The sequence below is a fragment of the Melanotaenia boesemani genome, chromosome 10 (assembly GCF_017639745.1).
Source record: "Melanotaenia boesemani isolate fMelBoe1 chromosome 10, fMelBoe1.pri, whole genome shotgun sequence".
NCBI lineage: Eukaryota > Metazoa > Chordata > Actinopteri > Atheriniformes > Melanotaeniidae > Melanotaenia > Melanotaenia boesemani.
Window position 1 is genome coordinate 1,632,007 of NC_055691.1, and position 144,179 is coordinate 1,776,185.

The 144,179-nt window shown below is 43.3% G+C and overlaps 4 protein-coding genes across 6 annotated transcripts; 3 read left to right on the forward strand and 1 right to left on the reverse strand.

Moving 5' to 3' along the window:
- The first annotated feature begins 848 nt into the window (after positions 1–848).
- slc7a10b (solute carrier family 7 member 10b) lies at positions 849–58,946 on the forward strand. 2 transcript variants are annotated; one of them, XM_041996303.1, is made up of 11 exons: positions 849–1,199; positions 23,949–24,153; positions 24,510–24,661; positions 54,045–54,170; positions 54,261–54,414; positions 54,839–54,962; positions 55,924–56,027; positions 56,107–56,203; positions 57,842–57,991; positions 58,079–58,256; positions 58,345–58,946. In XM_041996303.1, the coding sequence occupies exons 1-11, from the start codon at positions 1,067–1,069 to the stop codon at positions 58,473–58,475; spliced, it is 1,554 nt and encodes a 517-aa protein (XP_041852237.1). In that variant the 5' UTR covers positions 849–1,066; the 3' UTR covers positions 58,476–58,946. The 2 variants fall into 2 exon arrangements, with proteins under 2 accessions (XP_041852237.1, XP_041852238.1); XM_041996304.1 differs by having other exon boundaries at positions 58,395–58,414.
- Positions 58,947–75,440: 16,494 nt separating this feature from the next.
- Positions 75,441–92,895, forward strand: dus2 (dihydrouridine synthase 2). 2 transcript variants are annotated; one of them, XM_041997360.1, is made up of 16 exons: positions 75,441–75,549; positions 76,122–76,259; positions 76,342–76,387; positions 78,711–78,802; positions 78,880–78,923; positions 79,493–79,553; positions 79,623–79,670; positions 79,764–79,829; positions 81,535–81,605; positions 82,566–82,652; positions 82,973–83,141; positions 83,398–83,519; positions 83,617–83,757; positions 85,917–86,004; positions 89,848–89,921; positions 92,109–92,895. In XM_041997360.1, exons 2-16 carry the CDS (start codon positions 76,140–76,142, stop codon positions 92,401–92,403), a joined length of 1,524 nt encoding a protein of 507 aa, XP_041853294.1. In that variant the 5' UTR covers positions 75,441–75,549; positions 76,122–76,139; the 3' UTR covers positions 92,404–92,895. The 2 variants fall into 2 exon arrangements, with proteins under 2 accessions (XP_041853294.1, XP_041853295.1); XM_041997361.1 differs by lacking the exon at positions 92,109–92,895 and adding an exon at positions 90,437–91,482.
- Positions 92,896–93,863: 968 nt separating this feature from the next.
- On the forward strand, positions 93,864–121,551 carry nfatc3b (nuclear factor of activated T cells 3b). Its single transcript, XM_041997064.1, has 10 exons — positions 93,864–94,248; positions 97,879–98,554; positions 100,129–100,515; positions 100,812–100,974; positions 102,053–102,252; positions 105,774–105,946; positions 106,051–106,191; positions 106,296–106,351; positions 110,347–111,091; positions 120,929–121,551. Exons 1-10 carry the CDS (start codon positions 94,176–94,178, stop codon positions 121,096–121,098), a joined length of 2,784 nt encoding a protein of 927 aa, XP_041852998.1. The 5' UTR covers positions 93,864–94,175; the 3' UTR covers positions 121,099–121,551.
- Positions 121,253–123,676, reverse strand: pdcd2l (programmed cell death 2-like). Its single transcript, XM_041997065.1, has 2 exons — positions 123,078–123,676; positions 121,253–122,458 (listed from the first exon to the last, which is right to left on the reverse strand). Exons 1-2 carry the CDS (start codon positions 123,547–123,549, stop codon positions 121,845–121,847), a joined length of 1,086 nt encoding a protein of 361 aa, XP_041852999.1. The 5' UTR covers positions 123,550–123,676; the 3' UTR covers positions 121,253–121,844.
- Between the last annotated feature and the right edge of the window lie 20,503 nt (positions 123,677–144,179).

Consider the following 144,179-nt stretch of genomic DNA (forward strand, 5'->3'; position numbering starts at 1 on the left):
ACTGACAGCCAGTGTTGTGAAAGGGTTCTAGGACGGTTGTGTCACCAGGTTGTAAAAAGATGTGTGTAAGTTGTTCACACAGAGGAAAAGGAGCGATGTTTGCAGAGATATTAATTGTGGGAACCATTTCAGAAGAGCAGCAGTTTCAGACTCCAGAAATGCTGGTTTTGTGTGGATAAAAACGTTCACACGATGAACACTTGTAGCAGAATCACCTGAACTTGGCTCCAAAATCTAAAAATTAATGTGCGACATAGGTGAGACACTCTCTCTACCAACCTCAAAATGGGAATAGGACTTATCCATCAACCCTAGTCAAAACCAAAATGTTTAAGTTGTTGCTAGTATGTTCACATTGATTAAGTATCCAAATATATATTTTCTACAATATATGCGTACAGTAGGGTATATTGGAGGGCTGGGCTGGGGCGGTGGGCAATCCCTCATCTGCATGTCATTCAGCTCTGCAGATGCCTGGTGACGATTCAGGTGTGCTGGAGAAGGGAAGAAAAAGGGCACCCCTGTTCTAATTTGCAGCACATCTTTTTTATTTTCAAGAAAAACTGGTTTTATTATTGGGTATTTTTTCCTCATGACTACAACTTTATAACAGTCGGTAAAGATAATATAAAAATAACAATAATGAGCAGCTTAGCAGAAGTTTAATTTTTACCATTTTGATACTTCAGTGTTTACATTTTAATGTGGATTTTTAAAATACATCTTATGAATCTTTTTATTATTATTATTATTTAAAAGCTTCTGTCTATGTAACATTTCTTAATATGAATATATGATTTTAAGCTGTGATGCAGTGTTTCTTTTGTCTTCAGCTAAAGGACGAACAGATGGACGGAAGAAGCTTTGAAGGGTCCGGACGGTTCCTCCGGTGTCCCTGAACGCCTCATGGTGAGTCCTGGGTATTTAACATTCTACCCTGGACAGCGGTAGGTTGTTGCGCAAGCGCAGCCCATTCAATCTGCATGAATGCGGAGTGAGGAGAGGACAGGAGCTGTGGGAGGCCTGGGACGAACTTAGCGGACTGGACCGGACCGGGAAGGCGGACATGGATGGACAGAACGGCAGCAGCAGCATCTGCTCCTGGACGCAGCGCAAGAAAGAAGAGAAGAAGAAAATCCCCGACAGGGTTGCTCTGAAGAAGGAGATCGGGCTGCTGAGCGCGTGCACCATCATAATAGGTGAGGCTGGAAAACAAGAGAGCTGCTTTGGATCAGCTCTGGTCTTACTGCATCACTCTAGAAGTTTTACTCGGAGGCTGAAAACTGGTTCAGAGTTCAGAAAGGTAGAATAACATAACCGCTTCCAACATTAGTCATGAAAACAGGGCTGACCTCATGTTTATTCTGAGATCTGATCAAAGTTTCACCCTGAGACAGAAAAACAGTTTAGTTTTTTTTTTTTTTTAGTTTTTATACTTTATTGAGAAATCATGTTGACTGAAATAGAGTTTATGATGGAAGCAAATCATCGCATTTCATATCGTGGCATTACAGGTTGGCATCTATAGATTCCATAACTTTCATTATATCTTCATTTTTATACACACACACACACACACACACATTTATATAGATACAATTTTTAAGCAGATTAATCACAGCTTTCAAATTAATCATGATTAATCACCATTTGAAACTATGCCTGAAATTTGCCCATTTTTACTGCATCATATCAACAGAACGAGTCAATACTTACACATGTTTACTGTTAACTGACCTTCTCTTGGGTAAACGTCAGGTGTCCAATGGTCAGTAAATTCAGCATGTAAAGTAAATCATCTCTACCATGTTCTAGATCACAATGCAGAATTCATGCAGCATCATCTCACCAACCGTCTCCATGGTGATAAAACCAGCAGATGTGACGACTGAAGTTAAACAGCCGACACTGATGAAGAAACTGATAAACTGATGATCTGGATAAAAACAGCCTTTTCTTTTTATCATTGAAGAGTGTTTGTGCAGCAGTGATAAAAGTCCTACAGCAGCATCACCCAAAGTAAACACCTGCTGATAAAACACATCATTGGCTGCTTGTTTTACTAGTTTTTCGTCAGGTGATCACTTTAGTTAATAATAATCAGTTTAATATTTCATAAAATCAAAAACAAATATATCTCATTTTTGTCCCCCTTTCCCTGGTCAGTACCCCTGCCTGACCCCCTTCTAAACTTTTATAGACCCACCCCTGCATAGCTGAAGTATAAATCCTTTTTACCACCAGTCAACTACTTTATTACAGAGGAGAGCTCCCTGGTTTGTATCTCAGAACCTGTTAATAATTTCTCTCACTACATTCGTGACCCTAATTGATCAGACCTGCCTCTCCAACATCTGCACAGCAGCAATGATTTAGTAAAGACATTCCCTTGTTTCTGTGACAGTGACAAGGATCTGATAGACATGAGACTGATAAATGTTGCCTATTCGAGCAAGTGCATCCAAGAACAATACTTTTGGACAATACAATACAATACTTTTGTCTCCTTCTAAGCTGAACGATAAACAAATGCAGCAAGAGAGACATGCTAGCTAAAGAAAAGCCAACCAGCCGATCACCTTATATATATATATATATATATATATATATACAGAGATAGATAGATAGATAGATAGATAGATAGATAGATAGATAGATAGATAGATAGACAGACAGATGGGTGTTTTTGGGGTGGCGGATGGGACAACAGCTGGAATTATTGACAACTGTGTCTGATGTCTGGTGCGTGTTGCAATTTTGCGACTTTGGCTGTTAGGTTCATGGATGGATGGACGGATGTTTCGTTTCAGTGTTTTGCAACCTGTTTTTATTGTGTATTGGGTAGAAACAAGCTTTAGTTGCTCCAGGTTTATTTCCTGCTGTCTGCTGGACATAAAAAGTGACTCCAAACAGCAAGTGATGATGGACGGCTGGAATGTTTAACAGACATCTTTAAGTCTGGTATCGACACTATTATCATGGTTTCACTGAATGAATGAATGAATGAATGAATGAATCGAATATATGAATGTATTTATTGACTTTGTACATGTACAATGAAATTTGATGGCTTCCTTTTCAGTGCCACGAAGAAAAGAAAGAAAAAAGATAAACTATATACACATACAACATGCATACACACACATATACTGTATATATACATGAACACCATGTTGTTTTCCATGCACCACAGTTTCAACACCTCATCCCTGTAAGCACTCTCATCTCCTCCAGAGATGAGCCGCACCATGTTGTATCATCTGCAGAGTTTATGATGGAATTGTTTGGATGGGTGGGGGTACAGTCATGAGTGTAGAGTATGAAGAGAAATGGGCTGAATACACGATCCTGTGATGATCCAGTGCTGAGAGACTGAGAGGTGAGGAGAGGTGTTGACCCACCCTCACTCTGAAGATGATTTGTGAGGAAGTGCCTGATGCAGTTACAGATGGGTTGAGAGAAGCTCAAGTTCAGCAGTTTGGCGACCGGCTAGCTCGGATGAAAGTATTAAATGCTGCGCTAAAGTCAACGGAGAGCAGACTGACATAACTCCCCTGAGGCTCAAGGTGGGTCAGAGCTGAGTAGAGAGCTGTGTTAATGGCATCCTCTTTTTTTTTTTAACTTGTCCTGTCCAGCATCATAGCAGCAAAATGATAATCTGGTTGCTGTATCGTGCTGAATAAATTTGCTCTGCCAAAGGGAGGCCTATGGGTAAGGCTCCTCTTGATAATCTGATTCATTTATTTATTTATTTATTTATTTACTTTGAATCACAGAATCTATGTAATCTTGCTGGACCTGACCGGAGGGGACAGAAAAAGATGGAAAACAGCATAAGAGCAAAAGGGAAAGAAGAAAGGAGACAAAAAGCTCACAGACAGAAGGAAACGACCCTTCAATCCACACCATCACCAGACAACAAGCTGTTACACCTGTACATGAACACACCAGAAAATTTCCTACAACTTTTACAAAAGCAGAAACACACACACACACACAGAAAAAACAGGGCTGCCAGTCATTAAGAGTTTTTAAATAATAACCAAATCAAAAAGACATAACAGCAACCAGATACTAACTCACAGGAAAAAAAAAAAAAAAATAAAATAAAATAAAATAAAATAAATAATTATCACTTAGTATTAAAACCCACTAGACAACTCAGTGACTGTGTCAGCATGCAGAGCATGAGGAACAAGGAGTGATCAGGGATGAAGAGTGATGAGTGAGATCATGCTGTCACGAATGGCGGTGGAGGTGAGGACCCAAATGCAGGCAGGAGGCAGAACTGGTGCAGGTAAAAAGGTTTATTTCCCAGGAACACAAGACAGGCAACCATAGACGACGGGGATAAACTCCAGAGAACAAAAACCAAACATGACAAAATGAGGATCTGACAATGAATGACTGAAAACCGGGAGTACTTATACACAGAGGGAGTAACAAGACACAGGTGAAGTGGATGACTAATCAGACCAGGTGAACTAACGAGGCAGGAACAGAAAACCACAGGAACACAAGAGGGAAAACCAAGCATGACAAAACTGAAAACTAAAGCATGAACATAAGAACTACAAACCAAGAACATGACCAAACTAATCATGACAAAAACCAAAATCCTAAACAATCAAAACACCCACCAAAACCCAGAAACCGTGACAGAACCCCCCCCTCAAGGGCCGGATACCAGACGGCCCAACAAAGTCCACAAAAGAGAAAAACCCCAAGCAGGCCACCCAGGGTGGGCGGAGGGGGCCCGGAGGAGGGACCGACCAAAACAAGACAGGCCCCAGGACAAAGTTCAGGGGGAGCCACCTGGAGGCAGAACAGACGGCAGGATTAGGCCAGGAGGCCGGCCGGGGGGCCGGACGGACCGGGGCAGAACCTCCGGTGGATGGCCCGGAGGCCGTGCAGACAGCCGGATCAGTTCAGGCGGCCGGCCAGGGGGCCGGACGGACCGGGGCAGAACCTCCGGAGGACGACCCGGAGGCCGTGCAGACAGCAGGATCAGTTCAGGCGGCCGGCCAGGGGGCCGGACGGACCGGGGCAGAACCTCCGGAGGACGACCCGGAGGCCGTGCAGACAGCAGGATCAGTTCAGGCGGCCGGCCAGGGGGCCGGACGGACCGGGGCAGAACCTCCGGAGGACGACCCGGAGGCCGTGCAGACAGCAGGATCAGTTTCAGGCGGCCGGCCAGGGGGCCGGACGGACCGGGGCAGAACCTCCGGAGGACGACCCGGAGGCCGTGCAGACAGCAGGATCAGTTCAGGCGGCCGGCCAGGGGGCCGGACGGACCGGGGCAGAACCTCCGGAGGACGACCCGGAGGCTGTGCAGACAGCAGGCTCCGGTCAGGAGGCCGGCCAGGGGGCCGGACGGACCGGGGCAGAACCTCCGGAGGACGATCCGGAGGACGCACAGACAGGTTTCCAGGCAGACGGGCAGGCTTGGACTGGCGCTCTGGAGGACGGGCAGGCTTGGACTGGATCTCTGGAGGACGGGCAGGCTTGGACTGGATCTCTGGAGGACGGGCAGGCTTGGACTGGATCTCTGGAGGACGGGCAGGCTTGGACTGGATCTCTGGAGGACGGGCAGGCTTGGACTGGATCTCTGGAGGCAGACGGGCAGGCTTGGACTGGATCTCTGGAGGCAGACGGGCAGGCTTGGACTGGATCTCTGGAGGCAGACGGGCAGACTGGAGCTCTGGGTCGGGCACCAGTAGTGGGTAAGGGGCGTCTCGACCCGAGACCCCCTCGGAAACAGGAATCAGAAGAGAAGCATCACCACTGAAGACCCCCTCAGGAACAGGGACCAGAAGAGAGGCGTCACCACTGGAGACCCCCTCAGGGACAGGGACCAGAAGAGAGGCGTCACCACTGGAGACCCCCTCAGGGACAGGGACCAGAAGAGAGGCGTCACCACTGGAGACCCCCTCAGGGACAGGGACCAGGAGAGAGGCGTCACCACTGGAGACCCCCTCAGGGACAGGGACCAGAAGAGAGACGTCACCACTGGAGACCCCCTCAGGGACAGGGACCAGAAGAGGAGCGTCACAATCGTTGACCCCCTCAGGAACTGGGACCAGAAGAGAGGCGTCACAACCAGAGACCCCCTCAGGGACAGGAACCAGAAGAGGAGCGTCACAACCAGAGACCCCCTCAGGGACAGGAACCAGAAGAGACGGGCAGGACCTGGGCACCGGCATGGGACGCTGCAGAGCAGGGCAGGACCTCGGAGCTGGCGTCGGACGCTGCAGAGCAGGGCAGGACCTCGGAGCTGGCGTCGGACGCTGCAGAGCAGGGCAGGACCTCGGACCAGGTGTGGAGAGCTGGGGCGCTGGAGCAGACCTAGGAGCAGGCGTGGAGACCTGGGGCACTGGAACTGGAGGCGAAACTGGAGGCGTGGGCCTGGGAGCCCGTGACGACACCCGTGACCGTGGAGCTGATGGCGTCACTCGAGACGTGAAGCGATGAGCCGGCGTCGACCTCCGAGACCTGGCCTGCCCCAGTGGTTTTGGGCTAATCGCCAATCTGGTTCCCCAGAACGGCGACCACTCTGGATATTCCAGCGGCTCAGGCTCCGTGTCCAGTCCAAGGAGCATTCCCACCAGTTCATTTGACGTCATGTACTCGATGGGCTGCCGCCCCTGGTGCCTGGACGTCCTCCTCCTCCTGGACCTTGTGGGAGGAGGATCAGGAAACCACAGGTCTGGCTCCTCCACCGTTGGGAACCAGTCAGCAACCTCAGAACCGTAAACCGTAAACCAGAACCGAGATCCTGCTGGGGTCTCCTGCTGCTGCCTTCCTGGGCGGGCGAGTGGTCGTCTCTGTGGACCGGTCGGGATCTGTAGCCTACGGGGGGGCTGGTGGCCTGGGTCTCGGGTCCGCTGGCCTGACTCTGGCCTCTGTTCAAGTGAGGTGGCATCTGCATGATCACTCTGCATGGTCACTCCTTCCTGAACGTCTCCACACAGTCTTTGCGTCGCCATGTGGCCGAGTTCTCCAGCATATCCACACAGGTTTCTCTGCGCGTGTTCTTGAATACAGCAGTTTCACTTATATCTATTATCATATTTTTTTTTCTTTTTTTTTATTATTTCTGTTCTTATTATTATTATTACTCTTACTCTTATTATTATTACTACTACTATTATTATTATTACTATTATTGTGATTATTATTATTGTTACTATTATCAACTAGTTGTGTAATGACCTACTGGCCAGGATGATCTTAGCTATATATGTTGCAAGTAGTATGGATTACATGGTTTTCTGTATAATGTTTTAAGTCCCCACCCGCACTCCCCACACCCTTTCTGTCCCTCTCTCTCCCCTCCCTCTTCTCTCTACTTTCTTTTCTATCTCTCTCTCTCTCTGTCCCCTCCGGTCGAGTCCAGCATTAAGAGTCTGATTTAATAAAGTTTTTCATGTCATCAAGAGGGACTTTATACATGTAGTATAAATCCCTGCTTGATAGAGTAAAATTGCCCAGCACCAGACAGCAGCCAGACAATCATTCTGTTTGCAACGATGCTGGACAAGACAAGTTAAAAAAAAAAAGAAAATTTCCTACAACTTTTACAAAAGCAGAAACACACACACAGAAAAAACAGGGCTGCCAGTCATTAAGAGTTTTTAAATAATAACCAAATCAAAAAGACATAACAGCAACCAGATACTAACTCACAGGAAAAAATAAAATAAAATAAAATAAAATAAAATAAAATAAATAATTATCACTTAGTATTAAAACCCACTAGACAACTCAGTGACTGTGTCAGCATGCAGAGCATGAGGAACAAGGAGTGATCAGTGATGAAGAGTGGTGAGTGAGATCATGCACATGCGACCACGCCTCCACGGAGGCCAGAGGCAGACCAGGGCCAGAGACCTGGGCCCCCAGCAGCAGACCCGGAGCACCAACCCAAGCTACCCCACCACGAAGATGACTCCAGCCCCACCCGAAGGGCGGCAGAGGAGAGCCCCAGCAAGAGCCCCCCATGGTCCCGGGGCACAGGCCCCAGTGGGCCAAGATCAGCAGCCGCCCAAGGCAGCCCAAGCGAAGGGCCCAGAGCCCCAGGAGTCTTGAGGCGGCCGCCCCACCCCCCAAAGGCAGAGGGCCCGCAACATGCCTAGGAGGACCAGGCCCCCCCAGACAGCCACCCGGCGCAGGCCAGCACACACCCCAATGTTCCAGCCGCACACACTGGGAACCAGGGTGCTATCGGCTCCCTCCCCCCACTCCCCACCTACTCCAATCTGCACCCCATATCCACAATTTTCCTGCGGCTTCTTCCGGGTTGTGGGCGTGGCCAAAATTTGTGGGCGAAACTTCCGGTTTGAAGCCGCTGTCGCTTGGCAACCGGCGTATTTACTTTACAGTATTATATTTTTAATGGTTCATGATCTTCACTTAAGACATGATGACAACTGTACCGCGACCCGGACGTCACTCCGTGGCTCTTCTGATCCCAGGTGCTGTATGTCAATCTCTCCAAATGATCACTCTTAACTCGCCATTATAGATCACTGACAGTAGAACACACTGCTCGTCTCACCACAGCCTCTACACCTAGATCAATGTATTTTTTTTTTCTGTTTTGTTTTTATATTTCACACAAATACTTTTCTCACTTTTCACTATCTTTCACGCTTTCACTGTTAATTGTAATCCAGCTCGTAATATCAGCAGCGCACGCGGCCGGTCGAAAAACCGTCAGGACGCACAGCCGCACCATACATGATAAATATAAACACTCGCGTTTTATGTATGAGAGAACACGCATTAAGGTACATATACGGACATTTAACATACGGACAAACGCGCGCAATCAGGCTGCATGCAAACACGCGCGAACACGCAAGAGGGGCGCACAAAGACACACGCGTCAGTAACACGCATGAAGCATTAAACCGTTCACAATAACCATGTTAAAAATCGTCTGTTGGAATGTACATGGAGCCGGTTCCAGGGAGAAGAGGTTGAAGATCTTTAATAAATTACAGGAGCTGCAGGCTGACATTGTCTTACTACAAGAGACTCATTTAACAAACTCAACCATAGACCTTCTTCAAACAGCTCAGTTTCCTCATGTTTACTCAGCCTGTTATAATTCTAGGCAAAGAGGAGTAGCTACTCTTATTAATAAGAGACTAAATTTTGACATAGATAGCACAGTAGCGGATCCGGAAGGCAGATTTCTGATAACTTTATTATCTATTTGTAATATCAAATTATGTATTACCAATGTGTACGGCCCCAATGCAGATGATCCCTCCTTTTTCCACTCCCTGTTTGCTACACTCCAGAATTATTCAGATAACAGAATAGTGCTAGCTGGTGATTTTAATGTAGTCTTGACTGAACAAGATCGCTGCAGCACATCAGGTAGTCATCGAGTCTGGCAGTCGTCAGAAACTATCAAACAGTACATGAAGGATTTTGGTCTTTGCGATGCTTGGCGCTCTCACCATCCTAAACTAAGAGAATACACCTTCTTCTCTTCAGTTCACCACTCCTTCTCTAGAATAGATTATATATTAAATAGTAACTCACTAATGGGCGACATTTCAGAGACTCAGATACATCCAATCAGCATTAGCGATCACGCACCAGTTTCATTCACTCTGAGAAACAAAAATAATAAACCGATTGGTAAAAGCTGGAGATTCAACACCTCTTTATTGAAAGATCCTGAGTTCATTGATTATTTTAAAAAAGAATGGTCAATTTATATAGAAAAAAATGACATGCCTGAAACTTCAGCGTGTCTCCTATGGGAAGCAGGAAAAGCAGTAATGCGAGGGAAAATAATTTCCTTCTCCTCACATAAGAAGAAGAAGGAAACAGCAAGAGTTTTAGAATTAGAACTCAGGATTAAATCATTGGAGGAGGCTTACCGCATTTCCCCCGAAGAGCACACAATGAATAATATAAGGAAAACTAAATTGCAGCTTAAAGAAATTATAGATAAAAAAACACAGTTTTTAGTGCAAAGACTTCGCTTGGAGAACTTTGAACACAGTAACAAATCTGGAAAGTTTTTAGCAAATCAACTAAAAACAAACAAGGAGAAAACAACAATCTCCTCTGTTAAAGATCAAGGCGGAAACATCAGCCATGACCCAGACAAGATAAATGACACGTTTAGAAGCTTCTATAAAACATTATATGAATCACAGATTAATCCAACAGATGAACATATTGAACAATTTTTAAACAACATTAATCTACCAAAACTAAAAAATGAAAATAAAATAAATTTAGATGCACCTATTACTGTAGATGAACTCCACGAAGCTCTCCAACATATGCCCAACAATAAAGCCCCGGGTCCAGATGGTTACTCAGCAGAATTTTACAAGGAATTCTGGACAACGCTAGCTCCTACATTTTATAATATGTTGTTAGAAATACAGGAAAAACAAAAAATACCGCAAAATATGAACTTAGCTAATATAACACTATTGCTAAAACCAGGCAAAGACCCCACACTTCCATCCAGTTACCGTCCCATATCTTTAATAAATGTAGACCTGAAAATAATTAGTAAAGCTCTTGCCAGAAGGATAGAAAAAATAACCCCTCTTATAATACATCCGGACCAGACAGGTTTTATAAAAGGTCGACATTCATCTACTAACACACGTAGACTAATTAACCTCATTGATTACTCTACTTTACATAATCTAGAATCCACAATCATTTCTCTAGATGCAGAAAAAGCCTTCGACAGGGTAAACTGGAAGTTTCTATTTGCAACACTAGACAAATTTGGGTTTGGACCTTCTTTCATAGAGTGGATTAAAATATTATATAATAACCCAAATGCATGTGTGAAAACCAACGATCAAACTTCTCCAAGCTTCCGCTTACAGAGAGGCACCAGACAGGGCTGTCCACTCTCCCCCTCACTTTTTGCCATTTTCATAGAGCCGTTAGCAGCTGCTATTAGACAAAATATAGAAATTAAAGGAATCCAGGGCAAAAATATAGAACATAAAATAAGTCTTTATGCAGATGATGTATTACTCTTCCTTCAGAACTCACAAACATCACTCTCTCAGACAATCACGGTTATTAATAAGTTCTCATCAATATCTGATTATTCTATTAACTGGTCTAAGACTACAGCCATGTCCATCAACTGTGACCTACAAAACATCCCTAATATCAAAATACAGACAGGAAACATTAGATATTTAGGTATAAATATTTCCCCCAGATTATCAGATTTAACAAAATTAAACTATGTTCAGCTACTAAAAACAATAGAAGATGATCTCTTACGGTGGAGGCGCTTACCCATCTCAATAATGGGGAGAGTTGCCACCATTAAGATGATGATCCTACCTAAAGTTAATTATTTATTTTCAATGATACCCACTAAACCCTCCACCAGTTGGTTTAAAATCTCTGGACTCTTTCATATCCAAGTTTCTTTGGAAAAACAAGCCGTCACGTATCAGTCTTAAAACCTTACAGCAGACTAAAGATAGAGGAGGACTGGACCTACCAAACTTTAATAACTACTTTATAGCTAACAGGCTGCAGTACATCTCCAAGTGGCTCAAACCCAGTTATCTGGATGAGCCGTGGCTAGATGTGGAGCAGGCTTTGTGTGAGGACTTAGTCATCTCTGACCTGCCGTTCATCAGCTCAACCATTAAACCATATAAGTGCTTTAAAAGCCTTAACATCCGTTTTTCCTTAATGGCTTGGTGGGAATTCTGTAAGATAACCAGATCTTCCCTCTTTCCATGTAGACTTACACCCATCTGGAACAACCCTGACATCCTGCAGAACAAAAAGATGATAAACTTCACTCAATGGAAGACTAAAGGAATACAACAGTTAGGACAGATAATAGAAAATGGAAACTTTGTATCTTTCAACACAATTGTCTCACAGTATGGAATCAACAGCAATAAATTCTTAGAGTACCACCAACTAAAATCAATTATATGTAAGAAGTATACCCCTGTACAGTTAGACTTGCAGCTTCCTGTCAGAATAGCAGAATTCCTGAATCATAATACTCCAAAATTATTATCAAAAATATATAGATTACTTGCAAAGCTAGAAGACAGGATATCTCTCCCGACTTCAAAATGGGAAGATGATTTATCTAATAACTTTGATCAGAAAAGATGGTCGCAAATATGTTTAAACACGTTTAAAATGACTCAGAATTCAAATATACAACTAATACAATTCAAAATTCTCCATAGAACTCATTATACAGGACACAGGATGTTCAGGATGGGCCTTTCACCATCAGATATCTGCCCACACTGCTCTGAGAACACCTCTGATAGCTACATCCATGCGCTGTGGTCCTGCACACCTGTCCAAAGGTTCTGGATTAAGGTGTGTGAAGATCTCTCAAAATGGTTTAAAACTAGTTTTCCTGCAAACCCCACACTTTGCCTACTGGGCGACCTGGGTGACACCAACATAGGAATACACTCCATAAACTTGGTCCTCGCAGTCTTATGCATCGCAAAGAAAACTATTCTTGTGAACTGGAAAGATAAGAATAATTTGTCTATCCAGCAGTTTAGAAATCTCCTGTTAGATCACATCAGCATTGAGACAATGTCTGCCTCCTCCAGGAACCAGTCAGATGACTTTCATTCCCTCTGGTCCCCTGTGACTGGCTACATCACTTAATGTAGGTGGAGGATTGCGGCTTCGCTGGGATGGGGGCGGATGTGGGTGGGGGGTCCCTGGTGGCTTCAGGTCTCCGGTTGTCTCCTGGGTGGGGATCTAGGCTGCTCCGCTGCTGGGTCGGCTGGGGGTTCCGGTCTGGGCGGGCGGCATTGGGTGGGCCCCGGGGTGGGGCTGCCTCGTGGCGGTGGGGGGTGGCTGCCGGGGTGCCTGGGTCGGTGTCCGTCGGCCCCTGGCCGGGTGGCCGGTCGGGCCCGGGGTGGGCCGGGTGGGGGCCCCGGGCTCTGGGGCGTCGGGTCTCCCCCCGCTCCTGGGGGTGGGGGGTCTGCCGCTGCTGGGGGGGGCTGGGCCCTGGTGCTTGGTCGCAGCCCCGGAACCTGGGTGGGGGTGTGTTTGTGTGTGGGTGTGTGTGTGTGTGTGTCTGTGGGTATGCTGGTGTGTGGGTGGGTGTAGAGGGACGTGTGTGCCGTATGTGTGTGTGGGTGTGTATGAAGGTCTGGGTGTGTGCGTGTATGTGTGTGTGTGTGAGTAGTGTGCGGGTGTGTGTGTGGAGGTCTATGTGGGATGTGGGTGTGTGTGAAGGTATGTATATATGAGTGTGTGCACGTGGAGGTCGAGGTGTGTGTGGAGGAGTGAAGGAGTGGGTGGAGGCGTGAGTATGTATGGAGGTGCTTGTGTGTATATGCAGGTATGTATGTGAGTGTGTGTGTAGTGGTGTATGTGTATGGAGGGGTATGAGAGTGTGTGTGTATGTGGGCACCGGTGTGTGTGTTTATAGGTATGTGCGTGACGTGTGTGTGTGGAGGTATGTGCACGTATTGAGGTGTTGGTATATAGAGGTGTGTGAGAGTGTGTGTGAGTGGCTGGGGAGAAAAAAAAAAAAAAAAAAAAAAAAAGGGAGTGTGTGCGTTTGCAGGGGGTTAGGACGTGTCCTCTGGGGGGCGCCCTGGCTGGGTGTTGGGGGCGGGGGCCTGGGGTTCCCTTCCTTCGCCTCGCCCCCCTCCCACTCAGAAAGAGGAAAGTGGCCCCTTGGGCTGGTGGCTGGCCCCTGGGGGGGTTCGTGGCGTGCCTGGCTTGGGGTGCCTGCTCTGGGCCTGTGACGCCCTTCGGGGCCGGCGGGGGACGGGGGCGCCCTAAGCCACTGGCGGGTCGTCTTCCAGGGGGGAGGCTTACCCCCCTCTGGACCTACATCTCCTGACCCCTCCCCTCCCCACTCTTCACTACATACACAGGTAGGGCCGTGGGGGGTGTGCTTGTTGCGCTGGGCGGGGCAGGGGGGGTCATCATAGTGGCCCCGTTGCTTCGCCGAGCGGCAGCATGCCTCCCAGCTTTTAATTCCACTTAGTCACTGAGCACAAATAACATTTGCAACATACAAACACGTTTTGGGGGGTGGAACATGCGAGGTCAGGTGGGTGGGACTGCTCAGGTGGCCCCACCCCCTCCTCAATGCAGTTACTGCCCCCCAATTTTAACCCTCTTTTTTTAATTGCAAACAGCACATAATATATTCCCTCACTAGTGGGGGAGGGAGGGGCGATGGGGTCTTCAAGCGCCCCTGTCTCCATGGATGGCCCGGGGGCGGGGTGGGCCGGGTGGCCTGTCGCGTTGGCCCGGGGCGTGGGCGGGCTGTCCCGGGGGGTTTGGCTGCTGGCCCTGGGGGGAAGGTGCTGTTTTGGGGGTGGGGAGTGGGGGACTGGGGCGGGGTGGGGGGGGTGGGGGCCTGGCTCGTGTCTCCTCGCCTCCTGGCTGGGGCTGTCCCCCCGCGGCGTGGGGTGGCGGGAGGATGGTGGTGGGGGGATGGTGTTTGTTTGTGTGTGTGTGTGTATGTGGGGGGGGGGGGGGGGGGGGGGGAGTGGTGTGTGGGTGGGGGGATGGGTGGTGGAGGGATGGTGTGTGTGTGTGGGAGGGTGGGGTGTGTGGAGGTGGATGTGTGGTGTGTGGGAGGGGGGGTGGTGTGGGTGTGGGAGGATGAATGGTGGAGGGATGATGTATGTGGGGGAGGATGGGGTATGTGTGGGAGAATGTATGGTGCAGGGAGGGGGAGTGTGTGGGAGGATGGATGGTGGAAGAATGGTGTGTGTGCAGGAGGATGGATGGTGTATGGGAGGGAGGATGGTGTGTGTGTGGGGGAGTGGTGTATGTTTGGGAGAGTGGGTGATGGAGGGGTGGTGTGTGTGTGTGTGGGAGGATGGGGTACGTGAAGGTGGATGTTTGGTGTAGGAGAGGGAGGACGGTGTATGTGTAGGAGAATGATGTATGTGTGGGAGGATGGGTAGTGGAAGGATGGTGTGGGTGTGTGTGTGTGGGAGGTGTGAAGGTGGAGGATGGTGTATGTGTGGGAGGATGAGTGGTGGAGGGATGATGTGTGTGTGGGAGGATGGGGTAGGTGTGGGAGAGTGTATGGTGGAAGGATGGTGAGTGTGTGGGAGGATGGATGGTGGAAGGATGGTGTGTGTGTGGAAGGATGGATGGTGGAAGGATGGTGTGTGTGTGTGGGAGGACAGAGTATGTAAGGGTTGGATGGTGTATGTGTGGGAGGATGAATGGAGGAGTGGAAGGAGAGTGTGTGTGTTTGTGTGTGTTGGTCTGGGGGGGGGGGCAGGACTGGTTCTCGGGGTGTGCGGCTGGGCGCTGGGGTGTGGGGCTGGCCTCTGGCGGTGGCCGTCTGGGCGGGCCGGGTCCCCCCGGGTGGCGTGCTGGCCCTTGGCCTGTGGGGGTGGGGGGTGTCCCTGCGCTCCTGGGCCCGGGCCCTCTGCCCCGTCTGTCCCGGGCGGCCGGTGCCCGGGGGGGTCGGGGACTGCTGGCCTCGGCCTGCCGGGGCCGGTGCCCTGTGTCCGCGGGGCGGCTCCTGCTGGGGTCTCCTGCTGCTGCCTTCCTGGGCGGGCGAGTGGTCGTCTCTGTGGACCGGTCGGGATCTGTAGCCTACGGGGGGGCTGGTGGCCTGGGTCTCGGGACCGCTGGCCTGACTCTGGCCTCTGTTCAAGTGAGGTGGCATCTGCATGATCACTCTGCATGGTCACTCCTTCCTGAACGTCTCCACACAGTCTTTGCGTCGCCATGTGGCCGAGTTCTCCAGCATATCCACACAGGTTTCTCTGCGCGTGTTCTTGAATACAGCAGTTTCACTTATATCTATTATCATATTTTTTTTTCTTTTTTTTTATTATTTCTGTTCTTATTATTATTATTACTCTTACTCTTATTATTATTACTACTACTATTATTATTATTACTATTATTGTGATTATTATTATTGTTACTATTATCAACTAGTTGTGTAATGACCTACTGGCCAGGATGATCTTAGCTATATATGTTGCAAGTAGTATGGATTACATGGTTTTCTGTATAATGTTTTAAGTCCCCACCCGCACTCCCCACACCCTTTCTGTCCCTCTCTCTCCCCTCCCTCTTCTCTCTACTTTCTTTTCTATCTCTCTCTCTCTCTGTCCCCTCCGGTCGAGTCCAGCATTAAGAGTCTGATTTAATAAAGTTTTTCATGTCATCAAGAGGGACTTTATACATGTAGTATAAATCCCTGCTTGATAGAGTAAAATTGCCCAGCACCAGACAGCAGCCAGACAATCATTCTGTTTGCAACGATGCTGGACAAGACAAGTTAAAAAAAAAAAAAAAAAAAAAAAAAAAAAGAAAATTTCCTACAACTTTTACAAAAGCAGAAACACACACACAGAAAAAACAGGGCTGCCAGTCATTAAGAGTTTTTAAATAATAACCAAATCAAAAAGACATAACAGCAACCAGATACTAACTCACAGGAAAAAATAAAATAAAATAAAATAAAATAAATAATTATCACTTAGTATTAAAACCCACTAGACAACTCAGTGACTGTGTCAGCATGCAGAGCATGAGGAACAAGGAGTGATCAGTGATGAAGAGTGGTGAGTGAGATCATGCACATGCGACCACGCCTCCACGGAGGCCAGAGGCAGACCAGGGCCAGAGACCTGGGCCCCCAGCAGCAGACCCGGAGCACCAACCCAAGCTACCCCACCACGAAGATGACTCCAGCCCCACCCGAAGGGCGGCAGAGGAGAGCCCCAGCAAGAGCCCCCCATGGTCCCGGGGCACAGGCCCCAGTGGGCCAAGATCAGCAGCCGCCCAAGGCAGCCCAAGCGAAGGGCCCAGAGCCCCAGGAGTCTTGAGGCGGCCGCCCCACCCCCCAAAGGCAGAGGGCCCGCAACATGCCTAGGAGGACCAGGCCCCCCCAGACAGCCACCCGGCGCAGGCCAGCACACACCCCAATGTTCCAGCCGCACACACTGGGAACCAGGGTGCTATCGGCTCCCTCCCCCCACTCCCCACCTACTCCAATCTGCACCCCATATCCACAATTTTCCTGCGGCTTCTTCCGGGTTGTGGGCGTGGCCAAAATTTGTGGGCGAAACTTCCGGTTTGAAGCCGCTGTCGCTTGGCAACCGGCGTATTTACTTTACAGTATTATATTTTTAATGGTTCATGATCTTCACTTAAGACATGATGGCGAGATGGGAGCACAGTAAAACAGTGATCAGAAGAGGCGATATATCGTTGCCCATTCCCTCCTCAATTACGGATTGGGAGGATGAGGTAAAGAAGTGGCCGAGAATAACTTATGCTAACATCTTTAGCTACGTAATCAACGCAACGGATTGCGATGGTGAAGCTATGCAAAATATGAAGAGTGCCGAAGCATACCAGTACCTCCACAGCAATAAAGTAGGGCCCGTGTTGATTAGTTGTGTTGGAGAAGACCTGGTGTACCTTAAAGCCAGCGTTGAGCCCAGTCAAGCCCTGACTGTGTCGCACCACCAGGCTTGGGTTTTGGCGGAGCTGTCAGGTGAAATTCAGACAGCGGGTTGTACCTGCATTGCAGGTGCTGGGCGCTCCTGCAGCCACGCTGCTGCCATCATGTTGAAGGTTAGTCCAGTGTACAGTACAGGTCATCACAGGGTTCCTACGCATGTTGTAAACTTTGCAAAAAATAAAAATAGAATATCCTCAACAGCGATCCCGTCCCATTGTGATTTGCTGATGAGAACCAATGCCAACTACGTCACATGCGCACAATAGAAAAAAATCGATCACAGACTTCATCATCAAAGCTTTGTTGTTGTTTTTGATATTGATTTTCTACATTTTTAGGTGTGGAAAATGGAAACATTTGTATGGAAATATTTATCTTAATACTTATCTAGGTTTTTCCTCATCTGAAGTTACTTGGTTGATTATTTTGTATATAGTTACAATCTCCTAGAATTATTTCGGGACCCAACAGCAGTATATTCATATTATTGAAACCAAATGATTACATAAGTTATTTACCTGGTACACATCTATTAACCCATGGCATAAAGTATTTTAATTGTTTTACCAACAAGTATGGAAATTATGATCTGCAACCACGCACAGCACACGATGTTCCTGAACTCCGGGACATTTCGTTATTTCTCACTTTCTAACAATCGACCGCTAACTTTAGCCCGTAGCTCCCGCCGACCAACTCGAATCTCCCCAGCTAAACAACCGCTACTTCCGGTTGCGACGGAAGTTTCGCCCATAACTGTTGATAATGGCGCCCCCTATGAACCGCTTCAGGAAAATTGTGGATAACCCCACACTCACACCCTCCCCCGCGCCGCACCCACAATCACTCACCACCACACAGTCATGCCACACACAACCCACCCACCATGCGCCATGATGGACACCCCAGGCGGACCAGCGAACAGCGAGCCCCATGCCCCAAACCCCCACTCCCCCCGGCCCACCACCCCCAGGCCTCCTCCATGTGTATTTGCTATTTAAAGTTATGTATGCTACTATTTCCCTACTATCCTCACAAAACCAGCACCAACTCAGCTGCTCCTTTGCCCCACCGAACATCAAAACGTCTTCTTGCCTTTATTCCTGCCGCAGACACGATTATTTTTGCTCTGTTCAGACAGACGTAACACTTTCTGCTCACCTGCTCACTTTCACCACTCCTCATTGGATCCATTTAGGCTTTTTTGATTGGTGGAAAGTGATAAATAATGGTGTTATTATGGATCACTCTTGGGTTTACCGTATAGATTTTCTTAATAAACACTAGATTCTGCAGCTGGATTCTACACCTCCTGGACGGGATATATATGCCTGAAAAACTTATGTAGATCAGCTAAGATAAACTATCCATCCCAGTTTACCCCACAGAGTTTTAAGGGTTAAATAATTCTTTAAGGACATTAACAAAACAACAACAGACTCATTTGTGTGATTCCTGTTAAATGGTTTGTTTGGTTCAAATCAGAGGATTAATGGCTGTGTTGAACTCATCTTCGATCATTCAGAGCAGGGTGGACTTTTAGGAAGGGAGTTTCAGAGATGGACAAACTTGACCAGGCGTCAGCTTCTGTCCGAGATCTTTGTTGTGTCATATGTGAAAGTTCATCTAGAGAACAGAGTTTGAACCAGCTGCTGATGTACCCATAGTCACCAAGGAAGGCAGTAACACGGGCTAAATGAGTCCATCTACTTTTTTTACATAGAACTCTCCACAGTACCCAGCATTGCTCTGAGTGTCAGGACGAGCTGATGCAGGGCTGGACTACTTCTGTTTGGCATGATGGAGGAGGAACAGAGTCTTTTTGTTCGCCAATATGTGAAAAAAGCTGTGGACTGATCTGACTGTGTTGGCAGAGATCTGGCACTGTCTGGATTCAGCAACCATACTGATGACCACTACAGGAGATGGTTCTGATCCACCATCTTTGGAGGAGGAGGGATTGATTAGGGTTAGTTCAGTGAACTGGTGATGATCAGCCTGATCAGGGATAAATGGAATAAAATGATGGAGTTGGTGAATCTACATCACAAGGGTTGAGTTCAGTCCAATAACCCAATGAGCAGGTTTGTGAGACACCACTCTTAAAGGTTTGTGTCCGGCAACATATCTTTGGAGATTGACCTGGATCTCCATCTTGGTGGTGGTCTAATCTTTATCCAAACATGAAAACACATCACACAGTGATCTTTGACAGAGGGTGAAGATGGTTCCTGCTCTTGTTTCAGTGTGTCAGTGAGTGTGTTGTTACTGGTTCTGTTTCCACTGTCGATTCGGGGGACACTACAGTTACACACTTATGGGCGGGAGGTGAGCCTGACGCTGTCGTCTATCCTGGGCCCCGTTTCAGAAAGCGGGTTTAGTGAAAACTCTGAGCTGGTCAACCCAGAGTTGTGCTTTAAACTCAGTTTGTTTAACCCGCTTTATGAAACGGGGCCCCGGTGAGTGGAATTCACACGTTAAACAGCAGGTGATTGGCACATTAAATGATATAAAACTAGCTAACTAAAGTGGTGGTTTCGTACTGCTGTTCTCTCTCTCTCTCTCTGTGTGTGTGTGTGTGTGTGTGTGTGTGTGTGTGTGTGTGTGTGTGTGTGTGTGCACGTAGAAGAGATTTTGACCTGGCCGGTCTTGTGGACTGAGAGTCGGGTAGGGGAATATAAAAACAGGCATCTTTGGTCCGAGTGGAGAACGGAAATTTAGGTAAATGTTGAACATTTAAAGCTGGTAGAAACTTTTTAAATGTACGAAGTTAACACTGTATTAGCATGTTATTATGGTTAAATAAAAATGAAGACAATTCAGTCATCTTAAATGCCCATTAATAAGGACACGTTGTACACCATCAAATAAATAACTTATGTGTGTTACGTGTAGTTGTCTCATTATTCAAGCTATTCCAGGAGTGGAATGTTTGCCTCTATATTTTTTCATGAATTTTTATTTATTGAAAATGGATTTGTCTTGTTCTGACAGTGGCTGTTCAGTGGTTTAATTAAAGTGCAGCTGTTAATCAAGTCACATCAAACTTCCTTTATAAAGAGTTTTTCTTGCCAAAGGCAACACAAAGTGTTTTACATGATGAAAAAAATGTATACATATTAAAGTAAAACAAGCCTTCACACATTATATGACATAGCAATTTAAAAACACACCCATCATTGTCTCTCACAGTCACACAGACGTCCACATACATGCACAAACAGAGCCGTCCCCCCTCCGTACATTATACACAAACATGAACTCCACAGTTTCTGTTACTTAGTACAAAAATAATAAAAGTAATAAACATCTGGCTTGACGCCGCTGTGAGGAAACGATATCTTGGGGATCCGATCACACCAAGAGCCAGCCCACCCATTTCCACAGAGGCCAGCACAGCAACCACCCAGATCAGGGCGGACCAGAGTCCACATCACAGCTGTAGGACTGCAGTGCAAGACCCCCAGTCTCTGGGACATGGGCGATCACCACGGCAACAACCCCCAGTCCAAGCAGGCAAAGCTCCAGGGGCGAAGGGTCCCCACGAGGAAAGGAATGGCTGTTATACATCTTGTGTTGTTTACATTTAGATAACACAGAACCAGTCTTTCATGATCTCAGTTATGTGTGGATGCAAACTTTAATAATTACTGTGGTGCTCATTAGCAAAATATACATTAATGAGCAGCTGCTGCTTTGGGAAGGGTGCTGGGGGACAGATGTTACACCAGGACATGATGTATGAGGGTGGAGGGGGATTAGAGTATACCCACTAGAATAAACTAGACTACACCACTGGGAAAAACTCACGTCTTTCCCCAAGAAAGGAATACCAGGCTTCCGAAGAAGAAAAGTAAAAGAGAAAAGAGATAACATAAGTAAGAAGCAGAGTCGACTTCAGTGTTTTTATCATTATTTTTCTGATGTTTTTCACATATGAAAAATATCAATTTTGCTTAATTTTGGTCTGATGATCTTGTTGTCTGGACTGCTGATACAATAGCTACATTTACATGGACCACCTTTAACCTGTTTGAACGTCCAGTCAGAATTAAAATGTGTCATGTGAGCATGTCGCCTCGATCAGAAAGAATTTTCAATCCAATAGAGAGCGTGGTTCCAGCCTTTTCACGATCGGATCAGAAGGAAAACAGAACGGGACTGTGGCCAATATGTTTTTCTTAGAAACTGAAAGAGTTAAGGATTATTGAGCATTTTGACACATTAAATCTGTCCGTTGTGTAAGTACAACTGATTGGATCAATTTATCCAGCGTCCATGTAAACGCCTCTGATCAAATGATGAAATATTTGTCCATGTAAACACAGCTATTGTTTCTTGTTCTCATGTCTGTTATGTGGTGTAGATGTGAGTAAAATGAACTGACCTTTGGGATTGATGAAGTTGTATCTTTGAGAGAGAGAAGAGAGCAAGGAGGATGGAGTGAATAAAAAAAGAGGGGAAACGAAAACAAGATGGACAGAAAGATGTAATAATGCTGTTTAACCTTTTACTGCTGAGGATTCAATAATGAAGCAGTCTGAATTAAACCGTATACTTAAATAATGTTTGTGTGTGTGTGTGTTTGTGTGTGCTTGTGTGCCTACTTTGTTTTAAGTGCCTGAATCAAATTGTACTTTTTGTTGGTTTTATTTAGTATTTATTGTAATGTGTTGTCCTGTGTAAACTTTGATTTACGTTTATGTTGACGCTGCCATGTTGGCCAGGGAGCAACTGATCTCAGGCATCTGCCTGGTAAGAGGCATGAGAGCAGCAATGTCCACTTTAGAGCTTCTGCTAATTTCTCCATTTCAAGCAAACCACACCAACAATGTGTCATGAAAGCCGAGACTCTGCTGGTCCCAGAGACGTCTGTCTCTTCACTGTGGGACAAAAACTCTGGGAGCTAACAGCCAAAATTATAAATCATATACTTTTGCTGTTTTGTGGTGAAAAGTTTAATTCCAGCTGTAAAACCTCTGATAATGACTCTCCTATGACTTTGTCTTTGTTTTGAATAAATCATGAAGGTCCTGCTGGTTTCCATGGAGATGAATGTGTTTTGTATTGTAGTATTCACTCTTCCTATCAGAGACTGTCTTGGGCGTCACTTCTTTCTGAGTCCTCATGGTGTTTCTAAGGTGAATGTGGGGCTACCCCTGGATCCTCCTGACTCTGACCATGATAGAGGTGTCCATCATCATCATCATCATCATCATCAACCGATGGCTTCCTGAGAAATTTACCTCTGTATCACCTCAATTAAAATATGTGGAAACTGCTCAGGTTATTTTTGTTTTACTGTGCTACAGTAGAAGCTGTAACACAGTTTCTCATCAGACGTGACTAATTCCTAGGACTATTTTACTCATTCCTAGATGAATTGGGCTGCTATCCTCTGGTTTTTACTGAAAGTATTGTGGTTTTCTTCTAGAAAGAGATAACCATTAAGATGTTTTACTGTTCCAGGTGAATTTACTCTGACACCGTAACACATATATGGATTCTGACACTTCTGTAGTAATTTCACATGTCTCAGCTTTCTATAGATATAGATAGATATACCTAATTTGTTTTGGATTTGTAATTTCAGACAGGATGTAGAAAAAATAAGACACGAAGAAGAGATTAAACAAACATCTCTCAGTTCTATCTCATGTCCTCTCAGAGGAGACAAAAAGCTGGCTGCTTGACACTTTGGACCAGAGCTAGCATCCTAAATCACTTCTACATTAAACCTAAATTTAGTCCCTACAACACCAGGATTTCTTTCTTGTGTGTCATGTCAGGAATCTGCATGAATGCAATGATGCAGGCGGTGAGGTGGTGTCTTCCCACCACAACACAGCAGAGTGGATAATTTATGTCTGGTTATGTAATGGCTGTGTGCCACTTGGCTGCCTTCTGCCATGCTACTGGTGTGCTATGGTCTGAATGTGTTGGACCTGCTGCTACTCTACACTGCATACTGAGAGTCTGGACAGGAGGTTTTGTCTCTGGCCTTAATGATAGCCTATACATCCTTCTCTAACTCTGCTGTTATAGAGCAGAACAGTCTGGTTGGGGGGGTGACTTGCTCTGTGTTTCTAACGGGTCACTAATGTTTTCATGGAGCAGCAACATTGAGCTTTGAGATGTTCTGGATAACATTTAAAAGTGGGAATCACATGGGACAAGCATTAGCGCAAAGAGAAAAGACTTCTGTGGTCTAGCGGTAACAAAAATCAAAGAGTTCAGGATGAACATTTCATCTATGATGAACTCCTACAAACTCACATCATCCCAGTTAATTAAGCTCCTACACAGAAGTTAATTAAAACTTTGTTGTTGTTGTTTTTGTTTGTTTGTTTGGTTTTTGAGACGAGTTTGAAGATCTTTTTAGTAGAAACATCTAGTCAGATTTTACGTAGTAGAAAAGTGATCCCTGTGAGTTTCCTGCACTGAGCCTCTCTTCTCCACTCCTTAGGGAACATCATCGGCTCTGGGATCTTCATTTCTCCGAAGGGCGTCCTGGAGCACTCGGGCTCAGTGGGGTTGGCCCTGGTGGTCTGGGTGTTGGGAGGCTGCATTGCAGCTCTCGGTTCCCTGTGCTATGCTGAACTGGGTGTCACCATTCCCAAATCTGGAGGGGATTACTCCTACGTAACAGAGATTTTCGGTGGTCTGATGGGGTGAGTAAAACCTGTGTGTCAGAAACTAATTGTTTTGTAAATAGTAGATAGAAAAACCTGCAGAGGAAACATGAAACAGTAGCTCTGTGATGGATTGTGGAATTGTTCATGACTATCTACCACTTTCTACTATTTATTACGTGGCAATCTGAAACAACCATAATGAGTGTGCTGATATGATGCTGAATTTAGAATTATTTCAACTATACTGAACAGTATTATGACTAGGACATGTTAGGATGTAATAGAAAACAAAAAGCAAAAGAAAAGCAGGCTTATCAGGAAAATGCGGCACAAATCCGTGTGTCATTTTGACTCCATTGACGTTAGTGATGACCTTTTTCTCTCACATCCAGGTTCCTGCTGTTGTGGAGCGCCGTCCTCATCATGTATCCTACCACGCTGGCTGTTATCGCCCTCACCTTCTCCAGCTACGTTCTGCAGCCCGTATTCCCTAACTGTGTTCCCCCATACATAGCAACGCGACTCCTGTCGGCCACCTGCCTCTGTAAGCACCTTCACTAACCACACTCTGGTATAAAATGTGTGGTCAAAGCTTTGTTACAGAAAGAAAGGATCAGATGTGAAGATATTTCATTTTCTCCTCTTGCCATCTGATGCCGTCTGATTGGTTGATGCAACGTAGACAATGCACATACAGCACTGATAGAGGATGACATGTTGTCCGGTGGCTCCTCTGCTGCTTGTTTTGGTAGATCGTCATCCTTCAGTTGTGCTTCTTCTTTTCACTAAAGGATGTAGTCACAGAGAAACTGTGTGTTTTGAAACTGTTGGCTACCATAGCATCCCTGGAGGATGCTATGGTGGATGCAGGGTGAGGTGACCTAAAACTGCTCAGTTAAAAGCCACTCTAAATTAATACATTTTATCATATAAGATTTCTTATTAATTCAGTTTTCTGTGGCTTAAACAGATTTTAGGAGTCTGTGATGTTTGTGACTTCAAGTAAATCCGGTCATTACTACTCTTTTACGAGTTCATGACAATACCAGTGTAGCATTTGATATTAGGAGTCCTGTTGTACTGGTGCTACTGGATCTTACAGCGTTTGATATGGTGGACACAAAGTCCTAATTTCTCACTTGGAGAATTATGTGGGCATTCGTGGCACTCTCCTAAATGGGTTCAGGTCATATTTGACAAACAGGAGTTTCTCTGTTATGGTTGGTGGTGTACCACAAGGATCTTAGTCTTGTCCTATTTTCTTTGTACATGCTACCATTAGGATCACTCACAGCTAAACTTAATCTGTTCTTCATTGTTATATTTATGATGCACAGCTCTCCAGGCCAAAATTAAACCTCTTTTCAGTTGTTGCAACCAAGTAAAAAGCCAATCAGACTTTTATCAGTTCAAGACTTAATAATTGCATTTTATGTTGGTGTGTGCCAGAACTCCCTTCCTCACATTCAATTAGTCCAAAACACTGCCAAATGTCACCCAAATAAAAAAAAAAGGAACTCATCACATTAAAACGTGATAAGTTTTATTGTAAGAACATGAATCAAAGTAGCCTGTATAGCTGTTGTTGCGACTTATATTGGGGCCAGATACATTTTATGAAAAATATTCTCGTCAAGCAGAAACATTTCAGTTATTTTTGTCAGTGATTAACTGTTCTACCTGGTTTATTGTTGTACACACAGAAATGTGGGACAGTTATAAGCAACACGGTACGTCACCTGCCTGCATGCAGCGAAACGTGCGTTTGTGTTCCCATAGATTGTGCGCGCTGCTTTTGGTTAAAAACATGTACCAGTGATTACACCTATGGCTGTCTTCTGAAAAAAAAAGAAAATTATAAAGGCTATATGCACCACTGGGACTGGGAGGAATAAGGTGCCGACACAAAGACGTATTCCTGTCTGCTTTAAGGGTGCAACATCAACAATATCACAATGTCCTCCAAGCTTCATCAGTTCTCTCCAATGAAGTACAACATAATCCCACTTGGTAAATTAGGTATTTCTCTGGCCATAGAATGCACAGTTTCCCCATACAACAGCAAATATGATTTATAGTCCACATTTTCAATTTTGCGTTTTTTAAAATAAACTATCACAATATAAAGTAATAAGGTCCTAATTTTTTATTATTTTTTTGGGGGGGGGGTTGAGCTCTTAAACTTTTCCCCTCCGTGAACATGAGAGGGCTCTGAGGTTTTCAAATCTATGCATCTTAGAAGCACCAAGGTCAAGGTGTACACAGTGGGTTGATCACTCTTTTGCTTATATTGCCCCCAAGATGAGGAACAAATTACTCCCCAACTTACTCACCACTGTAGAATCAGTACTTGGTAATTTTGAACATATTTATTTAAACTTTGTTTTTATCTCCATTTTTTTTATTTTATCTTTACTGTTTAAGCACTTTGATCACCTTCAGATTTTGTAAAGTGCTGTTGATTGATTGATTACTGGTCTGTACAGCTCAGAGCTGCAAACGAGAGCATGCACTTCGTCTCTCATTATGCTTGAAAGAAAATAGTTTGTATAAAGCAGGCTGTTAACAGCTGTGTTGAAAGGCCACACTTGAGCCGAGTGAAAAGTCTGCTTCCACTGAGAGGACAAATGTAGTGACTAGTACAAATGTTGGTATCTACACACACTCTTGGACAGCTTCTTTCTGAAGGCATTCATACTGGTGAACTTGATGCAGAAAGAAAGCAAGACAAGAAGATGTGTGAAGAATTAAAGAAGAGTCTGAAAGAGAAGTCAGGAAAGTCCGGTCTGTTTTCACACCACTGTCACAAAGCCGTGGACGTGAGGACCCAAGTGCAGGCAGAAAAGGCCGGAGGCAGGCTGGTGCAGGTAAAAGGGTTTAATAAATAAAACTAAACTTACTTAACAAAAGACTCAGGTGGCAAAAATATGCTGACATGGCATGGATAATGAATGGCAAACATGGCATGGACTACATCTAACTGACAACAAACACTAACAGTGACAACAAACAATGGACTGGCAAGCAGGAACTGAAACCAATGGACTTAAATACACTGAAGGACTAACTAGACATCCGAAGTGAATGAGCTAATCAAACCAGGTGAACTGATGGGCAGAAACCAAAAAAAACACAAAACATGACACTAAACACTAAACACCAAAAACCAAGAACATAAACCAAAACACGACAAAAACCCAGAACATGAAAGAACATAAAAGTAAACCATGGAACATAAAGTGTTAATCATGACAACCTCTGCGGACCCAACCATGTTCTCTGAGCACAATCCTGCCAGGTTGTTGCCTTCACTGTTCAGCTTGGTTCATTTACACTTAACATGGTGTTTTATAGGTGATTAATAACCAAAACAAACTCAAAAATGACGACTGTCACTAACTGGATCCATACATCCTGACAGAAGGTCAGCCATCTTTGAGGCAACAAATCAATACAGCCACCATGTTAGTATGAGGAATCAGTGCCTCCTAATAACATTCTACCAAGTTCCCAGCTAGTATACCAGTTGTTTGCTTTGTTCCATTAGTTGTACATTAGAAGTTAAAATACTACAGGACACATGTTTGCGTTAAGATGTACTTTTCTTTTTATCTTTATGGGTTGAAATATCCTAGCAAACAAGTTTACTTTAACATTGCTTCTGAATCTTGGTCCTGTATTTTTTGACCGATTCTATTTTTAGACAAGGCAAGGCAAATTTATGTGTATAGCACATTTCATGTACAGGACAATTCAAAGTGCTTTATATAAAACATAAAAACATTACAGCAAGATGCAGAAAAAATAATACAAGAGTATTAACAAAACAAAGATTAAAAAAGATAAAACTGATTACATAAAAACAGAAAGAAAAAGCTCAGATAAAGAAATAAAGTTAAGATTCCACCATAAAAGAACCAGATGCAGATCTGGCCTCCTAGTAAGAACTATTGAAATGCAGCAGAGAACAGGTGGGTCTTTAACCTGGATCTAAATAAACTGAGTGTTTCAGCTGATCTGAGGCTTTCTGGGAGTTTGTTCCAGACATGTGGAGCATAGAAGCTGAATGCAGCTTCTCCATGTCTGGTTCTGACTCTGGAACTGATAAGAAACTGGATCCAGGTGACCTGAGGGTTCTGGCAGGTTCATACTGGGTCAAGAGGTCTCTGATGTATTTTGGTCCTAAACCATTCAGAGCTTTCTAGACCAGCAGCAGAACTTTAAAGTCTATCCTCTGACGGACCGGCAGCCAGTGTAAAGACCTCAGAGCTGGACTGATGTGGTCCACTTTCTTGGTCTTAGTGAGGACTGGAGCAGCAGAGTTCTGGATCAGCTGCAGGTGTCTGACTGATGTTTTAGGTAGAACCTGTAAAAACACAGTTACAATAATCAAGCCGACTAAAGATGGAAGCTGGACTAGTTTTTCCAGGTCCTGCTGAGACATCAGATCTTTTGCCCTTGATATGTTCTTAAGCTGATAGTAGTTAATACTGATTTTGTAATTCCCTTAATGTGTTTCTCAAAGTTAAGGTCTGAGACCATCACTACACCCAGATTTTTGGCCTGGTTGGTGGTTTTTAGATGTATAGAATGAAGCTCTGTGGTGACCTTTAATCGTTTCTCTTTGGCTCCAAAGGCAATCACCTCAGTTTTGTTTTTGTTTAAGACACAATCCAGTCATTACTCTTCTCAATGCATTTACCAAGAGCCTGTACGGGGCCTCGGTTTCTTGGTGACATTGTAATATATATCTATGTGTCATCTGGGTAGCTATGGTAACTAATTTTATTGTTATTCATGACCTGTGCCAGTGGGAGCATGTAGATCAGGGATCACCAACTCCGGACCTCTTGAGCCAGTGTCCTGCAGGTTTTCACTGCATCCCTGCTGCAACACACCTGGTTCAAATGAAATAGTCAATAGCCAAGGTCTACACCAGCCTCTTAACGACCCATTATTTGAGTCAGGTGTGCTGCAGTATGGAGATATTGAAAACCTGCAGGACACTGGCTCAAGAGGTCCGGAGTTGGTGATCCCTGATGTAGATGTTAAACAGAAGAGGCCCCAGGATGGAACCTTGGGGAACTCCACATGAAATTTTTGTCTGCTCAGATGTAAAATTACCTATTGACACAAAGTACTTTCTATTCTCTAAATAAGATTTACTACTACTACTTCCCCACCTCTGAACACCAGCCCAAACCCTGCAAACTGGGCTCTTTAGTGTTTACTGTTATTTTTATTTAAAATTTTGCTGTTTATATTCTATTGTATTTAGCTTATATTCTATTTATATTTAGCCTATATTTCTATTTTTCTTCATGTCTTATTTTATTTCACTTATTGCCCTCCTTCTTATGGCTCAAACCGGGACCTCAGCTCTAATTTCGTACCATAAACATGTAAATGTGAGCTGGTATGACAATAAAGTTCCTTGAATCCTTGAATCCTTGAAGATTTAAACCAGTGTAGCGCCAGAGAGGCCCACCCAGTTCTCCAGTCGTTTGAGTAATATGTTGTGGTCGACTGTATCAAATGCAGCACTGAGGTCCATTAAGACTGACATTTTTCCATCATCTGTATTCAAACATATGTCATTAATGACTTTGGTCAGAGCAGTCTGAGTGCTGTGGTGCTGTCTAAAACCTGACTGGAAGACATTGTAGCCGTTGCTTTGTGTTAAAAAGTTGTTTAGTTGATGAAAAACGGCTTTTTCGATTATCTTACTTAGAATAGGAAGATTTGAGATCAGCCTGTAGTTGCTCATTTGTGTCTTGTCTAGATTGTCCCTTTTTAGCAGAGGTTTGATTATAGCTGTTTTTAGACGTTCTGGGAAGACGCCCGAAATTAAAGACCAGTTCACTATCTGTAACAGATCTGGCTCCAGAGTCTTTGAGACCTTTTTGAAGAAATCTGTGGGCAGGATGTCCAAGCAGCAAGAGGAGGAGTTCAGCTGACATAAGATGTCGCCCAGATCTTTGCTATTAATGTTATTAAACTGTGTCATGGTGTTTAAACTGGTTTTCAATGGACACAGTATGTCTGTTAAACCTGCTGTTGATAAACCAACTACTTGTCTGATATTTTGGAAGAATTTGGCGAACTCATTGCAGACCTTGGTTGAATAAAGTTCAGGTGCTATTGACACCGGAGGGTTTGATAATCTGTTGACAATAGCGAATAAGACCTGAGCTTTATGATAGTTTTTGCTAATAATGTCAGAGAAATAGAACTTCCTTGCATTCCTTAGTTGTAAATTAAAAGAGTGAAGTTTCTCTTCATACATGTCATAATGAACCTGTAGATTTGTTTTTCTCCATCTGCACTTGGCTTTCCAACACTCTCTTTTTCCATTTTTCAACAGTGTGGAATTTCTCCATGGAGACTTTTTCCTTCCAGAGACAACCTTCATCTTAATAGGAGCAATAGCATCCATAATATTTAGCATGTTAGCATTTAAACTAGCAATAAGGTCATTGACTGAACCCCCTGATAGGGCAGGTGTTAAAGAGAAGACCTGGATAAACATCCCACACGTGTTTTCAGTTATACACTGTTTTATGATCTGACTGATTCCATCATTTTATCTTTTCATTGACTTTCCATTGACATGGATGTCCTCAGAAGATGTGCTATAGATGTCTGTGGTTTTAAAACCCTGGAGCGTACTTCCAGTCTCTTTCATAACTTCCTAGATGTCCTTTAGACCTGTCATGCTTCCTAACTGGTGTCTGTTCAGAGAGAACAGTAAATATCTACGGGTAAAAAATGTATGGCCTGATTTTCTGTCAGTGACATGAAACTTTAAGACTCCAGCATGTGCTTCCTCAACTCCAAAACACTTGTTTTGGGCCAGGATCCTGAAACATGAGCTCGACAGAGAGTGTTAGATGGGACCCAGACAGTTGTGTTTGGCCCTTGCAGCGGAAGTGGTTTGTTTTCGAGGACTGACAACCTGTCTTTGTGCTGTAGAGTGAGGCCGCCATGAGAAGGAGCGAGGCAAAGTCGCTGACAGTGATTAACGAGGTGAAACAATCATGCCCTCCCTCACTCGGCTGTTTCCCACAATTCTGCCTCCCATGGTAACTGGCTGCTGTAGCACCCCCAGCTCAGAGGAAGAACCATATCCTGATAAAATTAAAGGAGCGTTCCATCTAGTTTATTGTCGACGTCAGTTTAATGATTAAGACTTCTCAGCAACTAGGAACAGTTTATAATAAAGATCTAAAAAAATTGTATAACATGCAACTGCAGTTCTAAAAAAGTCAGGTCTCGGTGTAAAATGTAAACAATTTGTCTGTCTGTCTGTTAGAAACAGAACAGGTTTATCAGAGGACACCCTAAAGGCTCCTACCATCTCACTTCCCATTATTACAGCCCATATCATGATTCCACCACCACCACCATGCTGATGAGGCATCCTTGTTGGGACATGGTGGCATTCCCCACTGCAAACATTTCTCTGTGTGAGCATTGTTTAAAGGAGACCCAGATACAGCTTTATGCACAACTGCAGCCTCTGGAATATCCTGATGGAGAGGTTCAGATACCTGCTGCTGCTCATCAGTAGCTTTTTAGCAGCAGATCCCCGAATATGATGCATTTTTCTCTATATGCCTTTATTTGAATGAACCTGTTTACTCTGAATCACACACTAATTTTTAACAGTACAACTACTGAAATTTTCCTGAAATGTTGAATGTATTTATTCTTTTAATGCCCTCCTTTCATCTACAGAAATATCCTTCTTTTTCCCAGACTACAAGGAAACTGAGATTGTATAAGAATGTGGAACAACCTTCTTCAGTAGTTTCACCTAGAAACTAAAGATCAAACCTGTCTGTCACATGAGAGATAATCTGTTTTAAATGGGCCAATCACAAAAACACTTTGTTGCATGATTACATCAGTTCAGCTTTTTTTGCATCCATTAAAAATACCAAAGATAACAAAGTTGTTTGGTATAAAATTAAATTTTGGCACTAACAAGTAGATTCTGGAGAGCTGTTGACTAAAACATGACACATCTCAGCATACAAACAGGATCTGAAAGTGACGTTGTGAAGAAATAGGAACAAATAAAGCAAAGACCTGACACCAGCCTCATCAGAAATGGTCTCAGTGGAAGGATGGCTGTAAAAAAGCCTTTCTTAAGGAAGGGAAACAGGGAACAAAGGCTGAGGTATGACACATGACACAAGAACGTGACTTAAAATTAGTGCCCGCAGGTCTGATGGAGTGATAAATCCTCCCCACAAACCTCCATTGAGCCTGGACCTCAACATTATGGAAGCAGTGTGGGATCATCTGGAAACAGATCTTAACAAAGTGCATAAACATCAAAAGAAGAGCTTTGGAAATTCATTCAAGAAGTCCAAAGAACTATTCCTGAAGACAAATTAAACAAATGATGGAAAGCTTCTCAGACTGGGACGATGAATAAAGTTGCTCAGACTACATATTCACTTTCAGGTCTGTTAGTTGTTCAGATGCCATTTTTGCCTTATATAGGCTACTGTATAATGTTTGAACATATTTTAATAAATCTCTGAAGTTATTTTACATTTTCTTGGTCAAATATAAACATTTATTTAGACACCAAGATAGTTATCAAATGGTAAATAGAAATTCTTATTAGTGGTAAATTCACTTTGTTGTAAATCTTTTTCAACCATACTGCCCCCCTGTTATTTTAATTCAATTTAGCTTTATTTGTATAGCATCAATTCACAAAAACGTCATCTCCGGGCAGTTTACACTTTATTCAATTTGAGCTAATCCATTTTCAGCCTGTCAGTATTCATACAAGCCAATTCGGAAAAATATAATAGCCTAATTAAGGAAACCAACAGATTGCATTAAATCTTGACTTTGATGCAATTCCCCAATCCTGAGCTGCATGGGGTGATGGAAAACAGTGGAAAGGAAAAACTCCCTGAACAGGAAAAACCTCCAGCAGAACCTGACTCTGGTAAGGCGGCCATCTGCCTCGAATGGTTGGGGGGGATAGGACAGGAAAGAGAGACCAACAGGCACTACAACTTTTAGCCAGGAAGACCTGCTAAGAGAGAAGAGGACAAATACTCTAAATATGACAATACTGGCAAAAAAAGGAGCCACGAGATGAAAAGGAAGTGCTCACTACATCAAGGAACATCTCTTAACAGTCTTAGCCTATGGCAGCATAAATAAGGGATGGCTAACCGCCCCTAACTTAAGATTTATCAAAAAGGAAGGTTTTTAAGCCTGATCTTAGAGATAGATGGTGTCTGCCTCCCAAACCCAAACTGGAAGCTGGTTCCATAAGAAAGGGCCTGATAGCTGAAGGTTCTCTTGTTCCACTTGTAGGGACTCTGGGAACCACAAGTAAACCTGCAGTCTGAGAGCAAAGTGCTCTGTTGGGAATAAATCAAACTATGAGATCTTTGATAAACAAAACACCCTGGTCATGGAGACCTTTTTCTGTGAGGAAAAGAATTTTCAGTTCTATCCTAGATTTAACAGGGAGCCATTGAAGAGAAGATAAAACTGGAGAAATATGATCTCGCCTGCTAGTTCTCACCAGAACCCTCACTGCAGCATTGTGGATCAGCTGGAGACTTTTCAGGGCTTTTTTGGGACAGAACATTAATAAGGAATTGCAGTGGTCCAATCTGGAAGTAATGAAAGCATGGACTAGTTTTTCTGCATCACTGTGTGACAATTCAGAGTTATTCAGGCTTTTATGTGTTTAAGACATCTCTGTAATCTAACAAACTGATTGGTGTCGTCAAGCTTCATTATTAAGTAAATCTGAATATCATCTGCATAGCTATGAACATTTATACCGTATCGTCAAATATTATTACCTAAGGGAAGCATGTAAAAAGTGAAAAGTATTGGTCCAAGTACCTTTAGGACCTCCATGACTTACTCTGGAGTCTAAGGAAGACTCATTTACATTAAAAACTGAAATCTGTCAGAGAAATATGACTTAAAACAGTATAATGCAGTTTTTTAAATCCCAAAAACATGTTCAAGCCAGTTAATCAATCTGTGTCAGAATAAAGCTTGAATGGATGCTCTCTGCCATACTGACACAGCATTGTTGAAATAATACTGAAACTGATATCTTAAATTTGGTAACATTACTCTCTGAGAAACATCTACTAAAATTAAATTTCCCCTCACCGATTTGTGTAGTTGAGTACAGTAAACTCAAAAGTTATAAAGAAGGGTTTCCGGCAAGATGGCGTCGTGAGTGGTCCGCGAGACCTTCGCTCCGTGATTGTTTTACACGTTTCATCCGTACTGCTTCTTTTTCACTAATAAGCCCATCACTGCAGTAAGCCTTTCGCTTTGTGCCAAAATACGGACAGGGATTCTCGGACAAACATCGACCATGACGAAGCACAAACTCCGTAAAACCGAGCCGAACCTGTGCCCGGAGGCTACTGCTAGCACTGCTAGCATAGATGGCCGAGGTGGCATGGAGGACGGCGCGAGTGGCGTGAGCAATGAAGCTACATCACAACCTTCCGATATCGCAAAGCTACTGAATGAGATCCGCTCCGAAGTTCGTACATCGCGGGCCGAGATATTATCTGAGCTTAAAACACTCAAGTCAACATTACATGCACATGAGGTAAAGCTACAAGAAGTCAGCGGCTCACTTACTGACGTGGACTCCAGAGTGGCTACTCTGGAGAAGCTATGCTCCGAGCTGGCGCAGGACAACATAAAGCTGAAATCGAAGGTGGAAGACCTTGAGAACCGCTCCAGACGGAATAACATCAGAGTTATTGGAATCCCCGAGCGTGCGGAGGGGCCTCGGCCTACTACGTTCCTGGAATCCTTTTTGCTTGAGGTTTTCGGGGATGGAAGCTTCGCCAAAGCCCCCGTCGTGGACAGGGCTCATCGCTCACTAGCTCCGCCACCGAAGCAGAATCAACCACCGCGTCCGATGATTGTGCGGCTGCATCACTTCCAGACGAAGGAGCTTATTCTGCGTTTATCCAGGGAAAAGGGCCAGTTAACTTTCAGGGGAACAAGGGTCCACTTTTACCCGGACTTCAGTGCGGAGTTGGCCAAAAGGAGGGCCGCATTCATCCCAGTTAAAAGTAAGCTGCGAGAGGCTGGTATAGAGTTTGCTCTGCTACATCCTGCCCGCCTGCGAGTCGTTCACAATGGAACAAGATACATTTTCGATTCGCCCCAGGAAGTCACCACTTTCCTTCAGCAGAAGATACCGCAACATGTGGGCGACTGAGGATGCTTCACCGGAGCTGCGTCATCGCTTTCACATTCTGATACGGTGAATCCCCTGGTTACTAAGTTGTGGCTAGCACTAACAGGTTAATGCGTTCGAGCTAATGAGACTATTGTTTGCTTTCGGCTCGGGGCGGCCACTCCGTGGTTTTCCCTCGCTCGCCTCTACCATTTGAATTTTTTCTGTTGGACTATAATTTTTTTTTTTTTTTTTTTTTACAGTAGGATATAGAGGTCGTTGTTGTTTACACCGAATCTGGTGATATTTTCATTATCAGGCTTGCCCTGATGGGTATGGCGACGCGGACTGGGACAATTTCAGCAGGGCTATCTGTTCAGCGCCACGATTACGATTGTTAATATTGATACCTTTACCAGTATAATTATTGCTATCATTGTTATTATCACATGCATTGTCACGGTTCACTATCATCACCATTACTTAGTTTGTGATTATTATTATTATTATCCTATTTATTTGTCCTTTTTTTTTTTTTTTTTTTTTTTTTTTTTTTTTGCTTATCTATGTATCTATTTCACCTCACTTCAGTTTACCTACTCAAGTCATCTGAATTAATTTCTGTTCTTGTTTTATCCTGTGATTTTTGTAGCACCGGATTTAGCAGATATGACTCATCCTCGCTTTAGTCTCTGCACCGTTCATTCCGTGCTCGGCTTTCTTTCTTGTTCTGGCTTTTTCTTTGTTTTTTCGCTCTATGATTAATGTAATTGGAGCCGAAGTTAGGTCACGTTTTACTGTGACAGTACAGTCATAGGTAGACCAAGTGACGAAGGTTCTAGGGTAAGGTTAGACGTCTCAATGGGGAGATGTTGTGGGTGGGCTTGGGCGGGGGTAAGTTGACGACGTACTGTGTACTTTAACTTATTTAACTCATTTCTATTACTCTTTAATGTGTTTGAGTTATTTCCCTTCTATCTTTATTCTTTCTTTGCCCCCCCCCCCCCCCTTTTTTTTTTTTTTTTTTTTTTCTTTACCCCCCCCCCCCCCCAAACCCAATCCTACTATGCTCTGCTTTTATCATCCTTGTCTAAATGAGTGACACATCCACCGGAAGAACAGTCAAGGTCGTCTCTTGGAACGTCAGGGGGTTAAATCGCCCGGTCAAGCGGAACAAAGTCCTATCACATCTCTCTCTCCTGAACACCGGGATCGCCTTCCTTCAGGAGACCCACCTCTGCAACTCCGACGTCCCCAAGGTTCGGCGCAGCTGGGTTGGTCAGACATTCCATTCACAATTTAACACCAAAAGTCGAGGTTGTGCCATTCTGATACACAAAAATATCCCGTTTGTTGTCAAGAAGGTTGATTCAGATAGCAGAGGCCGCTTTGTCATTGTGTCAGGTGATCTTTACACCAAACCGACAACTTTGGTAAACCTCTACGCACCTAACTGGGACGACAACCAGTTTTTCAGGAATCTGTTTTCTACCATCCCAAACATGGATAACCATGCATTAATAATAGGCGGAGACTTCAATTGCTTTTTTGATCAGGACCTGGACAGGTCATCGTCTAAAACAATACCCTTATCCAAGTCAGCAGCGACTATTCGTTCACTATGTAACCAATATGGCCTCTCTGACCCCTGGAGATTTTTATTCCCCTCTGCCAAAGCATTTTCCTTTTTCTCCCCGGTGCACCATTCTTTTAGCCGCATTGACTATTTTTTACTAGATAACCATCTCCTATCCTTAGTTAAAGCCTGCTCCTACGAGAGCATTGTCATATCAGATCATGCTCCAGTTTCACTAGAATTGCTTATCCCTCACCAACCCCTTTCATTTTCTCCCTGGAGACTTAACCCGCTCTCACTTGCAGACGATGATTTCTGCAAATTTCTGTCCTCTGAGATTAAGACTTTCTTGGAGTTTAATGATTCCCCCGAAATCTCTAGATCGACTTTATGGGAGACCCTCAAAGCATATGTTAGAGGCCAGATTATTTCTTATTTATCCAATAACAGAAAACGGGAGGTAAGTAAGCTTAATAAGTTGACGCAAGCTATTCTTAATCTTGACAAACAGTATTCCCAGTCCCCCGACCCAGATTTGTATAAGGAAAGGTTGCGACTTCAGGCAGAATTTGACCTGATCTCCTCCTCAAAGGAGGAACGGCTACTACTGAAAGACCGCCACAAATGCTATGAACATGGTGAGAAGGCCGGCAGGCTCCTGGCCTCGCAAGCTCGTCAATTCGTAGCTTCCAGATTGATACCCCAAATTAAATCTCCCTCCGGTGTCACCCTGACGAACCCTATAGATATCAACAATTGCTTCTCAACTTTTTATAAAGCCCTGTATTCGTCGGACTGTCCTAACAGTACAACTTTACTTGTTTCTTTTTTTGACGGTTTGAACCTGTCTACTGTCGATCAACAAGCTAACTCCAAGCTCAGTAACCTCATAACTTTGTCTGAAATTACCGGGGCTATTGCGGCCATACAAAGCGGGAAATCCCCCGGCCCAGATGGATTCTGTATCGAATTTTATTAAAAGTTCTCAGCATTATTATCCCCATTACTTCTTGCCATGTTCACGGAATCTTTTAACCAGGGCCTTCTCCCAACATCATTAACTCAAGCCTCAATCTCTCTACTTGCCAAAAAAGATAAAGACCCAACTCTTTGCGAGTCCTACAGGCCTATCTCTCTCCTTAACGTAGACTTCAAGATTCTTGCCAAAGCTCTTGCCCGTCGATTAGAAACTGTGCTTCCATCTATAATCTCACCCGACCAATCCGGCTTTATCCAGAAACGTAACTCCTATCATAATATACGACGCCTATTAGATGTTATGTACACGTCGCCCCGGTCGGATGCTCAGGAGGCGATAGTTTCCCTGGACGCTGAGAAGGCGTTCGATCGGGTCGAATGGCCCTATCTTTTCGCAACAATGCAGCGATTCGGTTTTCCCTCTAGCTTTCTGTCCTGGGTGAGATTGCTCTACTCCTCTCCTACGGCCTCCATTTCCACCAACAACGTTCACTCTCCTTACTTTCAGTTGCATAGGGGCACGCGACAGGGCTGCCCACTCTCACCCCTTCTATTTGTGATCGCTATAGAGCCACTGGCCATGGCTCTACGTCAATCTCCACAATTCACCGGCATTTCCCGTAATAACATCGAACATAAAGTCTTTTTGTATGCCGATGATTTGCTTCTCTATATCTCCAACCCTTCGGCATCCGTTCCGCCTATCCTGTCTATTTTAAAGGCCTTTGGTGGAATCTCCGGATACAAACTCCACTTCTCTAAGAGTGAATATTTTACTATAGGGTCACATGCTAATCCCCCAACTCCTGCAATTCCATTTAAAGAAGCACAAACCGAGTTTAGATATTTAGGCATAACGGTCACACGTTCCTTTAATGCGCTCTTCAAGCATAATTTTGGCCGCCTGATGGAGCGCTGTAGGGAGGAGCTGACTAAGTGGTCAGCCTTGCCCCTGTCTTTGGCGGGCAGGATTAACCTGGTTAAAATGAGCATCTTACCCCGTTTTCTCTATCTATTTCTTAATATTCCCATCCTTATCAAGAAATCCTTTTTTAATAACCTGGACAAGATAATCCTTTCTTTTATTTGGGGCAACAAGACCCATCGGATTAGGAAAGCCTTTCTACAAAGGCCGAAAAAATTAGGAGGAATGGCCCTTCCAAACTTCCTTTTTTATTACTGGGCGAGTAATATCCAGAAATTACTTTTCTGGACTGGCCTTCCCACAGAGGCCAGTTCCCAAGTCTGGGTGCAGGATGAGGAATCCTGCAGCCCATATTCCCTCATCTCTATCGCCTCCTCATCCCTTCCGCTGCCTGCTAAGGCAGTCGGCTCCAACCCTGTCGTCTTTCATTCAATAAAAATTTGGTCTCAGTTTAGGAAGCACTTCGGTCTGCAGGAGGCATCACTCGTAGCCCCCGTCGTGTCTAACGTATCCTTCCTTCCCTCTAATACTGATGCAGCCTTTCGGTTGTGGCATAGGAATGGAATACGACGTCTGAGAGATTTATTCTCTAATAATACTTTCCTCTCTTTTGAACAACTCAGCCAAAGGTTTAATCTCCCTAAAACACACTTCTTCCGATACCTACAAGTTCGACATTTTATACAGAATAAGATCTGTTCATTCCCAAATCCGCCCCCATTATCACCAATCGACAGGCTTCTCGATCTGGACCCCACTGCTAAAGGCCTGATATATGTTATTTATTCGATGATTAGTTCTATAAATCCCCAGATGCTGGACCACCTGAGAAGAGCTTGGGAGCAGGATCTAAACTTATGCATCTCAGAGACTGAATGGACTAAGATGATTGATCGGATTCACTCCTCGTCGCCTTGCGCTAGACACGGGCTGATTCAGTTTAAAGTCCTACACCGGCTTCATATTACCAATTCTAGTCTGGCCAGGATATTTCCAAATCTAGACCCGGCCTGTAATAGATGTAGCCTCTCCCCATGCACTCTTGCTCACATGTTCTGGACTTGCCCAGCTTTAGAAACTTTTTGGAAAGAAATTTTTAAGTCATTTAGCGAGATTTTCGATTTCTCCATGGACCCAAACCCACTCACTGCCATATTCGGGGTTCAACCAGACGGTTCCACCTTTAACCACAGCATGCGGGATTTTATGGCATTCACGACTCTGCTTGCGAGAAGATTGATTCTTCTCAGGTGGAAACAATCATCCCCACCCTCACACAGCAGTTGGATTAAGGACATATTATTGTATATCAAATTGGAGAAGATCAGGTTTACACTGGCGGGCTCCCTGAGGAAGTTTCACAGAATATGGACCCCCTTCCTGGCGTACTATGACAGATTAAGGATATTGAATTGCAATGAGAACTAATTTGGATCTGACTTAGCAGTTACTCACACAGGCCTGAGTGCACAAATATTAAACCCCCCCTTTTTTATTTTTTTTTTTTTTTTTTTTTTGTTGTACATTTGTACGAGGGTGGGTGGGCGTGGGTGTTGTTGTTGGGTTTCATAATGATCTTCAATTTCTGTTTTACGTGCATAAATCTGTAAGTCTGTATATATTTGTTTATCCAGTTACTTATCCCGTCTTCTCTCTCTACTTGTCTAATGGGGCTGACACAAGTACTCCTCCTGTATTATGTCAGATTTATGCCCTATCCTGTATACCCCAAAATGTTAATAAAAAGATTTATAAAAAAAAAAAAAAAAAAAAAAGTTATAAAGAAATGATCAGACAAAACAGGGTTATGAGGGAAAACTCTTAGTTCTTCACTATCAATGCCATATGTTAGAACAAGATCAAGAGTATGATTATAAAAAATGAGTAGGTCTGTGGACATTTTGTGACAAGCCAATTGAATTTAGTATTGAATTAAAAGCATTATTTAAGCTGTCAACATGAATATTAAAGTCACCCAGTACAATAACTTTATCAGTATTCAGCACTAACTCTGATAAGAGGTCTGAAAAGTCATCAGCCAGACCTGTCAACTATCACGTGAGGCTGAAGAATGAAAAATGTTGACGACTGCAGCTTATTTCAGTTAGATATTCTTTGCAGTTATTTCATACTACTTTTCAGTATTAATGAGGTTTGATAGTGAAACAGCTGTTAAATGTACTAGTCATCAGACGGTCATGCACACATCCATGGAAACACATCAGATATCTGGTGAGAGTGAAACAGCAAAAGGAAGCAAGAGACATCTTCTCAAAATCACTGGTGCTGTGCAGATGATGGAGACACAGGTCTGGTCATTTAGGGGCCATGAATGTGGTGAGAGAAATTATGAACAGATGCAAATTAGAGCAGGACCCTTCTCTAACAAAGTAGTTGACAGGTGGTAGAAAGGATTTCTACTTCAGCTATGCAGGGGCGGGTCTAGAAAATTTCTGATGAGGGGTCAGGTGGGGGCACTCACCAGGAAAAGAATGGCACAAATGACAACTTTTTTTTTTTTTTTTTTTTTTAGGTCAAGATTTTTAAACATTCTAAACTGATTATCACAACTAAAGATCATCTAATGTAAAGAACAGTGAAGAAAAACCCAGAGTGAAGGTCAGTTAATAATAATTATTTGTAAGGCTCTTTCTGTGGATACAATACTAAAAATAAGCATGTTTCAGGGATAGTCGCAAATGGTGATTAATCATGATTAATTTTATTTTAATAATACATTCAAATCTCAGCAGGTCAGACAGTTAAACTTAAAATGATAATAAACCCAAAACAAGTTACTCTTACACACCAATATATTTTTATACTCATATGTGCACCCTTGCAAATAAATAAATGAATAAAAATAAAAGAGAAAAATACACATTTATATACATATATATACATATATGTATGTAATTTGCAGTGTATATATCCAGGGTTTAGTATATTAAAAAGTAAGAATTCTCCAAAGGCAAATAAACAAATAATGTAGAATTTGTAAAATTTGTAAAATTTTAGAAACATACTTTATGTGATCAAAAACAAATTAAAATAAACTAAGCTAAATATAGTCATCCACGTTTTCTCTTATCTCTAGCCTCTAGCCTTGTAACAAGATTACAGTTTACTGTGAAATGGATGTAGTAGTAACATTCATTGTTTGAGCATTGGCATCTACTTAGATTATTTACTAAATTTATAAATGGAGTCCACATTTCATTAAACTCCTTAACTTTACCTCTCACGATGTAGGTTCATTCTTTTGATGCCAGAGTGGGACATTTCTTTATCCATTGACTGGAGTTAGTCCTCTGGAAATTCTTCCAGTTCAAAGCTATAACACGTTTAGCTTGCAACAGACAGATTTGTATTTATACTGGCCTTTACGTAGTAGTTGGTTCAACAGGAACAGTGTTTGCCGTCAACTCAGAGATCAATTCAATAACTTCTCTCCAGAATATTTTGAGCTTCTTGCAATTCCACATACAACAAAGCAGGGTGCCTGTCTGGATTAAAATTATGTAATTTGACAAGTGTAATTTAAGTCCTAAGCAACCATTTATGCTGTAACAATCTTATTGTTTGGGTTTGAGCCAGAAGACATACACACGTGGACAAAACTGTTGGTTCCCTTTGGTTAATGAAAGAAAAACTCACAATGGTCACAGAAATAACTTGAATCTGACAAAAGCAATAATAAATAAAAATTCTATGAAATTAAACAAATGCAAGTCAGACATTGCTTTACAACCATGCTTCAACAGAATTATTTAAAAAATAAACTCATGAAACAGGCCTGGACAAAAATGATGGTACCCATAACTTAATATTTAGTTGAACAACCTTTTTTTGGCAACCACTGCAATCCAACGATTCCTGTAACTGTCAGTGAGTCTTCTGCACCTCTCAGCAGGTATTTTGGTCCACTCCTCATAAGCAAACTGCTCCAGTTGTCTCAGGTTTGAAGGGAGCCTTTTCCAGACGGCATGTTTCAGCTCCTTCCAAAGATGCTCAATGGGATTTAGGTCAGGACTCATAGAAGCCACTTTAGAATAGTCCATGTTTTCCTCTTAGCCATTCTTGGGTGATTTTAGCTAGAGCTGAGGCCACCCAACCGGATCCCCTCAACACCTAGAAATTCTGTCCATAAAAGTTATGAACAGAATCAGTGACAAAGGGCAGCCTTGGTGAAATCCAACCTTCACCGGAAACGACTTTGATTTACTACCGGTGACGTGGACCAAGTTCTGACACCAGTCGTACAGGGACTGGACAGCTCATACAAGCAGATCCAGCACTCCATATTCCCGGAGTACCCCCCACATGAGTCCCCGGGGGACACGGTCGAACTCCTTCTCCAAGTCCAAAAAGCACGTGTAGACTGGTTCAGGCTCCCATGCCCCCTCCAAGACCCTGAAGAGAGTGTAGAGCTGGTCCACTGTTCCACGACTGGGACGAAAACCACACTGCTCCTCTTCAATCCAAGGTTCAACTATCCAATGGACCCTCATGTCTAGCACCCCTGAATAGACCTTACCAGGGAGGCTGAGGAGTGTGATCCCCCTGTAGTTGGAGCACACCCTCCGGTCCCCCTTTTTGAAGACGGAGACCACCACCCCAGTCTGCCAGTCCAGGGGAGCTGTCACCGATGTCCACGTGATGCTGCAGAGGTGTGTCAGTCAAGACAGCCCTACAGCATCCAGAGCCTTAAGGAACTCTGGCTGGACCTCATCCACCCCCGGGGCCTTGCCACCGAGGAGCTTTTAAACCACCTCAGCCCCAGAGATGGAAGAGCCAGCACAAGCTACCCCAGACTCTGCTTCCTCATCAGAAGACATGTTGGTGGGATTGAGAAGGTCTTCGAAGTATTCCCTCCACCGCCTCACAACGTCCCGAGTCGAGGTCAGCAGCCCCCTATCCCCACCGTACACAGTGTTGGTGGAGCACTGCTTTTCCCTTCGGTGACCGCCGAAGCTGCGCTCCACTTAGCCTGCCAATACCCATCAGTTGCCTCTAGAGTCCCACAGGCCAAAAAGGCCCGATAGGACTCCTTCTTCAGCTTGACGGCATCCCTCACTGCTGATGTCCACCAACGAGTTCGGGGGTTACCGCCCCGACAGGCTCGGCATGCCAGTACTGCAGCATGTCTCTTAGAAACATCAGTTTTATTCAGCCAGTGGACAGTGATGCCCGTAAATGCTTGTTCACTGCTGACCAGCAAGCTGCTGTTGTGCACACAGCATCGACCTCAGAGAGTTCAGCCTTAAGTTCACATATGTTTTCTTCAACTTTCTTGTTTAGCAGTATTTGTACTTTTTTCTTGATGGCACCTTTTTGGATGGCTGCAACCACTTAATTAATTGTATAGTGTTTGGATAGTAGAGGAGCATGCTGTTGCTATGTCTGTTGATATTTTAGTGACTTGCATATACTTTGAAAGGCTAGCCAGGTGCTTTATTTTGATATGCCATTTTATGTTTGTTGTTGAAGATGTTGATGTATGGAGTTGCTTCTTGAGACCCGGTGGGCAAAGTTTACAAAAAAAGGTCAAATTTTTCCCACCTGGTTCTTCACTTTTCAAAATTTTTTTGGGGTGATCAGAAGAAGAGTTGGTGCTGCCTTCTTTGGATTTTGCCTCCATGCTTCACAGTTTGGTGACGCATACTCTGTGGTGGCTGGTGTCACCAGATTTATGTTAGGTCCCCCCTCCTATATATTAAGGCCCTTACAGTGTGTTTTAGTTGAGATTGTGCCTGGAATGCTCCATGGCAATCTAGCACTCTCTTGAGAGAAAGCCATTCACAAACAGCAGAATGAGCACGCTCGTAATGACGTTCATCAGGCAGAAATACAGTATGTTCAGCTCACGTTCACTCAAAATGTGAACGAGTTCATGAACAATCGGTCATGCACAACACTGACTTAGTGTTATTTTTATCAGCTATTTTTAAATTTAGTCTTAGTTTTAGTCCAGTTTCAATCACGCTTGTTAGTTTTTATCACATTTAGTCAACTCATTTTTATTTAATCAAGTTTTAGTCGACTATAAGTTGAGCATTTTAGTCTTTATTTTAGTCCAAGAAAACATACATTTATTTGTCGAGTTTTAGTCAACAAAAACTGTCAACATTTAAGTCTAGTTTTAGTCAGGACAATCATTTTACCCTTTTACTGTTTGTAAGCAGATAATTTTGAACATTGTTAGTAGTATATTACATTACATTAGTTAGCAGTTAGTCGAACATTGTTAAATGAGGTTTAACATTGTTAAATTACATTTAACAATCCATTTAAAACTCATACTTAAAACATAACTATCCTATGTCACAAAAGTGACAAGCGACTTTTTCTGGTAGTGTTGGAGACTTTTGAAGACTGACATGAATGAATGTAGTTTAGTCTTTCAATGTGGAGTCAGTGCTACACAGACCCCTCCCCCGTCCAAAAGCACTCAGAAGAGGCTTGGTCCTCACTTAGCAGCAGCACAGCCCTCAGCTGCAGTCAGAGCAGGAGATGATCCCGTTTCATAACCAGGCTGAAAATAAAACGTGCAAAGCTGTTGCTGGCTGATCCTGCGTTGGCTTACAGTCAGATAGCAATGTCTATTAATGAAGAGAGCGGAGGAAAACTTTTTATTTTAGAAATTTAGCAAACTCCTTATTAAAAAACTACTAAGCCTAATAAAACTGAACTTAAAAACAAACATATTAACCGAAGAATTTATTTTTATTTTATTATTAATAATTTGTGAGTGTGTGTGATCAAAACATTTTAAGGTTGTGTTTTCATCAATTTTTAACTTTCCCCTGACATTCCTTTCCACGGCAGCTTCCATTCCAACTAAATGTACTAGATTTATTATGCAAATTAGGCAATGACGTCATTTAGTGACTTTTAGGACGCTTGCAGCTCCTAGATTAGCTCGTACTTCTGTCTGCATTAATTAAAGTTGCAATCCAACTGAAAACATAGTTGCCCGACCAGTATAACGTATCTAAGTTCGCATAAATTAAACTTCACACACAATTCTGTCAACAAGTGGCCACTATGGCTACATGCTACGAAGCTAGTAAGTTAGCCAACATTAGCTTGCGGTCGGTTTAACGTTGTTGTTGGAAAATTACAGCCGCTGGTTAAATGTAACATTTTAAACAACCACCACCAAACTTTTTGTTAAACTTACCACGATGTCTTTGTGGAGAACTGCAACGTGTCTCTCCAGGTTTGTTGTGTTTTTCCAGCTACATTTCCAGACCACATTCCTTCCCTTCACTAAAATCAAGCATAATTTTTTTTTTTTTTTCTCCACTTAAGTGTAGTAAAATATCACGTCTTCTCTTTCTCTTGGGCCCGGTGCAAAGCATGGCCATTAATGTTTTACTTTTACCTTTTCGCCATGAATCCACCTCTTGTCTGTCCCGTGTGTTTGTTCACCTGCCCGCTGCAGGTTTGAAAGGGGGTGTGTGTGAGTCATGGAAGAGCTGACGAGGAGGAGAAGACAGGATTTGACAAAATCGTATCTTATAATAATAAAATTTTCATCTTGTCTTTGTTCCTGAACTAAAATGTCCATAGATTTTAGCCCAGTTTTTATTTAGTGAACTACATTTTCATCTCGTCTTTATTAGTCCACGAACATGCATAGGGCTGCCTGGCTCAGTGGGTAGAGTGGCTGTCTTGTAACCTGAGGGTTGCCGGTACCATTCTCCGCCGGTCAAGCTCATGTCGAGGTGTCCCTGAGCAAGACACTGAACCCCAAATTGCTCCTGATGGGTCGTGGTTAGCGCCTTGCATGGCAGCTTCCGCCATCAGTGTGTGAATGTGTGTGTGAATGGGTGAATGTGATGTATGATGTAAAGTGATTTGGGTACCATTCCAGGTACAGTAAAGAGCTAAATAAATACGGACCGTTTTACCATTTACCATTCTGATTTAGTCCCAGTTATTGTTTATTAATGGGGGTTTTAGTCTTGTCTAGTCTAGTTTTCGTCCAGTAAAAAATGTGCGTTGGCAAAAATATTTTCGTTTAGTTTTTGTTTACAAAATTACTACAATGAATATGTAAGGGATAGAGCCCGACGAGGTGTCCATTATCATAAATTAATGTTGTGACGTGCTGCCAAGGTAACCAGCTCTGACACAGAACCTGCAGCTGTTGTATTAGACCTGATCAGTGGAGGGAAGGGAGAGGATTGCTTAACGTTATGTTACGTGACAAACATTTCAGAGGGCAGGTGCAGCTCTTACAGCTTGTGTGTATCCAGAGGATGATGCGACATTTTGTTTCAGTCAAAGTCCACAGATAGTTTCCCACATTGTTTTTATTGCAAGAAATATTATCCACAGTTCACTTTGATCATTAAATGTGTATCAAGCAAGTCTTTCCTAAATGGTTTTTATAATGTTGTCCATCATTCACTCTGTATCAAGTAGTAAGTAAGTGTGGTGGAGTAGGTTTTTCTTACTCCAATCTCCTCGCTCTCCCATCAAAGGCGCAAGGTGTAGAATATGGCAGTAATTGCGGGGCAGAGTAGAACGCCTTTATATCCAGGCAGGTGTTTGTCCTTTAGCTTGTGCTGTACGCTGACAATTGTGTGGCTCGCTGCCAAAGTGTCAACATTACCTCCTCTGCAATCTTAAGTGCCATAATCTCTTTCCTTCTCCACTGGGGCTGTGGCGGTCCTTGGGTATTTACCCGAATGTTTCTTGTGCTGATTGTCGCAGCTGTGCGGAAAGCCGCATGACGGGCAGTTTCACCTTTGCGCTGCACTGCTGGGTTGTGACTGAGTTTGGTGCTGGGGCAGCTCATTGGGAACTGTTGCGGTATTCCTGGTCTCTTCTCTCTCCCTCCCCATGTTGGGATGTACTGGTAAGACTGCTTTCGCTCGTCAGACGGAGCAGGACATTAATCTGCATCATATGATTGGTGTGTTTTCCTCTTTTGTTAGACACGTGAAGTAGCGTGCCCTACGCTATACTGTGCGTGAGAGGTTGCTGTTTTGTCTCTGCTTGGATTTCCACCAGCTCCTCCAGTTCATCGGCCCTCCATACAATCTAAACCTCGGCGTATAGGGTTGTTTTGGGAAATTGTCAGTTTTTATGTTTTATTATTATAGTTTAAAAAGACATTGTTTAAATAAAATGTAATTTTTATGGGAATCCACCTGCTAAGGTGCATTTTATTTGAACCTACCGTTTTTTAGGTTTACTGGAGGTTTCAACTCCCCAGTTGGGTTGTCACCCTCTTCTTTTTCTATAGAAATTATTGCTTCTTTCGCCTTACCAACACCACCCCGCTACATAAGGTAATCAAGAAAGAAAAACAGGCGGTGACCTATTTAAAATTAAATGCAACATTGCCGTTGATCGCGACATCTCATAAAGATACTGGCATGTCCATAGTGGCGTTTGAAGGACAGAGATTTAACGTTTGTGGACTCTGCTGGTTGGGACGTTGCGAGACGACAAAATGTTGCTCCATTCTCGTCTCTCCTGGACTGACGGAGCCCAATAAGCCTGCAAGCTGCTTTCACAGCGATGCCCCGTCACAGACATTAACTGACGTGTCTGCAGCTGGCGTCTGACTTTCTGTTGCCACGGTTACCAACTACCGTTTAGTCAGCGCAATAATTTACAACAATAGGGCTATTTGGCCGGAACTTCTTTTACAGGTGTCCATTATCACTTTTTAATGGACACCCTCCAGCCAATCAGAATCGAGTATTCACCCAGACCATGGTATAAATATATATATATATATATATATATATATATATAAATATATGTATAAATGCACACGGATGGAGGATGCTGACAGCGGCGCGTGCACGAGGCTCAAATGGGCCAAGAAGTCAACTCTCCGAGCAATAGAGGAGTTCTTACAGAGGAAAATGAACAGCAAATGAGGTAAATTTAGCCAGCTTACCCTTAAAAGGAATGAACTGATGCATCTTGTGGAAAACTATTGTAATCTAGACCTTTATCAAAACTAAGTTATCAGTGGGATTTACTCTGGGTTTTGAGGACTTCAGAGAGGCCAATAACACAGTCAAAGAACAATTTACTTGCATGGGCTTAGAAGAAAATATGCATTATGACCAACAGAGGTGGTTTGACCCAAAGAAGCAATATTTTGTGGCTTTATTAGTTAAGTGGATGTGTGGATCAATGAAGCACATGGTCGTTTGGAGGAAGCAAGAAAATGGATGAAAGTGTGTTTCCTGCTGATAGCATTTCTATGGCGTCAAGGCAGACTAGGGGTATCAAAAGCACCAGCTCTGTGTGCTCCAAAGCTTCATTGGAGTGCTTGAGGGCCAAATTGGACAAAGTTGCATGAATGGCCCAGGCTGCTGCACTGAAGGAGAGATGGAACTACAGAAACAAGAGTTGCGCTTAAAGGCCAATAAGGAAGAGCTGGAAATCAAGATAGCATTAGCTACCGCTGATGCTAAAGTCAAAGTATTGCAGAGCTATGAGGGATTAGTAATGAGTGGGGAATGCTCTGTCATACAACCCTCGCTGCCTCAAGTTGTTGCCCAACAGCCTTCGTTGCCACCACAAGTCGCCACCCATCACCTCCAGCTTTTGTCGCCGCCCATCAGCCTTCCTCGCCGCCTCAAGTCACCGCTCATCAGCTCCAGCCTTTGTCACCTCAAGTTGCCACCCATCAGTTTCAGCCTTTGTCGCCTCAAATCGCCGCCCATCAGTCTTCATCGCTGCCTCAAGTCACCACCCATCAGCTCCAGCCTTCGTCACCTCAAGTCGCCATCCATCAGCTCCAGCCTTCGTCTCAGCCACAAGTCCCCGCCCATCAGTTCCAGTCATCATCTCAGCCTCAAGTCACCGCCCATCAGCCTTCATCGCAGCCACATGCCACTGCCCATCAGCTCCAGCCTTTGCCACCTCAAGTAGCCGTCCATCAGCTCTAAGGGGAAACTCCCGACTACACAGAGCCATAGAGAAATGAGGGTGGTTGCTTACAACTGCCGCCACTTTTCAGTAATCCCATAATGGACAGTAGTAGCGATAGATCTCAAGGTGGCTACTCAGCTCAGCAAGAGGTTGGTGGTACAGAAACTCTTTTTAATGTACTTCAGCTCCAAAATGACATTACAGAGCATCTGGTGAAGCAGCAAAGACTTACCACACTACCACTACAAAGCATCCCGATATTTAAGGGAAACCCCTTGGACTATAGACTTTTCATAAGAGCTTTTGACCATACTGTGGAGAACAAGACCGAATGCAATGAAGACCATTTGTACTTTTTGGAGCAGCATACCAGTGGACAACCTAAAGAACTGATACAAAGCTGTCTTCTCATGGATCTGGAGCTGGGGTATCAGATGGCCAAGAAGCTCCTTAAAGAACATTTTGCTGATGACTACAGTGGAGTTGGCTTACATCAACAAGGCTTTGAGCTGGCCTTCAATCAAGCCAGATTATGGTGAGGCCCTGAATGCTTTTGCTTTGTTCCTGGCAAACTGCCATAAATGCAGTGTCAGAGATGGAGTTTATGGAGGAGATGAATAATGTGGCCAACATGCAAGCCATCAACTACAAATTTCCATACAAGCTGAGAGAGGGGTGGCGAGGTGTGGCTTACGACATCCAGCACAAAGACCAAAGTTCAAGTACGTGCCACGTTTTGTCCCAACTGCGGCAGAGATGTTGGGTCCCCAACGCGCACTAAGCCATCAGAACAGTCCTGTCTAAGTGTGTGGTGTGTTGTCAGCTTCATTGTGCTGTAGACCAACAGCAGATGGCAGACCTGCCAAAAGATCACTTTATCCCAGATGAACCGCCATTTATAAGAACTGGAGTGGACGACTTTGGTCCCATCGACGTCAAGCGTGGAAGATCCTCAGTCAAAAGATAAGGCGTCATCTTCACTTTCACCATACGTGCAGTGCACCTACAGGTAGCTGCCTTCTTGGACACAGACTCCTTCATAAACGCTCTATGCCGAATCATCACAAGAAGGGGACAAGTTTGTGAGATCTGCACCAACCAACTTCATGCAGGTGAGCGCAAGCTGAGAAAGGCAATGAAGGAGTGGAACACTGCAAAATTAGAACACCCCTTACTGCAGAGAGGAATCTTGTGGCAGTTTAATCCTCTATCTGCATCCCATCAAGGTGGAGTATAGGAGCTACTCATCAGTTCCATAAGAAAGGTCCTCAATGCCACCCTTAGTCTGGATGAGGAGGGCCTTCAAATCTTACCGTGTGAGGCAGAAGCGACACTCAACAGCCGTCCTATCACCACGCCTTCCAACGATCCAAACAACATTGATGCCTTGACCCCCGAAGCAAGTCCAAAATGTGGTGGATCTTTTCTGGAAGAGGTGGCACAAAGAATATTTGCCGGAGCTCCAGATGCGGCTGAAGTGGTCTAGAGTCAGAAGAACCTTTGCTTCAGGGGACATTGTCCTGCTAGTGGACGACTCGGCACCCCGAAACTCCTGGGTCATGGGCAGGATAATCCAGGTTGTTCCAGATGAGCATGGACTAGTAAGAAGCGTCTAAGACTCAAACCACAGAACTCATAAGCATTACTAAGGTCAGCCTTCTGTTTGAGCGGCCGTAAAAGGAAAAAGGACTAAAGTATTAGAAGTAATTGTTTATTTGTTTGTTTGTAGTAAACAATTAGGGGCCGGTGTGGGCCAAGTAATTAATTAGTGTTTGCCTGAATTTTGGTTTATTTTAAACTGTTTTGTGGATTGTGTTTTTTGTTTCTGCCAGTAGAGGACACACTTGATTAACCTATAAAGGACACCTTTTCTGCTCACCTCTGTTTGTTTCAGTTGAGTTGGAAGGCGCACAGTTTTTCTACCGTCATTGTGGTAATATATTTCAGTTTGTCATTACCCGTTTTGTTTGACCGTGCTACTTTAGTTTGTCTCAGCACCTGTGAAATAAAGGAACTAAAAGCTTTATTGGTATGGACACTTACTTTGTTTTACTACTCGACACACATAGATCAATTCTCAACTAAACAGGAACAAAGGCCTATATAGTTGGGGTCAGGATAATCCTGTTTTCTTGGATCAAAATTATCTGGATCCTACTCAGAAGTTTTGAACAACCCAAACTGAGAGTTTTTTTCAGATAACAACCAGGATTGGATTACGTGATCCAAACTGATTTTGGAACCCGGCTTTCCCTTTTGAACAACACATTTTCAAGATTTGATCCAATCCGATAACCGAAATCCAATCAGATTACATTTTAACAACCGGACTCTGGAGTTAGTCCTTTGCCTCAGCGACAGACTTAAGATCAGACGTCGATCCTCATGTATGATCAGCAGGTGTGCTGGGTATCCAATAGTTCTCATACAGCACATCTTTCAGTCTCCTTGCTGCTGTCATTATCTTCTCACGATCGTTGTAATTCAGAAGTTTCATGATAATGGTTCTGGGCAACGTGGAGCGGTTTGGATTTGCCTGACTGATCCGGTGTGCTCTCCGGATGACGGGGCAGGTTTGAACGTGTCGCCCAGTTCTTTAGGAAGCCAGTTTCCAATTCTCCTTGAGTGTAAGGACATTTCTCCCTTAATGTTGATAATAGCCTCCTTCAAGTTGGCTGATTGTTGAGTGAAATCCTCTTTTAGTGCACAAATTGGCCCCATTTGTTGGTGTGTCAATCCCAGTTTCTCTTTAGTTAGCATTAGCATCACTGTCAGCACTACCTGATTATACATCCTAGCACTCACACTGGCTACACCTTTTTGCACCGCCTTGGATGGTTGTCTTATGGTATTTTTGGAGGTATAATACTTGAAAAGATCTTTCCCAAACACTTTTACTAAATGCACTCAAGTAGCTAGTCGATACTACCAGTATTTTTCAGTCAATTAGCGAGGAGCCAATCTTATTGTCCTAATCATGATTAATTAATTTGTAGGCTGTGATTAATCTGTCTTTTTGCCTAAATTCCAACATTTCTTTGATGGTTTAGTAATTATGCTGCTCTGGTCTGTTGTCAAGGAAAACTCAGGCAGACACTTCCTGCTTTCACCTCCAAATTGAGCTCAGGAGGTGGAGGCAAGGTGAGGACTTCTGGGTGAACCTGCAGCTAGCTTCATTATTCAAGTTTGTAGCAAAACATTCACTGCTAAACAGGACGCTTCGGATAGCAACTTTGTCTTCTCCGATGTCCCCCCACTCTGACTTAGATCTCTGTGTGTCATGGTTGCTGCTCTGCTGGGCCTCCAGTCCCTCATCACGCTCATTTGCTCTACCTGTGGCAATCCTGATTGCTCACTCTCTTCACCTGCTCCCCTCCCTACTTAAGCTCACTCCAGTCCTTGCTTCCCTGCCAGATGGTCAGCATTGTTTTCCTTGTTGATGTCCAGCGTTTACTCTTGTTCCCAGATTCCATATTTGTTACAGCCCTAGGACTTATCTTGCTTCATCCCCTGTCGGACTGCTCCTGCCTAGTGCTCTCCTGGATTTTGACCTGTTTTGGAACGACCACGGATATTCGCCTGCCCCTGCTAAGTAGTCTGCCTCTTGCCCCTGTTTATGACTCTTGGCTTCTTAATTCTCTGCTCCTTTGGATTGTGGACCCTCCTGATTGTTTCTGGAGTCTTTTCAGGATCCTGTACCCTGCATTACCTGAGGAAGTCTCCACCACTTCCTACCGGACCACACCTTGCTCATCTCCTCCATTACCCGGTCTCAATAAATTACATTGTTTTGTAATCTCAATCACTGTGAGTGTGTGGCTGAATTTCCGGGTCCTCAGGGAGACACCATTACACTGTGTGTGTGTGTGTGTGTGTCTCCCTCTCTAACTTGATCCTAAAGGGGCCACGCTGTCCTTTTAACCCATTAACACTTGCAATCAGTTGTTTTTTGTTTTGTCTTATTTTTTTGTTGTTGTTGTTTGATCGATGTAATCTGACGGGCCAGGTATTATTGGTGACAGGCCAACACAAGTTGCCAACCACTGCTTTAACTCCTTGGACTGTGTCTTATTGAGACAGTCAAATGGGAATGGTTGAGTTCAGATATTAATGCCCTCTGACTGAATGAAAATTTTTGATCTCTTCTTGTCATCCTGTAAAAAAATTTTTATTTTATTTTTATTACAGTGACCAGTCACCAGCATCAAACATGTGTGGTGTTTAGTGGTAAATAAAATGTATTAGAACTGCAAATGTGTCAGAAACATCAGCTGAAGGACCATAAATGTGACCTGGATGAAGTGTGATCATAGGTTTCTGTGTTTCCTTAGTGTTGCTGACCTGGGTGAACTGCTCTAGTGTCCGTATGGCCACCAGAATCCAGGATGTCTTCACCGTTGGGAAGCTGATGGCCCTGGGCCTCATCATCATGGTTGGCCTGGTACAGATCTTTAACGGTAAATCTGTCATTCTGTTTTCTTTAATTTGTCCTGAGTGGTATATTAACTAAACTGAACTAATGAATGAAATGTCTGGTTCTACACAAGGGAACTACGAGGCTCTGACACCTCAGGTGGCCTTTTCACTAGACAGGACACCATCTGTGGGACAGATTGCTCTGGCTTTTCTGCAGGCGTCCTTTGCTTTCAGCGGCTGGAACTTCCTCAACTATGTTACAGAGGAGGTGGTTGAACCCAGACGGTGAATGCTTTTAATAAGCCTTTTAATATCTTTTTACATTGTGCTCATCATATTTTTCTTTTCTGTTGCCTGATGTTTCACAGCACTTATCATTTTCAGCCTCTCAGAACCATTTAGTCATCCAGTCAGAGAATATGTAAAAATAAGTTCATAACAGCTTGTGTGTATTCAGGAGTTTTGTGTTTTCTCCTTAGTTCACTGGTCATGGTCTGGTCAAAACTAGAGGATTTTTTTTGTTGTTTTTCACCATACTAGCATGTGTGCTATCAACTTTCTGCTATTCAATTTGGATCCAAACCTGCTTGAAAAATTTATATTTAATGAATTATATTTGCATTTAAACATAACTTATATTAGCTGGGATCAGCTTTACAGCATGTTTGATTTTGGGTGTATCATCTGTGCATGCTATGACCTTGGTCAGGAATCTACCTCGTGCCATCTACATCTCCATCCCATTGGTGACCTTTGTGTACACGCTCACCAACATCGCCTACTTCTCCTCCATGTCGCCTGAGGAACTGCTGTCATCCAATGCCGTGGCTGTAGTGAGTAATGTAGCTAAACAATGAGGGTTGTCACATTTATGCAGAATATGACATTTATTCAGTGGTGAATACTAAAGAATTTCCTGTATGAGGAGCACCGTGAGCATGGAGTAGGTCAGGGGGGATAGTATTATTAAAAAGAGGCCCTCAGAGTGTTTAAGGTCTTGCATGAGCAGCCAAACTTAAAGGTAAAGTAGGAAACAGAATTTTATCATTTCATTAATGACCAAAGTAGTCGACTATGGGAAGCAGAAATTAGCTCTACGAGCAACAGACCTGGGTTACAATCAGGAGATCGTACTAAACCAAATTGTAAAATTCCAGCTAAATTCCACAATAAAAATACAGTTTATACAGTTTATTTTTACATGGGATCGTTTGTCTTATTTAGACTTTTTAATGTTTGATAGACATTTGTACATAACAATTTAATTACCTAGAAATACGGGCTTCTTGGCACCCAGGATCAGTTGACATGTAGATATGTATAAATGTATATAAAGAGAGAACAGCATGTTGTGGAGTAAATACTTAAACATTAAACATTTGTACATGTGCATTCAAAGGTAAAAAAAAGAATGCACTTCATACTGCCACAGCCCCTCCCCTGTCCAAAAGAACATGCGAGAGGCTTGGTCCTCACCCTGCACCCGGCTCCCAGCTGCAGTTAAAGCAGGATGTGTTCACCTCTGCACCAGGATCAGACTGAAAATGAAATGTGCAAACTTTCCACTGACTGATCCTGCCCTGGCTTACCGTCAGATAGTAATGAAGAGTGTGGAGATAAATATTTACTGTAACATGTTGTAGACTCTTAATCAGAGCTGTTAGTTAAAGTACTTAAAATGACACTAACTTTAGGTCTGTTCAGTTTTGGTCTTGTCTGGTCATCCTTTGGTTTATGTTGAGCAGTGATTTCAGGTATGTCCGTGTTCCTGATCTTTGTTGTTCTGCTGTTTAGACGTTTGGCGAGAAGCTACTCGGAGTCTTTTCTGTCATCATGCCAATCTCAGTGGCCCTGTCCACCTTTGGAGGGATCAATGGCTACCTGTTCACCTCTTCCAGGTGAGCCTGAGTGTCTTTTTTCCGCTCCATGGATTGCTGATGCTGCGTAAACACAGATGGTCTGTCGGTGTGTCTGCAGGTTGTGTTTCTCAGGAGCCAGAGAAGGCCACCTGCCCAGCCTGCTCGCTATGATCCACTATAAGAACTGTACACCCATCCCGGCCCTGCTGGTCTGCGTATGTACAGCTTTACGTTGATTTTTCAAGTCCTCTATGTGTTTTGTGTATTTACAGTACTTGATCCTGGTTTGGTTAAAACTATCAAAATCAGTAGTTTCTTTACTCTCATGCAATAGTTTACTTTTCCTGTGTTTGATGGACAACTGGAATTCAAAAGACTAGAAGTGCATTTTTATTTTCTTGTCAACTAAGTAAAGCTTCTCAACCGCCATGTATTTGACTTAATATCTCAGACAGTGAGCAAATCTTTATTATTTTTGTCTGTGTAAGAAAGCATTACCTTGTGGAATGTAACATTACCTGGTTTAGTTTGTTCATTTACATCAGTGGGTTGTTTGGTAAACAATAGAAATCTGTGGAAATGAATTTGATGGTAGTCCTTGTCCACACAGCCTTAAGTGACCATTTTACATGACTTACAAGGCTTTTAAAGGAAATGTGATTGAGTGTCATGAATTTCCACCTAATTTTTTAACTTAATCTTTAATGTACAGTTTAGTGGAAAGTCGGTATAAAAGAATTAAACTGTGCAAAGACCACAAAGGCTAATTGGTAGTAAGGGAAATTAAGTGTCAACAGGAACTTAACATTTTATTATTCTTCTCGTATAAATTTGAGTTAGATAAAAGGGTTATGTGCTTTACTCCCTGTGTTATGTTTACATTTAGACCGTGTCGTTAGAATATTCTGATGTGTCTGAATGTTAAAGTTGGTAGTGTGAAGGAGAGAAACCTACCACTACTAGCATTGTTCTACTAGCAAGTGGCTGAAACAAGAAAAATGACGTGCTCTGTTACAGGACTCCCTGCTACAGTATTATACCCCTGCTTGGAAGGCTGAAGAGATGTGTTAAAATGTTTAATGAAAAAGCATTCTTCCCGGTCAATAAATGTTTGTCATTGCAAAATGTGACAAATTACCTTAATTTCTTTTAGTGTTAGTATTTTTCAGTGTAGTTCTGGATCATTGGTGATGATATGATGGAGTGATGTAATGAAAGATGAACTGATGGACCAGAGCTGATGGTGCGGGTGAAGACAGGCCTGAGCTGAAAGGGGAAAGTTTCTATTTACTGGTCTAACGTTACATTAGTGACCATCGCTTCCCTTTAGAATTTTTCCTGACAGATCCGACTGGAAAGACCCACACTGAAGAAAATTACAAATTCAACCAACTTTTTAAAAAAAAGAAAAAAGCTCTAATTTGTTAAAGCTAAATTTATTTGTTTTTCTCAAACCATAATTTTCACTTCAGTCCAGCTTGATATGTTCAGATTCATGAGTATTAAGTATATTTGTTTTTTTAACTAAGTATAGAAAAAACTTTTTGTTACATGCTAATTTTGTGAAGCTCTTTCAAGTTAAATTCTCAAGTCAGAATAATAAATTACAGTTTCGCTGAAGGATATAAATTCCTTCTGAACTTGGAATACTTTGAGATCCGCCAGGATGGGCTGGAGAGTCTTGCTGGGGAGAAAAGGATGGATGGATGGATGGATGGATGGATGGATGGATGGATGGATGGATGGATGGACGGACGGACGGACGGACGGACGGACGGACAGATGGATGATGGATAGATCAGATACCTCCTCCAGTATTCATGACGTTGTCGTGCTTCTGCTGTGTTTTACAGTGTTCTGCCACCATTGTTATATTGTGCATCGGCGAAACACACAACTTGATTAACTACGTCTCCTTCATCAACTATCTGTCGTATGGTGTCACCATCGCAGGTCTGCTGTACTACAGGTGGAAGAAACCCAACTTATACCGACCAATTAAGGTACGACCACCAGACCAGTAGAACCAGTATCAGATGTGCCCTTATTGTTATAAACTGTCGTCATCTGCCTCGTAACATCTTTGTCAGGTCAACCTGCTGGTTCCTGTGTGTTACCTGATGTTCTGGGCATTGCTTCTGGGGTTTAGTCTTCACTCAGAACCAGTGGTTTGTGGTGTTGGTCTAATAATTATGCTTACTGGTGTACCTGTCTACTTCCTGGGAGTCCATTGGAAAGAAAAACCAAAGTGTATCTACAACTTCATTGGTGAGTTTCTAAATGAAAAATGTCTTTGTTTGAAGGATTTCATTGAACTCTTCCTCTCTGTGATCTAACTTATCCTGTCTTTCTGCAGAGAGGGCGACATATGTGGGCCAGAGGTTGTGTTTTGTGGTCTTTCCTCAGATTGACCCCATTGAGATCGCTATTCCTTCAGACTGGACTGAACGGTCGTCAGGCCGGAGCAGTTTCTCTGCCAATTCATAAAACTGAATATGTGAAAACCTCCGTGATTTTTCTCCATTTTTACTCTCATCCTACCATGGAAGCCTCATGTCTGATGAAAGACACAGTTGTTTTTTTTCTTACAGTCAAGTGGAAATGCCTGCTGTCCTCTGAGGACTGCATGCACTTTTTATTTTCATCTTGTTTCTGTCCACTCTTCAAATACAACAGTGCTGTCCCACATTAACCAACATGTACCTTCACCTTTAACGTGACAGAACACAGAGCATGGTTAGTCCTACAAATTCCTCTGTTATTGTTCCTTAACCCTTCTGTCCTCCACAGGCATCCATTTTTCTCAGCTTTTTTTTTTTTTTATTTGATGATTTTTGGCTTACAGCAAGTGACATACAGTTTTACAATAACTCTTCTTTGTAGTCAATTTTTTAATCCATTGTCTTTTTCCCCACACTTTTTATACTCTGTTGATGCCTTTTACATCTTCTGGCAACCTTCATGGGCAAAACCAGCAATAAAATCATCAAATATCAATATTTTTCAGCTTTTTTTTATATATGAACAAGTTGAGACCTGCAGCAAACTACCAAATATTCAATCATTTTTAGGATTTTAATAAATTAAGTGCCAGGCTGATTATTTGTATGATTAATTATCAATTAAACACACACACACAAAACATGAATTATTTTCTATGTAAATAAATATTAGGGGGATGGGTCTGGTGATAGAGTCCTAGGTATGCCAGAGATTTTCATTGCATTCATATTTTTATGTGTCAGATACTCCTCTCTGGGAGACCTTTGTTGTTAAAAAATGTCCAATGGACTACTATTAAAGCTAAAAGTTTTATTCTTATAATCATTCCAGTTTAATACCATTCATTCTTTAATGTCAGCATTTCATTTGAAAGAAAAGTTGTAATATTTAATATTTTTACTGGATTCCACCAGATTTAACTGGTTTCCCATTGTAGGACCACGGGGTACCAAGATTGTGTGTGTGTGTGTGTCACTCTTGGCACACCTTGGTTGTCCCATGACTCCATAATTTAACTGGCAAAAATAGATAATGCAAAAATTAAAATAAGTAAACTGGTATTTAAATTATTTAAAATCCTAAAACATATTAAATGTTTGGTATTTTTGAGCAGGTCTGAAGTTGTTCATGTGATTTATAAAAAAAGAAACAAACGAAACACCAGAACAGAACAATAAATACTGATATTTGATGATTTTATACCAGTTCTTGTGCGTGGACATTTTTAGCCATGAATGTCACCAGAGGATGCAAACCTTGAGAGCACAAGGGTTAAGGATGCACTGTTTGCACGAAGCAAATTATTTCAGAAACCTGAAAGAATACACTGCTGACCTGCCCGCTGAACACAAGTGAGTCTTTATCATGAGTATCATGTGTCCTAACTGATGCTTGACCTTTTTCCACCTTATGTATAATTTTTAGAGGTTTCTCCTCACACAAGGTTTTGCTGGAAAGGATGGGTGGAAACAATCTGTCAAATACAAAAAGCTATTGTACGATGCCTTGAAAAATTCATACTCTTTTCACATTTTGCCACCTTACAATTACAAACTTGAATATATTTTGTTAAGATTTCATGTAATAGACCAACACAATGTAGTAAATAATTATGAAGTGCAGAGAAAATGATGCATGGTTTTCAAAATTTTAAACTTGAAACTCTGAAGACAATGCAGTGCAATCAGCTGCCTTCAGAAGTCACCTAATTAGTAAATTGAACCCACCTGTGTGTAATTTACTTACAGTATAAATGCACCTGTTCTGTGAAGGCCTTGGTAGTTTGTTAGAGAACAACAGCATCATGAAGATCAAGGAACTCACCAAGGATAAAGTTTGGAGAAGTTTAGAGCAGGGTTAGGTTATAAAAAACATCCCAAGCTTTGAACATCTCAAGGAGCACCGTTCAATACATCATCCAAAAATTATGGCACAACTGCAAACTTACCAAGATGTGACCGTCCACCTAAACTGACAGAGCGAGCAAGGAAAGCACTGTTCAGAGAAGCAGCTAAGAGGCCCATGGTCACTCTGGAGGAGCTGCAGAAATCTACAGCTCAGATGGGAGAATCTGTCCACAGAACAACTATAAGCCATGCACTCCACAAATCTGGTCCTTATGGAAGAGTGGCAAGAAGAAAGCCAGTGTTGAAAGAAAGGCGTAAGAAGTCCCGTTTGCAGTTTGCCACAAGCCATGTAGGGACACTGCAAACATGTGGAAGAAGGTGCTTTGTTCAGATGAGACCAGAATCTAACTTTTTGGCCTGAATGCAAAGCGTTATATGTGGTGGAAAACTAACACTGCTCATCACCCTGAACACACCATCCCCACTGTAAAACATGGTGGTGGCAGCATCATGCTGTGGGGATGCTTTTCTTCAGCAGGGACAGTGAAGCTGGTCAGATGGGAAGATGGATGGAGCTCAGTACAGGGCAATCCTGGAAGAAAACCTGTTGGAGGCTGCAAAAGACTTGAGAGCAGGAAGGCGATTTATCTTCCAGCACTAGAATGACCCTAAACACAAAGCCCGAGCTACAACGGGATGGTTTAGATCTAGGAATATCCATGCGTTAGCAGGGCCATGTCAAAGTCCAGACCTAAATGCCATTGAGCATCTGTGTCAAGATTCAGAAACTGCTGTTCACAGACGCTCTCCATCCAGTCTGGCTGAGCTTGAGCTATTTTGCAAAGAAGAATGGGCAAAAATGTCAGTATCTAGATGTGCAAAGCTGGTGGAAACATACTGAGTGTCTTCATTTCAGGCCCCATTCCCACGTTGTCCCGCGTCGCTGGCCGGTTTAGCAGAATACTTGGACTTAATACTTGGCTCCACTCAATCTTCAGTTCCCATAATGTTAGTTTTATTGACAATTTTAATTTATTTTGGAACCGTGCCTCATTGTTTTGTGGAGATGGCCTTCATCCGAACAGGTCGGGTTGTCGCATAACTAATATGCAACACGCGGTGCAAACTTGCACACGTGCATGACTGTTTACATTTACATCAAACACCCCCACTGTGACCTCTGCCTTTTCTTCTCCGATGACTGCACATTCCACCGCCGCTGAGGTCGCCTCCTGCTGGCCACTGCAGGTACTTCCCATTGGAACAGTTGTACGGGAGAGAATCCATGGTGCCATTGTTCCTTTTTGCCTTAGAAAAAAACAAATTCAGGTTAAAATTACTACTCCTTTTCTTACCCCACGCACAACTAATTTTTATCTTCTCAATGTGAGATCCCTAACAAACAAGTCCTTTCTCTGTCAAGAGTTCATCATGTCAAATAATATTGATTTTTTATTTATTACTGAGTCGTGGCTTACACCTGGCTGTACTATCCCCTTAACTGAAGCCTGTCCACCTGAGTACTCTAGCCTTAATCACCCAAGATTGTCTGGTCGTGGAGGTGGAATTGCGGTGATCTATAGATCTGATTACAAATGCTCCGCCCTCCCTAATGATACATTTTCTTCATTTGAATCCCTGGTCTTTCTTCTCTGTGGCCCACAACCTACATTCTGTGCCGTTATCTATAGGCCACCTAAAGCCACCACTGAATTCATTGAAGAATTCTCAGATTTCTTGTGTTCACTGTTGCCAAATATGATAGGGTGATAATTGTTGGTGATTTTAACATACATGTGTATTGTCCCAGTTCTTCAAGTTTTACCACTGATTTTATTTGTCTTATAGATTCTTTTAACTTAGTCCAACATGTAAAAAATCCAACCCATAGCAGAGGACATACTCTTGACCTTGTCCTCTCCCTGGGAGTTGACATTGATAATGTAAACCTCTTGGATTTCTGTGTCTCTGACCATAAGGGTGTCTCATTCAAAACTAACTTGCATTCTGCCATACAAAAGCTTACATCAAGCAGCCGTATTTGCAGTTTCAAACCCAACTCAACAAACAGTTTTAGCACCATGTTTCTGGCTGCACCGATTAGCAATGTGCAAACAAATGTGTCATCAGTAAATGAGCTCCTGGACAATTTCAATAATACATGCCAGGAAATTCTAGATACTATTGCCCCGTATAAAACAAAACCTATCAAAAGAAATTTCCTACCTTGGCTTAATCATCATACTAGGCAGTTAAAACAACAATGCAGAAAAGCAGAACGCAAATGGAAAAAAGATAAACTTGTGGTATCTTTAGAAAACCTTAGACACCATATGCTTGCCTACCAATTGGCAGTGGAAGAAGCACACAAATTGTATTTCTCAGAGTTAATCTCAAACAGCAACAACTCTAGAATACTGTTTAAAACAATAAACTTAGTTACTTGCCCTCCTACCCCTCCTTTCGATGCTTCTGCTGCAAAATGTGAGCAGTTTCTCACTCATTTTGTCAATAAAATTGCCAACATTAGGAATAATATTCCACCTGCTCCTGGCAACTTTGATGTCCTGAACCAACCTGGGTCCTCACTGACACATTTTAAACAAATTTCTTTATCCAACTTAAAGGATCTTATTCAGCATGCAAATCCTACTACCTGCAAGTTAGACATTCTGCCCACTAGATTTTTGATGGGCATCTTCGACACCGTGGGTCCCCACATCCTCTCTATTATTAACAGTTCGTTGTCATCTGGTTGTGTCCCCCCTGGTCTAAAGAGTGCTGTAGTTCGACCGATTCTAAAAAAGCCCTCACTTAATCCTCTGGACCTGAACAATTTCAGACCTATATCAAATCTGCCTTTTTTAGCCAAACTTTTAGAAAAGACTGTTGCCACCCAGCTGACCGAGCACATGAACAATAACAACATGTTTGAAAAGTTTCAATCCGGCTTTCGCTCACACCACAGTTCTGAAACTGCCCTTATAAAAGTCACCAATGACCTGCTCTTAGCCGCTGATACTGGTCTATGTTCAGTTTTATTTTTACTTAAATTTAAGTTCAGCATTTGATACAGTTGACCACATCACTCTGTTAAAGCGTCTCAGAAATGTTATTGGCATTACTGACTCTGCATTCTTGGTTTTCCTCTTACCTTTCATCCCTGTCATTCTCTGTAGTACTTGGAGAGTTTTCATCTTCCTCTGCCCCCCTATCATACGGTGTTCCACAAGGTTCCATCCTTGGACCTATTTTATTTTCCATTTACATGCTTTCCATAGGTCAAATCATTCAAAACCACAATATAAATTTCCACCTATATGCAGACGACACACAACTATACGTCCCGCTGGCTATGAATGACCCTGAATCATTTGCTCGCATTTTTAACTGTCTTTCCGACATAAAGGTCTGGATGTCCAAAAAATTTTTAGAACTCAATGAATCAAAAACAGAAATAATTCTAATCGGTCCATCTCAAGTCACTCAAAATCTCTCTTCTCTTGGTAGTTTATCCAATCTGGTAAAATCATCTGCCCGTAACCTGGGGGTTATTTTAGATTTGCAATTTGATTTTAGCCCTCAGGTTACAAAGGTTGTCCAATCTTGTTTTTATCAAATTCGTAATATAGCCAAAATCAAACATTTTATTTCCCAGTCTGACCTGGAAAAGGTGATACACGCACTAGTTTCCACCCGGTTGGACTATTGTAATGCGCTATACGCAGGTATAGGTCTGAAGTTGCTCAGTCGTCTCCAGCTGGTCCAAAACTCTGCAGCAAGACTTTTAACAGGCACTAAAAAACATGAACACATCACCCTTATCTTAGCTTCCCTACACTGGTTACCGGTCAACTTTAGAATTGATTTTAAAATCTTATTAATTACTTTTAAAGCCCTCCATGGTGTAGCCCCCACCTATATTTGTGACATGCTCTCCCCCTATGTCCCGGGTCGGTGCCTGCGCACCTCAGGTCAGAGCCTCCTGACTGTGCCCCCCTCCCGTCTCCTCACTAGAGGAGACCGGGCCTTCTCAGTCAGAGCTCCTAAACTTTGGAACTCTCTGCCTGAGGAGCTCAGGGCAGCCAACACTGTTAGCACTTTTAAAGCTAAATTAAAAACTTACTTTTATAGAATGGCTCTCTTATTGTGAATTTGTTTTTATTCATTAATTTTATTGTCTCTTTTGAATTCATGTTTTATTGTTTTACCTTTCTATATGTCTTCTTAAATGCTGTGAAGCACTTTGTAACTTTGTTTCGAAAAGTGCTATACAAATAAAGTTATTATTATTATTATTATTGTACCCCAAAAGAAAGGTGGTTCTACAAAGTATTGACACAGGGGCTGAATACAAATGCACACCGTATTGCTCAGATTTTATTTGCTTAAAATTAAAAAAATGCATCATTTCTGTTCAACTTTACAATTATGTGCTACTTTGTGGTGGTCGATCACATAAAGAAAAAAAAATTAAGTTTGTAATTATAAGGTGACAAAATGTGAAAAAGTTCAAGGGATATGAAAACTATTTAAGGCATTGTACATCCAACAAACAGAAACTTTATACTCTGTTGGCAGCTAATAATAAAAATCACCAAAATTCAACAAGAAAGAAAAGTTTTTATAATCATCATGTTATGCATTTATTCCCATATCTGATGATGGGAGAATTTTGATCTGAGCTGACATTGTGAGTGGATGAATTGATCTTTTTCTCTGATGCATAACAACTTAGCTCCACAATGAACATCTCAACCTGAGCAGTAGGATTTTCTAAGGTTTGTACCATACAAGTGGTCAGATCTCTTTTAACTAAATCATCATAATGAATATTTGTGACTTCGCTCTGCAGCTATTCAGTAAATTGGTGTAAAAGTTGTTGTTTTAATTCTAAATCCACCTGTGTTTGCCTCCAGTGGGACCATAAAGCTGAAATTTGGGGTTTAGAAAGAGATCTGCTCCATGACAAATTTACCAAGAAATTTTTGTACATGTTCGCCTCAGGACAAATTCCACAATTAACATTGGTTTCCTTCTGATGAAGTACCATCATCATAATTTTAATCTTTTCACTTGTCCAGCAAAGTTTATTTGTATTTTACTTATTATTAGAAAATGTTAGCATCCTAAATTAAGAGGTCAGGTGTAAAAATCTGTGCCTGATAACCAGGTGGGTGTTACCACTGTGAATATGTTGTCACCCTGACATTAGCATTGAACTGAAAGTGCTGCTGTGAGACTGTACTGTAAACTCCTAACAAATCTTCTTTTCATTATATGTGTAACTGATTTATCTTGAGCAACATGCTATTTCTGACAAGAATGAAATCTATTTTATCATGTCAGGCTGTAAACATAAGCTCACATCATCAAGACAGCTATCTGATAACAGAATTGTCTGTGTGAATTAAAATAAAAATGCATTGCTATATTCTTTGGGTTTAATCCCATTTGTAATACATTTTGACAGATAGAAGTTGTTCTTATCTTTATTTTAAGAAATGTCTCACCCTCCCACCCCCACTGGCTCTGAAGGTCTCAAAAGAAAGCTGAGGCATGTGAAATCACTACAGAAGTGTCAGAATCAAGATATGTGTTACTGTGTCAGAATAAATTCACCTGGAACACAGTAAAACATTTTAATGGTTATCTCCTTCTAAAACAAAACCACATTACTTTCAGTGAAAACCAGAGGATAGTAGCCCAATTCACCTAGTAATGAGTAAAGTAATCCTAGGAATTGGGAAAGTTATTCAAGGATTAAGTAATGCACTCCTAAGAATTATTAAAGTAATCCTAGGAATAAGTAAAGTAGTCCCAGCAATGAGTAATCCTTGGAATTAGTAGGGTAGTCCTAGGAATTAAGAAAGTAATCACAGAGTTTTTATCCCACTATGGTGAGCAGCTGTGTTTGGATTGTGTTGTATGATGATGTCTAAAAAACAGAGGTTTACTGAAGTACCATTAGAACTCACCAGTGGGTGAGACTGTCCCTATAAAGATGGTAAAACAACACAAACACACCAAGAAAGCACTTTAAACTTGGTGATATCTAAAGTGGTTCTTCATACAAAAACAAAGGAATCTGAACAAAAGATGAGCGAAGATGAGAAGAACAATGACAGAAATATTGTCTTTTTGTATGTACCATGAGTGTACAATCTCACATCATCCTGGTCCACTTCAAACCTGACAACACCCTGAGACATAAGCTTCTTCACTTGAAGGACAAAACACCTAAACACAACCTGAGACGTCACCCAGATGAGGAGTGAGTTGGAGAAGCTCAAACAGGGAAATTGACAGGACCTGACGGCATCAGCTCCAGAGTGTTAAGGGCCTGCTCCAGCCAGCGGTGAGGGGGGTTCTTCAGCACCTCTGTAACCTGAGCCTGCACCTTCAGAGAGTCCCAGTGCTATCAAAGACATCATGCCTGGTCCCTGTGCCCAAGAAAAGCCATCCTGTGGAACTACAGACCAGTAGCACTGACCTCATGTCATAAAGGTTATGGAGAGAGTGATCCTGAGACACCTCAGACTCCTGGTTGCTTCATCACAAGACCCTCTGCAGTTTGCATTTCAGCCCTTGCTTGGGGTTGATGATGCACTCCTTCATCTGCTGCAAAGGGCTTATTCCTCATTAGACAGACCCAACACCACTGTGTACATAATGTTCTTCGATTTCTCCAGCGCCTTCAACACGATCCAACCAGTGCAGCTAAGGGAGAAGTTGTAGAACATGCATGTAGATGCTCCCCTGGTTGCATAGATCAGCGACTATCTGACAGGCTGATTGCCGTTTGTGAGGTTGCAGAGCTGTGTGTCAGAATGTCTGATGAGCAACATCGGAGTCTTCCCCAGGGAACTGTGCTGTTACCAATCCTCTTCACTACCTACACGGCCGCTTTCAAGTATCACGGAGTCCTGCATTCTGCAGAAGTTCTCAGATGACACGGACATAGTCGTCTGACCATGAAGCATGAAGTGTGGCCCCTTTAAGACCTGAAAAGGAGGAAATATGCACAGTGCAGGGTAGAGGGGAACTTTGGAGCAGAGAAAGTTGCTGTGAGAAACTACCTGTTTAGTGGTGAAAGTTTTGCTATCAGCTTTAGCAATAAACACCACCCAGCTCTTCTAGCTTCAGTAAAGTCCCTTGTCTGCTTCACCACTGCTGGCCCAGCAGTGCTCAGTAAAGTGAAGGAAGCAGAGCCTGAAGCTAGCTGCAGCTAGCTGCTAGGTAAATTGAAGGGAGCTAAGCCTGAAGTTAGCTGCAGTTTCACCCAGTAGTAATCACCTCTCCTCCGCCTCCCGGCCTCGGTGTGGAAGCGGAAAGTTTAGCAGCTGTTTCTGTCTGAGTTTTCACCAATAGTGGAGGCAACAGACCAGAGCATCTGCTGAACAATAAAAGACAATAGAGCCCACACAATGATAAAAATAGAACAATGTAAATAAACACCTGTTTATGGAACACATACAATATACAAATAACATCATATTCATGTTGTACAATTTCCATTTGAAGATAAAGTTTGTTTTCTGTTTTTTATTTACTTTTATTGATAACATTATGATGATGTGATAACTAATCGTTTTTGAAAGGCCTGACTAGTCAACTTCAAAATTCACCTAAAATGCCCATCCCTAATTATTATTACTCTAATTTATTATTATTATTATTAGTATTATTTTTATTATTACTATTGGTACTCCCCTCTTTCCAGGGTGTGCTGTGTGGGAGCTATTCAAGGTCTGCTGTGTGTCCCTGGCTGCTGTCCTTTGGGCTCTGGGCTTGGTGGGGCTTTGACTGTCCTGTCCTGGAAGGGGCCTCGGGGAACGGGGGAGCGGTTCATCTTCCAGGAGGAGGTTTCTTTTTACCCGGTTTTGTCACTCCTCACACCCATCCCTCACCTGATCTGCATTTACATCCACACACTTAGGGCTTTGGGGAGCGTGCAAGTTGAATGGGGTGTGGTGGAAGGGCCCTCAGTGCTGCATAAAAGGGGCAGGGGGTTGTCTTCATACACAGAGTGTGGATTGGATGTATTGGATGGAGTGGGATGGATGTGGACGGGATGGTGGGAGGGATGGGTGTTTGGGGGGTTACTCTGGTGGCAGCTTTCCTCCGCCTCCTTCTGTCGGGGCGCATTGTCGTTGCTGTGGTGGGCTCAGGTCTCAGTTCTGGTCTCTGTGGTGCCTGCTGGTTGCTTAGGGCTTGGGACCCTCTCGGTCTGCTTCAGATCCCTGGAGGGGGCGTGGTTGCATTTGCATGATTACTAAACGCAAATGTACACACACCTACATACACACCCACACCCTTGCACACAGACACATACACATATGCAGACACACACCCACACACATATACTAGTTACTGTTGTGTTTGTTGTTGTTCATGGATTTTACAGTTTTTCTTCTCACAGGTTCCTCTATAGATTGTCTGTTGGGGTTTGTAAGAAGCCTTTAGGATGTTTGGTGTTTCTTTCAAGGTGTAGAAGCTGTTTAGTTTTTCTGTTTTGCTTTGATTGCAGTTGTTGTGGTCTGTTTTCTACCTTTTTATTTTGTTCTCCTTTTTTTTTATCTTTTCCTGTTTCTCCTCTCTCCACGTTTTTCCTTCTGCTGTTTCTCCAGACCAGTCCAGCGGTTATAAGCAAAAACATATTTTAAAATAGTAATGAAGAATAACATTTAAGATTCAAGGGGAGCCCCTCATCCAAAAGGCTCCCTTTGGCAGAGTAAATGTGTACAGCACAATACAGCAGCCAGACCACCGTCCTGCCGTCATGATGCTGGAAAGAACAGGTTAAGAAAATAAATTCATTTTTGCATTACACATTTACATCATAGTAACCATGTTAACATTTACAAAACAAAAGTACAATGCTGAAACATTTTTACCAAGGACTAAATAACTTTACATTTCAGAAAAAAACAACTTTTATACAAAAACAATTTTATAATCCTTGATGCAGACTTCCATGTGCAACTGCAAAAATGCTGGAAATAGAAATATCTGTCTACATGCAGAGATGAACAAAGTCTTGAAAACAATTAATTTAAGTCTGAGTTTATTATAATGCAGGTATGGTAAAGTCATGCATTCTGATAGCTGTCCGAAATATCAAATGAATTATTAGTAAAGCACACTTTTCCATTGTTTCTGTGTGGTTCAGTCCATAATCGACTGTACAGAAACCAGATGTTGTTTCTAAGAGACCAGGAGCAACTTGAGTCATGTTCAGCTAACAAAGCAGCTGTGTTAATTTTACCTGCTGCTCAGTCCAGGCCTTCACTGGAATTAATTATTGACTTCTACTTTGATCATTATCAGACACTTACCAAATCCTCAGAGCCCCGTTGAAAAAATAATAATAAATTTACACTTAAGAATCTACATTAGTTGTTCTCAAACTACGGGTCGGGTCGCAAGATCATTCAAGGGGTGGACAGATTGTCACGGATTGGGTGTATGGATCCAAGGAGAGGAGCGCTCGGAGAATGATCAAAGACACTTTATTAGAATTGTGCAGTGAAGTATGCAGGGTTCGCTGGAAGGACGGGCTGGAGCGGGCAGACAGGATTCTCCGTGGTGTGGACGAGGTTCAGTTACGGTTCACGATGAGTAGTATAATCCAGCGATGACTGGAGGTCCGGGTGAGGTTTATGTGGGGGTGAGAATGATGGCTTGATGTCCTCCAGCTGCGCAGTCCTAATAGCGGTGATAATTGGTGATCCAAATATGGTCAGCAGGAAGCAGGGAGTGAGAATGAGCATGAGCCATGACACAGATAACTGGAAAAAATATACAGCCAGCGTTTATCAAATAAATTTGGGATTTTTACCAGGGAAGTGAAAATTAAACCATCAATGAAGAAATTAATCTTTGAAATTAGCACCCTAATTTTTAACATATTAACAAATAAATGACAAAGTTAGTACACGTGCCATATTAAAATTCTAAATTTGATGTTATCTCTGCGAGAGAAGCTGATTTTTTTTTTTTTTTTTCTTTTTACCCTGTCCTGTCCAGCATCCTAACATTCAGAACGGTGGTCTGTGTGCCATATTTTGCTTGACAGATTTGCTCTACCAAGGGAGACATGTTATATACATGGCTGCCCTTGATATTTTTATTATTTTTATTGTAATCTTATTTTCTTTAGTCTTATATGTCAGTGCCGAACCTGACAGGGAGATAGAGGAAGAGAGAGAGAGAAAAAAAAAGGGGGGAGAAAAGGACAGGATTAAAATGTGGAAATAACAGTTGTCTATGCTGCCCAGAACATATCACAAAAAAAACAACAACATAAACTACCACAGTACTACATGATACCAAAAGAAAAATAGGATGATGATGATATAAAAAATTACAATAGTCATCAAACGTACCTGCAGACAAACATACCAACACACAAACATCAGCTACATCTAGTGAGAAGCGGATGGAGAGACGAGCACGTTTGTTAGCATGCACGTGTTAATATGCATGTGTTGCCGTGCAACAAGGAGGAAATGTGTACCCGCAAGGGGGCCGCGATCACGCCGCACCCCGAAGCATCAGCGGGGGACGGGGGGAGCCCGAGGCCCCAAAGGCCCAGCAGGTCAGAGAGCACCAAGAGAAGCTGATTTTTGGCATGTAGGTGCGTTGTCACAGCGTAGAACCACCAAGAACCACTTTAACTTCCATATCCTCCTGAGACCCAGCAATTCATAGAGGACATTACAGTTTGGCTCCTTTCTCTGACACTTCACGTTACTTCATTAAGTCCTGTCTATCCTTAGGACAACTGTAGCTGCAAGATTATGTCACATGTGAGGGGTGTTACATGACTAACCTGTTCATATCTGTCTTTTCAAATGGCTTCCATTTTTTCCATCACATTTTAAGGAAAAAGATGATCATGTAATTAACAATTAACATAATTTAAATGTTAGATTCCATTGGAGGGATTTTTCAGTGCTGAGGTTATTTATTTTCTTTAGAAAAAATTTAATTTATTAATGTCATCTGTAATGGATGTCAGGACTTTATTCTACTGTTTGCATTCGATTTTATTCAGGGGACATCTCCATGACAGAGGTAAAAAAGATCCTTAAAAGCAGGGAGACTGATCAGGGAGACTTGGATATAGAGTTTTCAGAGGGTAAGAGTCCAGAGAGAGAAGGATGAGACAGGAAAGGGTGAAAGTTCAGATGAGGAAGAGCAAGATGAGGATGATTAAGATGCAGAGCCAGACGTGTCCCATCATCCTTTGTGGGTTAAAATAAACATGTAGGGTTTTAAGTAGTGCAAACCAAAAAAAAAAAAAAAGAAAGAAAAAAAGGGAAGCATGGCATTCAGAGATGTTCACCAGAAAATAGGCTGGGCTGGTGGGTGGGGGTTTGGGAAGGGAGGGGGTAGGTTGTGGATGTGGGAGGGAATTGTCTTGGTGGGGGCATTGAACGGGTCTCAGGTAGGGTGACTGGGTGTTGTGGTTGTGTCCCTACCTGTTGGGTGGGAGGATGAATAGGTGGGGCTCTTGGGTATGTGGAAGGATGGGTGGGGTTTTGGGCAAATGGACAGAAGAGGTGGTGGGAGGTTTTTGGGTGGGTGGAGAGTAGCCTGAGTGGGCTGGGGAGAGATGGTGCTTTGTACTATATGGCGTGGGTGTGGATGCAGGATGTACGGGTCCTCATTAGATGTATGTTTGTGAAGGTGTGGTTTTTTAGAAGCCTTTAGGATGTTTACTGTTTCTTTCCAGGTGTAGCAGTTGTTTCGTTTCTCTGTTTTGCTTTGATTGCAGTTGTTGTGGTCTGTTTTCTACCTTTTTATTTTGTTTTCCTTTTTTTATCTTTTCTCTTCCTGTTTCTCCTCTCTCCACGTTTTTCCTTCTGTTGTTTCTCTGGTCTGGTCCAGCCGTTATAAACAAAAATATATTTTAAAATGATAATAAAAAATAACATTTAAGATTCAAGGGGGAGCCCCATATCTAAAAGGCTCCTCTTGGCAGAATAAATTTGTACAGCACAATACAGCAGCCAGACCACCATTCTGCCGTCATGAGGCTGGAAAGAACAGAGGGGTATTGCACGAAACCAAGATAAGGGATTAAGCCGGGATATGTTGGTTATCCTGGCTGAATTTAGCCCTAAGTCGGTTGCATGAAAGCAGCTCAAACTAAACCCGGCCAAGTTACTGTGGTGATTTATCCGCTGCAGCTAGCCTGCTCCAGACCAGGCTAACTGCTCAGGCTAAGATTAATCCTAGCGAGTCACCTGCATGTCCAACGTCAATTCTATGAGGAATTAATGTGTTTTACAGCATGTCCATGGTCTTCCTAAGTATGGCGCGTCATTTTAATCATCCAGTATTAAAATATTACATATACAGTCACTGTACATTTAATCCAAATCTGTTTGTAATCGCAACAGCCTTTTTATATGGATTCGAGTTGCAGTATTATTATTCTATTCTGTTCTACAGTCATTTAGCAGACGCTTTTATCCAAAGCGACTTACATTTGAGAGTAAGAACAACACAAGCATGAATTCAAACAAGATGGGACGTCATAATTAAGTGTTAGACCGCTTTTGAGTCCAGTTAGACCCAGGTGCTGTCGTGTAGTGCTAGTGCAGTGCATATAATTTTTTTTTTTTTTTTTTTTTTTTTTTTTTTGTCATTTTATTTAAATACAGGATCACGATTTCATCACACAATATCAACTTGGTCATAAGTGCATGATTTCATCAGGCCAAGTGTTATATTGCTATGCTAATGAAGACTGCTCGTCAAATTGCTGTCAGAGGTTTTATAAATATGTGTTTTATTGCAGTAATTGAGATTACAAAACACAGCGGATGAGGTTACAAAGGTGTATTCAAAGAAATCCGTGACGAGGGCAATGTAGAATATTCAGGTCCAACTCCCCTTCACCTGTTCCCTCTTCATAATGGCTTGCCCCTTTTTCGGAGGATGTGCTGGACGAGGAAGAGCATTCAGACGTGACGAGTCTCCAGGGACAGGTCACTATGGGGTGATTTAAACATTTAGATATAACATATAACATTTAGATTTAGATTTAAAATTTAGATTTAGATGTTCTATTTGACCATTATACATGTGGTTAAAAGTTATGTTAAATGTAGGAAAAATGTGCTAAATGTGAGAAAAGTGAGATAAATAATGAAAATGTGTCAGCTACAACTTTTATACTGAATTTTTACACTTGGCCCCCCATAGGTCACATCCCCTGGCCTTTGGAGATGACTATGTCATTGAGAGATACAGATTTTCGGTTACTGGATTTCCAGCAGTTTTCTGAGTGTCCGGCGTTTAATCTCAAGATCCAGCTCCATTCCTTGGAGCTTTCTCTTTTTGAGTCAGCTTTTAACATCTGCCAGCTCTCTCTCTCTCTCCAGGTGCCCTGAATAAAGCGTTCTGACAGTTTGTGAGGTCTGTAAAGGAAATGTCAGTTAGCACAGCAGGATTTGTGCATAACGTAGATTTACTTTAGCCAATATTCACAATGTTACCAGGCCGCTTAGGAGACTGTGCAGCATCCGGGTCCTGCTACACATTTTCTATTAGCACCACATCACTGACTTCATATCCTTCATGGAATAAATAAGCAGGCCAATCCCATAAAACTGACATGCCTCAAGCCTTCTGGACTCCACTGACACAGTCTCCTCATCTGCAGACGTGCATTCTGCAGCTGCAGATGTGCCTTCCCCCTGCCGTATACATGCAGCGAGAGGACTCGGATTAAGATTTCACAGAACATACCAAGCCTGTGATTTGGAGACACTGTACTAACCGGATCATCTTCTGGTGGCTCCAAAAGTGTAATTGTGTTCCCAGACACTGCAAGGTTATCCAAAGTCGGACACTTTATTATATTTGATTGTGTTCCATGTGCAGTAGAATTGCAGTACTTTGTGTACCTTGTATGAAGCGGACAGTTTCTGTGGCTGGGACAGAGTCAGTTATTGTCCCTCCCTGGATCCCCTCCATCACTGGCCTCCCTTTATTTAAATGGAGGCCAGTTCCTCTGCTGGAGTCACATCCTGGCTTGGTGGGCCGCCCCCTGTGCCAGTTCTATAGGCCTTTTTTTAACTGCTACAATCATACAGACATTGAACATGTCAGCAGACACCTCATTTATTCACCTCATTTGTTCACGGTTATCTACTTTGGAGTCACTTACCAGCCTGCAAAATGTTCTTATATTTAATTTTTTCTTGCTGCAGGTCCTTTTATGGCCAGACAGGTTTGTCCTTTATGAAGGACAGAAAGATAAAATAGATAAAAACGTTACATGAGGAAAATAGATTAAATGACACATTGTGGATAATTGTTTGCACCTAATCATACTCTACATTTCCTGAGTAACATGCACCTGCTTGTCACTCTTAAAGTATACAACAGTTAGTGGATTTGAAAAGTAATCCTTTAATTGTAGCCTAATTATGACAGTTCCAGTGGAGCACTGTTTATTAATTGTACAGTTTTTTGACCACTTACGCATTGAGCCGGTCGGCTATTGTCTGCCAGGTTCTCTCGCGTTCTTTACTTATGGCATTGGTATTGCCTTTTTTCCTTATAATATCCTTAACTTCGTCAGAGAACTCCGTCAGGAGCTGTTGTTCAGCGGCCGTGACGTTGGACGCGCGACTTTTATTCTTTTCCCCATCGGTGATTCTGTGAGCGATCGCGAGGTCTGCTTCAGTATGCCGTGCACACGCACTTATCCAACTATCTTCACCTGGCTTAACCTAGCCGCACCTTCTCATCCTGGCTCAGCAAACGTGCAACCAATTAAGCCAGGATAGGCCGCGCAAGCTAGGTCAAGCTGGGCTTGCTTAATTATCCTGGATTTCTTTATTCTGGTTTCGTGCAATACCCCTCAGGTTAAAAACAAACAAACAACAAAAAACAATGTAGCATGTCACACTGGAGAAGTGGCTCCAACAGATACCTTGAGAAATAACAGATCTCTCCGTCCAGAATAGTGCAGTCCCAGGAAGTGCTAAGATACTGCACGGGAGTATCTTATTTTTAAAAAAAGAAATCATGAAAAAGAGCTCTGAGGTTTATACATATAACCATCTATACCTGAGCCAGGGGTTGTGACCTCAGGATGACGTATGTCTAAACAGGAAGTTGGGCAGCACGTTTATGTTGCTGCCACATGACCACACATCCCTGCCGTTGTCATAAGTAAATAAATGCCGGTGAGTTAGGTTAACGGAAGGTTTTGTAGTAAACATGAAAAGGACGTGTAAACACCGTGTGTTTGGCTCCATGTTGATGTTTTATTCCAGAAATATTCCGCTAAATCGGTGTCGGCGAAGCCGCCGAAATGCTAGCTTAGCTTAGCTATGTTTCTGCCAAACCTCATTCAGAAAAGTTGCGGTTTAAATGTTAAACGCTTGTCAGCCACCACGTGCAGCACGCAGAGCACGAGACCACTGTTTCTTCAGTTCAACGCCATATTGTCCTCACTTCGTCTTAATTAGTTTTTATTTATTTGTAACTGTTCCAGTTAAATAATTAATAAACCATGGACTTCCGCTGCTCTGTGTTTTAATAAAACTGCCTAGCTGAGATAAGATATACCTTAAGATTTTTAAACTTATGTTTGACTAAGTTAAAAATCAATAATTGTAATAAAGAAACCTTAAACAATGTATTTTATTTGAATCAAATGAACTTTAACTTAAGCTTATTAACATATTTTCAATAAAAGATTAATGTGGTAAAAAAAAACAAGGTTGTGACTGTGACTCCTCTGTGTTGTCTACAGATGGACTAAGTCGCTATCATGGCCACAGGCAGGCTGATTTTCAGTAATATCACCGCCCTGGGCCCCATGGTCCGAGTGGGGACTCTGCCAATGAGGCTGCTGGCTCTGGACTATGGAGCTGATGTGGTTTACTGTGAGGTGACACATGCTGGATCAGAGGAACAATACTCACCTCAGTGTTACCATCAGTGTTAAAGTGAATTCTCTTTTTGTTCTCCAGGAGCTGATTGACATCAAAATGGTCCTGTGTCAGAGGGTAGAGAACGGTAACAAACACTTTATTTTTCTTTCAGCATATATATATATATATATATATATATATATACACACACATATGCATGTTGAACCTTAACTCATTTCATCCCAGTCAACATTGATAGATAATGGTGTTATCATGGATCACTGGATCCACTCATTGTGGATTTAGTCTCTGAATTAAGGATGTCACAATTACTTAAATTTAAAATTAATTATGGTATTAAATTCATGATTAATTAATTAGAAATTTTCCTCAATATTGTCACTTTCCACAAAATATCATGTCTGAAGCATAACAACAGATCAGCATAACATGAGCACTAAAGAAAAACTAAGTTATTTGATAAATCACGTGGGTCATTCTGCAGCCATCCTCTAAATGTAAGGTTTGAAAAATGTCAGAATCTTCATAAACAAGGATTATCCTCCTTATTCATGAAGATTCTGACATTTTTATGATTTTATGGACATTAAGGTTTTGATGAATTCAGTTCAGCTTTGTGACAATCACCTACATACCGAAAATCAGCTTTTCTCACAGAAATAATTGCAAATTCTAGGGCTGGGCGATTTATTGAATTTTAATCTCAATTACCATCTGGGTTTTCAATGATCATAAAAATGAAATGATCCCATTTTTTGCTCCTTCTTAGTTTCCTCTTGTGCTGTTTTTAGTTACAAATCGAGCGCCACCTGCAGCGCTCTGCTACAGACTCCTCCCACTGCTACAGACTCCTCCCACTGCTCTGACCGCTTTGCTTTTATTCAGCATGAGCTGCCATCACCTTTCAAGTCAGACAGAAGACTTGCGACTAAATAATCCACCAGCAGTGTCTCCTGCCCTGTATGATGAGTGTCGTGAGGGTGTTGTGAAGGACGTGGCTACGGTCCAATGTTTCGCCACCGCTACGTGGTCAAGCTGCACCATAGAGCCGGATTTAAATGTCACGCTACATTTCATGAGTAATAACTTTGCAGCGTAAAGAGGAAAACAAAATATGTGTTAATTACACATTAATTAATCTCTTTGCATTGATGGATTATTTTTGACTGCCTTAATTAAAACTTAAAGACCTATAAGGAGCGTTGATGTGATTTCAAGCATTTACAGTGTTGGTAAATTAACACAACAATCATGATAACTGTAAAATTGTCAGTATTTCTTTGACATGAAATCAGACCAAGACATTTTTTAATCGTGAAATCCCTACTCTGAATAAACACTTTATTTTGTGACTGGATTGTAATCCTCCTGGACAGGATCAAAATCCCTGGAAAACTTCAGTAGATCACCTAAAGGGCAAGCTGTCCATCACAATTTACCCCACAGAGTAATGAACTACAGTCAGTTAGTTGGTTAGTTAGTTAGTTAGTTAGTAACCTGTTGCTAACAGCTAGCCAGTTAGACTACACCTGTTCTCCAAGCACCAGCTTGTACCTGAGCAGAGATGTGGTCAGTGTGGGCCTCTTCACTGGGGGAAAACCAGTAACTGCGTGGGTGAAATCCCTGTGTGTGGTCTGAAACAACCGGAAACCCTGGATGAATGCAGGCGTGTGTGTTCTGCTGTGTATGGGAGGGAAAACTCCAGATTCAGCAGTTACCGTGTCCACGAGGGTCTGAACTGTCAGATTTTGACACAGTTAAAGTGGGTACAGTTGGTATTTAATTATTTGAAATGACAAAAACAATCTACTATTAACTTACCCCTAATTTTAATTAACCCTTTAATACTCTACGAGCTCACCATTTTAATAACTTCTGTTTTGTTGTTGTGATTGGCCTTTATGCTGCTATATCTATTGATACCTTAATTTTATATCATTTTAGCCTCATAATCTGACTTCTGTGGCTGTTCTCGAAAAATAATGACTGGATGTTGACTGCGATTAAAAGGCTTGAGTTTCTACATGTATTTTCACATAAAAAAACAGCAAAAAAAAAAAAAAAAAAAAGCAGAAAAATATGACTTGGATTAAAGGGTTATTGAGTGATTATTGGCCCAGTCTTCTACATGGTGTTCCAAATGATTCTTCATGTAGGATTTTAGTTGAGAAAACGTGGTGGGTTTAGTTTTCTGTGCTAGATTTAGCTTGTGTTGTCTGTTTAGACCACTGATAACAATCTCAGACAGGTTTGATCTTTAGGTGGAACTACTGGAGGAGGTTGCTCCACATTATTCAGACAAGCTCCATATTTTTATTTGTAAATCAGGGTGTAGTGTGAACCGTTCTCCTACCTAGAGTCTAAACCAAATATCTTTATTACTAAATTATGCTTACCAGGTTAGTATAATCTGACTGTGTGTGTGTGTGTGTGTGTGTGTGTGTCAGAGGTTCTGCAAACAGTGGATTTTGTAGCTCCAGATGATCGTGTGATGTTCAGGACCTGTGAGAGGGAGAAGGACAAAGTGGTCTTCCAGATGGTGAGACACCAGTTTACTTCCTTCCGCTTCTTCCAGTTTGTCCCACGTTAACACCGAGTCTGTCTGCTGGTTTTCAGGGAACTGCAGACCCAGAACGGGCGCTGGCTGTGGCCCGTCTCGTGTGAGTTCTTGGCTTTGAGCTTTGACTTGACAGTGTTGAAGTGAGACAGAATTCTGTCTCTGTTATTTCCTTTGAAATTATTTTTTTTAATAATCTTGAACAGTAGCTTGACTCAAGCTTTCAGGAAGAATTGGACCATTAGCTGTTCACTGTTTTACATTAGCTTGTTCACACTCAGCTTCAAAACTTTGACCCTAGGTTTAACTAATCTCACTCAGCCATAAAGGAGAAATTGCAGTGGTGTAGTTCTGCATCAGATGGGGCACATAGAGGTGGAGAGTTTGAGTGAAAAGCTGAACCCCAAATAAGCAAAATATTATTTTTCTTCATCTGAGGTTTTCAGTAAGTTATTATCAAAATTATTATTCCAACCAAGGTGGAACTCTGTAAAATGACAGAAAAACAGAATGAAATCATTTGTAAATTTTATCAACCCATATTTTATCCCCAGTAGAGCTTAGAAAACAGTTTATTGTCATCATCAGTTCCTCTGGGACTGACAGCTTCCTCGTCTTCTACACAGCCACTAACATCACTGCAGACTGAAAGCATTTGTGTTTGTCATACAGGGAGAAGGACGTTGCTGCGGTGGATGTGAATATGGGCTGTCCCAAGGAATACTCCACCAAGGTTGGTAAAGGGTCAGTGTTAAGTTGACCTCTGACCCTGTGGCTGACTCTGCTCTCTGTTGTCCTGCAGGGGGGGATGGGAGCTGCTCTTCTGTCAGATCCTGACAAGATCGAAGCTGTGAGCTCTTCTGTTCCTCTGAGTTTACAGATGACGATTGTTTGTGGAGAAGAAGACTTGAACTGGAATCTCAAATTTTTTTTCTGCCTGTAGATCCTGAAGAAACTTGTTATGGGAATTTCCAAACCAGTGACGTGTAAAATCCGAATTCTCCCGTCGGTGAGATCAAATTTCTTATTATGTCACTAGTATTTTGTCTCTTTTTTTTTATCTTCTTGTGTTTGTGGTGCAGCTTTATCAGTTGTAGCTCTGCTCCAGTGATGCTGATGGAAGTTTTGCAGTAACCATAGTAACCACAACTCCATCATCCTACCATTGAAGGATTTTCTCTTGATCAGATTGATTCATAAACTTTTTTAAATGTGTCCCATTGGGTTTTTTCACACTCATTCATAAAAGTGATGACAGTAACACTGACATGGTAACAGGATGGATTATTTCATCTCCTTATTTTTGAGTCAAAGCCAACAGTTAGTCCCCGACCAGAACCAGAATAACTCGGCAGATAACAGATTAAATTGTGACTGACCTGTTGTAATGAAGAATTTCCATCTTTATCCTGGTCACATCTCATAAATTGGTTAGTTTGTAAAAGGTTGTTCTGGATATGAACTGGACCACAGGTTATTTTTCTCAGTTTTGATTAATAAACCAAACTAAAAGTAGTTTGTAATTTTAACACCAAACACTTTAAAACTAAACGCCTATAATCATCCAGTATTTTCTATGATACAGCCTCAGATTTCCCTCTGCTGTGATGTTTCCTTCCATCTTTACCTGAGATAATTACAGTGGGTTGTTTGTTTCAGGCTTCAGATATACAGGGAGAGAGGAACATTCAGGGGAAACTTTAGGAAATGCAGTTAGGACATAAAAATACGGAGAGGAAAGCAGGAACAGGGAACTGGTTGTTAAAGGTCAGGTTGACGTTTACGAGATGTGAAAACTGAAAAGTTCAGTATCCTGAAATGGAAAATCTAACAGGAAGTGTGCTGTTGAGAAAGTAAGGAAGCAAAGTAAATTCACTGCTACACAAATGGTTTTCTGAATTAATTAGGTCATTAATGTTTTCTCATTAAATTAACCATATAAATGAATGACATATTTCCAGGTTCTTCAACTGTGTTCCGATCCACAGGAAGTTAAATCTTTCAGGACTATCCTTCCACTACGTCACACTCATTTCTGTAGAACCAGAGGCTGCAGGTTTTAGGTTAACAGCTACGGGTTTTATAGTCAAACTATGGGACAGGTTATTCTTCTCTCAGTGTAAACTCTTCATCTCTTAAAAATGAGTTATTCTATGAAGTTAAACATGAAGGTTCTGACTCTACAGCCTGCAAGCTGTTGTCATGATCACTGTGGACATCCTGGATCATAATTATCTCATAAATTAAGAAAAACCAAAGAGAATATGTTGAAAAATATTTGAAAGTTGGAATAAGTGAAGCTGTAAATCTGCCCAGATGTGGAATCTTTCTTAGTAGACTAAGAGACAGTTTCTTTCCCAGAGCAATAACCACATTAAACAATTCAAAATCACACTGATAAGAACTGAAAGTTGCAAAAAAGCCGGTCCTTCTGTTGTAATAGGAGACATCTAAAACCTGCAGGACAGTAGCTCACGAGGACCGGAGTTGGAGACCCCTGGTCTACATTCTCTCCGTCTGCACTATTTACTGTTTAAATTCTGTTTGTTTACACTTTTCTGTTGTATTTCATATCATTTTTTGCACTCATTTCTATTGTTTTACAATATTTATTTAAAATATTTTAAAAGTCACCATTTTAATAAACTGCTCAAATTTTGTTGTTACAACAACGATAACACAGACGATTCTGATTCTGACTCTGCTGCTTTCAGCTGGAGGAAACAGTCCGTCTGGTCCAGAGGATTGAGAAGACCGGCGTTTCTGCCATCGCTGTTCACGGCAGGTAAAGGCTGGCACACATTACAAGATTCTTCAGATCTTCACAGATTTAGAGACCACACGCTTGATGTCAACAAACGATCAGCGCGACAGATCACACAAGATTTCTCTCTTCTTGTCTTATAAAGAGCACACCACACGCTAACAGACTATCAGGTTCTTCGCTTTTAATATTCCAGAACTCGCCTTCAAGCAAGACTTCAGTGTAAACGAACAAGGAAGCAGCAATGATGGTTGTTTTCGTCCTCTTACTTTCCGAAAAACACACACAAAAGAAAAACGACTAGTTTCTGCATCAACCAGTGACGAGAATAATAGTGTTGTCACGTTAATCACAGCACTCTCACTGTGTTAATGGTGCTTTATTAACGTCAGTCAAAGAACTCGTATAACAGCATGAGCCCGCTACCGCCTGGTGGGCGGGGTCAAAACCTGTCGTACGTCATGTGATGTCATCCACATGCTGGCTTTGATCGTAAGGTGGAGATCAGGACAAAAATCGATTATCTGGTAGTGTGTTCCAGCCTTAATCTGCTCATCTGACCAGGTTTCTTCATATCAGGAGCGCACACTTTCTTTCTAAACCTACATCAGGTTTTTCAAATTTAAATTTAGTCTGTTTGTGATCAGATGAACAAGAAATTTTGTCTTCCTGATAAACTGATCCACAATTTTGGGCTTTGATTTAGTAAAAAATTGGAAGCTAATTGTCCCACAGACTTCACTTGACCTGCAGTCTTGTCTCTGATCTGCTGAATACTTGAATTCATGAAAATGACCTCATTCATCCCCAAACAGGAGCTATTGGGTTGCAGTCTGAAGAAATGTGAAATATTTTTGTCTATGAAATAAGATTTCCACATTGAAGGCTGAGCTGAAACCAAAGAACTTTCTGGATGTTTCTGACAACAGAGAACAGCAGGTAGAAGAGAAAGTGAAAGCCATCTTGGTTCATGTGTTTCAGGTTTAAGGAGGAGAGGCCCCGGCATCCCGTCCACTGTGACTACATCCAGGCCGTTGCTCAGGCCGTCTCCATCCCCGTCATCGCAAAGTAGGTCACACACTCTGGCTGTTTCAGGTTTATGTTTATGAAAGGAAACTTTTCCTTGATTTATTTATTTCTTTGTTTTTTTACGTAGTTTTTCAGCCGTTAACTGAAGTTTGTCACATTTTTGTATCAAACCTCTGAAGATGTTCTTTTGCCAAACATCCAGCCATCATGATTTATTTAGAAATCAGCTTTGAAATTAGTTCAGAAAAAAAAAGTTTAAAATACAGAATTTAACTCTGGTCTTAGATCAGATTTACAGGTTTTACCAGCTGATTTAACAAACCCTTAACCAAACCAGTAAAGATGTCGGTGTCTTCTAGCGGAGGTTCTCTGGATCTGGTGAAAAGCCACAGCGACATCGCAGAGTTCCGACGGGTGACGGGCGCCTCCTCCGTCATGTTGGCCCGCTCCGCCATGTGGAACCCGTCAGTGTTCAGCAGCCAGGGACCCCTGGCGGTGGAGAAGGTGATGGAGGAATACCTCAAATATGTAAGTCACTGTCTAGAGGTCTGGTTTGGTCTGACCTGCAGTCAGGAGGGTCAGAGAAATCATTGATTGATTTGAATTGGTTTATGGTTGATTGATTTCTTTTGTTCCAGTATTTTTTTAAATCATCTATAATCAGAGATTATTCTGAATGTGCGGTCTGATTTCAGACTGGTTAATGTTTAACCCGTCAGAACAAACCCTGCTTGGCCACGAGGTTCCTGTCTGAACGGGAAGATGACTGATTTTGTTGTTCCAGGCCATCCGATATGACAACAATCCCTTCAACACAAAGTACTGCCTGTGTCAGATGCTGAGAGACAAGGTGGAGTCTCCACTGGGGAAACAAGTGCAGGCAGCTCAGACCAATGCTGAGATCAGGTGACTTTTCCTGACCTCTGGTCACCATAAACCAGCAGATCCTCAGGTGTGGTCTCAGGTGTCGTGTGATGTGACGTGATGGATGCTTGTGATGCAGTGAGGCGTACGGGCTGCAGGAGTTTTACCAGCAGACTCAGGAACAGCTCCAGGCCAGGAGGGACGCCCTGCAGAGCAGCAGCCAGCTGGACACACCCGTCATGGATGGAGACGTCACCACCATGCCCATCAAGTTTGAACGGTTAGTGAGTCTGAACTAAACTTTAAAGACACAGGATCACAGCTTAACTTGAGATGCTGGATCGGTTGTTTTTTTAGTGAAGAACATAAGGTTCTGACATAAAGAGATTGAAACTGAATGAGGGAACAGAGTGCTATGTGGTCGTGGATCCTCTCAGTTATAGGCTGAGAGGATCCAGAGAAGGAGGCACTGAAGCTCAGAGCTCCATCTCTCACCCTGACGTCAGCAGCTCTGTCTCTGCTGCTTATTTTCATAAGCAAAGACTGATGCTAAAAACATGTTGGTAGCCATAGCAACTTCTCTTTTGTGGCTGGCAGTTCTCTCTCAGTTTACATGTCAGTGATGGTAGATGTTATCAGCTGTTTTATGCTAACAGTAGCACGTCTGTTTATCGGGAAACCGACTGAACTTCACTAGATTTACTGTCCTCTTAACATCTCTGTCATTCAGCAGTTTGGAGAAATGACCCAGGAATTTATTTGTAAAAACAAGTTTGAATAAAAGAAGCTGCTGATCTCTGGAGAAAGGATTCACATTGTCATACATGGTTATTAATCCTGGGAATGGAGATCTCTGTATGGAGTCTGACATAGTGTTTATAGTACACAGGTGGAAATATGAATATTTTTTATTTCATCAATTTAACTTAAAAGGGAAACTAATATATTATATACTCATTACATGTAACGTGAGATATTTCCAGCTAATTTTGCTGATTATGGCTTACAGCTTATAAAACCCCCAAAATCATAATCTCAGAAAATTTAAATATCACATGAAATCAATAAAAAAAAAAAAAGATTTTGAGTACAGAAATATTGACTATCTAAAGACTACAGTCCTGCATATGAACTCAGTTCTTGGTCTGAGCCCCTCTTGCATGGATTCCTGCCTCCATGCGGCGTGGCATGGATGTCTTCAGCCTGTGGAACTGCTGGGGTGGAATGAAGACCAGGAGGGGTCTCATCTTTCTCTTGGCATTGCTCCATAGATTTTCTACGGGGTTCAGGTCAGGACAGTTTGCGGGCCAGTCCAGCACAGCAATCCTTGGTCATTGAACCAGGTTTTGGTTCTTTTAGCAGTGTGGGCAGGTTCCAAGTCCTACTGGAAAAAAAGTCCACATATCCAAAAGCTTTTCTGCTGAAGGAAGCAGGAAGGGCTCTAAAGCCTCCTGGTAGACGCTGCGTGGACTCTGGACTTAAAAAAGCCCAGTGGACCAGCACCAGAGGACACAGCTCCCACATCACCACCCACTGTGGAAACTTCACGCTGCACTTGTCTTTGATTGTTGCCTCTCCAGTCTTCCTCCAGACTCTGGGACCTGGATTTCCACATCAGATGTAAAGTTTGCTCAGAAAAGAGCCCTTTGTCACCACTGCTCAGCAGCCCAGTTCATTTTTCTTTAGCCCAGGTAAGATGCTTCTGACGTTGTGTTTTGTTCAGGAGTGGCTTGACGAGAGAAATACGACATGTGAAGTTCAGGTCCAGGATCCGTCTGTGTGTGGTGGCTCTGGAAGCTCTAACTCCAGCCTCAGTCCAGTCCTGGTGAAGCTCCCCCACATTTCTGATCGACCTTTTCCTGACCGTCCTCTCCAGTCATCCCTGCTGGTTGTTCACCCGTTTCTTCCACACTCAACATTTTTTAATGTGCTTTGATGCAGCGCTTTGAGGGCATCCAACTTCTTTTGCAATTAACTTTTGAGGCTTTCCCTTGTGGAGGGTGTCAATGATGGTTTTCTGCACACCTGTCAGGTCAGCAACCTTCCCCATGATTGTGAATTTTACTTGAACAGACCGAGAACATTTAAATGCTCAGGAGTCCTTTGCAGATGTTTTGGATTAATTAGCGGATTAGCGTGCAGCACTTAGAGGCTACAACACTGAACCTTTTCACACTTTTTTGATTTGGGGTTTTTGTAAGTTGTAAGCCATAATCATAACAAAAAATGCTTGCAATATCTCACTTTGCATATAGTGAGTCTATATATTAGTTTGCCTTTTTAGGTTGAATTATTTAAATTTAAGTTTTGCAGTACTCAACTTTTTTTAGTTTAACCTGTATTTAAACTCTGATAAATGTTTTCTTGTGATCCTCCTGTTTTGTTTGTTAGTTTTCTACATGAAATCTCTGAAGGTGTGATTTGTGGATGTGGTTTCAGGAGGGAGTATCCTCCACAAATCACTCCCAAAATGTTCCTGTTGGAGTGGAGCCGGCGGGAGAAACTGGAGCAGCCACTCTATGAAACGGTGAGGACATTCCTGTGTTTTTATTCCACGCTGTGAAAGATGAAAATCATTTCTGTCCATTTCCTCTTCTCTTTGTTTGGTTTGGAAATGTGGTTGAACTCTGAAAACTGCTGTTTTTCACCAGTAGCTCACTGAACAGTCCAACTGAACATCATGTAATAATGAAAAACAGCCTGAAAGTCAGAGCAAAAAACGTTCAGTGTCTAGCTGTACATAACCGAGCTGATCCTTCAGTCTGACTAAAGTTGCCTCAGTAAAAAGTCTTAAACTATATTACGTTTGTAAAATAACATTTACTTAACCCATTTATACATTTCTTAAAATCTCTCCTTCTTGAAACTGTTGAGCAGGTAGTAAAGTTAAATAAGAGAGCCTTTATGTCCCCGTCGTCCACAGAAACCTTACCAGCAGCTGCAAGATGGGTCTGGACAGATTAAACTGGAGGCTTCAGAACCAGACGCTTGCTGAATATTTGAGATTTTCCACATTATTCTTAGTGATTGTGAAACCAAATAAGTTTGGAACCCCTGAAAGATTCTGAAACACTGCAAAAATGAGGCTAATATGAGGGGGAAAGTCTCTTAACAGACGGTCATCCAGTGCAGTAAGATAATTACACTCCTGAAAAAAGAAAACATTTCTAGACTTTAGAGAAGTGAGAAATATCTTAAAGTAAGTGTTGAGACTCCTAATTCCACATCCTTTATTAAGTAACAAAACCTCTAAACCAGAGGTCACTTACAGAGGACCACGGTCCGGATTCAGACCCAGAACCTGTCCCATATAGACTCAGAGCTAAGATAAAAAATCTGACATGGTCGAACACACACAATCGAACATACACACTCCCGGACCTTGGCTCCAAAAGTTTTTGGAGATGAACAAGATGAACTAAAAAAGTTTTTCAGGTACATGATATTACATTCAGAATGAACCTTATGCACCAAAAGTGTCCCGCATGCGTAGAAGACACGACGACGTGACAGCAGGCGTGTGACGTCTTCGTGTTTGTGGAAGTAAACATGGACGGTAACAGCGGAGCTTATGTTGCAATTTTTAATTTATTATCCAACCGTAGCCAGCACATTTTAAATAACATCATTTTAAGGAGGAGATTACAGAAGAGGAGAACCAGATTTTTAGCCATGGCATTTTGTGGAGCAGTGGCAGCAACGTCTCTACAGAGAACCATGGGTACGGAGTTGCAGTCAGGAGGTGCTGGAGAGTGATGTGAGGCCTTTACAGATAAGAGTTTATAAACAACAGCGTGTATGATGTGTAGGACGGATTAATGCGGCCTGGCCGTTCAGGCTGAAGTCGCATGGCTAAAGATCAGATACGTATCAGATGTAGGACCACGTATCTAAGTGGCCTGGGTTGCATTTGAAAAAATCGGATCTGTGTCGTTCAGACTGTCATGAAAAGATCAGATACAGGTCGCATAGGGGTAAAACGTTCGGATTGGGTCACTTCAGCCTGCAGTGTGAACGTAGCCTAAGACACACTGAAAAGAAACGTTCGTACCGTGAAAAGCTCGCTAGAGGATGTTACCGTGCAAAAAAACCTGCCTACTAATAACTTACAAGTTATTAATTCAATGGTTACAAGCTCCTGAACAATGAATGAAGCTCAGGTTTAGATGCGTTTCCACCCGTTTCAGTCTCAGAAGTCAGTGTTTACCTTGCCAGAAGTTCCTACACCCGCCATGAATGTATAAACTACAAACCAGTGGATTAAAGCCTGATCATTCATATGTTAATTAAACATTTATTGTTCTGATATTTTTATTCTGAAATCAGATAAATTATCTGTTCATCTGATTCATTTCAAATAAGTGTTTATATTTCGGGTGTTAAAAAAGATAAAGACATTAGAATTAATTTAATACATCTTACAAAAAACACTGTAAAAGTATGAAAGAAGTAAAAAATACGAGGACATATATTTTTTTTATCACAAAAGCAATGAAATATACAAAAAACTTGACTGGATCTGATGGCAGAAGTACTCTGAAACGTCTGGAAAAAGTAAAGCGTCCTGAATGTGGTGACTGAATGTCCGGCAGAGCAACACTGCGACTCATGACCAGACAACAAACCTGGTGGAAGAGAAGGATGTCCACACCTGCACATGGGAGTTTCATCCAGATCGCTGCATTTAAAATCACGTGCTGTCTGTCGCCATTAACCTTTTTAACATGAATTCTCAGGTGCACCGCCTCACCTGCTCTCATCAGCCCATTCATAGACAGACATGTTGTAAATGCAGCCATCTTCACTTCTGCTCACATAAAGCCCAGACTGTCAGCTCGAAGCTCATCACCTGGGAAAGTTCCTGCAGACGTTCACTGTTTTCTGGGATGTGTTTATTCACTGCACCAAGATGGAAACGGAGGATTAAAATCCGCTGGTTAATTTCCTTTTTGTGCCCTGATTACGAAGCTGCTGCTGCAGCCGAAGAAACGACTTGGGAAAAAACGATAACATGAAATACTCGTCGTAAATTCTAAATAAGACAGAGATTAAAAACACTAGAGCCGCTGCAGTGCACCCAAAATGGCTTTCTCCCACAATTCTGTGTTTTTTATGTCATGCTTCACAGGCCGGTGAGCCGTCCTCCATAATGACACACAAGTTTTTTCTTAAGCCAACAAAAATCCAGCAAGACTTATTTAATCTGTTGGTCTGGAGGGAAGGATGCTTTCTCCGCTGCCATGCTGACATAAAAAAGGTGGTGTTTGCAGCATCTGACCATCACAAACATGGAGGAACCCTGCAGCGCAGCCTACTTTACCATGTAGGAAGACAAGTATTCTTCAAAAATATGCAGAATTAAAACACATGATCCAGGCCAAAAGCAACACTGTTGCCGCAGCAACAGCCAGGAAGTAATGCTGGCTTTGTTAATCCGTAAATTCGGGAGAATATACTATATTAATTCATGGGAAAATATAAACAGAACGCCCTCTGATCACTCTTTCCTCAGGGTCCTTCCTTTCCTTTACATTTCCCATGGAGTTGTTTTGAGGCTCGGCACCCCCCATGTGAACAGGTTTGTGTTGGAATATTAATTCCTCACTGTGACTGCACATGTAGGCGTACGCTCCATAAATTCATAGTGCTGCAGTTACACTATGTGTGGTCATTATTATTGACGTCATTAATTCAGATTGAACAGTGGAGCTAAACAGACGGGGAACAAGCACATTATCAGTGAAAAGCTTCATTTCTTCACACTGTTGTACAGCGAAATCAACAGAATTCATTTGATATTGTTTGCAGCCAGTCAGCTGACAAATGTAGTGCAGTCCATCCGGATTGTATTCATCCTTAAAAACTCTTAAGCTCCTCTCACGATCCACGCACCATCGATGGGATGTTCTAAAAAGAGGTCGGCCATTTTCCAAGAGAACTGATTGTTCAGGAGGAGGCGCTCTCTTATCCAGAGCATGACCTGCTTCAGAGCAGGTCCAGCTTAAGTTACCATGGTGATTTACCCCGGCAAGAGGTGAACCAGCTTCATAGGATGTAAAACTCAGGGTCAACCCTGAAGTCACCCTGATAACAGAAAATCCAGCTTCGTAGTGCAGGCCTCTGGCCTCCTGATCAAACAGCAGATTAAACCCACCTGGTCCACAGTCTCAGGGTCAGGTTCTCTGTTGAACTTCAGGTTTGAAAAGTGATGCAGCTCTTAGTCGGTTTTTATTGGTACAGTCCTGTAGTTAAAAGGAAAACTCACCATAACAATATTTTCTTACCTACCTCCACAGGTGTGGCAGGCTGTGGCCCAGAGCTGCAAACCTTGTTGTCTGGCTTGTGATCAGAGTGTGTGTTGTGTTTTCAGGTGCAGCGTTCTCAGGATCGAGCCTTTCAGTCCACTGTGACTGTCGCTCAGAAGAAGTACAGGTCTTCACTCTGGTCAGTATTCAGTTAGTCTGCAGCTGCTTCACAACCGTCAGCACAGATGGAGCCAGAATTATGTCTCCGTCAGTCACCTGCTTTAGTTTCCCCCCTGCTTCTGGTTTGATGTTGTCCGCTTCACTGTGAGAATGTCGTCAGGCTGAAATCAGCTGATTGGTAACTCATGATAACCATCATTTATCAGAACATCCTCAGCTGTCAGATTCTGAGGCTAAAATGATGAAAAATGAATGAATTTATAGATATAGCTGCGTAAAGACCAACCAAAACAACACAGAATTTATTACTGACAGAACTTTGTAGAAATAACTCACAGGTCAACAGTGACCAAGCCTTTTCTCATCTCATCCTTCTCTCAAGTCTTGGCTTTCAGGAGGAAAAATATTGGCACTGAAACAAACACACAACAGAAACTATTTCCATGTTTCCACTTTTTCCTCCAGCTGTTTTATTTTTGTTTTATTTTGCTATTTACAGTTATTCATGCTACCATTTTCCTTCGATCCTCACAGCTCAGCTGGTTTTTGGTGCCACCAGCCATAGAGGACCAGTTTTTATCGGTCAGTTTGAGCTCTGATTGGTGACATGTTTGACAGGAAGTGGCTTCATCATCATTTTTGGGTCAAACTACAGGTCTCTTAGCAACATAGTAGCCATAGTGATCTTTTTAGGAAAATGTGATAAGAAATGGATCACCGTCATGTGGTTTTACCACATAGAGTCAAACAGATAAGAACCAGTCAGAAAGCAAGCCTGATGGGCATTATGGCAGTTGATTCTGCATACCTTTACTTCACATCAGATCCCAGATTAGGATCACAAGCTTGCATTCTGATTGGTTCTTATCAAGTGTAAACAACATCATCCAGCTCTGAGAGTTTTTAGCTCTGGATCCTCACACTGATTTGTTTATTGACACTCCGCCAAAGCCAAAATTAGAAAAGCACATTTTAATAGCAGGTAAAAACACAAAGACTCATCATCCAGATCCAGACTGTGGTGATACCCGGTCAGAGTCACACCTTTGTCAGCGTCATGTTTTCTTGACTTTGTGTTGATGCTGTTTCTATGAAGGTCTCACATTAATGTTTGTGTTTAAGCTCTTTAGAGCAGATGGAGGAACGATGGAAGTAAGTTTGACAAGAGGTTAATTCCTACGTTTGTTTTTCCTGACAGTAGGGTCCACACGGGTCCTTTAGTCCTTCTGGATTTATTTAAGGCCCAACCTTAAAGTATTTATATGACAGGCATGTTAGCGATGACAGAATGAAAGAAACCATTAAAACCAGTGGTGAAGAACACCCCATTATGAAACAGTATGCAGCATGACTATCACATTCCCATTTCTCTGTGTTTTGTTTGTTCATTTCCTCCACTTACGGTGACACGTGGTTGAGCACATTTTCCTACACTTTTTACCACATGAGCAACACAAAAGAGCATTATGAGTAGGACAAATGCTGTCACTTGATATGGAGGATTTAGGCCTTCAGACGTCATGAAGTTCTCAGTTCACATAAAGGGACTAATCTTCACTCCCGATTATATATATATATATATATATATATATATATATATATATATATATATATATATATATATATATATATATATATATATTTTTTTTTTTTTTTTTTTTTTTTTTATATATATATCTTTAAAATTGAGATTATTAGTCATCAGCCTCATTGTTGCAGCTCATTGATGCCAATAAGCTGAAGATTAAACCAAATCCATATGATGAAACATGAAGAGATTAAATGAAAGTGTCATACCTGAACATCCCTCATATTATTAGCTCATATTTAAGATGATGGAACTGGACCTGTCTTTTGGTTCATTTTCAGAATCAGACATTATTTATTTATCCCAGACTGGGAAATCAGAGCGTTACAGCAGCACATAAGAAAGAGAATGAGAATAAAATTAAATAAACTATATGATGCAAAAATACTATTTACAACATAGAAAATATTCTGATCAAAAACTGAAAAGAAAAATACTATTTACAATGTATTTTACAAATAAATATTCAGGTAAAAAGTGAAAAAAGAAAATGTGGGATGTAAGGTATGACACTACGGAGACTTGTTAGCTACCAGTCCCGAGTCTGGAGTTGGGACGTCACCTGATGGTTGTTCAGACAGAAAACTGCTGACATGTGAACGCATGTGTTCCTTTCAGGGAAAAGTCCAAGAAGTTTGCAGAACAAGCAGCTGCCATCGTCTGCCTGCGGCTTTTGGGAATACCAGAGGGTCGCATTGGTGAGGAAGACTCCGGACTTGTCTGCAAGAGGAAGAGGGAGGGAACGATGAACGGCAGCACAGAAGAGAGGAGAAAGAAGCTTCATGTTGCCAACATCCCTAATGAATCAGAAAGCCTGCAGCCCGCTGTGGTGGCGAACGGTGAACCCGGCCGCGCCTTAGGAGCACATGTAAGAGCAGTTAGCGGTTACACGGAGGATCCAAAGAGCATCTGACAGACGGATGGGTGTTTGAGTCAGAGAGACAAATCAGACTTCCTCTTGTCACGGATGGAAGAATTAAGAGGAAACTTCAACTGTCAGGTTTTCACACCGACTGGCATCATCTCCCATCTCTCCCGAACCAGAAGTGCAACACTTAAATCAGTTCTGAACCTTTAAGAAAAGGAACCATGGCAACTGCAATTTGGTCACCACTTTTACAAAACAATCATCAGAACTTGTTGTGCCGTCTGGTTTTGTGCTGAAGTGCTTCATAAAACCACGGTGCCTTACAGAGTGTTTTTTTTCTTCCATATTCCCGCTCAGAAAAACCTCTTTCCAGCTCTGTACTCGCTATTTGCTTCTTTTGTTTAAGTGTTTGGTTTTTCTCTTAAGGACAAGCTGGTGTATTTTCATTTCATTTTTCTGTGCATTTTGTGAATGAAAGACGCTATTTATTTGACTGAATCCAAATCCCACAGCCTGATAAATGTTTCTAAGAAAGAATTTGGAATGATTGGAGTTGAGTTTCTGGAAAAGGCTGTACTGTTTTGAGTTTTGAAAATGAATTTGAATTGAGTTTTTAAAAGACCTGAGATGAACTTGAAATATAGACAACCAGCCTCTGACGTCGACTAGGCGGTCTTATGATTCCTTCATGAATGCTGGGAAATATGGACATCAGCCCAGTTGAGATGAGTTAGAAGTGTCTGTAAAATGTTACTCCCCAAATTTGCAGGAAAGTTGGAAAGAATTTCATTTAAAATATTTGTCATCTTTAGAAGTACAGAACAATGTTTACATTTCTACTTTCTACTGTTCCTTCACTCTGGAACAAACTTGTCTAAATAAGCAAAAAATGTAGATGGACCAGATAGTGAGTTTAGTTAATCACACACGGGAAGTTAAGATCTTTGACCACAAAAGGAAGTGCTGAAGCAGCCACACACTGCAGATATGAGAAGTACTTTTTGTCAAAATAGTACCATAAATATTTCACAGCTCTCCCTTGGGTCTGCCGCCAGAATTATTACAGTTAATAATTTACTATCAGAGTAGATGATATATATTCTAATTTGGTTTATTTGAGGTTGAATGTGATTTTATATGCCACCATCTACAGTATTTAAAACGTCATAAAAACTCAAACTACTTCAACTATACTTTAACTAAACCACAAGGAAAATAGATGGATGAAAAATAACTAAGATCAATATGAGGTCATTTGTTTCAGAAGCTACTCTTGTTCTGTTTTGTTTTTCTTTTCCCCTCTAAGAGTTGAATAATTTGAACAGATTCTAAATGTTTTCACATTATTTGACTTTTAAGTGAATTTGAATTAATACAAATTATAACAATTATTTAACTGTAAAATCTCTTCTGATTTTAGAAAGCTGACTTTTATTTAACAAACATTGGTTTTCAAATGCAGCTCAGGGACAATTTTAACATGTCATTAAGGTATTAAAAAATTACGAGGGACCATGAAGGCAACACGAGGATCAAGCTGGAGGAAAGTAAAAAGTCGCTGCAGCCGAAGAAGAAACACCGTGACGAAAAGTTTACACAACTATAAGACTTTAGTGGATCGTAAGTGTGTACGGAGTTATGTTTAGTGAGCGCCCAGCTGCTGGTCAACTTTTTGTTCAGGATTTGTCGACGTGTCGGTGCCTCGGTTGAGGGAGAGTTCTGCTTTCAGTCGGATGGAAGTGAGTGAGACGGATCAGTTTTGAGGACCGGCCGGTCTAACAGCCCGTCTGGAAGACTTTGACTGTCTCTTTAGTTCAATGTCCACAGTTAACTGCGCCGAGGAGCTGGACTTCAGACTGATCTTTGAGGAAGATTGTACACACACAACAGGTACGTGTCATTTTCACTAATGGTTAGTTAGCAAGAACTGCGTCAAGGTGCAAACACTTTGCAGCAGCTAAACCGGAAGTCAGTCGGTGATCTCAATAAAACATTGTTTTAAAAGTTCAATATTTCTGTGAAAATATCTCATACTGATTAAAAGAGCATTTAATTCTCTTTTTCCATAATCTTTTTTATGCTTTAGCCAGAATTACTGTCTTATGTTTAGAGATGCTTTCATTATAAGCCATGTTTTTTTCTGTTTCTGTCTTTATAATAAAGATATTTTTAAATGAAATCTATGTCTATCCAAAACCTGTAGAAAAACTGACTCGTGTTAAACTTATTTATCAAAAAACAAGTTCACTCAGCATTTTATGTTGAAAATTGTAACCGGAAGTGGGGCGCTCTTGTTTTGGTGAATATTCCCTCTGTCGGTCGGTCGGCTGTTAAATTTCAATGAAATTTCAAATGTCAGGTCGAAGAGTGGAGTAAAGGAGCTGCTTGTTAAACCGGTGTCAACAGCTCCGTTAACCAGCATTTACCAGTGAGATCAGCAACATTTTAACCAGGTTTACATTTAATCTACGGACAGTAGACTTGTGGATAAGTTGATTTGGTTAAACGCATTTATGAGATACTCCACTTATTATTCAGTTATCAGATACTCAACCAGTACCTGATTTAGTGAATAGAAAGAATAGGATGGAAGCTTTAATATCATTCTACAGCGAAACGTTGTTTAGCAGCCACCTACCACATGTACATATATACAAGCAAAGAGTTAACAGATACTTCACGTAAACTTGACTGTTAAATGCAGCTAAACGATACTCCTAAACCTCAGTTGGTTAAAGGCAATTATCCAATACTCCGCCTAAACTTGACCTAGTTCAATGCAGTTATAAGACACCACCTAAACCTCACGGTTAAATGCAGTTAATAGATGCTCCTCTTAAACTTAACTTGGTTCAATGTAGTTATGAGATATTCCACCTACTGATTCCTTTTGAATATATATATATATATATATATATATATATATATATATATATATATATATTCTGATTACTTGATAGATCAAATTGTTATAAATCACAATTAACCCGTAAGAAGATGCCAGCCATCTGGAAACAGAAACATTTACCAGCTGGGATAGGTGGATGGATGAATAGCTGATAGATTGTTAGTACATGTGTAGCTGCTTGTTTTTCAGCCTCAGTGCAGACAGAGCGTGACACCCATGTTGTTTGTTGGCAGGTTTTACTTCCTGGTTTTGTAAACGCGCTGTTGCACCCAGCTGGTGAAGGGTATCACCTCCACCCTTTCCCCCACCCTCCTTTTTGACTTAAAGTTGAGTGGGGGAAGGGGTGCAACTGTTGCATCACATACAGAGTTATTTGTAAGGAAGCCGTCCACCGTTGGTGCTCTAACACTTTTTTTGCATACTCATTGTGTGTATGTGTGTGAGAGACAAAGAGCATTATTATTTATAGTGGTGATAAGGGTGGCGTGCAGCTGTGTGGTTGAATCTGCTGAACTGTTGTAGATAATCTGCCACCATAAAGAGTACAGTACACATAATATTACAAATATAAATGGATGCTGTAGTTGGTGTGTACAGGTGTGAGCAGCTGTGTGTAGACAAACATTTAGTATCCATCACTCCAACAAAACAAATGTGCTGCAGGTTAACTGTCAAACTAGAACCGTCAATGACTGTGATATTGAAAAATTTAATATTAATATCATGTTAGAAACTCATGTATAAGTGATTTTCTTTCCAGTAACATTGTCCTGATGGCAGATGTCATACTTTGTGGATCAGTTAGTTATCAGTTCATCTGGTGGTCCTTTCATCATCCACGAAGTGTCATTTACAGACTGTTCTCTTCCTGACGTTTGCCAGAAACAGACTAAACTAATTTGACTGGGATCATTTTTTTTTAATTAAAGGCAAACAGGAAAAGTAAACGACAATAACTTCCAGCGGTTCTGGAAGCAGTCTCTTTGGGAAAGACCAGCCTTTATTCCAGTTTGTAGAAGCTTGGGGTGTAGAACTTCCCAGTCCCACTTTTCACTCGTTCGCCATCATGACTGACCACTGCTGCTCTCTGTCTCCACAATAATGAACAAACACAAATAAAAATGATGATAATATTGCATTTTATTTAGAAAACAGTTAATATTTGTACAACAAATCTCAAAATACAAAGCCATTTTTCTATTAACACCATTAATACTACCCAGCTGATAAAATATCTGAGAAGTTCTGCATTGAATTTTCAGCTAGAAATGAAGCATGTGGAAGTTCAACATTATTTAACATTATAGTCCCACGGAGTCGTAGATTTAATATAATCCTGGTTTCTTTTGAAGAATGATCATTTATCATCTTTTTGTCATATTTTATGAGTAAAATTACTGATCTGAGTTCAAATGCTCTGATTAAATTTGAGGATTTCTTGTTTTGTTTTTTAAATAAGAAATAATTTATCAGTCATCTCAGGTCCTTGTCTCAGAGGCAGAGATGTCAGGGCACTTAGTTCGGATTTTGAAGGTACTGGAACAAGACGGGATGTTTTCCACAGAACAGGATCTCCTTCATGACTCAGGCTGGTGTTTAGATACAGAACCCGTCGGGTCCCGTCGGATTCGGACAAAGATCTTGAGCTTGGGAAGCTGCCTCCACAACCTGACCCCGGATAAACATGGATACTTTACTAATCCCTAGGACTACTTTACTCATTCCTTGGACTACTTCATTCCTAGATGAACTGGGCTGCTACTCCCTGGTTTTCACTTAGAGTAATGCGGTTTTCTTTTAGCAGGAAATAGCCGTGACATTTTCTACTGTGTTCCAGATGAAGTTACTCTGACACAGTAGCACATATCTTGATTCTGACACTTCTGTAGTAATTTCACATGTTTCCGCTTTCTTTTGAGACCAAGATTAAACATAGTCTTTGTAGTTATGAAGATAGACCTAATTTATATTGAGCATGTCACTGGCCTCGTTAATAAGAGGTTAAAAGGTGCATAGAAGAGCACAGTTCACATATACACAATACTGAAGTAATTACCTGTAGTCCAGATATCACTGCATCAGAGGCTACTGGGTCCACTCACATTAAAACATGTCTGAATGAATTTTGACCCCTGGCGGCCACCATCCGTTCACAACTGTGTCCATCTTTACCACTAGATGTCACTAATTCTTACACACTGGACCTTTCAGGAAACTGCACTGTTCCCTTGGTACAGCAAACATCTTTAAAGTGAAAATATTAATTTCACGACTTTCTTTTGTTCCCGCTGCCAACAAACAACAATCTTAACAGTGTGTAACCTTATCCAAGCTAATATATATTATAAAGTGGTAAATCTAAGTACTGGCACTCATAATTACAGTAACATTATCAGCTCATAGCTTTGGATTTCTTTTATATAAAATGATCCAGAAATACAGAAGCAGATAAAAATAAAACATTTAAACCATGTTTGGAGAAATTAAGACTGAGTTTTTATGTTGTGTGATTTAACACCAGTCATTATTTCTTCCTTTGATTTGATCAGCGATCATTACCTTTGCTAATGAGTCCTTTATTTTTTGTTTTTATTCATCTATTTCCCTCACAGCTCCAGATCTGGATGTGAAGACGCCTCCTTCCACAACACAGGCTCTGGCCGAGCAGCTCTTCAACCAGGAGCTGCAGAGTCACCCTTCATCTGTGCCCCCTACAGACAGCTATCAGCATGCTGCCTACCAATCTCACGGACCCTACTGCAGCCCCCAGGGGAACCCCAGGGCCTTCGACTGCCCCAGCATCCAAATAACCTCCATTACTCATAACAATCATGTAGAGCCTGGCAGTACCCAGGGGCCTCTGGGAGTAGGCGGTGCAGAGGGGGGTTACCCTGAGGCCCTCTGGTCCAGAGATCAGCTCTACCTGCCTCTGGACCCCTGCTATCGGGAAACTGCTCTATGTCCTAGTCCCTGCAGCAGCCTGTCCTCCAGGAGCTGGATGTCAGACCTCTCCTCCTGTGAGTCCTTCTCTCATGGTTACGATGACGTGGACGGAGAGCTGCGTGACGCTGCTCTCCATGCTCTAGGGTCCCCCTTTGGGTCACCTCTGGGGTCCCCGGGCTGTGGCGGAGGAGCATTTGGGGTGGAGCTGTGGCAGCAGAAGTACCAGCATCCTTCAGCCTTCAGCCCATCGTTGTCGCCCCATCAGTCACCCCGCCAGTCACCTTCCCACTCCCCTCGCACCAGTGTCACAGATGAGACCTGGCTAAACCGTCGGCCCTCCTCCAGGTAGGTTCTGGCCTTGTCCGTTCACACGGGCAGCAGTGGTCATCTGAATCTGACAGCTCCACCTAAATGAATCCAAACCAGATGGCGATGTGATACAGCTGAGAATTTTCTATATTTCCTCATGCATTTATGTAAACATTATGCACACTTTTATTTCTGAATGTGTTTCCTGTTTCTGTGTCTTTTTATTTTATAGATTTATTATTTTTTTGTGGCACAGCTGCCACTTATAATGCTAGATTTTTACTTCTGATGTGTCTGTGTAGCATAAAAAAATATCTTGTGCACATTAACAAGGTTAAAAACTAAGGCTGTCAAAAATAACGTGTTATTTGGCGGTTAAAAAGTTGATGTAATTAACTGCGTAAATAATTTTTAACGCATTTAACATATGCGCAGCCTCCGTCATTATGACAGCGAAACACAGAGGTGGAAAAAGAGTCGACTGGCTCTGCTTGGATTTGAGGGCGTCACACTCATGGGAGATGAGGATGTCTTAACACTCACACTTTTCCTGGTGAGAGGGTTCAAACACGTGCACTTTTCCGTATTAAAAAAAAAATTTACATGTAGTTTTGCGCAAACATCTCTGTGTGCAGTCTTTGAGCTGAGAAGTAGAAAACTAGCAGTTCATGGTTCATACTTGAACATATTGTATTGTTTTTGAACGCGCTAGCAGTAGTAAGCTAAATATATAATATAAATATATATAAATATATTGGTCTCATCCCAATCAGGTCCATGTTGATATCACATGAAGCTGAAGAATGAAAACTGTTAACAGGCTATTTCAGTTAGATATTGTTTGCCTTTATTTCATATAACTTTATAAGCATTAATGAGGTTTGCTAATGAAACAGCTGTAAAATCTACTAATCGTCAGACAGCCACACACACATCTATGAAGATAGATCAGGTTCATGTCTGGTGAGAGTGAAACAGCAGAAGAAGCAAAGAGACGTCTTCTCTAGATCATTGTTGCTGTGCAGATGTTGGAGACACAGGTCTGATCATTTATGGGGCATGAATGGAGAGAGAAATTATTAGCAGGTTCTGAGATACAAGTCAGAGCAGAACCTTCTCTAACAGAGTAGCTGGTGGTAGAAATGCTTTATACTTCAGATATGCAGGGGCGAGTCTAGAACGGTTTAGATGGGGGCCAGGTGGGGACTGACCAGGAGAAGGTTGGCACAAAGGAGATAAATTTTATAAGGTCTTGATTTTATGTAATAATAATCTGATTATTACAACTAAAGTGGTCATTTAATGTAAAAATGCAAAGAAAAGAAGTTAGCTTTGGTTCTTTCTGTGGATACAAAACAATACAAATGGGCATATTTTAGGCAAATGGTGATTAATCGTGATTAATTGCAAGCTGTGATTAATCTAATTTAAACATTTTAATCATTTGACAGCCCTATTAAAACACAACTTTAAATTAGTGGAAGTCTTTGTTTCAAACATAATTTAGATGATATTTTTCTCTAAAATTAATCATGAACCTTGTGAGAAAAAAAGGTTTTATAGCTTACAAAACATGTAACGTTTATGTCTTTTCATGCTCATCCTCTCAGACCGTCATCCAGACCAACCTCTCCCTTTGGAAAGAGACGGCACTCCAGCTCCGACCCTCACGCCCGCTCACCCTCTCCTCATCACTCCCCCAGTCCCACTCCGGGCACCTCCCCCCTGGGCAGCATGACAGATGACACCTGGGTGGGAAGTCCTGCTGGTGGCCTTGGAAACCTCCTCAGTTCTGGTTACCAGGACCTTGATGTCCCATCTAAGACCAGGAGAACATCAGGAAGCCAGCTTGGCCTCTTGGCCTGTCAAGGAGAACAGGGCCAGGATTCTCCCAGAGAGGAGGTCAGAGAACAGGATGGCCTGGCTGAGCTCTTCCTTCAGGTGCCTTCCCACTTCAGCTGGAATAAACCTAAACCTGGAAACCCTCCATTATTCAGGTTGGCATTATCAATCAACATGGATTTACTGAAACCTGGAAAACTTTCCTAATTGTTTGGAGGATTTCTTTAATTTAGTAGAAAGTTCTGAGACCTACTAACCCTTCTGAGGAACATTTCATGTCATCTTCCTTAATCTGTAAAAGAACTAAAACCATATCCGACTTTACAGTTTTAGATTTTAAGTAGTTTTTTTTTCTTTTTTAATAAAAAATTCTCCAACAGTAGAATTTCCTTCTGTATTTTTCAATAAATTTATTTTCCCGTCATGTGATCATGATGCATCTCCATCTCAGGGCCCTGTCCCCCCCTCCGCTGGACTGGCCTCTGCCCAGCCAGTATGACCACACTGAGCTAAAACTGGAGATCCAGCCCAAGTCCTACCACAGGGCTCATTACGAGACGGAAGGCAGCAGAGGATCCATCAAGGCAGCTACTGGAGGACATCCCATCATCACGGTTGGTCCCTGTGTTACTTTTTCAGTTAAACATCATCCTGAGTTTTCTTGTAATGTACAAGTATTACTTCTCCAAGAAGTTTTTTCGATTTAGCCTAAAGTGGTGATGAAACCTGAGACTGTTGTCTGTTATAAGCAAGATGTTTTTACAATTAAACATAAGAGTTCTACTAAAACATGACCTGGTGTTTTGTTGGACACCCCTTAAACATCTGGTTCAGCTCCAGAATGTTTGTTTATTTATATATATATATATATATATATATATATATATATATATATATATGGAGAGAGAGAGAGAGGTGATATCTGATATTACTACATACATGATATATCTTTTACATATCAAAATAAAAGTGAAATGGACGCTGGCTGGAGGGGTCCCTTTGAAATTTTGAGACCTGAGAATCGCTTCTGACTTTGGACTGTAATCTGCTGATTTAACCGGGACGAAGATCTTGAAGATGAGTAGTTGTTTAGGGAGCGCCTCAGTGTTGAGGTATTTGTGACGTCTGCTCTGTTAGCTCATTTTTGTTGTGCAGTGTACCGTTTCTCTAAGCTTCTCTTGAGCCATTTTGAGCTGGTGAAAACGGTGTGTTATAGATGGAGAAATGGTAGGAAATGTTTCTCAGAATAATACAGATTTTCTGTATTAACTGCTATGATCTATTTGTATATCTCATACCATACTAAACATAATCAAAACAAAAAAAATTACGAAGAAACACAATGAAATGAAAGAGCATATTGAGAGTTATGGTTTGTTTTGTACATAATAATAATTCCGTTTAATCCATGTATTCCATGCAGTTTGCAGCTAATTCCTAGGAAAGTGAGGTTTAGCAACAATATGCACAAACCAAAAATTAATTAAATTTACTTTTATTTGACTTTTAGAGTCCATGCCAAAACAACAGGAACATTGTTGGAACACTTCTGTGTTCAGTCCTAATTCACTTTCTCATGACAGGCTGTGAAGATGTTTGTAAAACTCAGGTGGAAAAGCAGAGTTGCTGTAAATGTTGACGTGTTTGTCATAATGAGCAGCTGTTCATCAACATTTTAATTTCTGTTTGCAGCTGAAGGGCTACAGCGAGCAGCCGGTCAGCCTGCTGCTGTTCATCGGCACGGCGGACGACAGATACCTCCGTCCTCATTCCTTCTACCAGGTCCACAGAGTGACAGGAAAGACCGTCACCACAGTCTGCCAAGAGAAAATCATGAGCAACACCAAGGTCCTCGAGATCCCTCTGCTTCCAGAAAACAACATGTCCGCCAGGTATCACCAGCAACAAAACTACATGCTGATCAGCGCTTAAAAAAAGAAGCTGAACTGTATTAATGTACAAACAACCCCACATTCCCACTCAGAATCAACTTTTAGCACAGTTCCATGTCAGACTTTACTAATTTCTATGAATACTTCACTAATTACTAGAGCTACTTTAATTACTTATTAAAACTACATTGCTAATTTTTAGGATTACACACTAATTCCTAGGACTACTTCACTAGTCATTAAGACTACATTACTAATTCTTAGGACTATGTTACTAATTTCAAACTTCAAGTGCAAAGTCCTCCTCCACTTTTAAACCATCCTGGAGGAATTTTTAGACCAAGATTATACATGCAGCCCTTGTAGTTGTGAAGATGTACTTAATTGATTTGGGGTATGTAATACCAGACAGGAGGCAGAAAAAATAGGCCTTACCAAGAAGTGGTTTAACAAAAAGAAGGGGACAGCCCTTCATTACAGCTCTGAACGTGGAAAACTGTGGCAGCAGCTGTGTTTATCTGTTAGTGTTTTCTAATCATTAATGTCGTGGAGTTCTTTGTGTCATTCAGTGTGTTTAACCAGGATGAACTGGCGTGCTCTGATCTCATCAACACAGTAGGATTTGAACTCTGTTCTTGACTGAACCGGGAGCCAGTGCAGCAGCGGTAGAACTACAGCAATGCGGAGAAAGCAGCGAGTTTTGGTAACAATGCGAGGGGCTGAATTTGGGACCATCTGAAGCTTATGGAGGGATTTGAGAGGGAGACCGAAGAAAGGAGTTACAGTAGTCAATGCGAGGAGGTGACAAGGCTGTAAACGAGGACAGAGGTGGTGGGTGGGGTGGAGACAAGAGATGTTGCGTAGATGGAGGTCTGTAGATGGCTAGAGGATAAGAGCATAAATTTAAAATGAGCTTTTAGGGATGCTTGATTATGGAAAAAATGAAAATTATGTTTGGTCAGTATTGAAATGACGCATTACGCCAAGCCAGGATATTCACCCAGGATGTAAAAGTAAATAAAATAGTTAATATCATATAGTTTTCTTAGGTCTGGTTTCATTTTTAATCAATATGTCTCAATAAAACATCTTTTTCATCTTTATGTCTACAGACCACACAGACATTATTAATATCTAATAATAATATATATTATATATCAGGGCGGACCAGCCAGTGGCAGCTTTGCACACATGCACCTCATTCTTGGTGCAGAGCAGATGATCATCTTCAGCTGGGAGGGCTGGCGCCGCGAGGCGTGTCGAAATAAGCACCCCTGCTGGGTGTTTGTGAGGGCTTTGGGAAGGGGGAGGGGCCTTTGGCAGCACTCACTGGCTGCTCATTGGTCAGAGTAAGAACAAAACAAGCTTTCACGTAAGTCTCCATAAATCTCCAATATCACCTGAAGAAGTTGGCAACAGTAACCGCACCCGTGGTGGAGGGGCTACTTCCGACACCCAGATGGATCCTTCAGAAGCAGCAGAGCCGTGCATGTCTGTAGGAATGTTATTTTGATCATTGTTTTTTGTCGATCATTGTTTTTACAACTGTTTGGAGCCAAAATTATAATAAAAATTTAATATATTACACAGCGCTATGAGCCTTCAAGGATGTCTTCTAACCTGAAGGGAGGAGGAAACTGGGGAGCCATTGACAGACAGGGAAAGACTGTCAAACTTTGATGGTGTGGTTTGCAGTGAAACTGGATTTAATTTAGGATAAGCAGGTGGTGAGGGAGGGAGAGTAAAATTAGGTTTGCTGAAGAGGTAGTGCTGGATGCCATCCACGAAGCAGTGAGTGACGACGGGGGTAGGGAGTCAATGAGCTCCATGAGCTCCAGATCAGTCCCCAGAAATGAACTGGAATTTCTAGATCAGTTTATTCCATTACTTTAAGTCTTGTTCTGGTTCTGCTGAACTCCAAGCTGCTTGTATTCCTCCACCACCTCCACCTCTTCTCCCAGGATGTAAACAGTGCTTTGTTTGCTCCTGTTCATCCTGAAGTCAACAATCATCTGAGATGAGGTGGTTGTTTCTGCACCATCTCACACACTGACTGATCAGTTCTCTGTACTCAGCTTCTTGTCCATACCATACCATCTTTAATTATAAAGCACCTTAAAAACAACAACGTGGCTGGCCAAAGTGCTGTATAATAAAACAGAAGTAAAATAAAATAGAACAATAAAAACATTAAAACCCTAGACCAAAATTGAAAACAAATTTATAAAAAGTAAACAGACACAGGGACACAAAGAAAAAACAAATAAAAACAAGAAAAGAAAAACACCATTAAATATCTAAAAATGTGACAGTCACAGTCTCACTCTGGGTTAAAGGCTCAAGAATAAAGGTGTGTTTTTAACACACAATCACCTCTAACTTTCCTTTGATGCCTTGGAACGACTAACAGAGTCTGATCCACTGACCTGAGAGCGAGATGGCACATGTGGCTGCAGCAGGTCAGACAGATAAGAAGGGGCTTGGGAATTAAGAGATTTAAAAACAAAATAATTTTAAATTAATTTGCAAGTGCACATAAAACCAGTGACGAGTCACTAGAACTGGTGTGATGTGCTCTTTTTTCTTTGTACCTGTTAAAAACCAGGCTGCAGCATTCTCAACGACTTGCAGTCAGGCTACGCAGGCCTGGCAACTCCTGCCAAAAGTGAGCTGCCGTAATCCAAACGGGACGTGATAAAAGTATGAATTATAGTTTCCAGATTACGCTTGGAAACAGCAGGTTTTATTTTAGACACCTGAGATGGAAAAGCAGGATTTGGTCACTGCATTTACATTTTTGTCCAGGGTGTCTGGGTGTCCTGCAAGTACTGATGTAAACTGTCCTGCAAGTCTCCATCACTGACACATCCCACAGCTGCAGGGTAATCAGAGTATTTCTGTAGATGACAGGACTCAGAGTTGTATTGGAAGTCTGGGGTGTCCATTGTGAAGAGAAAAGGTGAGAGTACAGGACCGTGTGGTGCTCCAGGTCTGCTGACCACCCGCTCAGACACACAACGCTTCAGTCTCACACTGTGATCTGTTTGTTAGCCAGTCATAAATCCAGGTTGGTTGTAAAGGTATCCACCTGGAATTTATGGAGTTTCTCACATAATAGAGCAGCTGCATTGTATTAAAAGCACTCAAATCAAAGAACAGATCCTCAAAGTGCAGCCTTGTTGGCCCAGATGAGAGAGGGCTCTTTGAAGCAGGTAGATGATGGCGTCTTCAACCCCAAGAACATTACGATAAGCTAACTGTAATGGGTCCTGAAAATCACTTACTTCCCCAGGACCTTCATGACATTGTATGTTAGGACAACTGGTTTACAGTCTTTGAGGGAAGATGGATGAGATTCTCTAATTACCGGAGCAAGACCGGATATTTTCCACCGCAGAGGAAATATTTTCTGGCTCAGGCTCAGGTTGAAGAAGTGCATGAAAGATGCACTAAGCAGAACCTTTAATTTAATTTGACTGTATATATGTTGTAAACTGTATATCTTTGCTTTTTTCCCAAAGCATTGACTGTGCCGGCATCCTGAAGCTGCGTAATGCTGATATTGAACTGAAGAAAGGCGAGACAGACATTGGGAGGAAGAACACCAGGGTTCGGGTTGTGTTCAGAGTCGCTGTCCCTCAACAGGATGGCCGGATGCTGTGGCTGCAGACTGTTTCTGTTCCTGTGGAGTGTTGTGGGTGAAATCCTGCTTTATCAGCTCTACATTTCAGCTTTATCTCAAAACTAGATTTTAAATAACAAGCAAGTAGGATTTTCAGGCAATGTTTAATGTTTCAGCCCAGCGATCAGGTCAGGAGCTTCCTCAGGTGGAGAGCTTCAGTCCAGCCAGCTGCTCTGTGAACGGTGGAGAAGAGCTGCTCATCACCGGATCCAACATCTCTGCTCAGTCCAGAGTAGTTTTCACAGAGAAAGGGCCTGGTAACATTCTTTTATGTTCATAAACACCTGTACATCACGTTTAGTCTGTTTTTAAATTCATTGGCTGGCTGGATTTTGTGAGTTTACATGTTTTGTCTCGTCAGATGGACGAGCCCTGTGGGAAATGGATGCCAGAGTTGTACCAGAAAAAAGTAATGAAGTAAGTAAAAATAAATAAACACAAAAATGAGCTTCAGAATGTACTGACACAGAATTAGTGATAATAATTCACATTAAAAATTTGAAAGAAATTTGAAATCTACCTTGTCTTTAGAACTGTTTAGTTCATACACTTTTACAGGGGAATGCAGTTTTCAGTAAATAAAACACATATACGACCGCATATTACTACTGGAAAGAAACTTTATTATGCAACATGCTAATGTAGCTTAGCCAGTAAAACACAAGTAAAGAATGCAATAAAATAAACGCTGACGCCGCTGTATTGTGACTAGAATTTCTAGGATTTTCAGCCTCACCCCCCCTACTTCTACCACATTTATACATTTAATCACCTCACTGAATGACCTGTTGTTTTTCCTATCAGACACTCAACCAAGACCTTCCATTGCACCGCACAGATATGCTCACTTTTAACTTTACTTGCAGTTCAGATCTGGTGTGAAGAGTATATCTTTGTACTAAATCATTATTTTGTAAACATTAAATGCATTTAACAGAAGAACAACCAAGGACTGTCATTTGACATTCAATAACCTTGTCAAATAAAATCTATCTAAATAAATAATAAACAAGTTTTAATATTTAGTATGAACAGAGGAAATATGATCATTTCTGCACATTTTGGCTACAGGTGGTCATTGTGACTGCAATGTTCTTTTTAAGATTCCCATCATTCTAAATCAGACAATGTGGAAGTATTCTGTAAAGGGTGGGATGCAGAGATGGATCTATTTTGTCTTTTACTTCATACTGGACCTTGTAGTCCACATCATCAAGAAGTGCACTGAAACACAAACAGCTCAAAGGAGTTTCTGCAAACGAACATGTAGTTTATCTCTCCGCTGCTGTTGTACACCAAGCAGCACGTGCACTTGGAAAGAAGTCAATAATATTTACACTGTAACTTTTTACTATGAGACTAGAATAACTAGTCCCAGCCAGAACAGATCAGACCTGCCAGACGGGTTTGCCTCACGTGCTGCCGGTGTCTGAGTTTTTTCCCCATCTTTGTGCTACAGCCCACTTCTAGACTTTAAACAAAATGTCTGCTCTGCTCTCTGTAATGCGGGTAGCATGGATTTATGGGTGTGTCCTCACCCCACACTGAAATGACATTTTCATGTTGTGTGCGTATGCAGAAAGCAGAACACCAGCTCAGATCGGTCTGATCCACCTTCACGTGGCTTCCACACAATCCTCATGGATGCTGTTTTTCTAGATTTTTCTTCTCTAAGAGTCTATCTTGCCTTCCTTTTCTCTCAGCCTTCTTTGAACACTCCTCAATAATTCTCCATCGCTGTGTCTAAAGTATTTCTTCTTAATGTTAAACAGTTTTTTTTTGTTTGTTTTTTGTTGTTTTTTTTAGGTCACTGGTCCAATTTCTCCTATTAAAGAGCCACTTCACCACCATTACCCTCCCCTTCTCCACTTCCTCCATTCTTACCCTCCTCTCCACTAGTGATGGGATGTTCAGCGACTTTTCAGAGAGCCGTCTCTTTTGGCTCCCGAACGGCTCTTAATTCAGCATCTTTTTTAGTCCCATAATTTACCTTAACTTCTCAAAAATTATTGAATTGTGTTCAGCATTTTTATGAGAAGCCTTATATTTGCCTCCTTTTCTGCATTTATTCTGATACAATTGAATTTCCCTTTGGGATTAATAAAGTATTTTTCATTCATTCATTAATTTCATACAAAACCACTACTTTTGTTTAACATTTCAACAAAAATCTTATATTGCACAAACGAACAAAAAACAGCAAACAAAACCACAAAACAGAACAAGAACCAAACTCAAGAAAGCAGTGTAGCGTCGTCTACCCCCCTTCCAAGCACTGGGAGCCGGCTCTTCTGATTCACTACCAAGCATCGGCTTTCGCGCATGGCACATCACTACTCTCCACCTCCTTCACGCTGGAGTTATTCTCGTGCCACATCTGCGTCAGGTTGGGTCCTTGTAGCTGACTCAGATGAAATGTGCGCATATACTCGAGCGTAGGGTAACAGCGTGATGTATATGCTGTAGTCGTTGCATCGCCTCAGGAAGTCCAGGAAGTAAACTATTTAGATTTGTTTGGTTTTTTAAGTTGGCAAAATTGACTCTTTTCATGACTCTGCTCCTTCCACTCTCTAAATGAGGACGAAGTCTCTCAACTTTAAGTCAACTCAAAACCCACGACCTGTCCTCTTGATCCCTCTGACATCCTGCAGAGCATTTTACCTACAATCAAACCTGCAGTAACCCATATTATCACCTCCTCTCTTAAATCCTGTGTCTTTCCCTCTGTCTTCAAGCAAGCTCGGGTTCCCCCGCTGCTGAAGAAACCCACACTCAACCCAGTCCAGGTTGAAAACTACCGGCCGGTCTCACTGCTTTCATTCATGTCTAAACTACTAGAGCATGCCGTCTTCAGTCAGGTCTCACAGTTCCTCCAAGACAACAACCTGTTTGATCCATATCAGTCTGGCTAAAGGCAAGGCCGCTACTGAAACTTCTCTCCTGTCAGTTACTGATTCCCTACGGGTTGCCAGATCCGCTGGTAAATCCTCAGTCCTTATACTGCTGGACCTGTCTGCTGCCTTTGACACGATCAACCATCATATACTGTTCTCCACCCTCTCGGAGCTTGGCATCTCAGGATCTGCCCTCTTGTGGTTCATGTACTACCTCACAGGAAGATCATTCAAAGCATCTTGGTGAGGGGGCGTGTCCAGATCACATAGGCTGACAACAGGGGTGCCTCAGGGCTTGGCCCTCTTCTCTTTTCACTATACACCTCCTCACTCGGTGCAGTCATTAACTCTCATGGTTTCTCCTACCACTGCTATGCAGATGACACTCAGCTTTTCGTTTCTTTCCTACCTGACAACACAACGTCTCACTGTGAATATCAGCATGTTGATGATATCTCCACATGGATGAAGGATCGCCACCTTCAGCTAAATCTGTCCAAGACTGAGCTTATTGTCTTTCCAGCCAATCCTTCCTTACCGCCACAGATAAGCGTGCAGCTTGACTCCATCACGCTTGTGTCTACGTCTTCTACCAGGAATCTTGGTGTCATGATAGACAACCAGCTGACCTTTAAGGACCATGTTGTCTCGGTTGCCCGGTTTTGCCGATTTGCTCTCTACAACATCAGGAGGATCAGACCCTACCTGACTGAACACATGGCCCAGCTCCTGGTCCAGGCTCTGGTCATTTCACGCATTGACTACTGCAACTCCTTACTGGCTGGCCTGCCTGCATGCTCAGTTAAACCTCTGCAGATGATCCAGAATGCAGCAGCACGTCTGGTCTTCAACCAGCCCAAAAGAGCTCATGTCACTCTGCTGCTAATCGCTCTCCACTGGCTTCCAGTTGAGGCCGGCGTAGCTGACGCTGGTGAAATGTGCTATTTGAATGTAGGGTTATGGCACCATGTTGCAGTTTTTCTTCCATGTTTACTGCACAAATTCAGTGAGAAGCTCCAGAAATTCAGAAACACATAATCACAAACCATCCAATCACAAGCTAATACTTCCACATAATCTTGCTGCAAGCAGGGGTTTCGCGTTAGGTCTAGAAGAGCTGCATGTCAAGCCTCCGTGGACCTACGTGGAGCATTAAGGCTTGTCAGAGACATGAGTATTTTCTTTTGGTTTTATATAAAAAATGTTTTACCAAGAAAAACATTATTCTGTGTACATTACTTTTCACCAGTAGTGATAAATTAAGGTTTTGGGGTAAAATAAAGAGATGGAAATGTATTTAGCTGTGCAGTGTTCAGCTTTAAACCTGAGCTTCAGACATAACACTGAAAATGTGACAGATTTAAAAAGCTTTCTTTTTTCTGGTCCCAACTGTACATGAGCAGATAGAAATATAATTTTCTACTTGTATTACTTTAAATTCCACCTTCTGAAAGTTTTGTGTTATTATTTAAAAAGACAACAGTCATCCTCCTGACATGTTCTGTTTCTGTGTTTCAGTCCAATATCGTAGTGGAGGTTCCTCCCTACAATAAGAGGATGACAAGTCCAGTACAGGTCCAGTTCTATATCTCAAATGGAAAGAGAAGAAGAAGTCTAATGCAGAGCTTCACCTACTTGCCAGGGGTCAGATGTGACCATCTTTCTCCTGTTGGAGTCAAACAGGAGCACTGGGCTCTGGATCATATCCCAAACAACCCAACAGCTTTCTCTCTTTCCTCCAGTCATGCACCTTCCCAGGATCGAATGGTCGGGCCGGATGTGGCTTGTTATGATTCCTGTGACCTCCCAGTGCAACATAGTATTCCTTCTCCAAACCCCCCTCTTCTCCACCGTCCTCCCTCCGCCTCACTTCCCCTTCAAGCCTCCTTAATGTTTCCTCAGACCTCCTCAGTCCCTCTTCAGAACTTATTTCCACTCCTGCCTCCTCAGACAGTTACCATCCCTGCACAGATCACCACGATTCCTGCACAGATCACCACGATTCCTGCCCAGATCACCACGCTTCCTCCACAAGCCTCTTCTGTTTCCATTGAGACCCTAAATGCCCCTCGCCACACCTCTCCTGGTGTACCTCTGAGGAAGCCGTCTCACTTTCTAAGTTCCAGGAGTACTTTAGAAACCACAGCTGACCCTCAGAAGGATTCACTGCTTTCTGGCCCAGAAGTGCTGAGCATCAAGCAAGAGCCAGAGGACCAGCTTAATCTGGGATGTTTGGGCCTCCAGGAAATAACGCTGGATGATGGTAGGAAGCAAACTCCCCGATGTTTTAACTTCCTAGCCACTCATCTTTTTTAACCGTATTTAAGACACTAGAAAGCAGCTTCTCAACATGTTGCATACCAAATGACGGGGAGAAACTCAGCTAAAAGGCATCTATTGGCAAACATAGTTCCTACCTAAAGCAATGCTATGGGAATGTAACAAAATCATGAGAACAGCACTGTCCACTTTAGAGCGTCTGGTAATTTCTCCACTAAAAGCAAACCATGCAAACAAGGAGTCACATGAAAGCAGAGAGTCTGCTGATTACAATATGTCTCATCACTGTAGGACAAAAATGAGGTGAGCTAGCAGCCCAAAAATCACACCTTACTTTTGCTGTTTTTTTTGTGAAAAGTTTTATTCCCCATCTAAAAAAAACTCTGCTAATATAGTAATAATAATAATAATAATAATAACTGCGATGGGCTGGTGACCTGTCTAGGGTGTACCCTGCCTCTCACCTGCTAAATACTGGGTTAGGCTCAAGCTTCCCCGTCACCCTTCAATGGAAGAAGCGCTATAGATAATATATGGATATAATAATATTTTAATTTTAATTTTAATTTTAATTTTAATTGCACTTTACATCCCATGGTGCGGAACTTGGTTCTGGGGGCCTGAAAGGTGTTTTTGGTTGCAGAACAGAGGGTGCATGAGGGGGTCTGGGGGGTGAGTTCCTTAAGACATTGGGTGGCGTGTTTGTGGATGCACTGGTGGGTAAGGAGCAGTGTTGTGGTAGTTACTAGTTACTAATTACTTCTGAGAATTATAATGAAATTACTTTACTCGTTACTGCATTTGAAAAGTAACTTCACTACTTATTACTTTACCATTTCTTAATTCACCGTGTAGACATGGACAAACATCGCTGCCTGTCTGCAGCGTGTTTACTGTATATTGTAAATGAAATGGCTTTAAAACCACAAGAACAACATCCCTGTCTGTGGGAAGAAATGGCCACACTTGTCTCATCATCATTTTATCTAGTATTTTCTAAACCTGGGCGATTCAATAGTTGACGGGGGAGCATGCCTCCTACAATGAACCTGAAACTAGCTTGTTCATTTCTGTCTTACCGGCTGCTGCGCTCCAGGGAATGTTGAAAAAAGCTTAGCTTGTTTAGGCGGGTCGGCTGCTTGTTTAGGCGGGTCGGCTGCTTGTTTAGGCGGGTCGGCTGCTTGTTTAGGCAGGGCGGCTGCTTGTTTAGGCGGGTCGGCTGCTTGTTAAGGCGGGTCGGATGCTTGTTTAGGCAGGGCGGCTGCTTGTTTAGGCGGGTCGGCTGCTTGTTAAGGCGGGTCGGATGCTTGTTTAGGCAGGGCGGCTGCCTGTTTAGGTGGGTCGTATGCTGAAGGACTCCTTCCACTGACCGGCGAGCAGGATCTTTCCCCACCAGTTTGGACTGAAACTGGAATGAACTGAAAATAATACTAATATTGCCACTGACCAAAAGCCATATCTCCGACTCTCTAGCTTCATTTTTCTTTGTCTTTAGTTGGTGCACAATCGATCTCTATGGCAACGTGCCCAGGCAAGCACACACACAGGCAGCAGCATGCGTGTACCATTTAAAACAGATCAGACCTTTACACATAGGCAAACACGACTCGAGTAACGCAGAAAAACACGTTACTGTAGTCCAGTAAAGTCATTTCGTTACCAATATTTTAAGTGTAATGCACTCTTGTAATCAGTTCTGAGTGGGACAGGGAACCAGTGAAGAGATTTCAGGATGGGAGTGATGTGATCGTATTTGCTAACCCTCATCAGGATCCTGGCAGGGCTGCTATGGATATACTGCTGTTTCTGAATGCTCTTGCCAGAGATCCCAATGAGAAGTCCATTACAGCTGTCCAGCCTGGAGGAGACAAAGGCGTGGACAAGCTTCTCTGCATCTGCCAGGGTGAGGGCTGGAGAGAGGTTTGCGATGTTCCTGAGATGGTAGAATGAAGTGTGTCACAGATGAGTTGAGGATTCATTTGAACACCCAGGTTGGTGACTGATGTGGAAAGGGCGGATGTTTTGGTCAGAGAAGCAGATACTGGTGATGGTGCAAGAGCGAAGCTGATGTGGCATACCAACAAGGATGGCTTCTGTCTTGGAACTGTTCAAGACAGAAATGCGTTGTCGTATGGTTCTGCTTAGGTTCACATTTATAGCTTCTAGTTTTGTTACCCAATAGACATTTCTGTGCCATTTCCTAGGACTACTGTACTAATCCTTAAAACTATCTTACTAATTCTTAGGAACGTATTAATTCCTTAGACTATTTTCCTAATTCGTAGGACTATGTTACTAATTTCTAGGAATACCTTACAAATTCTTAGAACTCTGCACGGCTCCAGACTAACGTTTTTTACAAGGAGCAAAGTGGACACTAACTTAAATGTTCAGGAGCGCAAGCAGAACATTTAGGAGTGCACACTGAAATCACCTTGCAAAGCAAATATTCACATTTCCTCTCATTTTCACTGTATTAGTGATAAATACTTGAACAATAAATTCAGAAATTACAATGTTTACAATTCACATTTTTTTGCAGTTGATATAACATAAAAAAACAAACATCTTACTGGTTGCAGTAATACAAAACAAGCAGACATAGAACTTGTCAAATCAAATCAAATCAGATTTGATGATTTGATTTGATTTTCATGCTGTAGTCGAAGCAGAACGGCAACTTTGTCCCCATCATCCCCCACAGGGCATGGTACGACTGGTCCATGTAGTTCCTGGTAATAAACAACTTCAGGGACTGATGCTCCTCTAAATTTCCACAAGACCCGCCTCTTTCCACACATAAGCCAATCACAGTGCTCTTTCGCCCCCGCTCACACACATTGGCTGTCTTCTTCGTTGATGTTCGTCTCCTTTTCTCGTATTGAGGTTAGTTCGAGTCAGCAAACCAGCAGCGGATTTGCGCGTAATTGCGAACTACTGGGTTTGACGAGGGGAGCAGAAGTTTGTTAGCGACCAAATAAATTCCGTTATAACTACTACAAGAAAAATATCGGCAAATGTTTTGGTTGCCATTGCGCGAGTAGATGAAAAATTCACTCGCACTGTCTCACATTTTAGTCGCAAAATGCGACCATTTGGTCGCAGTCTGAAGCCCTGCCGTGTTACTAATTCCTAGGAATTAGTAACACAGCAGGAACTCCATCAGGTCATGGTGGCAGCAGCATAAACAGGGAAACCAAGACTTCCTTTCCCTAGTCATTTCTTCCAGCTCATCTGGGGGATCCCGAGGCAGTCCCAGGCCGGGCGAGAGACGTAGGTCCTGGGTCTTCTATTACGCACCCTCCCAGCGGGCCATGCCTGGAAAAACTCACCAGGCAGAAGTACAAGAGGTATTCGACTCAGATGACCGAGCCACCTCATATGGTTTGTCTGGATATAGAGGAGTAGTAGTTATACTCGGAATCCCTCACAGACCAAGCTTTTCACCCTATCCCTAAAAGAGAGCCTAGCCAGGCTATAAATGTAGCTCATTTCAGCCGCTTGTATTCACAATCTTGTTCTTCCAGCCACTACCCACAGGACCATAGGTGAGGGTAGAAGCGTAGATTGCCCAGTAAATCAATGCAGATGCTGCTCCAATCCACATTTTAATCTCCCACTCCATTCTTCCATCACTCATGAACAAGACCCAGAGACACTTGAACTCCTTCACTTGAAGTAGGACCTCTTTCCCAATCTGGGGAGGACACTCCACCCTTTTCTGGTTGAGGACCATGGTCTCAGATTTGGAGGTGCTGATTCCCAACCCAGTCCAGAGCCCACCAAACTGGATCCCTTCAACATCTCGGCTGTTTATGTTTATAAATTCTGTTTATGAACAGAATCTGTGATAAAAGGCAGCCTTTACAGATTCCAATCCTTACCAAAAGCTAATCCGACTCACTGCTGGTGATGCGTACCAAGCTCTGGCACCGGTCATACAGAGACCATACAGCTTGTACAAGTTTGTACAAGTGGTCTGGTCCTCCATGCTCCTGGAGCAGCCACTTCAGGACACCCCAGGGGACATCGTCAAATGCCTTCTCCATATCCATAAAGCACATGTAGAGTGGTTTGTTGAACTCCCATGCCCCCTCCAAGACCCTGCAAAGGATATTGAGTTGGTCCACTGTTCCACAGCCAGGGTGAAAACCCCACCCCGAGTTTCTGCCTCGGGCATTGGACAGAAACACTTTGAATCACCCTGTCGTTGAATTGTGCTATACAAATATTGTTCTATTCTATTCTATTCTATTCTACAGTCATTTAGCAGACGCTTTTATCCAAAGCGACTTACATTTGAGACTTAACTTACCTTACCTTGCCATCTCCTCAGTGACCACTGAAGCCACACTCTGCTTGGCTTGCCAGTACCTTCTGCTGCCTCCAAGGTTCCACAGGCCAAAGAGGACCAGTAGGACTCCTTCTTCAACTTGACGGCATCCCTCACTGCTGAGGTCCACCAGTGGGTTTGGTGATTACTGCCATGACAGGTACTGACCGCATTACAGCCACAGCTCCGGTCAGCCGCCTCAACAATGCACAAACACATCCCACTCAAACTCAATGTCCCCTGCCTCGCCATGGACATGGTTGAAGCTCTGCCAGAGGTGCGAGTTGAAGATCTTTCTAAGAAGGGACTCCGCCACCATTGGAGTCAACTCACCACCAGGTGTTGATCAGTTCACAACTCCGCCCCTCTTTTCAAGTGTCCAAGATATGCGACCGCAAGTCCGATGACATGACAACAAAGTCACAATGGAACTGTGGCCTAAAATGTCCTGGTGCCAGGTGCACATGTGGACACCATTATGCTTGAACATGCTGTTCGGCGACAAGCACAGAAGTCGAACAAAAAAAACATCACTTAAATTTCAGGTGACCTTGTGCACTAGGTCAGACTCCTTGCCCACAAGAGAGCTGATATTATACGTCCTTTTAGCTAGGACTATGTTACTAAATCCTTGGATTACTTCACTAATTTCTAGGACTACTTTCACGTTCCTAGGTCGGCTCTACTCATTCCTACATGAATTGGGCTGCTGTCCTCTGGTTTGCATTAAGAGTAATGTGCCTTCCTTTTGGGAGGAGACAACCATTTACATTTCCTACTGTATTCCAGGTGAATTTACTCTGACACAGTAATGCATATCTTGATTCTGACAGTTCTGTAGTAATCTCACCTGTCTCTGTTTTCTTTTGAGACCAAGATTGCACATACAGCCCTTGTAGTTATGAATATATACTTAATTTATTTTGGGTAAGACATTTCAGGTAGTAGGCAGACAAATAGACCTTGTTAAACACTTAAGGCCACAGTTTGGTTCAACTCAAGTTGTTCTGCATAGTCAAAAAAAAAAAATTCCTCTGTTCCATTACAGTTTCTTTCTGCTTCTCCAAACTGAGAGCCGATGATCATGCACCACACAGTTTAAAGAAAAACCTAAATCACGGTGACGACACCATGAACAGTGAAACCGATTCACTTATTTAAAATATTAGAATAATTAGAATATATATATGTTTATAAATACATAGTATGACCTTAAAACACTCCCAGAACTCCTAAAATTAAGAACAAAGCTCTAACATTTAATTCCTTCATGTTTTCTGTACTGTGTGTTTGTGTGTGAATACTAACAATAGCCACATCTTCCAGTGACTGTCAGCACCTTGCCAGCAGGACTTTTCCTGCTGCTCCTCAGGACTAATTGGGAGTGTAAAGGTCAAAGATGACTTGAGGGTTAATCAAGTGTTGTTAGTTAATGTCCACTGAAGTGTCCTATGAGTAATTTCAGAGGTTTATATTTTTTTATTGTTGACTAGGTAGGCTGTCCCATTTCACAAACGTTAAGCGGACTTCGAAGTGTATAGCCTACAGAGGACACTCCAAAGCCTACATAGTCTGCACCCTCCTTAGTGTGCAGACTGTGAATTGGGACACACCTGCTGATTCGCCACAGTCTTGTGCACAATGAATTCTGGGAGAAAAGAGGCCGTCAAGGATGCATCACCAGCAGCCTTAGTTTAGGGCCAAACGAAGTGCGGATATGAAGGGTGTATTCGGAGGCTCCTTCTAATTTTTTATGTTGGGACAGTACTTGGCGCACCACCATGACATATGTAGCCGACGAATCGGCACTTCAAAGTGTGCCGAACCTGAATTGGGACACAGCTACGGCCGTACATGTTGGAACCCGAATCAGACCCCAAAAAAACAGCAGGGCGGATCTGGTAAATACTCTGCTTACCAGCTATGGTCCAATGTTTGCCAACCTTCACTCGCCTTATATAGTTGTACATTCTCCTGTTAATAGGCGTACGTGTGGCAAATGCACCACAATGCCAACAGAGGTGGAAAACATCTGCTGCCATCAAATAGAGAGGGTAATGGTGCTATTTGCAAACACTTTCATGCATTGTTACAATATAATTGTTCTAGCCACTGCATGTACATCTATTGTTTCACGTGGCTAATCAGCTGGGTGTTTTTAGCCTGGTTGTTAGGTTTTTGTATTTCCATCTACAGTGTTGATCACTAACTTTCTGGTCATCATTACATGTGTATTACCTGCTAGTAACAATCAGGTAAAGTAAGTGTGGGTTAATTCCTTTAGTTTGACCGTTGTTCACACACTATCTAAACTAAACAGACAACTTATTCGGTTTTACTTACAGCTTGTGGCTCAGGATCAGAAACATGGTCCTTGATTGTAGGAACAGAGCCTCCTTTCAACTAAAGTCTGGTCACAAATTCCTCGTTTTAAATGGGGCCTTATTCATCCAGCAGTCTTTAGGTAAGCACTGGTCACAAATACAAATGTTGGCGCAACTCTGTGGCTAGCTCCCAAAAACAAACTCCATCCACTAATGTCTAACCATTGTTTCCTTCGGGAATTTGAACAAATGTAGCTTTCCCACCAAGCGGCAACCTCAGACGGTAAGATGTGAAGCCAATGTGGAAGTGCAAAAAAATTGCAGTTCCCCCCTCATCCACTGGGGGCTGGTTTCAAAACAGAGCAAATCCCCATAGACTCCCATGTTAAAAAGACTTCACAGTATAAATAAACATGTTTAAAGCCTGGTACAAAAATCCATTTTAGGATTAATAGGTCAAGTTTACCTTCATTACAACTGTGAGGGGGGTGAATTTTTTCTAACTCATCTGTTTAGATGTTATTTAATCTTGAAATTCTGCATAATTAGGGGCGTGGCCTTTTGATTGACAGGTATCCAATATCCGTGGCAAGAAGGGAGAGTGCAGCACAACCACGGTTTTTAGCCGACTAACAGCACGCCTTAGCTTTAGCCCGCCTGCCTCCGTTAGCTAGTTAGGTACTGTTAGCTCCGGGTTAGCTCTTAGCTACAGGCAGCTTAGAGTTTGGTGGTTGTCAATCATCCACCCCCACCATCACAGTCCCCCTCTCAGCTCCACCTCGCGTGATGCTACCAAGATGGCAACGGTGGGAACTGACGAAAGAGCTTCCACACTGTAACACTGTAGTAAGCTTGGAAAAGTCGAAATAGCATAATAGGGCCCCTTTAAGTTGTAAATAATGATTTCCACATGGTGATATGGCCACTTTTCTAAGTGAAAAATCTTGGTACCTAAACCTCCTGCTATAATTGTTGGACTGCTGAAGTGTGTTTGCTCAGTCAGCTTCAGGTTTCACAGCAGAGCTATGAATAAACTACAGAGACATCTGCTGCCCTGCAAATAAACTCCACAGAGCCGATTTCACTGATGCTATTAATAATACTAAACTGCATTTCTCACCCACTGTAAACTCATCCTGCACAGCATGCCATCATCTACAGCACTAATTTATGACTTCATTACTTATCGCTAGTTCATTACAGGTTGCAGAACATTTAGTTAAGCCAGTTTGTCTTCTACAACTACACAAACGTGCCATTTAAAAAGAAATGGATGCATTTTGGAGAATGCTCAAAGCTCTGTTGCACCCCCATGTGGTTGTGCAAAGAACTACAGAACAGGTTTATACAAGCAGTCCACTCCTTCATTTCTGCTTGTCAATTTAAACAAGACGACGAGTTCTCTCTGGATTTTACCCCAAACCAGCAGAGAAAGTGTGGGTTTATTTCTGGTTTAAAACAAAATTGTGTTTCATCTGTTTCTGTAGGATTGCAGTCATCGATTCTGTACAAGCACGAAAGCTAAAAGTCATAAAGACGTATCCTTAAGTCCAGCTGTGACATGAAGATATAAAGCTTTGGATGAATAGAAAACCACATTACTTTCAGTGAAAGCCAGAGCATAGAAGCCCAATTCACTTAGGAGTTCAAGTACTCCTAAGAATGAGTAAATGGTAAATGGTCTGTACTTGGTAGTACAGTAGTAGTAGTAGTAGTGGTTAAAAGTAGTTCTAGAAATGAGTAATGTGATGAGGAACTGTGCTACAGTAGAAGGTAAAAAAGTGAACCTGATCAGTTTTCCAGATGATTAATAGAGGTGTTATGCAGGTAAATATCTCAGGAAGCCATCAGCCGATGATGATGATGATGGACACTTTCATCTAGGGCTGGGCGATTAATCAATAAATCGAATTTTCCATTTCTGGAGATTTATTTTCATGAAAATCTGGATTTTTTTCCATAGTTAGTTAGCAGCAGACTTAGCCGTCCCTCCACACCAGAACAGTGTTTGACAGATGTTCAGCGAAGTGACCCTCCACTCATGCCTAGGATTTAGCTGTGCGTATAACTGCAGTGAGAAATGCTGCTCTCTACGAGATGCAGGAGTCAACATTAGCCTACAAACTCTCGTTAAGAGACAACCTACATCAGGGGAATTATTTCTGCAGTGGATCCTGTACGATAAGGATCTAGATGGAAAGAGATCATGAATACAGTTGTGTTGCATTTTATGTAAGATATGAAGTCGTTTATATGGTGGAAAAGCTACGACATTATGTGCTTTTTTTTGCTGGCATTAATCTATATAAACAAATAAATGTTTTTAATTATGTTTTGTAAAAGAAAAGGAAAAGAAATCTATGGAAATCGGATTTGGTTATAAAAAATCAGAGATTTTATTTTTAAACCATATCCCCCAGCCCTACCTCTATCAATAGTCAGAGTCAGGAGGATCAGCCCCCACATTCACCTTAGAAACACCATGAGGGTCCAGACAGAAGTGAACCCAAGATAATATATGATAGGAAGAGAGAATCCTTCACTATAAAACCTCCTTCATCTCCATGGAAACCAGCAGGACCTTCATGGTTCATGTCAAACAAAGCAGTAATAGAACACATTAGCAGAGTTAGAGCTGGAATCAAACTTTTAACCACAAACGGTAAAAGTAAGACCTGGTTTAAGGTTTTGGCTGCTAGCTCCAGAATTTTAGTCCCACAGTGATGAGACAGATGTCTCTGTAACCAGCAGAGTCTCTGCTTTCATGTCACTCCTTGTTTGTGTGGTTTGCTTGAAGTGAAGAAATTAGCAGAAGCCCTAAAGTGGACATTGCTGTTCTCATGTTTCTGTGACACTGTCATGTAACTGTGTTTGGTTTGGATGCCAAAGTTTGGTAGAGTCTTTTAGTGGAGTTTCTCCCAGACATTTTATTACGATACATGTTAGGATTGCTGCTTCTTAATGTGTGCATTAACTGAACAGGGGTGTGGTCTTGAAGAGTCTCCCAGCATTTTTTTTGCCCTTTCCTGAAAATTTTAGCCTCATAAGATCCGAACTGGACTGAGATGTGGTGGAAATCTCCACTGAAAAAAGTTTTAACCAATAGAAAAAATGACAGTTATTTTTTTCTACTATAGTTTGTTTCCTGCTTCTTTTCTTTCAGTGAACGAGATCATCGACAGAGACATCGTCAGTTTGAGCACCAGCATGCAGCCTGACCAGCGTGACCAGTTCCACCAGTACAGCTGGGAGCTCAAATCCAGCGACACCACCCTGCCTTTCGGTGGAGACCCTGACGATGGTCTGGATGTTGTACAAAGTGCCCCAAAGTGATCTTCTAGTGCCTGGAAACCAAACAGCAGCTTCACTGAGGAGTGTGTGGGCTCCATTCAGCTGACCACCACATTAAAGTTTCATTCTTTCTCAGGAATTTACTGAAACCAACTCGTACCTCACAGACGTACCAAAGATTCTGACTTTTCCAAACCAAATTGGAGGAAATGTAAAACATGACAGAAGGGCTGTAATCTGACTTAAAAACAATCAGTTTGTCTTCACAGATGCTAAAGTTGCACAGAAATGCACCCTGTCTTTTATTGGCCAGTAATTGATCTATTTTTGATATTCTGGATGGGGTCCAGTAAAAACTAGTCCGTCAGCTAATTACTTTTCTTCTGTTGCCTTTGAGCTACATTACTGCTGTCCAAACCGAGCTGATGTGGTGTGACCTGTCAGACACTGAAATGTAACGTTAAGCTAAAGTAAAAATGACATGTGATGCTCAGAGTCTGGAGTCATTTGATGAGGGATGGATGAGGGTCTAGAACAACCATGATCTCTGACATGTTCAGACTTGGTTTTATGGGAAAAAAACAGGGTGAAATCCTTAATGTCACTCCAAGTTTTTTTTCACATTTTTCTGTTAACCTATTTGAAATATTGAAAGTTGAATTCCAAAGTGCGTCAGGAGGAAACATGGTCCAAACAGACCAAAATGTGCATAGTTAAGCATGAGAGATTAACAGAGAAGCAGATTTTTCTTATTTTGACTGACGACAGACTGTTTATTATCGGTCTAGTCATTTAAAGAGCTGCTGGTCCGGGTCTGTCTGAACGTAGCAAAACTCCTCCAGAGCCAAGCTGGATCCGGATGTCCAGCAGCTATTTGTGCAGGTATAAACCAACACTGTCCCAAACTCGAGCTCTGTCTCCGAGCCGCCATCCTTCCCCTGCAGCAAGCTGACCAGGGCAGGCATCAGCTGCAGCTCAAACGTCCTCGGCCCTCCACAGGAGCTGCACGCCGAAACCAGCTCTGCCATGTTGGATGGCGGCTTGGAGATAAAGAGAGGTTTCCCACCACGGCAGTAGCGCAGGATCTGCTCTGGACACAACGAGATGGTCTTCATGAACCTGCAGAAGGCAGCATCTCCATGTTTGGGTCTGGTCTTCTCGTACTTCTCCTCCCCACCACCAGCTCTGCTCTCTTCCAGCTGACCCACTGCTACGCCCTCTCTTTTCTCGTAGTCTCTCAGCAGCTCCTGAGCATGCTCCAAATAACCGTCTTCTCCACGCAGATCAGACTCTTCCACTACACTGATGAAGAATGGACGGAAGACAGGGATGTCCTTCAGCTGGGCCAGACTGAGGACCTGAAATTGACTGCTGATGTCCGTCACACTCATCTGAGGATTCTCTAAGGAGACAAGCAGACATGTCAGTTTAGACAGAGAAACTTGCTTAATCACAGTCAGGCTGGTAGGTTTGTACACGTTCCATTTAACAGGTTCAGGTGGAAACTAAAGACAGATAAACTATAAATCAGACTTGATCCACACTAGGAATTTTGATAAAATAACAGAAAAATGTGGTGTGTGAATAAAACCCGAGCGATCTGGAGACACTACTTCCATAACGCAGTGTTCAGTCAGAGGCTGTGTATTCCTGGTTGACAGCAGAGTGGCCTGATTTATTTATATTTTACATTAGATTTGAAATTCTTTTCATATGTATAGTTTATCATTTCCTTGTTTTTTATTTTTAAGTATTCTAGTTCTTTATGCTGCCAGAAAACCTTTAAGATAAATACTTACAAAATTTAATATCAATGTTACATTTGTGTTTGAACAAAACCCGGGATAACTGCAGACTGTCTTAAGAGCAGCAAACATCTAAAGACAACCTTTAACATCTGAACACATTCTTCATGTACTATAGATGTTAGTAATACATGTAAATACATAAATACTTTAATAAGTTGATAAATTACTCTGTTTTTTCACACAAAATAGTCTTTAATCCGTTTTCAGCCATACTTTCTGCGTGAAGAACTTTAGATGTTTGCTCAAGGCCTCCCCGTGCATCTCCACTCTCCTCCCCCTCCATGCCCCAGTCATCCGCGCCGTCACACCAGTCGGTGGTGGACGGAGCTGCTTCCTGAGGCGGTGTACGCCGCGTGCGTGTCTGCGCTGCAGCCACCTCCACGTCCGCACTCTGGGAGCGTAGAATCGTCCAACACTCTGACTGTCCGCTGCACTCAGCGCGCAAGCACGCGAACAGGTGGAGGTTTCTGTGGAAAGGAGACCCTTCCAGGGGGCAATACACCTGCACCACGTGAGCTAACGTGGCGCCGCAGCGTCTGCAGCGGGGAAAGTGGCGGGAGATGACTGGAAGCCAGTCCGGTTGACCCCCGACTTTGTTTGTAAGAAATGAGGACTGGTGTCTTTTAAAGTCCAGCTCTCCATCACACAGACCGATCAGTGTTAACTCATGAGCTGTAGACGCCATCTCTGATACAAACAACGACCGGAAGTGGAACCCGGCGTCTCAGGTCCCTCACAGAAACATTTCCCGCAGATTAATTTAGCTCCACAAGAAAGTTCCACACATCCAGATGTGTGAAGCAAAAACACGGTGAAGAACAAAATCTCCTCCTAAACCCAGGTCATTGTAAACTTAAGATGTCTGGTCTTTGTATGTCTGAAACGTCCATTTACCGTAAAGTTTTGTGGGGAAAACACATTTACGTTTAAAATTATAGCAGAAAAAATGAAAATACCATTTAATTTAAATTGGAAATCTTAATATTCATTTATTCTTCCGTTTGGAAATCTTTTTTTTTTATTTATTTTTTTTTTTTTTTAACTTGTCACTTTATGGCATGAAACCAGCAAAAGAAAGTAGAGAGTGAACAGAAGAAAACAGAATGAAGGAAAGAAAAAGGAGACAAGGATACACCGACAGAAAGCAACAGCATCAGCTGCTACACCTGTAAGGGAACAGAAAACCGTCGGCAATTTCTGTAATAAAAACAAATTTAACAATCATCAGGAGCACCTACAAAGTGACAGATAAGCTGAAAAAAAGTCATACGTCGCAACAACAAAAACACATTAAGCACAAATGTATAGAATGCCATTAAAGTATTTCCTCTACTATTACAAAAAGGGGGAAAAATTGCACATAGTCTAAAGTGCAGGTTATCTAATATCAGCTGTGACCGACATTTGTAGCCTAACAGAAAATATAACATTTCATTCATAAAAGTAATCTTAGTCAATAATCATACTATAATCAAATGACAAACTGAGGCAGAGATCAGGTAATCAAAGAACCTAAACTGCTATTATGAAAGACACATTCAGTACCATGGATCACATTTCGCACAAAACATAGATGCTCAGGGCAGATGTTTTCATCATGCTCTTACCACCCAACAAACCTCTATTAACTCATTTTAGAGAAAGGCTTCTAGAGCTCAACCAAACCGATTCTGTTTAATTTTGTGCAACATACTTCAACTCTGCAAAACATTAAGGAAAAATCTGCAGTAGACAAAAACGTAATGTACTAAAATACTGTCAGTAAAAATGTAATTGCGACTTAGTACATGATTACGTCGGACTGAGTTTAATCCAGCTGCAGACGATGCAGAGGTAAAGGACACACCTGTGGCCGCTATCTTCCTCGGTCTCTGACATTTATGGAGTCATCCAGGCTGCTGAACACGGTTGCTTTTTGCCACGTGACACATGTCCTTTTTTTATGTTGTCGTTGAACCAGTTTCTTACAGGGCTGCCAACTCTCACGCGTTGGCTGTGAGACTCTCACACTAATCCTCTGATTTCTCACGCTGAAACATGAGCCCCTTTCCAACTGTAGGAACCTTTTGTAGTTCCTATAACCTTTTCAGGAACCAGGCCGTTTTTTCGCGCATTCCGACATATAGGAACTAGGGACCAAAGCCCCCAGTTCCTAGAACCATTTTAGCTCCTGCTCCGAGGCAGGGTCTGAACGGGGTTCTATAGGAACCCTCATGACGTAGGTGTTTGGTGACTGGTAGCTACGCCCCTTGCCAGATTTCCGCATTTTGTGTCCCCGCCACATTTAAAAAACACGGTTGCACATACGGACAAAAACAACAACAGAGCAAGCGATAAATGGACCGACGAGGTCGAAGCTCTTCTGACCGTCTACGCCACAGAGGATCTTCAGAGAGGTTTTGATATAAAAATATTCCTGACGATCAGCTCTCAGTCAGAGAACGCGGGATAACGCGAAACAGCGCAAGTAGAAAACGCACACAAGACTACAAATAAGTTAAGAACCACGACAACTGGAGCGGGACGAACCGAAAAAACAGTAAATTGGACAGCTTGTACCACCGACATGTTTACTCGGTCAACGCCGCAGCAAATGACTCCTGCGTGCAGAGGCGATCATCCGGAGTGAAAACATCTTCAGAGGAGTTTGGAGGTTAGTAAACAGGACAAGAAGCATTAAAGCTTCTGTATAGACCTATGAGTTGTTATCAGATACGACCCAGCTAACTGAGCGGATCTATTTACCTGTTTTCCATCTTTTTTGTATATAATATGGTTCTGATCCACGTTTACTTCATCAGAGGAGCCGAACAGCATCCTGGATGCTCCTGCTGCCACCAGCAGCCCTCGCCGCATCGATCAGGTAAAGAAAGTAGATTTAATGCACATAAAAATCTCTGCTCTTGATTTACTGGAGATAAAGTTAAATGTAAACATGTATGCTCATGGGACTGATGGAGCCACACAGAACTGATTGTAAAAGCAGACTCAGTCATTTCAACTGGACTTGAACTTTTTTTTTTTTTTATGTTTAATTCCATTTTAAATTACTGCTATTACAACGTGTGCACTCCTGGACAATTGAGAATTCTACACTATATATTATAATGAGATGTTGGCTTTATTAGCATCCTTCATGTTTATAACTTGTATTTTAATTCTAAAATGTTTATCCATTCAGCAACTACCAGAGCCAGCGTCAACCATCAGCCAGCTGCCAGGTAAAAACATCCTACTGCATTGTACATGCATCTTGTTGAGTGTCACTATTACAACTCAACAAATTTGATCATAGTTGCTGTGTGTTAAGTATCTGTCCACCCTGTTTTTTTTCATGAAATAGGAAAAGGGCCGACACTCTTCTGGCTGCTGCGCAGGACAAGCTGTTAGATGCGGAACAGCAGAGGCAAAGCCATCCACACTTCAACATCCTGAAGTCTTTCAGGAACAGGCACAAAGGAGGCAGAAGAGCGAGCAGCTTGACAGGCAGAGGTGAAGCCAGCGGAGATCTGTGATGGAGGGTCTCTGGGTGTCCTGGACAGGATGGCAGGAAAAGCCAGTGTGATATGCAGAGCATATACACACATGTAAATAGTTATTTTTGCTCTGCTGTATTCACTATAAAAAAATAAATGACTTTGTGAAGAGTCTGAAGTTTGTGTCTGTTAGATGTGCTTTGGCCACATCTATAAAATATTAGCTAATAAAAATATTGAGTAGTTATTAACTTATCACAGCTATGAAATATTAAATAATCCATCTTTGGTCGCTACATTTTAAGTCTTATCCCTGGGTGTAAATTACATTAGTTTATCAACTTTATAATATGCTCCATATCACAGAACGAAGTTTATCGTGTTTAACCAAGCTCTGGCATCAATACTTGTGGACACAAATTACACACCTGTAAACATTTCACCACCCTTTTTATATTTTTACCTTCATCTACGCTAAATCTGTTTGACTATGTCCTCATAATTCTAAACCATAAGTCAGTCACAGCCAACCCTTCGGTGACGGATTACTCCTCCACCTTTCTACTGATGATTCCATAAAACACACAAAGCTTAATAGCAGATGATGAGATCTTTATTTTGTACATAACACAGAAAAAAAAATACTCTTTAAATGTGTACATCATGTATACATGTATGTTCTGTCTGGAACTTCCAGAACATGATGCTTATTATGAAGAGGTGTGTAGTGATTAGCTGGAAGGCAGGAGGTAAAGCATCAAGGCTGTTCTCCATCTCCTTCAGTATCTGCAGCAGGTGGTTGTGTCCATCCTCTCCAGTGCAGCTTCAGGCGGCCACAGGTGTATTGAAATGTCTCCCTGGACATACAGAAATTCTCTATCCACTGCTCACCGGTAAAATTGAGAACAATCTTTTCCCACTAGTTATCAGCTTTGCTCCGGACCAGCCGGACGGTGAGGAGTTCAATGAGCTGCAGCAACGTCTGAAACGCAGAACACGAGTTACAATAAACCCGCCGTCTGAAATATTTACTTATTGTAATCTGCTCAACACAGATTGTAGAAAACCGTGTGAAATGACAATAACATAATTCCCAGTCAGAAAGATCCCGGCCAGACAGTTCCCAATCAGACACTTCCCAATCAGATAGATCCCAGTCAGGCAGTTCCCAATCAGACAGTTCCCAATCACATAATTCCCAATCAGACAATTCCCAGTTAGACAGTTCCCAATCAGACAGATCCCAGTCAGTCAGTTCCCAGGACGACAGTTCCCAGTTAGGCATTTCCCAGCCAGACAGTTCCCAGTCTGACAGATCCCAGTTAGCCATTTCCCAGCCAGACAGTTCCCAGCCAGAAAATTCCCAGTCAGACATTTCCCAACCAGACAGTTCACAATCAGACAGTTTCAAGTCAGACAGATCCCAGTCAGAAAGTTCCCAGCCAGAGAGTTCCCAGTCAGACAGATCCCAGTGAGAAATTTTCCAGTCAAACAGTTCCCAGATTGGCATTTCCCAGCCAGACATTTCCCAGCCAGAAAGTTCCCAGTCAGACAGTTCCCAGCCATACAGTTCACAATCAGACAGTTCCCATTTAGGCAGTTTCCAGTCAGGAAGTTCCCAGCCAGACAGTTTCCAGCCAGACAGTTCACAATCAGACAGTTCCCAGCCAGGCAGTTCCCAGTCAGACAGATCCCAGCCAGACAGTTCCTAATCAGACAGTTCCCAGTGAGACATTTCCCAGTCAGACAGTTCCCAGTTGGCCATTTCCCAGTCAGACAGTTCACAATCAGACAGTTCCCAGCCAGACATTTCCCAGCCAGAAAGATCCCAGTCAGACAGTTTCCAGCCAGACAGTTCACAATCAGACAGTTCCCAATCTGACAGTTCCCAGCCAGACAGTTCCCAGTCAGACAGATCCCATTCAGACAGTTCCCAGTCAGGCAGATCCCAGTGAGACAGATCCCAGCCAGACAGTTCCCAGTCGGACTGTTCCCAGTGAGACATTTCCCAGTCAGACAGTTCCCAGTTGGCCATTTCCCAGTCAGACAGTTCACAATCAGACAGTTCAGAAGCAGACAGTTCGCAGTCAGGCAGTTCTCAGCCAGACAGTTACCTACCAGACAGTTCCCAGCCAGACAGTTACCTACCAGACAGTTCCCAGCCAGACATTTCCCAGTCAGACAGTTCCCAGCCAGACAGGTCACAATCAGACAGTTCCCAATCAGGCAGTTCCCAGTCATATGCTTCCCAGTCAGACAGATCCCAGTCAGACAGTTCCCAGCCAGACAGTTCCCAGTCAGACAGATCCCAGTGAGACAGATCCCAGCCAGACAGTTCCCAATCAGACAGTTCCCAGTCAGACAGTTCGCAGCCAGACATTTCCCAGCCAGAAAGATCCCAGTCAGACAGTTTCCAGCCAGAAATTTCCCAGCGAGAAAGTTCCCAGTCAGGCAGTTCCCAGTCAGACATTTCCCAGCCAGACAGTTCCCATTCAGACAGATCCCAGTCAGACAGTTCCCAGTGACACATTGTCCAGTCAGACAGTTCCCAGTTCGCCATTTTCCAGTCAGATAGCTCCCAGTCAGACAGTTCCCAGCCAGAAAGTTCCCAGTCAGATAGTTCCCAGCCAGACAGTTCCCATTCAGAGAGATCCCATTCAGACAGTTCCCAGTCAGACAGATCCCAGTGAGACAGATCCCGGCCAGACAGTTCCCAGTCGGACTGTTCCCAGTAAGAAATTTCCCAGTCAGACAGTTCCCAGTTGGCCATTTCCCAGTCAGACAGTTCACAATCAGACAGTTCAGAATCAGACAGTTCGCAGTCAGGCAGTTCCCAGCCAGACAGTTATCTACCAGACAGTTCCCAGCCAGACATTTCCCAGTCAGACAGTTCCCAGCCAGACAGATCCCAGTCAGACAGTTCCCAGTCAGATAGTTCCCAGTCAGATAGATCCCAGTCAGACAGATCCCAGCCAGACAGTTCCCAATCAGACAGTTCCCAGTCAGACTGTTCCCAGTGAGACATTTCCCAGTCAGACAGTTCACAATCAGACAGTTCGCAGCCAGACATTTCCCAGCCAGAAAGATCCCAGTCAGACAGTTTCCAGCCAGAAATTTCCCAGCCAGAAAGTTCCCAGTCAGGCAGTTCCCAGTCAGACATTTCCCAGCCAGACAGTTTCCATTCAGACAGATCCCAGTCAGACAGTTCCCAGTGACACATTGTCCAGTCAGACAGTTCCCAGTTCGCCATTTTCCAGTCAGACAGTTCCCAGTCAGACAGTTCACAATCAGACAGTTCCCAGCCAGACATTTCCCAGCCAGACAGTTCACAATCAGACAGTTCCCAATCTGACAGTTCCCAGCCAGACGGTTCCCAGTCAGACAGTTCCCAGCCAGACAGTTCCCAGTCAGACAGATCCCAGTGAGACAGATCCCAGCCAGACAGTTCCCAGTCAGACTGTTCCCAGTGAGACATTTCCCAGTCAGACAGTTCACAATCAGACAGTTCGCAGCCAGACATTTCCCAGTCAGACAGTTTCCAGCCAGAAATTTCCCAGCCAGAAAGTTCCCAGTCAGGCAGTTCCCAGTCAGACATTTCCCAGCCAGACAGTTTCCATTCAGACAGATCCCAGGCAGACAGTTCCCAGTGACACATTGTCCAGTCAGACAGTTCCCAGTTCGCCATTTTCCAGTCAGACAGTTCCCAGCCAGAAAGTTCCCAGTCAGATAGTTCACATTCAGAGAGAGCCCATTCAGAAAGTTCCCAGTCAGACAGTTCCCTGCCAGACAGTTCCCATTCAGAGAGATCCCAGTCAGACAGTTCCCAGTCAGACAGATCCCAGCCAGACAGTTCCTAATCAGACAGTTCCCAGTGAGACATTTCCCAGTCAGACAGTTCCCAGTTGGCCATTTCCCAGTCAGACAGTTCACAATCAGACAGTTCCCAGCCAGACATTTCCCAGCCAGAAAGATCCCAGTCAGACAGTTTCCAGCCAGACAGTTCACAATCAGACAGTTCCCAATCTGACAGTTCCCAGCCAGACAGTTCCCAGTCAGACAGATCCCATTCAGACAGTTCCCAGTCAGACAGATCAAAGTGAGACAGATCCCAGCCAGACAGTTCCCAGTCGGACTGTTCCCAGTGAGACATTTCCCAGTCAGACAGTTCCCAGTTGGCCATTTCCCAGTCAGACAGTTCACAATCAGACAGTTCAGAAGCAGACAGTTCGCAGTCAGGCAGTTCCCAGCCAGACAGTTACCTACCAGACAGTTCCCAGCCAGACATTTCCCAGTCAGACAGTTCCCAGCCAGACAGGTCACAATCAGACAGTTCCCAATCAGGCAGTTCCCAGCCATATGCTTCCCAGTCAGACAGATCCCAGTCAGACAGTTCCCAGCCAGACAGTTCCCAGTCAGACAGATCCCAGTGAGACAGATCCCAGCCAGACAGTTCCCAATCAGACAGTTCCCAGTCAGACAGTTCGCAGCCAGAAAGATCCCAGTCAGACAGTTTCCAGCCAGAAATTTCCCAGCCAGAAAGTTCCCAGTCAGGCAGTTCACAGTCAGACATTTCCCAGCCAGACAGTTCCCATTCAGACAGATCCCAGTCAGACAGTTCCCAGTGACACATTGTCCAGTCAGACAGTTCCCAGTTCGCCATTTTCCAGTCAGATAGTTCCGAGTCAGACAGTTCCCAGCCAGACAGTTATCTACCAGACAGCTCCCAGCCAGACATTTCCCAGTCAGACAGTTCCCAGCCAGACAGATCCCAGTCAGACATTTCCTAGTCAGATAGTTCCCAGTCAGATAGATCCCAGTCAGACAGATCCCAGCCAGACAGTTCCCAATCAGACAGTTCCCAGTCAGACTGTTCCCAGTGAGACATTTGCCAGTCAGACAGTTCACAATCAGACAGTTCGCAGCCAGACATTTCCCAGCCAGAAAGATCCCAGTCAGACAATTTCCAGCCAGAAATTTCCCAGCCAGAAAGTTCCCAGTCAGGCAGTTCCCAGTCAGACATTTCCCAGCCAGACTGTTTCCATTCAGACAGATCCCAGGCAGACAGTTCCCAGCCAGACAGTTCACAATCAGACAGTTCCCAGCCAGGCAGTTCCCAGTCAGACAGATCCCAGCCAGACAGTTCCTAATCAGACAGTTCCCAGTGAGACATTTCCCAGTCAGACAGTTCCCAGTTGGCCATTTCCCAGTCAGACAGATCCCAGCCAGACAGTTCCTAATCAGACAGTTCCCAGTGAGACATTTCCCAGTCAGACAGTTCCCAGTTGGCCATTTCCCAGTCAGACAGTTCACAATCAGACAGTTCCCAGCCAGACATTTCCCAGCCAGAAAGATCCCAGTCAGACAGTTTCCAGCCAGACAGTTCACAATCAGACAGTTCCCAATCTGACAGTTCCCAGCCAGACAGTTCTCAGTCAGACAGATCCCATTCAGACAGTTCCCAGTCAGACAGATCAAAGTGAGACAGATCCCAGCCAGACAGTTCCCAGTCGGACTGTTCCCAGTGAGACATTTCCCAGTCAGACAGTTCCCAGTTGGCCATTTCCCAGTCAGACAGTTCACAATCAGACAGTTCAGAAGCAGACAGTTCGCAGTCAGGCAGTTCCCAGCCAGACAGTTACCTACCAGACAGTGCCCAGCCAGACATTTCCCAGTCAGACAGTTCCCAGCCAGACAGGTCACAATCAGACAGTTCCCAATCAGGCAGTTCCCAGCCATATGCTTCCCAGTCAGACAGATCCCAGTCAGACAGTTCCCAGCCAGACAGTTCCCAGTCAGACAGATCCCAGTGAGACAGATCCCAGCCAGACAGTTCCCAATCAGACAGTTCCCAGTCAGACAGTTCGCAGCCAGAAAGATCCCAGTCAGACAGTTTCCAGCCAGAAATTTCCCAGCCAGAAAGTTCCCAGTCAGGCAGTTCCCAGTCAGACATTTCCCAGCCAGACAGTTCCCATTCAGACAGATCCCAGTCAGACAGTTCCCAGTGACACATTGTCCAGTCAGACAGTTCCCAGTTCGCCATTTTCCAGTCAGATAGTTCCGAGTCAGACAGTTCCCAGCCAGACAGTTATCTACCAGACAGCTCCCAACCAGACATTTTCCAGTCAGACAGTTCCCAGCCAGACAGATCCCAGTCAGACATTTCCCAGTCAGATAGTTCCCAGTCAGATAGATCCCAGTCAGACAGATCCCAGCCAGACAGTTCCCAATCAGACAGTTCCCAGTCAGACTGTTCCCAGTGAGACATTTGCCAGTCAGACAGTTCACAATCAGACAGTTCGCAGCCAGACATTTCCCAGCCAGAAAGATCCCAGTCAGACAGTTTCCAGCCAGAAATTTCCCAGCCAGAAAGTTCCCAGTCAGGCAGTTCCCAGTCAGACATTTCCCAGCCAGACTGTTTCCATTCAGACAGATCCCAGGCAGACAGTTCCCAGCCAGACAGTTCACAATCAGACAGTTCCCAGCCAGGCAGTTCCCAGTCAGACAGATCCCAGCCAGACAGTTCCTAATCAGACAGTTCCCAGTGAGACATTTCCCAGTCAGACAGTTCCCAGTTGGCCATTTCCCAGTCAGACAGATCCCAGCCAGACAGTTCCTAATCAGACAGTTCCCAGTGAGACATTTCCCAGTCAGACAGTTCCCAGTTGGCCATTTCCCAGTCAGACAGTTCACAATCAGACAGTTCCCAGCCAGACATTTCCCAGCCAGAAAGATCCCAGTCAGACAGTTTCCAGCCAGACAGTTCACAATCAGACAGTTCCCAATCTGACAGTTGCCAGCCAGACAGTTCCCAGTCAGACAGATCCCATTCAGACAGTTCCCAGCCAGACAGTTCCCAGTCAGACAGATCCCAGTGAGACAGATCCCAACCACACAGTTCCCAGTCGGACTGTTCCCAGTGAGACATTTCCCAGTCAGACAGTTCCCAGTTGGCCATTTCCCAGTCAGACAGTTCCCAATCAGACAGTTCAGAAGCAGACAGTTCGCAGTCAGGCAGTTCCCAGCCAGACAGTTACCTACCAGACAGTTCCCAGCCAGACATTTCCCAGTCAGACAGTTCCCAGCCAGACAGGTCACAATCAGACAGTTCCCAATCAGGCAGTTCCCAGCCAGATGCTTCCCAGTCAGACAGATCCCAGTCAGACAGTTCCCAGCAAGACAGTTCCCAGCAAGACAGTTCCCAGTCAGACAGATCCCAGCGAGACAGATCCCAGCCAGACAGTTCCCAATCAGACAGTTCCCAGTCAGACAGTTCGCAGCCAGACATTTCCCAGCCAGAAAGATCCCACTCAGACAGTTTCCAGCCAGAAATTTCCCAGCCAGAAAGTTCCCAGTCAGGCAGTTCCCAGTCAGACATTTCCCATCCAGACATTTCCCATTCAGACAGATCCCAGTCAGACAGTTCCCAGTGACACATTGTCCAGTCAGACAGTTCCCATTTCGCCATTTTCCAGTCAGACAGTTCCCAGTCAGACAGTTCCCAGCCAGAAAGTTCCCAGTCAGATAGTTCTCAGCCAGACAGATCCCATTCAGAGAGATCTCATTCAGACAGTTCCCAGTCAGACAGATCCCAGTGAGACAGATCCCGGCCAGACAGTTCCCAATCAGACAGTTCCCAGTCGGACTGTTCCCAGTGAGACATTTCCCAGTCAGACAGTTCCCAGTTGGCCATTTCCCAGTCAGACAGTTCACAATCAGACAGTTCAGAATCAGACAGTTCGCAGTCAGGCAGTTCCCAGCCAGACAGTTATCTACCAGACAGTTCCCAGCCAGACATTTCCCAGTCAGACAGTTCCCAGCCAGACAGATCCCAGTCAGACAGTTCCCAGTCAGATAGTTCCCAGTCAGACAGATCCCAGTCAGACAGATCCCAGCCAGACAGTTCCCAATCAGACAGATCCCAGTCAGACAGTTCCCAATCAGACAGATCCCAGTCAGACAGTTCCCAGTGACACATTGTCCAGTCAGACAGTTCCCAGTTCGCCATTTTCCATTTAGACAGTTCCCAGTCAGACAGTTCCCAGTCAGACAGTACACAATCAGACAGTTCCCAGCCAGACATTTCCCAGCCAGACAGTTCACAATCAGACAGTTCCCAATCTGAAAGTTCCCAGCCAGACGGTTCCCAGTCAGACAGATCCCAGTCAGACAGTTCCCAGCCAGACAGTTCCCGGTCAGACAGATCCCAGTGAGACAGATCCCAGCCAGACAGTTCCCAGTCAGACTGTTCCCAGTGAGACATTGCCCAGTCAGACAGTTCACAATCAGACAGTTCGCAGCCAGACATTTCCCAGCCAGAAAGATCCCAGTCAGACAGTTTCCAGCCAGAAATTTCCCAGCCAGAAAGTTCCCAGTCAGGCAGTTCCCAGTCAGACATTTCCCAGCCAGACAGTTCCCATTCAGACAGATCCCAGGCAGACAGTTCCCAGTGACACATTGTCCAGTCAGACAGTTCCCAGTTCGCCATTTTCCAGTCAGACAGTTCCCAGCCAGAAAGTTCCCAGTCAGATAGTTCCCATTCAGAGAGAGCCCATTCAGACAGTTCCCAGTCAGACAGTTCCCTGCCAGACAGTTGCCATTCAGAGAGATCCCAGGCAGACAGTTCCCAGTCAGACAGATCCCAGTCAGACAATTCCCAGTGACACAATGTCCAGTCAGACAGTTTGCAGTTAGCCATTTCCCAGCCAGACAGTACCCAGCCAAACACTTCCCAGTTCGCCATTTTCCAGTCAGACAGTTAACAATCAGACAGTTCCCAGTCAGACAGATCCCAGCCAGAACATTCCAAGTCAGACAGTTCCCAGTCAGACAGTTCCCAGCCAGAAATTTCCCAGCCAGAAAGTACCCAGTCAGATAGTTCCCAGCCAGAAAGTTCCCATTCAGAGAGATCCCATTCAGGCAGTTCCCAGACGGACATTTTCCAGTCAGATAGTTCTCATTTAGCCATTTCCCAGCCAGAAAGTTCCCAGTCAGATAGTTCCCTGCCAGACAGTTCCCATTCAGAAATATCCCATTCAGACAGTTCCCAGTCGGACATTTTCCAGTCAGATAGTTCTCATTTAGCCATTTGTCAGCCAGAAAGTACGCAGTCAGACAGTTCCCAGCCAGACAGTTCCTATTCAGAGAGATCCCAGCCAGAAAGTTCCCAGTCAGACAGTTCCCAGCCAGACAGTTCCCATTCAGAGAGATCCCAGTCAGACAGTTCACAGTGAGACATTTCCCAGTCAGACAGTTCCTAGTTAGCCATTTTACAGTCAGACAGTTCCCAGTCAGATATTTCCCAGCCAGACAGTTCCCAGCCAGAGAGTTCCCAGTCAAGCAGTTCCCAGTCAGAAAGTTATCTACCAGACATTTCCCAGCCAGACAGTTCCCACTCAGGCAGTTCCCAGTCAGAGAGTTCCCAGTCAGACAGTTCCCAGTCAGACAGGTCCAAGCCATTCAGTTCTCAGTCAGAATGTTTCCAGTCAGATAGTTGTTAGTCAGCAATTTTCCCAGTCAGACAGTTCCAAATCAGACAAATCCCAGTCAGGCAGTTCCCAGCACGACAGTTAGCAATCAGACAGTTCCCAGCCAGACAGTTCCCCTGCCAGACACTTCCCAGCCAGACACTTCCCACTCTGACAGATCCCAGTCAGACCCTTCCCAGTGACACATTTTCCAGTCAGACAGTTAACAATCAGACATTTCGCAGTCAGACAGTTCCCAGCCAGAAATTTACCAGCCAGAAAGATCCCAGTCAGGCAGTTCCCAGCCAGACAGTTCCCAGCCAGACAGTTCACAATCAGACAGTTCACAATTAGGCAGTTCCCTGTCAGGCAGTTCCCAGCCAGACAGTTATCTACCTGACAGTTCCCAGCCCGATAGTTCCCACTCAGACAGATCCCAGTCAGACAGTTCCCAGTTAGCCATTTCCCAGTCAGACAGATGTCAGTCAGACAGTTGGCAGCCAGACAGTTCCCAGTCAGACAGTTCCCAGCCAGACAGTTCCCAGTGAGACATTTCCCAGTCAGACAGTTCCCAGTTAGCCATTTCCCAGTCAGACAGTTCCCAGTCAGAGAGTTCCAAGCCAGATATTTCCCAGCCAGACAGTTCCCAGCCAGACAGTTCCCAGTCAAGCAGTTCTCAGTCAGACAGTTCCCAGCCAGACAGTTCACAATCAGACAGTTCCCAGTCAGACAGGTCCAAACCATTCAGTTCTCAGTCAGAATGTTTCAGTCAGATAGTTGTCAGTGAGCAATTTTCCCAGTCAGACAGTTCCCAGTCAGACAGTTCCAAATCAGACAAATCCCAGTCAGGCAGTTCCCAGCACAACAGTTCGCAATCAGACAGTTCCTAGCCAGACAGTTCCCCTGCCAGACACTTCCCAGGCAGACACTTCCCACTCTGACAGATCCCAGTCAGACAGTTCCCAGTGACACATTTTCTAGTCAGACAGTTAACAATCAGACAGTTCGCAGTCAGACAGTTCCCAGCCAGAAATTTCCCAGCCAGAAAGTTCCCAGTCAGACAGTTCCCTGCCAGACAGTTCCCATTCAGAGAGATCCCAGTCAGACAGTTCCCAGTCAGACAGATCCCAGTCAGACAATTCCCAGTGACAAAATGTCCAGTCAGACAGTTTGCAGTTAGCCATTTCCCAGTCAGACAGTACCAAGCCAAACAGTTCCCAGTTCGCCATTTTCCAAACAGACAGTTAACAATCAGACAGTTCCCAGTCAGACAGTTCCCAGTCAGATAGTTCCCAGCCAGAAAGTTCCCATTCAGAGAGATCCCATTCGGGCAGTTCCCAGTCGGACATTTTCCAGTCAGATAGTTCTCATTTAGCCATTTCCCAGCCAGACAGTTCCCAGTCAGACAGTTCCCAGCCAGACAGTTCCTATTCAGAGAGATCCCAGCCAGAAAGTTCCCAGTCAGACAGTTCCCAGCCAGACAGTTCCCAGTCAGACAGGTCCCACTCTGACAATTCCCAGTCTGACACATCCCAGATAGGCATTTCCCAGCCAGACAATACCAAGCCAAACAGTTGCCAGTTCGCCATTTTCCAGTCCGACAGTCAACAATCAGACAGTTCCCAGTCAGACAGTTCCCAGCCAGAACATTCCCAGTCAGACAGTTCCCAGTCAGACAGTTCCCAGCCAGAAATTTCCCAGCCAGAAAGTACCCAGTCAGATAGTTCCCAGCCAGAACATTCCCACTCAGACAGATCCCAGTCAGACAGTTCCCAGTTAGCCATTTCCCAGGCAGAAAGTTCCCAGTCAGGCTGTTCCCATTCAGAGAGATCCCAGTCAGACAGTTCCCAGTCAGACAGATCCCAGTCAGAAAGTTCCCAGCCAGAGACTTCCCAGTCAGACAGATCCCAGTGAGAAATTTTCCAGTCAAACAGTTCCCAGTTTGGCATTTCCCAGCCAGACATTTCCCAGCCAGAAAGTTCCCAGTCAGACAGTTCCCAGCCAGACAGTTCACAATCAGACAGTTCCCATTTAGGCAGTTTCCAGTCAGGAAGTTCCCAGCCAGACAGTTATCTGCCAGACAGTTCCCAGCCAGTTATTTCCCAGGCAGAATGTTCCCAGTCAGACAGTTCCCAGCCAGACAGTTCACAATCAGACAGTTCCCAGTCAGACAGTTCCCAGCCAGACAGTTCCCAGTGAGACATTTCCCAGTCAGACAGTTCCCAGTTAGCCATTTCCCAGTCAGACAGTTCCCAGTCAGAGAGTTCCAAGCCAGATATTTCCCAGCCAGACAGTTCCCAGCCAGACAGTTCCCAGTCAAGCAGTTCTCAGTCAGACAGTTCCCAGCCAGACAGTTCACAATCAGACAGTTCCCAGTCAGACAGGTCCAAACCATTCAGTTCTCAGTCAGAATGTTTCAGTCAGATAGTTGTCAGTCAGCAATTTTCCCAGTCAGACAGTTCCCAGTCAGACAGTTCCAAATCAGACAAATCCCAGTCAGGCAGTTCCCAGCACAACAGTTCGCAATCAGACAGTTCCTAGCCAGACAGTTCCCCTGCCAGACACTTCCCAGGCAGACACTTCCCACTCTGACAGATCCCAGTCAGACAGTTCCCAGTGACACATTTTCTAGTCAGACAGTTAACAATCAGACAGTTCGCAGTCAGACAGTTCCCAGCCAGAAATTTCCCAGCCAGAAAGTTCCCAGTCAGACAGTTCCCTGCCAGACAGTTCCCATTCAGAGAGATCCCAGTCAGACAGTTCCCAGTCAGACAGATCCCAGTCAGACAATTCCCAGTGACAAAATGTCCAGTCAGACAGTTTGCAGTTAGCCATTTCCCAGTCAGACAGTACCAAGCCAAACAGTTCCCAGTTCGCCATTTTCCAAACAGACAGTTAACAATCAGACAGTTCCCAGTCAGACAGTTCCCAGTCAGATAGTTCCCAGCCAGAAAGTTCCCATTCAGAGAGATCCCATTCGGGCAGTTCCCAGTCGGACATTTTCCAGTCAGATAGTTCTCATTTAGCCATTTCCCAGCCAGACAGTTCCCAGTCAGACAGTTCCCAGCCAGACAGTTCCTATTCAGAGAGATCCCAGCCAGAAAGTTCCCAGTCAGACAGTTCCCAGCCAGACAGTTCCCAGTCAGACAGGTCCCACTCTGACAATTCCCAGTCTGACACATCCCAGATAGGCATTTCCCAGCCAGACAATACCAAGCCAAACAGTTGCCAGTTCGCCATTTTCCAGTCCGACAGTCAACAATCAGACAGTTCCCAGTCAGACAGTTCCCAGCCAGAACATTCCCAGTCAGACAGTTCCCAGTCAGACAGTTCCCAGCCAGAAATTTCCCAGCCAGAAAGTACCCAGTCAGATAGTTCCCAGCCAGAACATTCCCACTCAGACAGATCCCAGTCAGACAGTTCCCAGTTAGCCATTTCCCAGGCAGAAAGTTCCCAGTCAGGCTGTTCCCATTCAGAGAGATCCCAGTCAGACAGTTCCCAGTCAGACAGATCCCAGTCAGAAAGTTCCCAGCCAGAGACTTCCCAGTCAGACAGATCCCAGTGAGAAATTTTCCAGTCAAACAGTTCCCAGTTTGGCATTTCCCAGCCAGACATTTCCCAGCCAGAAAGTTCCCAGTCAGACAGTTCCCAGCCAGACAGTTCACAATCAGACAGTTCCCATTTAGGCAGTTTCCAGTCAGGAAGTTCCCAGCCAGACAGTTATCTGCCAGACAGTTCCCAGCCAGTTATTTCCCAGGCAGAATGTTCCCAGTCAGACAGTTCCCAGCCAGACAGTTCACAATCAGACAGTTCCCAGCCAGGCAGTTCCCAGTCAGACAGATCACAGCCAGACAGTTCCTAATCAGACAGTTCCCAGTGAGACATTTCCCAGTCAGACAGTTCCCAGTTGGCCATTTCCCAGTCAGACAGATCCCAGCCAGACAGTTCCTAATCAGACAGTTCCCAGTGAGACATTTCCCAGTCAGACAGTTCCCAGTTGGCCAGTTCCCAGTCAGACAGTTCACAATCAGACAGTTCAGAATCAGACAGTTCGCAGTCAGGCAGTTCCCAGCCAGACAGTTATCTACCAGACAGTTCCCAGCCAGACATTTCCCAGTCAGACAGTTCCCAGCCAGACAGATCCCAGTCAGACAGTTCCCAGCCAGACAGTTCCCATTCAGAAATATCCCATTCAGACAGTTCCCAGTCGGACATTTTCCAGTCAGATGGTTCTCATTTAGCCATTTGTCAGCCAGAAAGTACGCAGTCAGACAGTTCCCAGCCAGACAGTTCCTATTCAGAGAGATCCCAGCCAGAAAGTTCCCAGTCAGACAGTTAACAATCAGACAGTTCCCAGTCAGACAGATCCCAGCCAGAACATTCCAAGTCAGACAGTTCCCAGTCAGACAGTTCCCAGCCAGAAATTTCCCAGCCAGAAAGTACCCAGTCAGATAGTTCCCAGCCAGAAAGTTCCCATTCAGAGAGATCCCATTCAGGCAGTTCCCAGACGGACATTTTCCAGTCAGATAGTTCTCATTTAGCCATTTCCCAGCCAGAAAGTTCCCAGTCAGATAGTTCCCTGCCAGACAGTTCCCATTCAGAAATATCCCATTCAGACAGTTCCCAGTCGGACATTTTCCAGTCAGATAGTTCTCATTTAGCCATTTGTCAGCCAGAAAGTACGCAGTCAGACAGTTCCCAGCCAGACAGTTCCTATTCAGAGAGATCCCAGCCAGAAAGTTCCCAGTCAGACAGTTCCCAGCCAGACAGTTCCCATTCAGAGAGATCACAGTCAGACAGTTCACAGTGAGACATTTCCCAGTCAGACAGTTCCTAGTTAGCCATTTTACAGTCAGACAGTTCCCAGTCAGATATTTCCCAGCCAGACAGTTCCCAGCCAGAGAGTTCCCAGTCAAGCAGTTCCCAGTCAGAAAGTTATCTACCAGACATTTCCCAGCCAGACAGTTCCCACTCAGGCAGTTCCCAGTCAGAGAGTTCCCAGTCAGACAGTTCCCAGTCAGACAGGTCCAAGCCATTCAGTTCTCAGTCAGAATGTTTCCAGTCAGATAGTTGTTAGTCAGCAATTTTCCCAGTCAGACAGTTCCAAATCAGACAAATCCCAGTCAGGCAGTTCCCAGCACGACAGTTAGCAATCAGACAGTTCCCAGCCAGACAGTTCCCCTGCCAGACACTTCCCAGCCAGACACTTCCCACTCTGACAGATCCCAGTCAGACCCTTCCCAGTGACACATTTTCCAGTCAGACAGTTAACAATCAGACATTTCGCAGTCAGACAGTTCCCAGCCAGAAATTTACCAGCCAGAAAGATCCCAGTCAGGCAGTTCCCAGCCAGACAGTTCCCAGCCAGACAGTTCACAATCAGACAGTTCACAATTAGGCAGTTCCCTGTCAGGCAGTTCCCAGCCAGACAGTTATCTACCTGACAGTTCCCAGCCCGATAGTTCCCACTCAGACAGATCCCAGTCAGACAGTTCCCAGTTAGCCATTTCCCAGTCAGACAGATGTCAGTCAGACAGTTGGCAGCCAGACAGTTCCCAGTCAGACAGTTCCCAGCCAGACAGTTCCCAGTGAGACATTTCCCAGTCAGACAGTTCCCAGTTAGCCATTTCCCAGTCAGACAGTTCCCAGTTAGCCATTTCCCAGTCAGATAGTTCCCAGCCAGAACATTCCCACTCAGACAGATCCCAGTCAGACAGTTCCCAGTTAGCCATTTCCCAGGCAGAAAGTTCCCAGTCAGGCTGTTCCCATTCAGAGAGATCCCAGTCAGACAGTTCCCAGTCAGACAGATCCCAGTCAGAAAGTTCCCAGCCAGAGACTTCCCAGTCAGACAGATCCCAGTGAGAAATTTTCCAGTCAAACAGTTCCCAGTTTGGCATTTCCCAGCCAGACATTTCCCAGCCAGAAAGTTCCCAGTCAGACAGTTCCCAGCCAGACAGTTCACAATCAGACAGTTCCCATTTAGGCAGTTTCCAGTCAGGAAGTTCCCAGCCAGACAGTTATCTGCCAGACAGTTCCCAGCCAGTTATTTCCCAGGCAGAATGTTCCCAGTCAGACAGTTCCCAGCCAGACAGTTCACAATCAGACAGTTCCCAGCCAGGCAGTTCCCAGTCAGACAGATCACAGCCAGACAGTTCCTAATCAGACAGTTCCCAGTGAGACATTTCCCAGTCAGACAGTTCCCAGTTGGCCAGTTCCCAGTCAGACAGATCCCAGCCAGACAGTTCCTAATCAGACAGTTCCCAGTGAGACATTTCCCAGTCAGACAGTTCCCAGTTGGCCATTTCCCAGTCAGACAGTTCACAATCAGACAGTTCAGAATCAGACAGTTCGCAGTCAGGCAGTTCCCAGCCAGACAGTTATCTACCAGACAGTTCCCAGCCAGACATTTCCCAGTCAGACAGTTCCCAGCCAGACAGATCCCAGTCAGACAGTTCCCAGCCAGACAGTTCCCATTCAGAAATATCCCATTCAGACAGTTCCCAGTCGGACATTTTCCAGTCAGATGGTTCTCATTTAGCCATTTGTCAGCCAGAAAGTACGCAGTCAGACAGTTCCCAGCCAGACAGTTCCTATTCAGAGAGATCCCAGCCAGAAAGTTCCCAGTCAGACAGTTAACAATCAGACAGTTCCCAGTCAGACAGATCCCAGCCAGAATTTTCCAAGTCAGACAGTTCCCAGTCAGACAGTTCCCAGCCAGAAATTTCCCAGCCAGAAAGTACCCAGTCAGATAGTTCCCAGCCAGAAAGTTCCCATTCAGAGAGATCCCATTCAGGCAGTTCCCAGACGGACATTTTCCAGTCAGATAGTTCTCATTTAGCCATTTCCCAGCCAGAAAGTTCCCAGTCAGATAGTTCCCAGCCAGACAGTTCCCATTCAGAAATATCCCATTCAGACAGTTCCCAGTCGGACATTTTCCAGTCAGATAGTTCTCATTTAGCCATTTGTCAGCCAAAAAGTACGCAGTCAGACAGTTCCCAGCCAGACAGTTCCTATTCAGAGAGATCCCAGCCAGAAAGTTCCCAGTCAGACAGTTCCCAGCCAGACAGTTCCCATTCAGAGAGATCACAGTCAGACAGTTCACAGTGAGACATTTCCCAGTCAGACAGTTCCTAGTTAGCCATTTTACAGTCAGACAGTTCCCAGTCAGATATTTCCCAGCCAGACAGTTCCCAGCCAGAGAGTTCCCAGTCAAGCAGTTCCCAGTCAGAAAGTTATCTACCAGACATTTCCCAGCCAGACAGTTCCCACTCAGGCAGTTCCCAGTCAGAGAGTTCCCAGTCAGACAGTTCCCAGTCAGACAGGTCCAAGCCATTCAGTTCTCAGTCAGAATGTTTCCAGTCAGATAGTTGTTAGTCAGCAATTTTCCCAGTCAGACAGTTCCAAATCAGACAAATCCCAGTCAGGCAGTTCCCAGCACGACAGTTAGCAATCAGACAGTTCCCAGCCAGACAGTTCCCCTGCCAGACACTTCCCAGCCAGACACTTCCCACTCTGACAGATCCCAGTCAGACCCTTCCCAGTGACACATTTTCCAGTCAGACAGTTAACAATCAGACATTTCGCAGTCAGACAGTTCCCAGCCAGAAATTTACCAGCCAGAAAGATCCCAGTCAGGCAGTTCCCAGCCAGACAGTTCCCAGCCAGACAGTTCACAATCAGACAGTTCACAATTAGGCAGTTCCCTGTCAGGCAGTTCCCAGCCAGACAGTTATCTACCAGACAGTTCCCAGCCCGATAGTTCCCACTCAGACAGATCCCAGTCAGACAGTTCCCAGTTAGCCATTTCCCAGTCAGACAGATGTCAGTCAGACAGTTGGCAGCCAGACAGTTCCCAGTCAGACAGTTCCCAGCCAGACAGTTCCCAGTGAGACATTTCCCAGTCAGACAGTTCCCAGTTAGCCATTTCCCAGTCAGACAGTTCCCAGTCAGAGAGTTCCAAGCCAGATATTTCCCAGCCAGACAGTTCCCAGCCAGACAGTTCCCAGTCAAGCAGTTCTCAGTCAGACAGTTCCCAGCCAGACAGTTCACAATCAGACAGTTCCCAGTCAGACAGGTCCAAACCATTCAGTTCTCAGTCAGAATGTTTCAGTCAGATAGTTGTCAGTCAGCAATTTTCCCAGTCAGACAGTTCCCAGTCAGACAGTTCCAAATCAGACAAATCCCAGTCAGGCAGTTCCCAGCACAACAGTTCGCAATCAGACAGTTCCTAGCCAGACAGTTCCCCTGCCAGACACTTCCCAGGCAGACACTTCCCACTCTGACAGATCCCAGTCAGACAGTTCCCAGTGACACATTTTCTAGTCAGACAGTTAACAATCAGACAGTTCGCAGTCAGACAGTTCCCAGCCAGAAAT

What these genes read in the sequence shown, in the direction of transcription:
- nfatc3b (XM_041997064.1), top strand. Translation starts at nt 94,176, where the DNA reads ATGTCCACAGTTAACTGCGCCGAGGAGCTGGACTTCAGACTGATCTTT. An exon ending in TTTCACAGAGAAAGGGCCTG is followed by an intron (nt 106,192 to 106,295) that starts GTAACATTCTTT and finishes TTGTCTCGTCAG; the next exon opens with ATGGACGAGCCCTGTGGGAA. An exon ending in TACCAGAAAAAAGTAATGAA is followed by an intron (nt 106,352 to 110,346) that starts GTAAGTAAAAAT and finishes TCTGTGTTTCAG; the next exon opens with TCCAATATCGTAGTGGAGGT.
- slc7a10b (XM_041996303.1), top strand. Translation starts at nt 1,067, where the DNA reads ATGGATGGACAGAACGGCAGCAGCAGCATCTGCTCCTGGACGCAGCGC. An exon ending in CGCGTGCACCATCATAATAG is followed by an intron (nt 1,200 to 23,948) that starts GTGAGGCTGGAA and finishes TCCACTCCTTAG; the next exon opens with GGAACATCATCGGCTCTGGG. An exon ending in CATCCAATGCCGTGGCTGTA is followed by an intron (nt 54,963 to 55,923) that starts GTGAGTAATGTA and finishes TCTGCTGTTTAG; the next exon opens with ACGTTTGGCGAGAAGCTACT.
- pdcd2l (XM_041997065.1), bottom strand. Translation starts at nt 123,549, where the DNA reads ATGGCGTCTACAGCTCATGAGTTAACACTGATCGGTCTGTGTGATGGA. An exon ending in TAAAGTTCTTCACGCAGAAA is followed by an intron (nt 122,459 to 123,077) that starts GTATGGCTGAAA and finishes TTGTCTCCTTAG; the next exon opens with AGAATCCTCAGATGAGTGTG.
- dus2 (XM_041997360.1), top strand. Translation starts at nt 76,140, where the DNA reads ATGGCCACAGGCAGGCTGATTTTCAGTAATATCACCGCCCTGGGCCCC. An exon ending in GTGTCAGAGGGTAGAGAACG is followed by an intron (nt 76,388 to 78,710) that starts GTAACAAACACT and finishes TGTGTGTGTCAG; the next exon opens with AGGTTCTGCAAACAGTGGAT. An exon ending in CTGGCTGTGGCCCGTCTCGT is followed by an intron (nt 78,924 to 79,492) that starts GTGAGTTCTTGG and finishes TTTGTCATACAG; the next exon opens with GGAGAAGGACGTTGCTGCGG.